The 109476-nt window shown below is 34.7% G+C and overlaps 1 protein-coding gene across 2 annotated transcripts; it reads right to left on the bottom strand.

Annotated features, from left to right (window-relative positions):
- Positions 1–8614: 8614 nt before the first annotated feature.
- On the bottom strand, positions 8615–87238 carry LOC118195313 (serine protease 30-like). 2 transcript variants are annotated; one of them, XM_035366607.2, is made up of 9 exons: positions 87099–87238; positions 81954–82123; positions 59327–59567; positions 43897–44007; positions 31299–31515; positions 18496–18628; positions 15056–15212; positions 12023–12165; positions 8615–9202 (listed from the first exon to the last, which is right to left on the bottom strand). In XM_035366607.2, the coding sequence occupies exons 1-9, from the start codon at positions 87145–87147 to the stop codon at positions 9038–9040; spliced, it is 1386 nt and encodes a 461-aa protein (XP_035222498.1). In that variant the 5' UTR covers positions 87148–87238; the 3' UTR covers positions 8615–9037. The 2 variants fall into 2 exon arrangements, with proteins under 2 accessions (XP_035222498.1, XP_035222516.1); XM_035366625.2 differs by lacking the exons at positions 8615–9202; positions 12023–12165 and adding an exon at positions 12177–12561.
- Between the last annotated feature and the right edge of the window lie 22238 nt (positions 87239–109476).

Below are 109476 nucleotides of genomic sequence, written 5' to 3'. Positions count from 1 at the left end.
AAAAACTAGTCACAGGTTGCATTTTCTTTTAAATGAAAGTTTTAAATAGATCCTTTTCAAAACCAACAACCTTATAACAACAAGAAAATAAATATTAATAAAATAAAATAGATTTATGTGAATTTAAGGATTTCAGTTTGCGCGTGTTTCATATTTATGAAACTCAAAGTAATTGCCTTGAATTATGCTGAATTACAGAAATATACCTATATAAATTTTGGGATACGTCTTTCCACATGTTCAGTTGTGTAAGTATTTTACTCACTTATATCGCTATACTACCCAGAAATTTGTAAGTTTATGCAAACAATTTTTAACAACAGAACAGTTTATCTTAATCAAATGCACAAATTATATACATAAAAGTTCACAGAACTTAAAAATGAATAATAATAATTACATAAAGAAAAGAATTACTTTATTTAACACCTTTACAGTTCATAAAGCTAGTAACAATTGATGTAATTGAAACTAAAACTTAAACAGCCAATAGTAATTCAAGAATCAAGGATCAAGGGAGGCTACAATGAACCGAGAGGTTTTCCTCCTTTTATTAGATTTTAAAATCACGCGCGAGAATTTTCTAGTACTTTCTCAAAATCAAAAAGAGATATTTATTAAATGTTTAATGCACGCGCTCTTGTATTTTCAATTTTCCGGCTTAGCTTTCTTTTAATATTCGTCACGCGCTGCACTGCGCGGGAAATAAAACCATTTAATTTATAATTGAACTAACATTAGCTTTTTAAATACCAAATTCGTAACACTGCCCCCCAAGGACTGCACGTCCCGGGCAGTACAATCCCTAGACAGGAAGGCAAACTTACACTGTGGCATAAATGCAATAATAAGCATTACATTACAATAATAAACAACATGAACGATAAATGCAATAAATAAAATAAATCAAATACAAAATACAAATCAAATACTAAATACACATTTAGAAACAAAAAGGACCATGGTCTTACACTATTTACAACTATTTACATTACGTACAATGGCCATAGTAATGAGCTAAACTGTCGTAATGAACGACTTTAGGTTTACAGTTCGAAGACTTACGGATCCGCATTACGACGTCATTCAGCCTGTTTAGGACCGTGTACGGACCATCCCACGGTGACTGTAATTTCTTACAGAGTCCTTTCCGTCAAGTCGGATTCCACAACTACACCTTGTCTCCTTCGTGGAATTGATGTTTAGTAGCTCTTGTGTCGTAGCGGGTCTTTATCTTCTCCGTCGCCAAGTTAATTCGCTCTCGTGCAAAGTTGTGCATCACTTCAAACCGGGCCTGGAGATCTTGAATATATTCCTCAGACGATGAAGAAGAATCCGAAGGGCGACCAAACAATACATCACAAGGCAGACGAAGGTCACGACCGAAGAGCATCTGTGATGGAGAATAGCCGGTAGTCTCGTTGACAGCACTGCGGTAAGCTAGTAATAACAGTGGTAATTTCTTGTCCCAGTCCTGTTGGTTTCTGGAAACCACTAATGAGAGGTGATTAAGGATGGTTCGATTGAACCTCTCTACCATGCCGTCCGACTGGGGATGCAATGGCGTCGTTTGGGTTTTGTCAATGCCGAGTAGTTTGCATAGTTCTTTGATTACTGCCGAGGTAAAATTACTTCCCTGATCGGAATGTAACTGAAGAGGCACTCTGAACCTGGAAATCCAGTGCTGTATCATCACCTCAGCTACTGTGACAGCCTCTTGATCAGGAATAGGATACGCTTCAGGCCACTTGGTGAAGTAATCAATGACAACGAGTATGTATTAGTTGTCATCAGCAGTTCGTGGCAGAGGTCCCAAGATGTCAAAGGCGATACGTTCGAAAGGCGCCCCTACGTTGTAACGTTGCAGCTTGTCTCGGCTGCGTCTCTTCGGTCCTTTCCGACCTGCACAGGCATCGCAAGATCGGCACCACTTTTGCACGTCATCCTTTGCATTATTCCAGTAACTTTCTGGAACTCTCTGCAAGGTCTTCATTATTCCAAAGTGACCTCCTGTAGGGCTGCTATGTAGTTCTTTAAGGATATCAGGAATGCGGGATCTTGGAAGTATCAGTTGCCATCGAAATGTCTTCCCATCATCCGATTTGAATTTCCGGTATAAGACACCGTTTCGAATGTGAAGTGAATCCCAGAGTGCCCAGTATTGTTTTGTTGTAAGACTACAGATAGAAATGTCCTGCCAGGTAGTTTTTCTGTTTGATGACTCCATTAAATCAATTATGGGTTTAATGTCGCTGTCTTCCAGCTGGTCTTTCCTGACTTCATCATCACTCCACGGGTCTCGAACAGCCGATGTTGATGTTGCAATTTGTCTTGCGACCGGAGTCAGCAGCTCGTATTTCGCTTCCACTCTGGAACAATATCGGCAGCTTTCTGAACAAGGTCTTCTAGACAAGGCGTTCCTGTGTGATGATCCCTTACGATGACGGATAGTAATGTCATATTCTTGGAGTCTCTATATCCACCTGGCTATTTGACCCTCAGGATTCTTGAAATTTAAAAGCCAGGCCAATGAGGCCGTATAGATAGTGATGGAAATGCTCTACGGCTTTAACTATGGAGAGCAACTCTTTCCTAGTGACACAGTAATTCCTCTCCGGTTTAGACAGGCACTTTCTCCAGTAAGCTACTACATGTTCTTGGCCGTCTATTTCTTGGGACAAAACAGCACCGATACTTTCATTGCTCGCGTCTGTGTCGAGAATAAATGGTCTGTCAAGCTGAGTGTACGTCAGGATCGGAGCATATGTTAAAGCCTCCTTTAAGTTGTTAAATGCATCCTCGCATTCTTTTGTCCACAAGAAATTTTGCTTGCTCTCTGTCAGCTTGTGAAGGGGTCTTGCGATGGAAGAAAAGTCCTTCCCGAATCTCCTATAGTAGGTGCAAAGCCCTAGGAAGCTCCTCAGCTGATGGACATTTTCGGGACGTTTCCAGGATTTAACCGCTGATACCTTTTCAGGTTCCGTGCACACATCTTCTGTAGAGATGACATGTCCCAAGTAAGTCACTTCCTTTCGGAACAATTTGCATTTAGCGGGACTCAGTTTCAGATTGGCTTCTTTCAGGTTTCTGAAGCACCTTTCGAAGATTTTCTAGATGTTCTTCAAAACTCTTTCCGACGATGATGATATCGTCCAGGTATGTCAGACAGGCTTCGTAGGAAAGACCTTTCAAAACAGTCTCCATGAGGCGTTCGAATGTTGCCGGCGCATTACACAGTCCAAACGGCATCACTTTGAATTGCCAAAGCCCTTGTCCCGTAGTAAATGCCGTCTTTTCTCGGTCATCAGGGTGTATTTATACCTGCCAATACCCACTCTTTAAATCAAGTGTTGAGAACCACTTGCTTCCAGAAAGAGTGTCTAGAATGTCGTCAATTCTAGGGAGAGGGTAACTGTCTTTCTTCGTAACCTTATTCAACCGGCGATAGTCAACGCAAAATCTTGTTGAGCCGTCTTTCTTTCTGACGAGAACGATGGGAGATGCCCATGGACTTGCTGAAGGCTCGATGACATCACCTTCTTCCATATCTTTTAACAGTGTTCGCACCTCTTTCTGTTTAGCAAACGGTAGACGTCTTGGATGTTCCTTGATCGGGGGATGATCGCCGGTATCTATTCTATGTTGTGTTAAACTAGTTCGACCCACGTCAGAAGACGAGCGGGAGAAAACGACTTGAAGATCTTTAATGACGCGATCGGCAGCATTCCTCTCTTTATCGTTTAATTGCGAATTCTGCAATAACTCCGATGTAATGCTCTCTGAGGACACTTTTGGGATGTTACTCTTTCTTTCAACGCTGGTTACTGGAGTACATGTTGCAACCACTTCACCTTTCTTAATAACTCTCGCCTTCTCAGTTACATTGGCTACTCTCACCGGAATAACCGTTCTGGAGGGTAACGCAGGGCGGCGTCCAGATAAGTTTGCTTCCCAGATGTTGAGCCAAATCTTTTCGGATGATGGTAACGTTGGCTCCTGTATCTATCGTCATAGTGCAGGGAACTCCATTAATATGTCCTATTATGAAAACTCCATTACTGCCGCCTCTCACTGCAGAAATCTGAAGCGCTTTAAACTGGGGCTTTTCATTATCTGGCAACCTCCGCCCCGCGAGATGGCCACAAATTAGTTTCCCTGCTGCTTGCTAGGAGCGGTCTTAACATCCGTGCCCTGGGGCGTTCTGCAGTTCCTTCGCATATGTCCTTCAGATCCACAGTTCCAACATTTTAAGGTCGATTTCTTGTCACTGATATTTCGTCTCAAAGCATTCAGTTTGTCTGGTTATATCGTCTAGATGATTAGTGACTTGATCCCTTGGCTCTTGAACTTGAGCAGCTCTGATTGGGTGGCGGTCTCTACGAGTTGCTTGCTGGGCTGCTTAGAATTTCATGGCGTACACTAGAGCGCTTTTTAAATCTTTAACATCCGCTATTCGTAGAGCCTTCTGTACTTCGGGATCCCGGATGCCATCGATAAAGTACTGCAGGGACAGGATTTCCCTCGTTTCTCTCGGGCACTCCGTAAAGGCGAGGTGGAACAGCCTTTCAACATCCGTGGCGAGTTCCTGGAGTGATTCAGTGGGCTTCGGTTGACGGGATTTTAACTGAAGCCTGCTGTAGTCTTTTAAACATTTCTCGCCAACGAGCAGCTCCAATGCGCCGGATAGAGCTTCGAAGTCTAGTCTCTGGTTTTCGGAAAGCGTCTGCAGGATATCCGCTGCGTCTGCTCTCAGAGAAGCGGCGAGATGACAGGCCTTAGCTTGGGAATCCCATCCATTCGCATCCGCAACTATAGAAAATTGGGTCTTATATACTTGCCAGGATGTCTTCCCATCATATGTGGATAGTTTCAGAGATGGACGAGCAGGCATCGGTAAGAATTTAAAATAATCACTCTTGCTTCCTGCTGTCGCTACGAATTTCTTTAAAGTATCCATTTCTTTGGCAACTGCAGAAACTCTCTCATCAATCTGTTGTTGGATGGCAGAAACTCTTCCTTCTATCCGTTGCTCCACAGCGGAAACTCTTTCTCCTATTTGATCTTTCACTAAAGAAACTCTATAATCGATTTGTTGTTCTACGACCGAAACTCTCTGTTCTATTTGTTGTTTGACAGAAGAAACGTTTTCTACAATGTGTCCAGCTTTGTTTTCAACCCCGTCCATTCTGCCTTCCATAGCCTCAAATTTATTTTCTATTATGCAGGCAATTTCCGTTTTCATCTCTTTCTGTCCTGCTTCAATCCTCTCCTGACCAGATTTCAACTTTTCGTGAACGGATTCCTGTCCCGATTTCATTTCTACTTTAATGGATCTAATCTCTTCTTTAACAGAGTCTTTCATCTCTTCTTTAAATGCAGCGAAAGCAGTATTATAATTAAGCAATTATCTGCCTCAATTGTTCCTCAATTGCTCTAGTAATTGGCATTCAAACCCCACTCCTGACACCAAAAGTTGTTGCGTGCGTACGTGTTCGTTACGAAATGAATGCACAAGTCCGATGAAAAATGAAGAAAATTTATTACTATCACAACAAATATGATTAAATGTCCTCAAATAATCGTGCAGTATCACAATATATCACAGTAGTTATCTTCTAACTACTCAAACGTTCAATAGAACTTAATTCAAAACAGCTAAAGAAAGCTAATCCGCGAATTCGCTACAGTCAACACGAGCAGTTTTCTAAACAACAACAAACTAAGTAACTACAACGAACCGAGAGGTTTTCCTCCTTTTATAAGATTTTAAAATCACGCGCGAGAATTTTCTAGTACTTTCTCGAAATCAAAAAGAGATATTTATTAAATGTTTAATGCACGCGCTCTTGTATTTTCAATTTTCCGGCTTAGCTTTCTTTTGATATTCGTCACGCGCTGCACTGCGCGGGAAAAAAACCATTTAATTTATAATTGAACTAACATTAGCTTTTTAAATACTAAATTCGTAACAGTACTTTTATAATAATTAAATTTTTTTTTTCTATCTTTCGTTGCAGTGACTTAAAATGCTCTATAAAATTCAACTTATCATCGATCACTACACCCAGGTATTTAAAGGTATTCACAAATTTTATTCTTTTTTGATCATATTTCAATATGGGGGGTCTAACATTTCTCCCTCCCCGAGGGAAAAACATACCATTTGTTTTTTCAATATTAAATTCTATATTTTCCTCAGTACTCCATTTCTTAAAAACATTTTCCAGCAGGTTAAAAGTAACCTCTATTTTTCCGAGGGAGTCTCCTGCAATAGTTATCACAATATCATCAGCATAACAGGTAATATTCGTATCAGGTACATTTTCTTGCAGTAATTTATTTGCTATGAGGGGAGCACTACATGAGCCCTGGGGACAGCCTTTTTCAATTTTATAATAAAGATTAATTGCATTAGATTTGCCCATAAAAATTAGTTCTCTATTTTAGTGCCACGATCCCTCTACTTTATCTCAATGTGTATTTGATTATGAAATGTTAAATTTTGTTAGATTTTTCTTTAGATAGGACAAAATCCTTAATTGTGATTTTCTTATGTATTTAATATGCTAAATGGTAATTATGTCTTTAGAATTATATAGTCAAGCTATGTTATTATTTAAGATATGTTTCTGCGCCTGTCAGTGTAGTTAAGGGACGGAATATTCCTTATATTGGTCGAACCTGGGTAGTTTCCTAATTACTGTTATATAAGTACTGTTCACCTCCTCCTTGCGTGTAGTGATGATTATGTTCTTTTTGTGTATAAATTTAATATTTAATGCGGTATTTAGGACCTTAGATTTTAAATGTAAATATTTATTCAGGAATTTAATCCCGAGATTAGGATAAGTTGTATTTGCATGCCTGTTTTGATCTTAGTATGTTACTGTGTAACTTAGAAAAATGAATAATTTAGTAGCCAACCCATTCTGCATCTTATCTATGCTTTCAACGTTTCTTCATTCAGCTACGATTCAACTGCATTATTTTTAACTATCTAGACAGTGGTGTCTTCAGAAATCTAAACTATTAATTATTATAAATAAAAATAAAATATCGTTTCAAAAATTACTTTAAAATGACTTACATTTAGGAATGCAAATTCTTATAGAGCATGATTACCGCCTAGTTCACACTAGGCCATAGTCTAGGGCCCTACAAGTTTTTAGAGAGTTTCCGAAGCATTTGGGAACTCTTCATAACTTCGTTTTTCGTCTCATGAAAGCAAGGAAAGTGAGCAATGGCTTTCTTTGAGAAACATTACACCTAGAGCCCTAGACTACTTAAATAGGCTTGAGAGCTGCTAGTTACTATTTGGACATGGCTATCAAATAGTTCTCCACTTAAAAACATTTCATTATGAATTTTACAAACAGGACATCAGAAGAAATTCCTCCCAGGCCAGGAATTCTGATCATTGTTCTCCGATCTTATGTTATGCCTTGCTCGCTTGGCTACAACTAATAAGAATAATATCAAGAAGCTCTAAATTACCTTGAGGGCAATTTTTCATAATATGACCAAGCCTTTTTGTTCGCATGGAATAAGAAAACTCACATCCATTTAAATAATCATCCATAGAAGAACATATTTTAAACTGTGGTGCAAATACTTTTTGGCACATAACCAAGTGCCAACTGCTGGACTTCGTTGATCATCTCAAATATGAGAGTTTTAAAGGATCACTCAGGCCTCCGACTCTATGTAAGTCACCTTCTCAGTGATCATAACTTCAGATTTTAACTGCACTTTCTTTCACCTGAATTTTACAAATTTTTCCTTTTTACTGCAGTTGCGTACCTTTATTTTGCATTTTCTGATTGTTTCATGGTATTTTCATGATATCGCCCGTGCCCTGAATGCTTTTTCTCTTTTCGTTTTCCTTAAATATTCAAGAAATGAAGCGCTCGAATTTTTCCCGAAATTCAGCATTCTCCTTTTCCATTATTTTCAAACCTAATATTTGATGTTCCAATTCAGAGTAACTGAATTGGAAGTGGAGGAGCAATTTCTTACTTTGGAGCAGTACGCATTTATTACCCATACCAGTATCCCAGTCTTTGTTGCTTGATCGAGGTAATGAATCATCTTGTCGTCAACTGGCTTGCTTACATTCTGTTTCGCTGCTTTTGTCAACCTTATTTTAAATGATGAACTTAAATATTTTACGATACAAATCATGTTTTATGCTCTGTATACTCTGCTCATGTTCTAGCTATGCTAAATGAACACGAAGTATTTTAGAGTATGTGTTGAAACAAAATTTATAGATCTTAGTCTACTGCACTTATTTATTGAAGTACAACAGCAACATCAAGAAAAACTGTAGATGAGAGTAAAATATAAAATTCATATTTAAAATCAGCACACATGAATGCACAGAAGACTTAAGGAACAGGAAACTACGATTGCGAAGGCAGGGATAATAAGCTAAAGGGAAGTTTTAAATTGAATGCAAATGAGTTTGAGATACCAGCCTACAAAGAAGCTTGACTAAAGTAAGGTAATTCTTAAGTAGTTCTCCAAGCTCAAAATGTACCGAAACAACTTCAAATCGCTTACAAAACGCTAAAGATAATTTATGTAGGACAAAAAGGCAGAAACAAACTAAAATTGTGGATGTTTTTTTTACTCATTTAAAAATTATATCGTATAAATTCTACAATATATTTATATATTGTAGCAATAGCTGCTTCACTATGTTTTTGAAAACTGAAAAGAAGTTTGAAGTTAAAGTAAGAAATAAATAATAAACTACACTTTCATTTTTTTAGGTATTTTACTGCAAATCGTTAAACACTTTTTATTTTGAATTTCTATGGAACTCGTTAACTTCACATAAATCGCTTGCCTGCGAGCGTTGACTCACTGAGGTTTCACTGCACAAAAAACTAAATTTTTTTCACTCACTGCAATTTTTTCACACATAGATCTCCTTGTTGGAATTTTAAATGGTTGTTCTCACCAGGTATCATCTTATTCATTTGTCTTCGGCTCAGGAATTAGGCTTTTGAAAAACTTGATGGAAATCAAATTCCTATTTATGCTTGTACATGATTTTTAATATCCAAGCCTTGAATGATGATACATTAGTGTAAATACCAGGTTGCTTTGCAGCGGCACAATTACCACCTGTAGAGACTAAACCAACCAAATACCAGTGGTTAAGCTTCTGTAAGACCAGTGGTCCTCCACTGTCACCCTATAAATAAAAAGGCTAACTTACGTAACTATTAGGCAATGCAAAAATAAAAGTGGAACTAATTAAAAATGCTAATATTCATAGGTGTGACCGATAGTTAAATAAAAACAATAACACAGCTTGCTTGAAACTTATAAGCTAACATTTGCTAGAACTATACGCATATATACTCATTACTCAAACAAAAAGTGTGATCAGTCGTCATTTTTAAAGAAATGCATTACAGTTCAGTCAATTGTTTGAGAACAAAAATGCAATAAATGTTTCTTTCTAGCCCTGTAACCCCATTTCACTTGTAAAGTTAGTAGACTAAAGTTATTTTATAAAGTTTCCAGTTTAAGAGAAAATATACCATTTCAAACCTTTCATAAATTCCAAATGTTTCACTATTCGAAAATAGAAGATTTAAGCAAACTGCTTCTAAGAGGATTTTATATAATATCAGTAGGACGAGTAGTTTCCCCTAATTTTTAAAATAGCTAAACATTTGACTTGGCATAAAATTTACAAAGTGATCTAGGAAATTCTGAGTCACTCTTTTCCGTTCCTTTGAAAGGGCAGTTTCTAGCTCGGGCAGTCAGATGAAAACTTGACCAATCAGTACTACGTCTACCTAGAGCCTCCCATGCATGCTATATTGTATTCAAATGGGAAGAGCATAGTAGCCACTTCATACACTTGATTTCCAGCTCCAAAGATATGCCTTCCACAGGATTAGCTCTGCGATATTAATCATTATGGTTTATTAAAAGAAACAGAAAGACCAAGTTTATCTCTACAACCTTTACGCATTCGACTGTCACGTCGGATATTATACAGGTTTGTATATCCGCGTATATTTACCCTGCCCGAACCAACTGTCCTCCGGCTCAAATTTTATGATCTTTCGAGCATAAAATTAGAATTATTTTGTGTGTTATGTTGCCTCCATATGAAAGTACGAAGATCAACTGCCTCCAGGCAAAATATTGACTCATGTATCTCGAAACCACTCGGTACTATCCAGTTCGGAGGTTCCTCCGCTTATATCCTCTGTATTTACAGTGCTTTAAGATTAAGGGAACACAAACTACAATTCTACGTTTATGCAACACTTATAGATGAAGACGGTTTCATAAAATGTGTTTAGACTCCGTGTTGTAGCCCAGAAAAACTTTCCTCCCATTTAAGTTATATTTCTGTTTCTGTTTCGATGGGTAGCTATGGACAATAAACTATCCTCTGCTATTATAGTTTGCACGTTGGCCACATTACCTTACTTTGTGCTGCCAAACTAAAAGTCGAAGGGAAGAATGTTGAAACGATAAGCAAGAGAGGATTGCTAATCGGGAAGAAAGATGACTTGATATTAGAGGATACAATAAGAAATACAAGGATAAGTCAGGAATCAAATATTCGCATAAACCTGAACCCTAAATTTATTATCCCGAACGTTAATGAAAACATAGGGAAAGACAAGTAAAGAGATTAATCGAACACAAAAGGAGGCGGATAAAAATGGTAATACAGAAGTTCTGTTCCCATTGAAGGCAATGAAGATGATGAATAATTTGAGCTGTCTGATGAGGATTGTTAATTTAGTCACACACAGTGAAAGTTGTTCAATAGGAAGTTCTGTTCCCATTGAAGGCAATGAAGATGATGAATAATTTGAGCTGTCTGATGACGCCATTGTAAATTTAGTCACACACAGTCAAAGTTCCGATGACGAAAACATGGGAATTGTTCAAACGACGGTCAGTCACACAGATGCCTTGAACGCTATCGAAGATGCAATGCTGTATGCTGAACAACAAAACCAGCCGACATTATGATGTTGCGATGTTTACGCAACACTATGGCAAGAAAACGAGGCAGCACAATGAAACAGAATGCTGTTACTGATTTTTTAAAAAAAGTGTGAAACGTGTGTGATATGTTATGTATACTGTACAGCACAGCATTTGTATTATAGTTACATGTTTTCAGGTTTATAGTGTGTATCCTTTTTTGTACTACATATATATCACAGGAGTTTTATATCGCTATGTACCTGCATGAATCCTGCATGTTAGTAATTTCTCTATAGTATGTACAAAAGACTATAGTATTAAAATTTTCGTATCAGTCCGTGTTATCCCAGTCAGCACTGGTCCCCGTTAGCTCGAATAATTGGGGTTCTACTGTACTTTAAATAAAGAAAATAATCTTTTTATGGCATTTTTAAACTTAAAAAAAATCAAATTTTGTAAACATTATGAAATCTTGCTTTTTATATTGGTCTACAATCTGTGTAATTATATTTAGACAAGGTCATCACGTATTCTGGAAAAAAATTTTCCCGTACGACAAAAACTGACCAAGATATTTAATAAAAGTAATATGTGTAAATGTGTCCCAGTTATTTGTACAAAATTATTGCTCTCTCCAGCAGGCATTGTAAATTTATAACGTTGTGTATACCGTTTTCTATTGGGAATTTTATTCATATAATTTAAACTCATATTATCAAAGAAATATTTTTACATAGCCCTTATGGAACGTTTTGCTTGATTTTTCCCCTCAGTATTCATGATTTGATCTAACTAGCGTTCGATTAAGGAATGGGATGTACTAACGCGAATCCGCTACGTTAAGTTTAGTGGAGTTCAAAATCTGTCAAACAGTTTGATTAAAAATGCTAGCTATCTCATAGTAATAGCATGTTAAAGAGCACCAGAAAAGACGTCTATCTTGAATAAGAAAATATCTTCGTCCGTTACTGATAATGTTACTATATTTAAAAGTAAAAATTAAAGAAAGGTCATCATAATATACTCTTAAGTAGAGTATTTAACCTACTTGACATGAATCATGTCCACCACTGGCGTATCCGGCACATATCATAGTCTTACTAATATTCAGGAATGTGTAGTATCTAGCGCAAGTTTCGTGAGATACAACTGGAACTTCAGCTTGCTTTAAAACATCTGAATTTCCGGTACCTACAAAAGGAAAAACACAATCAAAGTGATATCACTTTGAATATCATTTGCAATTATATCTTCGTATTTTAAGAAAAGCCTCTAGTCAAAGGTAAAAAATAACATTATCATTGACTCAATATTGAAGTAATCAATTACAAAATAGTGGATAAAATTTCTTTTTTCAAATACGATGTGTGACACACACACACACACACACACACAAAAAAAAAAAAAAAAAAAAAAAAAAAAAAAACGAGACTAAGTGTGTAGCTTGAAAAGAGAGTGGAGTTGGCGACAACTGTTTTTGGTGACGTCATGCCACACGCCTCCTCTATCCATGCGGCCAGTTTCGATTTAACCGACCATCTCTAATGGGGAGTACTGCTTCATTGAGTGAACACATGCAACTGCATTCTGCCGGAAAAAAATGTCTAATGTAAAAACCGAAAAGCGAATCAACAATAATGACATTAAAATTTCAGAAATTAAAAAATAAGCAGATAAAGGTTAAAACATAAAATTCATAACATTAAAAGAATAAAATCACGCAAAAGATGAATCATAGAAAATTACGCATTTAAAAATCACGCAATAAAGCAATACACAAATACGCGCTTCGGCGTAGGTTTTGAATAAAACTCTATCAGCTCCTAAAGGGCATTCTTCATTTTCTTCTATTCGTGCACACCAGCGGTTGAGCGGTAAAGTTACTGAATGCTGGTAGTTCCGTCCATGGTTCGAAGCTTAACGAACGGACTAGCTGCAAGGGCGTTTTCATGGTTTTCCCTATGTGTAAATAGGATACGAACCAGTTTGCTTTAGAAAGGTCGTCCACGAAAGCCTCTCTCCCCTTTGGAAGATAGCCCTCGAGTGCTTTGCCATAATTAAATAAACCAAACCAAACTCTTTTACAAGATAAAAAGAATCTTCACATATCTCTCTACTCATTCCTGGATATTTTACTTCGGCCATGCGAACGTCAGTGGATAATAGTCACTAAATAATATTTAATATAGCAAAGACTGAAATTAACGCGCAATTCATTTAGTTTATAGATCAGTAATAGTATGATATCCGATGACTGAACTGATCGACTAATCTGAAAATTTCTAATTACATTCTGGGTTCGGTTTCAGGGGAAAGAAATAAAAATATTTGAATGCATTGATGCTTGTTCTCTATATATGACGCCAGATTTCGTAAAATGTTTTTCACGGATTTCATTTTTTGAAAGCTGATAATCTTGAAAAACAGTTTGAATATCAGTTTTCCATTCGTTGAAGGGTTTCATAACAAGGTTTGAGAAGATTTGAAGAGAATTTCACAAGATTTGAAGCGAAATTAATTTCAGTTTGTTTACTGACAATGAAATATGCTCTAAAAAAGACTCTGTTGGCTTATCTTTTTTTACATTTTCCTTAAATCTAGACATGCAATATACATTCAATAGAAAATGTCTGAAAAAAATGGGATTCTGTGAAAAGAAATTTTGCATAGTGAGTGGGGGATGAGTTCTTTAAGTAATAAAACGCAACTTTCAGAGAGTCTTGTTGAACCAAATTTCCGGTTAATGACATAGTCATTATAATTTAATTGGTTAAATATAAAGTTCCTTATCTTTAGCTGCAAAATTCCCGAATTTATTATATTATTTACTCACTTAGACGATCATGGTATTCCTTGGCTTTGAAGGATTCCTTCACTTTTTAAGCACTTCCAACATACTAAAATATACATCTGAAACCGGTTATATCCCAAAATTGGAAAACCAACTTGATTGACACCCAAAAGGTTTCCTTAGCAGAGCGAAAACACCGCCCCCTGCAAAAACATCTTGATCAAACATGAAAATGATCAAAGTTTCAAGGCAAATGAACAGGAATTACGATCACAGCGTGCATTTCTAGAGCGCAATTCGCAAAGTATAAAACCAGTAACAGAGGCGGAAAATTTATCTTTTTTTGTTGCTGCCATTGTAATTCCATAAAGAAGTAACTAAAGATGCCATTACGACGATATCGAAGACCTCACAGACAACTAAACGACTTCGAACGTCTCAAAAAAGTTAAATCAAACAAGGTAATTAGCGCTAAAAGCTGTTAAGTACAAACAAAATTGTTTCAGAAGAATATAGTAAGTTAATATATTAAATTTAAATAATTCTTTTGCGCCATTGCTGCAAGGAATAAAATTTGAATTTAACAAATATTCTCTATTCGTAAGAATCTAATATAAATTTAAAATTTAATTATTAGAACTAAAGTTAAATTTTAACTTTATTATATTCTTGTGAAACAATTTTGTTTGTACTTAGCAGCTTTTAGCGGTAATTACCTTATTTGATTTCACTTTTCTCAAATGTAACTACATTTAGTTTTAATAATTAAATTTTAAATTTATATTAGCTTTTTACGAATAGAGAATATTTGTTAAATTCAAATTTCATTCTCTGCAGCAATGGCGCAAGAGAATTATTTAAATTTAATTTTACTATATTCTCGTGAAACAATGTGTATATTGATATGATATGAGGGACGCAGCCCGAAATGTGTATATATTGAGTCGACGTACATTTTAGAGACATTAGATTTATTGGAAAAGCCGGAGAGATGAAAAATTAACAACGCCTTCGCCGGGAATCGAATCGCGGACCTCTAGAATACCGACCCAGTGTGCAGACCACGAAGGCACGCCAATAAGGTGGGAGAAATACCTTATAACATGTTAGATTACTGTTTGACATATTAACCAGCACATTTTAGATTTCAAAACTCACATCCTTTTCACTGTGTCTTGTCCAAGTTTCTAAAACTTTCTGGTGTGGAAGCCGTTAGAATAAAATTTTAAACTTTCTGTATATTAAAAAAAATCAATTCATTGCATAAAAAATATAACTGACTTTATTTACCCATAGTTGATCCCCATCCTGTGACGTGGCAAAGAGTTCCTGGAAGGATCTGGGCTTTCCAGGGAGGTAAGCACACTGGACGAACATAGTCTGTCATGGCTACTGGCGCATTTATTCTGACAAGTGCTATATCACTACCTTTCTTCGTCAAAATTTCCTATGGAAAATTTGAAATGTACACTTTGGAGAAATGAGATTTTATCATGGTATTAAAATTTTCTCAAAACCTTTGAATACTAAAACAAGAAAACATTTAAACAGTATAACAGGAACTTTTAATGAGTTTGTAGGGTTTATATTTATTTTAACTAACATTTATTTTAAGTTTAAGCTATCTTTCCTGTCAAGCCTTTACTTTCCCCTAGAATTGCCAATGCCAGAGTATGTAAATCGTAGTAGAACGCGCAGAGTATTCAAATTTTAGCAGAAGTAAATTGAGTTTAAATTGAAGGGAAACGAGATTGTAAGTGTGCTTCTTGAATCGCGAGCGTGAAGGTTGCTAGGTAGAAATTTTAAGAACCGCGCGTTTCGGCCTGTGTGCCTGTTTCGGCAGTTCGTTGAATCTTTCAACTTCTTAATCAGTAAGTTTGATGAATCTCAGCTGTATCTTAGAACGCGGTTAAGTTAGTTACGATTATAGAGCCTCGTAGATAGTGATTTCGTTATTTATTCATCCTGTCATTGATTTTTAGTTTTACTTTTTTTTTTATTTTGTTAAACCGCCGGGTCGGCGTAGTTTGTGAGCGTCAAGTGAACGCAACTGTGATTTCTAAACTGGAATAAAAAGGGATTTAAACCCTTCTTACGAGTTTGTGTACTTTACAGTTCATGGCAGTCACTACTACTGTTGCTGACAAGTTGGGGCCACGCAACATCATAAGTTGATATACTCGTAATCGCACGCATACAGTTTAAAGAATGTCTCTAAAAGTTAATCGTGTATAAAATGGATTAAATGATAGCTATACTGTATGCACTAAAAATATGAATAGTGTATAGGCAATTGTAGAAGTACAATTTAATCAATGATATCTAAAATAAAGACTGTTAATCGGTATTTGAAAAATGGATTTATTAAAAATATTATTGTGTTTTTAAGTATTCGCGGCTTAAAACTTATATGCAAGAACGCGAAAGATTGTTTCATTTCGATAGCATCGTTTAATAGGTTTAAATTTTATTTCCTTTGCAATCAATGTTAATGGTACATGAGAAACTTTCAAATTAATTCATTCATTCAAATTTCAAATAATTTGTTTATAAAAGTGCAATTTTTAAGTGATTTAAAAAAAGAAAAACATTATTAAACTACAAAATTCGCATAATCAAAGTAAATTGTAATACAAAGGTTTTCTTTCGAAACTTTGTTTCGTAGCCTTACAAGGAAGATCTTTCGAGCTAAAATAATGAAAGAGAACACAAGTTAAGGGATCTGTCCTCCAGTGTTGACCAGGGGGAGCCAATTTCCCCATCCCTGGGCAACCTTGTAAATCTAACCATTTAGAGTTACTACAACCAAGGGGCAGACAAAACAGTACCATATGGTTCCTGCGAGCTTGAACCTACCACCGTATAAACGCTGGTGGCAGTCACTGTGAGGACTCCTAATTTTTCCCCAGAAGTCGAGTCTGTCTAAAAATTGACCTATCCAAAACGCCGGGATTACTCCCAGTCGACACCCGGGGGAGTGCAGTAAAACACAAGAAGGAAGTTGTCAGTTCGCCTAAGGAAGTTGTTAAGGACTTTCTAAGGGAAACCGATTCGTTTGATGTTACATATGGGCAGGGTAGACGTTAGGCATTTTCTCACCCGCACCAATCTCTGCGGGACCTAAATTCTTTACTCCACCGACAGAGCAGTTAGTTGAATGAGAATTATGCTTATCAGCCTGTTCAAGTTCCGCCAGCGATGGCTCACAAGCGAAGAGTAAAGTCGCTGCACTCTGCTAATTCAGCTCGGGGTTCGAATCCCGGTGAGCAGTTTGCCTGCATGAGCGCTTTCGTGGTTTTCCCGATGTGTAACTTGTATATAAGAAGTAGCCACGGGAATTTTTCCCTTCAGAGAGTTCTGCTAAACAACAAAGCTGCCCCTCGGTTCTTCGAAGATTAGAGTAACGTGTGTATTTTATTTCGTTCCACTTGTACTAGCCGTGATAGTAAATGCGATGCTTAAGAAGCTAATTAGGTGTCTACACCTAAGGGTACGTGGTTTCATGCTTCGCGCAGATAGGGAATGAAGCGCAGGGAAACTAACAGCATTTGAACTGGACAACAAATTTTTTTTCAGAACGATTTTTCGTGTGACTTCTTACCACTGCAGAAAGAAATTTATTTCGCTTAACTATACCATTTAAGGGATTAATGAGATATATGCATTCTCTAACTGCTAAGAGGTATTTCTTGTTGATTCATATTACCTGATTGGTGAACTGAGTTGATTTCTTAATCTTTAGAATAGCATATATAAATTCATGTCTTGCTAAATCATCATTACATTACCTCGTAAACTAGCTTTGTGCTTATGTATTAAGTGTTTGAAGCTCTTTTTATATTCCAAATCAGCCCGCGCAAACTACGGCCTGCGGACCAGATGATATTGATTTTTACATGAAAAATAAATCAAATTACACACTATTAATCGATATAATAACTAACTATCGATAGTTGAGTTGAGAAGATGTGAATAATGATAGAGAGTGGAGCTACTGTTGTACTTTCTTGTTTGTCGTTGTTTTTAAGCACTCCCAACTGGCGAACGTTTGTGCATTGTGAGCCCCGCGAGCATGTTTACAGTTCTACTATAGTGATACTCGTAGTATCGTTGGTCAAGGTACTCAGCGTCATAGTATCTTTTGTCACTGTACAGGAATTTTAAGCTGAAGCCGCTGGCAGAGAATAGAAAAGGAATCTTGTGCTGTTTATCTCACTCGTTACAGCTAGTACTTAGATTAACAAGGAATGTTTTAATTCATCAAAGTACCGTGAAGTTTTCACGTTTGTTAGAACTTGAAAGCTTAAAATTTATTTAACGCTTCAAAAATCCAAACTGCAGATTCAGCTTCATGATCTGTTTTTAAACAATATCTTGGATTCCTTAAAAAAAAAAAAAAAAAAAAATAGTCATGAATGCTTTTATAAGTCACATGTTCGTGACATATCAAAAAATTTATGAGTCATCATGTTCTTCAAATTTTATGTTACCCATTTTATGATTAGCAGCCAGATAGCATTTATGAAACATTTTCAAAACAGGTATGGACTTTAATAATTTTTTAGCATTGTTAAACTATTATTGTTTTTAAATGTTATGGTTTATTTTATTATTATACACATTTAATTAAAACAGAACACTATGAATAAAATTTAAGTTTTTTCATTGGATAACTTATTTATACCCATTACAAGTCGGTGCTGAAATAAAAAGTAGCATTTCAAGCTTACTGAATTTGTTCGCATTCCATTGTAATCCGGATGGATAAAAATCTCTTTCAAATATCTAATTTGTTCGGTGGTTTCCTTTTTCTCTTTGTAAAACTTCCCAAAATGAGCTGTCCATAGACTGGCATTTGGAAAGCTGTAAAGAATGAAAATATCAAATTTTATACTAATTCAGTTATAAACTACAGTTCTACATATCATTTCATTACTGTTTCGAGTCTCGAGTATAATTTTTACTTTTTGAGTCTAGTGTACAACTTCTTCTCTTTCATCAAATAAAGTCCAATATTAATAAAGAATATATCAAAATGATATATAAAGAATATATAAAGAGTCTGGAAATCAAAATCATGACGCACTCTAATACTGATAACATTTATCTGTCATCTTCAAAGCTTGTGTTACATATGTCTTAATATGATCTTCGAATGAATGTCCATTAGATATGTTTTCCATTACGTATTTTAGTGGGAAACAATTATGCGAAATGTCAGGCATGCTTGTTTGACAGACTTAATAAGATTTACAGAAACTTTAGCTTTAGGCCACCAGTATAAAAAAAATGGATAAGATCTTTGAAGCATGGCAATTATTCTCGGATTTGGTTCTTCTCGAGCTGACTTCATGGTGTTTTGAAGATTTCTCCATATGCAATATGAATACGAATCAGTTTCTCTTAGAAAATACATTTCAAAAAATTTCTTCCATCGAGGACTAACTGCCTACCTGAAGGCAGATAGATTAACATTATTTATCTTGATGAACGACAACGCTTTTGCGACTGATGAAAACTCGTAGCTTAAGTGCCACTTATTCTAGTAGTCGGTTCAAATATTGACAGTAGAAGTCAGCGTTTGTCGTTTGGATAGGTTGAGTGCCTGTCAAGGAATATTCTCTTGACATCCCGCCTTATAAAGCGCTTCGTGATGCAGTTTTATTTTGAGTTTGGCAGCCCAGATTCTCTACTCGGAGGACAATCCCTTGACACAAAGATACAGGGCCCATATTTCACTGCAGTTTCCACTAAAAATGGCTCACTTCTTTATACAGGAAAGAAAGAGATACATGAACGGACGTTGTTCTCAGTTGCTTCGCAGAAATCTGATGTTAAACTCACTAGTTGAACTTCTCTCAAACTTTTGAAACCATCTTTTTATGTTGCTCTGTGGATCGACAAGATTTCTGTTGATTCGCGGTTAGCTGAATGTGAATCATTTGCTACTGGTTGGCACAGAATCTCTTTAGAAATTAGTGATGGAGATCCGATCTTTTCTTGATCTATTCTCTTCATTTTCCCATTCCGGAATACTTGGAATTAACGTTAACAACTTTTATGGATATCGTGTTATGTGTACAGCAAATACCATGTGTACTGTAAATATATCATGTGTACAGCAAATATCAAGTAGATAACATGTCTTGTTATCTACTTGATATTTACTGTACACATGATAATGTTATAGCAGGCAGTAACGCATTTATGGAACGCATGCAGTAAAGTGTCTTATATGCTCCTTATCGATCTTTGTTGGATTATCCAATTAAATATATACATTTTCAAAACATATGTATGCTATCTGTTCATAGCATTAAACGAGCAATTAGAAGTTTCCGTCTACGCTGCTAGAGCACTAAAATACGTATTTGCGTGGAATGAAATCCATAACACGTAACTGAGAAACATTGATTACACACACAGAAAAAGGGCATTCCAGTTAGATTTTGAGCAGGAAATATGTAATTATTTTAGATAAATCAAACTTCTGCATGTGTGATCTCGATGGGAAACATACAAAAAATACACTCATGTCCATAAATTAAGGATAATGCAAAATCAGGGAAAGGAAGAGTTAGAAGCAAAACAAATTTGACTTAAAAAAAAACCTATTAACAAAAAACCAATATTACATGGTTGGTATGATTGTTAATACATTGTATGTCTCCCAGACGAATTCAATACAGTCCGTACAACGCCTAGGCATGCTGAGTATCAAATTATCGATCTGATCTTGGGGGATATTACACCACTCAAAAAGCAATGCTCTCCGAAGTTCCGGTAGACATGTAGGAGGAGGTTGACGGGCTGCAACTTGTCGGCCAAGCATGTCCCACACGTACTCTACTGGATTCAAGTACGGTGAGAATGCTGGCCAGTCCATACGGGTGATATCCTCCGATTGAAGGCATTCGCTTACGATATTTGCTCGGTGAGGACGGGCGTTGTCATCCATAAACACAAATTGTGCGCCCATGGCGCCCCGAAAGAAACGTACATGTTGTTCCAGAATGACGTCCCGATAGATTTGGCTTGTCATGGTTCCAATTTGAACATGCAGGTCCGTTCTGGAACTCAGAATAATTCCACCCCAAACGAGCACTCCTGCACCATCGTAACGGTGTCGTTCAATGATGTTGTCTTGGTGACAACGGGTACCAGGAGCTCTCCATATGAAAGTCCGGCGAGAATCAGACTGCAAGCTAAACCTTGACTCGTCGGAAAACATCACACAAGCCCACTGTTGCGGTGTCCACAATGCATGCTCTCTACTCCAGGCTAACCGCAGGCGACAGTGAGTTGCAGTAAGTGGAACGCATCTGACAGGCCTACGAGCATATAGACCAATCTGCCCTAAGCGTCTGTACACGGTCTGCCTTGAAATTGTCGTACCAGTGGCTGAAGAGAGCTGACGAGACAGGTCTGAGGCTGTGCTCCGCCTGTTTCTTTTGACAGTAACTGCCAAATACCGGTCCTCATTCGTAATAAACTTTGGTTTTACTTTCAACGGTGCAGAAGATTATATTTCGGCAAGGCACCAATGATTATATATTCAGGTCATTCTGCAGTAGGCCTCAAGGTGAATGAAAAATGTCCTCAAGATTAATTAGATAAGCCTTAAAACTGCAAGAATACAACTTAACAATTAAACATATGCTCGGAAAAGAATGTTATGACCGATGACTTAACATAGATAGACGAAGAGGACTAAAAAATAAAACGTTCTATGTTAATGATGAAAATCTTGGACTCTCGTGAAACTATCATTGCCGAATTACAAACTGATCAAGAATTCAATAATATGTCTACATATTTAAAAGATCAGGAAAATTTTGAATATCCGGATATAGTGGCCATTAAAAACAGAGCAGCAGGTTATGAGATAAATGATAATCTCTTATTTTATGCTAAAGCAACAAAAATGACAATAGTGAATTAAGGGTAGTTTCTCCAGTTTACGGCTCCATTTTTTGCAAGAATTCCATAATGCGCCTACTGCAGGTCGTCTTGGCATTAGAAAAACGATGCACAGAATATGTGAGGGAACCTTTTTTCCACAACTTCAAAAATTTATTACGGAATATGTCAGGTCCTGCCATACTTATCAATTAATTAACGATGTAGAATATAGCCAGCTGGGTATCTAAATAGTATAAGAGGTACTTTCCCAAAAGAATTTATAAGAATACATTTCTTAGGCCCCCATACTCACGTAGTGAAAGCAATAAAAATAGATATTTTTTGTTATTGTCGATCATTTAGCAAAGTGGGTAGAAATAGTTCCCCTTAAAAGAGCCGTACATAAAATTGTATCTGATTCTTTTCTAAATAAATGTATCTTAAAATATGGTGCAGAGCTTGGGATATCAAACAACAGTACACAGTTTATAAGCCAAATTTCCGAAGATCTATATGCAGGGATTGTCATACGCCATTTAAAGATGGTTCCTTATCGGCCACGATCCGATATTTTAACTAATTATATAGTCCGATATCCGATATATAACTAATTATATAGATATAACGCGTAAATAGGAATATAGTTAAAATTATTCGTAGCTATGCAAACACTTACCAGACGCTTGGATGCATCAACAAATTTGCCTTTGCCCTCAGAACAGCTAAACACGACTCTACCATAAAAACGCCAGCAGATCTATTTATGGAAAGGAAAATAACTACCCCCTTCGACGGATTGTTTTTGTGCAGAGACGGGAGGCTGTATTTAAATTAACATACATTCAGAAAATGAGGCAGTATTTAAATTAACAGACATTCATAAAATGAGGCAGTATTAAATTCTGGTATTGGAAGAGCAAAACAAAAACTTTACTGCGATCGGAAAAGAAAGCATTTCCGACTTTAAAACCGGGGACAAAATACTTAAAATAAAACATTTGTTGTCTTGGTCCCCACATGAAAAAATGTCTAAATTCTGTCCAAAATTTGAAGGGCCGTTCATTATACAAAGAATTGGTGGTAAGGAAATATCGGTGAGAGTATCACTGCGAATGTGTACCAAGGGAAAAATATTACGACTGCGCTTATATACAATTTTTCAAAAATACTTTGCAGGAATCAGCTTCTGGCAGAGGAAGCAGCAACACCAAAGACAAAAGATGAGCCTTCTGCGTCGAAGATCGTGATTCCAGAAAAGATAAGAAAGTAGATGGGAGAAGGGAACCAGGAGTAAAAAGACTTAGGCATGAGGAATATAAGGAAACAGCATAAATAGACCGGGGCTAGAATGAAAGAGGAGCAAGTCGAGGAGAAACGGAAGCAGAAGGGAACCATCTACAATACACAGGGAGTGAGAACGCGAGTCAAGGAATCAGAGATCCGAATTGCAAGAGCCGAGAATGGAAGGCATCGGCCGGATGGTAGTGCAAATTCTACGACGGAAGCGGCCATTGGGGGAACAACCTGCCTAGCACAAGAAATTATTTCGGAAGCAGCTGAATCCTCCGGTGAAGCGGCTTCCACATTGAACAAGAAACGTCAACGTCTAGACTCCCAGAAGCGGCCAGCAATTACAGGATCGTTCCAACGCCAGATGAAGGCTGCTTTGGGAAAAAGAGCGTTATACAAACGAAAACAGCCAATGCAAAAGCAGGGAAGAGGCGGACTTCACCAACTAGTAAGGGTCCCAGAAGATCATTAAATTTCTCTCCTTGGATCAGTTCATACCAAAAGTATGGCAGACTTCAACAAACAAAAGATAAGTGGAAATTATTCTATTAAGTTTTATTTTAATTCTAAGCACAACGTTGCTGGAAATCTTCTTTCGCTGTTGCTTTGATAGATTACAATTTTATTTTGTATTTGAGCAGCTTTAATTATTTCTAGCAGCATATTTTTGTATTAAAATAAGAACGAGATATTCACTTTTATTCTCAGAGACTGAGTTAAGGAGCTGTTTGCATGTTTTCAATTAAGTGAAGCAACTTCGTTAAACTTTAAACTACAACATATTGTTAAATATAAATTATTTGAAATTGTTTTTAGTAAAGTAAAGAAATTGTAAATATAAAAATTTTGTGAAGCATTGATAAAGTTAAAAGTATTTTTGCATGCTGGTAAACGGAAATAAATGTGTACGGATGAAAAAATTAAGTCAAGCGAATAGTAGAATTGATGTTAAAAGTAAAAATTAGCTTGAGAATGCATAAAAATTAAGCTTAGGCTCTCCAGCCAAAGTAATTTTTCACTAGAATTAGACTTCCAGGGATGAGAATTGAATGTAGTGTGTAGTTCTTAGTTCTGGTATGTTTAAGTTCTAACATGTGGGGCGCCGGTTAGACGGAAGTGTAGAACATGTTTTACATGAACGCATGCTCTCATATCCTTGCTATAGATAAGGGGGAGATTTAAAATTTGGAAAGAATGTGATTAGCAAATTTTCCTCATGTGATATTAAATGAAAATAAATCTAATTGTGTAAAACGTTTGAACGCTATGTGAATATATTAGATGTAGTCAACTTTTATCTAAACTATTTTTCTTCCAGAGTCTGAAAGAAGACCAGAGGAAACAATTGTAAGACGAAGTTTGTGTATGTAATAGAAGGCAAAAATTCGTGTGTAAAATAAATTAATCTTAAGACTCAAAAATTTGTAAAGTTTGACCGAGGGTTAGGTTTAGAATTTAATTACCTTTATCAAGGCCATTTAAGTCCTCTTAGTGATTACAGTTAAATTCGGGGGGGGGGGGATATGTAAGATTTTATTTATTTTTACTAATAGTTATTTTAATGTCTGAGCATTTTCTGATCTCTCTTATTCCCCCTCCCGTTTCCTCACCAATTTGTAAATGAGTTAGGGTGAAAAGAAATATTTAAACTGTTGAAATGAAAGGTTTAGTTAGAGCATGAATTCGCTATTGTCAGCGCACGTTGCTGTTTTCTTCCGGCTGTTATCCTTAACATTGGCTAAGTATTCTTGCCGCCGATTTATTCTGGTGGGGCAGGTTTCTGAGCCAACCTGTTAGCTTAAATTGAATTGTGTAGTCTCGCACTAATCTTTACCTTTAAATTTTGTGTTATTTATCTTTTAAGTTTTCACCGCAAGTAGTCGGTGTTTGTGCGTGCCGTCTGTTAATCATATCGGGTTCAATAAAAGGATCATTTACACCCTTCCCTGATTATGTTCATCTTCAGGTCTTCGGAAGAATTCGCAAGGGTCAACGCTTAGGTAGGTCTAGTCACATTTTATGAGAGACAAACGAATTAGATCTTACATGTTATGATATGAGAATGCATTTCACAGCAATGAATTAATCACCTGAAGGCTTTTAGCGAAAATGTATATTTGAGAAAATAAGGAGATGAGAGGGAAATTTATTTGAAAAACAATTTGTTAACAATGCTGAGACATGAAGCGTCTGAACTCAAGAGCTCAAACATCATTTCTCACAGTGCTAGTTTCTAAGTAATTATATTCGACCATGAATTAAAACATATTTGCAAGAATACACTGTGGAATTTTCTCATGGTCTGAAAACAGTTATGACTGTAACCCAATAGAAAGTTCACATATTGCAGTGCAAAATGGGGCACTTGTTTTAGGAATTTGTCGCGAATGATGAAATTTTCTCTAGAATGGGCTCAAAATATTAGTGCTTGAATGGCAGAATTATTTACAGAATTATAAAATCCTTAGTCGATTAATAAAATTTAACAGACTTTTTTGCTTTAGAGACATCATGATTTTGAGCCGATTACGGGCCAGATTGTTCTATAGAATATTATTTTTTAGTAATCGTCTTACATTTTTTAGCAGAAAATACCGTTATTCTACATGTATAAGCCAATGATAATTATTTGAAAATTTCAGTCGGTTCTGCTTTTTTACGTCACGTAAATGCCATTTCAGAATCCAAATATCTTTGAAAGTCATTTTGTAATTTAAAAGTCTTTTTTCATTCTATTCGTATGCTAACCATATAAAGCACATTGAAATTTAGCGTGAAGTAAAGTTTATTACGGTACACCTTTCGCCGGGTGTAATGATGCGTACTATTCAATGGGCTTTCCCGTCTTTCTCATGCTTTTATCTGAAATGCTGATAATACAACGAATACGAATGATATGAATCTTCTTATGCAAGGAAAGTTTCAGCTAAAAAAAAGAAAAAGTGGAGAATACAGAACGTAGGTGTCTTGAGAATCGTTCAGTAGTATTTTCTTCGATAAAAGCAAATGATACTTATTGGATTTTTAAATCATCCAAAGGCTTTGTAAAAAATGACAATTTTTTGACATAATATACAACCGCGCTCTATAAGCACGCTTAAAAAACAAAACTTTATAATTCGTACTTAAAACTCAGATTATCCCGGTCATATAAGACACAAAGCATTTTTGCCTTAAAAAAGCTTGCAAAAGGCGACGAAGATTCTAAAAATAACAAAGCAATAAAAGTGTTCCAAAAAGAAATATCCGAAGTATTTTAAACGGTAATACACAGACGACTAGACTACTTTTCCCCAAATTACTTTGTCAACTTTGTCTAATTTAATTTTAGTATAGGACACTCGACTACTGAGATTGCATGCTTTAGTAAGAAATAGGAAAAACTCTTAGTAAAAATGAAAAAAAAAAAAAAAAAAAAAAAAAAAAAAAAAAAAAAAAAACCCAGTTTGAAAGAGGTATCTGGTATCTGTTTTTAAATGGTCTCCATGAACAACATATATATAATGAAATGATTAGAAGGTTCTAGGGCATTTAATGGGTGTAGCAGTCTATCTCAAATGTTGCATTTAGTAATTTGTGAAGCCAACGCTGACTGTGAGATACACACGTTGCTATATGGCAAGGTAAAGAATTATGAAGTTCCTAACGTAATTGCCCAGTAGATTTGTAGAAAAATTAGGTTTATTATTTTGGAGAAAGGAAAAAGAAAAATCAGCAATACCCTCACCATGACTCAAACTATAAATCTCCCAGTTGCTAGCCGGACGAGCTTCCAGTTACATCACAAAGGTCTACATTAAGAAAGAAGGAAATTCCTTACATTCTCCTTCACTTAAAAGATGACTGTCGAGAAGGGAACCCAGTCAACAATGTCTGGTTGTGAAGAATTATCGTATACCACATTTTTGTTGCAGTAACATTTGTAGAACACACGAGACATGCTTCCAATTATATCACGAAGCTATGTGGTAAGAAAGAAGAAACTCCTTACAGATTTTGCTAGACGCTTCTATACTGCTCTTCCAGAATTTCGATATTTTGTGGCACCTGAATTTGACGGCTTAACATTTCCCATATACATTCAACTGGCGAAAGATCTGCGCACCTGGTTAGTCAGGGAAGAGTTGAAATAGCATGAAGACACTTCAAACATATATGAGCCACAGAGCATCGAGCATTATTTTCTTGCATCTTATTCGCCTCAGGGCGACATGCGATGAGGAGTAACACAATTGGTTGCAGAAGGTTAACATATCACTGCGCTATAAGTGTTGTAAGCATGACCAATAGGGGTGACTGATATCATAAGTGATAGCCCCCCACATCAGGATCATCACACGAAGAGTACTGTTCGTGTACTTCTGCAATATATGGTCTGCTAAACAATGCTAGATCGACCTCCTCATTACTCGTGCACTGTGGTCATCTATCTCAAGATAGAAAAAGGATTTATCATTGAAGATAATGCAATATCAGTCAGCTGCCAACAATGATGTTTGGCCAAGGCACCATTCCAGACGACGTTGGGGTGGTAAAGAGAGATGTCTTAAAAGGTGACATGAGCGTAAACCTGACTCAATCAAATGTCTTGAAATCGCGGAAGGTACTGCAGAAGTTAAGGCAGAAGCTATAGCATGTTCTTGTTGTAGACAATGATAATGTTGGAGCTGTTTAGGACTCTCGCACAAGAAACCTCGCATTTACCCCGCATTTCTGCATTTTGGTCTACCAGAACCTACATTTCATTGATGTGTTCCTCGAAGCAACCATTGATATCAACATTTCCGTACGGCCGCATCCGTATAATCGAGGCGTTGTCCTGCTGCTCGATATGACCAGCCAACGTCACGTAACCCGACAAGTTTGGTTTCTTTCGAAGTAGCTCAATTGTGTTCCAGTTCTTCCATTAATTCGTAACGGTATTCCTAGGAGTCTGTAAACGCGACGCTGAGCAAAACAATTACAACAGGCAAATTTAACTGTTTTATAAAGATGCTTTGCGGAAACGCGCACATTTAGAACGGACCAGCTCCGGAAATTATCAATTGGTTCCGAAAATAATGATTTGCATTATTTATTCTGAAATGCCTTTTTTCCAAAATGTTTGTTTTCCAAAATATGGGAACACATATGGGAATCCTTCTGTAATATTCTACAGCATGGTCTAATTTGTGAGCTTCTCAAATCCAACTAAATTCTTGAATTTGAGATCCCTGAATTAGTATAGAGTTATTTAAAGAACTGCAAGTTTCAAGGCCCCCATTAGCAACTTAATCTCTGTAATTTAAAATATCATGTGACGAGTTCCTCAAATTTCTCATCGGAGCTTCTTGCTTTTCAATACATGTACATGTACTCGTACATGACTAATACCTTTGATATTTCAAATATCCCTTTTCTGCAGAATGTAGAATATGCTGCATGTTATTGCAATTCGAGAAAATATGCTGCAGAAAAACTGCTGAGAGAAATCAATCAAATCCATAACATGGTTGTATAAGAGCAAAATTATTCTCAATCTGCAAAAATACACTTGCACGGCTCCGTCATCACATTAGGCATTCATGTGCAAAACGACTTCTTTAGAGGGTATAAATAAAATCGAATCTGAGCTTAATTCAGAAAAGCTAAGTTTCAAAACGTTTGCATCTCAACACTGCAGCAGAATTCAGAGATTCAGACCACATAGCAGATGTTAAAAGGCCTACAGTTGACATTAGACGGGTGAAGGTTAAGTGGTATTGTTTCAAGTCCCCAATTATCTAGTATTATCACATACACCATATAACACTGTGTTGCTATCGTTGTGGCTCAAGGCATAACTACATAATTTGCATAATTATTACCTTATTTCATATACTTAATTTTTTTTACAGCAGAACATACACTAGTACACATTGCAAATACACTTCACAAACTTTACAGAATATTGCAAATGTATATTACGGGACATACACATACCGTGGTAGTGCAGAGGGTTAGACTTCTGGAAGCAAACTAAGCGAATATTGAAGTCTTACTTTGGGTACTGTTCCTATCTCAGAATGTATATATATATATATATATATATATAACGAGGCACAGGTTGGCCTCGAGTTTTGTGAACTTGTCGGTAATCTGGGCAAGCCTTACCACAAGATGCTGTTGTCAAACGTTAACTTATAGTAGCTTTGTTTATTTTTGCTGGAGATTTTAAGACCGTGTTCTCTGGTAAGTGGGCGGATGGTAAGATACCACATAAAAACACTAACATACTTCGCTGGTGTAATTGTCTGGCCTCCATTAAATACTATTGGCGATGTGTCATGAGACTGGGGACTAAAGACATGTTGTTTCGCTAATTTTTCTCATGCTACGGAAGTTAATTCAGAACTATCAATTTATCGTTTCCTTATATTTAGCTTGGTAATTATGAAATCTAATTTTTTTATGTTTGGAGTGTTCTAAGTCCTATTCTTTCCGACGATATTGTTTTTTGTTAACAACTTCTTTTTTTAACCTTTTCAATAATAGTAGTAGCTTTTTCAGGTTTATTTCAGATTTTATTTTCTATTGTGAGAATTTTTCAACATTGTCCCAGTTTTAGCAAAATATATTATATTATGGTCAGCCTACTCGGAATTCTTGAAGGATCGATGAAGAATAAAATGCTTTAAAGTATATCTTATCTATTAGTAATCCTTATGGATGGATTGCTAATAGGTAAGATAATGAATGTAATCAAGAATGAGAAAAGAAAGGACCAACGTCTGGTTTTCAGAATGCCTATGAAAAGAGGAATTTTTTATGATATTAGTAAATATGAAAAGATATATCAAAAAAGAAAAAAAGCTACATCGGAAAATAAATGTAAAATAAGATTAAATTGCCTATGGCAAATTACTGAAAAGTCATTTGAATAGGGTTACGTATGCCTTCGCGGAGTGTATTAATTCAAATAAATTAAAGAACAACTTCTATAATAACAGTAAATATAAGGTGAAATATCAAACTAAAAAGAATTTGGAAATAAATGTGAAATAAGGTCAAGTTAATTGTTATGTTACAGAAAGCTACAACTTTAATTTAAAGCAATTCAAAATTATTAATGGAAGTAGAAAAAGAACAAATCTATTTCCACATATGCTTTTTTAAGTCCCGAGTAAATTTCCACACATCTGGGTTTATATGAATAGCAAATCAGTAATTATTAATGCAAACAGTATTAATATTTACCTTTGGGCCTATGACTGCTTTCGAAAAATTCATTTTTTGCATATGGAAATAAATTTCTATTGAATTTCTCGATGTGAATACAGCTGACACATTCGCCAACAGTTGACTATGTGTGTCTCAAGTCTGTATTCTTCGCCAAGCGACAAAGGTTGATAACAAAAATGTCTGTTACGCATGCGGGAAGCGTAAGCTCTGCTAAAGCGAGACACTACTGGCTATATGTACTAATGTACAAGCACGGGTATTTAGTTGAGCGATAATTATGAAAAGAGAACGACCTCCGATGTCAGGCTGTTTAATTCAAGAAAAAGTTCGTATTTGGTAAAGCAGCTAAGATTACTGAAATATTTTTATGCAATATACCCTATTATATCTTATTCATTCAATTAGAGACATGTTTACTTATTGCCTACAAAGTCAGTAACCACACGTTGCTTTGGATTTCTTCAATGAATGCGTGTGCATATGAAAGAGTACTGAATTATTTCGATTGTAAGAAGCCTCACAAGAATTATCTGACTAAGAGCAGAAATATCTTCATGGGAGACATCCTAAGGGAAACTGACTTAGATTCACATTACGCATGGGGAAAACCACAAAAGCTCACATGCAGACAGCCGTTCGACGAAACATGAACCCGGTTCAGAGACATATTCTTTCAACTCAAAATATGAGAATTTCCAAAATTATGTTTTACATATACATAAATACTAAATTTTAAAAATTTCATCACATATTTCCCGTAATCTACAGTTTAAGTTCGCTCTATACATGAAGTATATGATTTATACAACAAATTAATATCTCGTAAAGCTTCCATATTGTTAATTTCATCTTCCATGTCGATTTCAGTTTGGTTGTTTAAAAGCCCCAAATTTGTATTTACATTTATCATGCTCAATAGCGTAAATTCAATAACATGAAGAGATTTTATATAATCGGAGAATCCTCAAATAAAAACTAATTGTCTCTAGTCTCAAAACAAAAGCCTGATCCATTACCTGCTACTCACGTTATTATTGGGAAGCATGCAATTTAATATGAAATACATTTCTATAATTAGACATATTCATGATAAAGTGCAAAATTGAACACGTTTTACTGTATCATGTTGTTCAACACTTACTCTCTAAAGCAGTGTGCAACCGTTAATAGCCATTGGTTGTTTATCAGAACCGCTCCACATAAGTGACCATAAATGGTATTTCCCTTTCTACGCAAGGAGCATTGCCATGGCCAACTACCAGGAACAGCTGGCCGTCCGCCAACTATCCGATCTCCATTTCCTAGTTCTGGACTTATTGGTGTAATTCCACAATGTATATTGAGGTTAATGGGAAAACCTGCGCAACAAAATTCAACAACATTGTTAATGCAGATTAAATTATTAACAGTAAGCAGTATTTAGTGTTTGTTATGCAAAGCATTTTGCTCTATAAATCTTGGTACTTACGCACTATCCCTTGGACCTATCTGCAATCACTGCGATTTAGCACCAATTAAGATTCAGAGTAAGGTCGCTGTTAAAAATAAAATGATCATGCAATCAGACGACCGTGCGTTTGCAGTCGTTTGAATATTTTTTTCCCGGTAGGCCTTGCGATAAATGCTTATAAAAAACAAATCATGAGAATTCTAATGAACGGATTTTATTGCTTACTAGGTTAGTTTATTATTTTATTTTTATCGAATTACTACACTTGGATTTGTTTTTTAAGATGTGATGAGAATAAAATTAAGAAAAAATAGACGACATGTTCTTCATGCGCGAACGTTTATATCCTAGTGATATTATCAGGGTCTATGTTCCTTCTTACCTTCTTCGGGAACATGCAAGGACCTGACTCGGAACAGAGAGCTTACTAAAGCTATGTTCACTAATTGTGGGAAGTAGACAGGATACACAAGAAGGGTATATAAAACCCTTTATTTTCTCTATTTACAATAACTTCCGTACTTCGGAATACACAGACCCTCTGCTTGGGGTCTAACGTAAAAATATAAAAATAGAACTAAACTCTAATTTAACTTTAAAATAATAAACGTGGAAGATTGGCCTTATATTAACAGGAAGCGTATGTAGTACAGAGAACTGTGAACACTACAATACGTTTAAAAATTTATCAAGAAGGTTAAAACCTCTGGCCTGGAAGGCAACCAGCAACTGCGTAACTTCTAAGGTAAGCGGCCTGCTTCGACTCACTGCTTCCTCTCTCTCGCTTGGCAAAAAGCCACAACTTAAATACTTGGCGTTCGCCAGACAAACTTTGCATAAAAACCTTAACGCTTATAATTCTGGCCGGAAGTAGAAAATAAGAAGTGATAGTAAAGATTTAAAATAAAATAAACGTTAGTAAAACTTAAGATCCTTACATACTTCCCGCCAGAGTTAATTAGTTTGAAACTGATGTCTAAAACAACCTTGTTGAAAACTTTTAGCTCTAGAATCTAACGCGAGGCCAATCTTTTACAAATATTTTTCGCTAGAAACTAGAAATTTAAAAGAAAGAAATTTGTTTTTACAATAGCAGCTCCCAGGATACACAATTTTTTTTCATCTGTACTGCATCCAAACAGGAGCTCTTATTCAAATCTGGTTCCTTCCAGAGATCTGGAAGGAAAACTAGTTTAATGAAATGTTACACAATGAAATGGCAAGTAACATGTATAATTATACTTCTCTTAACATTCTTATTTCATTCATGACTATTTTAATTATCTCTCCCCGTGCTCTCTGACATGTGTTGTAAAAGAACACCAAACTCGAATGTGTTTCTGTCTACGTGTTCCACACTTCCTCCTACAATCAAAACACTAACGTGTTAAAATTCAACATAACAAGACCTCGTAACACACCCTAATTTCTACTCTAAACCCTGAGGTACTATTCTGAAAGTGTCTAACTCTGAAGTGTAGCGTGAGAGAGCCTAACTACATCATTCAACCTTTAACACCTATTCACCATGATTTAGTCTTTTTACAGTCACACGAATAAAAAAAATTTTTAACATTCACTTTTACCATATCACGGTATTTCTTAACATTTAAAATAACAGTTCACATTGTATATAAGAACATATCAACATGCCGTTAATTTTACACATTTGAAAACATACATTAGTAGTACATTGTTAACTTCTATTCTTTTCAAAGCAAGTGCCAATTCTTTCTACATTGAAATATTACATTTCAAAAAGTCTTTCAGACTAAACTTCTTTCTTGCTAGAATGTTTTAAATAAAATTTATACAATAACTTTTTACAATATTTAAGTCTTTACACAACGCTATTATACATCAACTTTAGTTTTACGCGCGAGTAATTGAAAAACATAATACCAAAATCGGTAACAACTCATTTCTCGCCCTTTTGGCGATAAAGGTAGACCTCGCATGAGGTAAAACTTCTTGAAATCTGCCACTTGCAGTAAGAATGAAAGATTAACTTAAGTTTGCAAAGTAACATAAAATTTTACTTATCTTTGTGATATACGGACATCCTTTTCTGGGCCCAGTCCTTAAAGGTATTGCAGATAGTTGTTTGATTTATCCTCCTTCTCGTGAGGGCTCGCCCTTCAGTTCCTTCCTCTGGAAGCTTCCTTTTTTCACCAGTTCGGTCACCCTTGAATACCTTCTTTTTCGCCTCTGCCTGTGGTCTTGGCCGTTTGATGGCAGCTGGTCTTGGCGGAACCGGGAAATTTCTTTCGTGTTCCTGCTTGGACCTCGTTGCTCGCCGTTCAAATTTTCCTTGTAACTTTTCCTCCGCCGCTGATGGCCCTTCCGCAGTTCGGCGACATTTGCTGCGGAGAGTCCTGTCGGATGAGTAGATCTTCCGTTTTAGAGCCGGGTTATAGTTGCCGTCATTTCTCCTGGTTCTCTTCACATCCGTCGTCCTTCTCCCTTCTTCATTCTGGGGGTGTTCGTGAACTCTCTTTTCTGGACGGTGGAACGGCTTCTTTTTCTTGCTACCTTCAATTTTTCCGCGGGGAAATTTTCTTTTCACTTGCTCCTGCCTCTTAATGGCTTGCCCTTGTACTTGTCGTTTTTCCACCTCTGGAGCTTGTGCCTGCGGTGTCTGCCGTGCCGGATCCTGCAAAAGATCTGAAAATATTTGCATTTTATTACGATCGAAGTAGGGTTTGATTTGATCAATGTTTGCGGAGCAGGTTTCACCATTTCTGGCTTTTAACACTACTACAGCGTGAGTTATTTTTTCTATAACATATGGTCCTTCAAATCGTGGAAAAAATTTGGCAGTCTTATCTTCTGGTGCTGAAGAAAGTGAATGCTTAATTTTTAAAACTTCATCCCCTACTTTATAAGTTACTCCCCGTCGTTTCAAATCGTAATATAATTTTTTGTTTTCTCTGTGCTACGTCAGTATTCTTCTTTGCTTCCTTAATTAGTTTTTCTATATCACCCATTTTAAATTCTGGGGCTCTTTGTTGCACATAAAATAATTTATCTAACGGCGTTATAATCTTTCTGCCTAGAAAAACTCAGCAGGAGTTTTGCCCGTTGTATCATGTTTTGCGGTCCTAAGGGCGAAAGCAAATTCATTGACATAGTTATCCCAGCTTTTATGAAAATTTTTAACATAACTACGGATAATTTTCACTATATTTCTATTGACCCGTTCCGCTATATTTGATTGCGGCCGATACGGGACCATTTTTAAATGACGTATGCCCAGTTTTTGGCACATGTCTTAAAATATATTACTTACAAATTGAGGACCATTATCCGATATAACTTTTAGGGGCGCCCCGTATTTTAAAATATATTTATTTAAAATAGAATCAGTAACTAATTTCGCGGAGGCTCGTTTTAAGGGAACAATTTCGGTCCATTTACTAAAATGATCAACCATAACAAGGAGATAGCGACTTTTATTTAACTGACTTTTTGGGAAAGGGCCCAATAAATCGATGCCAATTATATCATTTGGAAATTCGGATTTAGTACTATTTAGAAACCCGGCCGGGCGGAAATTAATATAATTAACTGCTTGACATGTTGGGCAGGACTGGACATACGCCCTTGTTAACTTTTGCAGTTCAGGAAAGTAGACTGCCTCGCGTACGCGTTGGATAGTTTTTCGAATACCAGCATGAGAAGCTAATGGGCTGTCGTGTAACTCCTGCAGGATATTTAATCTAAGACTAGCTGGGATAACAGGTCGAAATTCGTTGTTGGAATTCGTAGTTTTTGTATAGAATAATAGACCATCTATTAGTTCGTAATGGGCCGCCCTATTTCTTATCGCCACAATATCTTGGTGGCTAAAATTTTCAGCATCCTTTAAATACTCATAAATGCTTCCAAACTCAGGATCCTTACCCAGTTCGGTTATTACAGTTTCTCGGGAATTTATTGTACATGCTGTGAGCATTGCCACCTTTACGGTATTACCTTGTTCATCTATTTTAATTCTTGATAGGGCATCTGCTACGATATTTCCCTTTCCGGGGGTATGCTTGATTACCAGATTATATTCTTGCAGCTTGAGTGCCCATCTTATTAACCTTGGGGATAAATTTTTCCCTGAGTACAATCTAGTTACCGCCGCATGATCAGAGTACACTGTTATTGGCGCCTTTCCAAAATAGACTCGGAACTTTTGCACTGCTAACAGAACTGCAAGTGCCTCTCTCTCGGTCGCGGAATAGTTTCTTTGTGTTTGATTTAAAGTTCGGCTAAAAAATGGCACGGGCTGCCGATTTTGCGAAAGTACCGCTCCTACCGCATAATCCGAAGCATCCGCTGAAATTTCTAAATTCTCATCCTTTTCAGGAAATTTCAACACAGGGGCTTGCGTTAATGCTTGTTTTAATTTTTTGAAAGCACTATTGGCTTCGACCGTCCACGAGAATCTTGCCTTTTTCCTTTTTAATTTTAACAATGGCTCAGCGATAGATGCAAAATCTTTTATAAAGGACCTATAATATGAACAAAGTCCTAGAAAAGAAGAGAGCTTCTTTGCCGTGTTTAAAGTCGGTTACTTTTGTACAGCGATTATTTTTGATTCGCCTGTCTCTATTCCTTTCTGAGATATCTTGTAACCTAAATATTTTAATTCAGGGGCTGCAAATTTGCACTTTTCGACATTAACTTTTAGACCGGCCTCATTTAATAAAGAAAACACCTGTCTTAAATCCTGTACATGTTGGTCGAGATTATCGCTAGTAATAATGATATCGTCTAAATAGATAAATGTGGACTTTCCAAGAACAGGTCTTAACACAATGTCCATGCATCGCTGAAATGTTGCCGGGGCCCCTGAAAGGCCAAACGGCATACGCAAAAATGCATAAGTGCCAGACTTGGTTATAAAAGCAGTCTTAGGCACGTCCTCAGGCCTAACCCCTATTTAAAATAACCAGTCGTTAAGTCTAAAGTCGTCATAAATTTGGTTGATTTTATGTTCCTTAGAATTTCTTCAATGATCGGTAACGGATATACCGGATATTTAGTTATGGAGTTTAATTCACGGTAACCAATAGCGAATCTCCACCTTTTTGGATGCGTCAAAGGATAGTCATTATTTTTCTTACATAAAACCACCGGGCTAGCATAACTACTTGAGATGGGCGTTATGATCTTTTTACGTAGCATATCGGTGATATGCCATTCTATAATTTTTTCCTTATTCTTATCATACCGGTATGGTTTTTGACGAACTGGCATTGAATCTCCGGTGTCAATACTATGGTTAGTAACCTGAGTAAATCCTGGAATATCACTAAATAACGAAGCAAATTCACTTACCACTTGTCGGATTCTTCGTTGCTCGTCATTAGGCAGGTGGTCAAGATTTAACATTGGCGTTTCAGCCTTTTCTGCACGAACTGGTTTGTCAGCTTAAGGGACGCTTCATTAAAATCCAGTGTTGCTTGTGCGTCTGAAACAAAATCTAATCCTAAGATTATATATGCTTGCAGATTCTTTACTATAAAAAACATCAGCTTTACTTGTTCGTCCTTGATACGGATGTATAGTGGTAATTTACCTATGCATTTACATCTTTCTCCTTGCGCAGCTAACACTGTCGTATTATCCGAATTATATATGCGATATTTACGAAAATACTTCCTAAAAAAATCTTCTACCACACAGGAACACTGCGCGCCTGTATCCAGGAGTGCGGTGGCTGGGATATTATTCACCAACACTTCAATCTTCGGAAGAGTCAAATTTTTCACCATTACTGTATTTAACTTGTAGGAAGAGGAGTTTTCGTGGCCTTCGGATTTCCGCACCCTCCCGTCAGCAGAAATCCGTTTTAGTTTAAATCCTTTTTGGTTTCCATGCTTTCCTTTTTTTTCCACTGGCCTTGAGACTTTTTTCCTGGGTTGCTATTGAACTGTTGACGTTCGCCGGCTGTTTTTGAATGCTCGGGTTTCCTTGCCCACTGATTCGCTTTGCCTCCGTAGCCGTGTGCTTGAGTTTGCTGTAGTCTTGGCGTACCAAATTGGTTTCGCTGTTGATATTGGCGTCTTCTTTCGACGTCCGCCGTTCTTCTACTTTCAAACTGGATTGCTAGCTCAAATAACTTTTCCAGTGTAGTCGGATTTCTTAATTCAATAAAGTCTTGCACTTGGGGCAGTAACCTCGGCAAAATCACTTGAATTATTTCAGGATCCGGACGGTTTCCATACAAGAGTTTGAAGACGTGAATTTTTCTTAAAATAAAGCTTGAGAGATTTTCGATTCTTTGCTGATATATACAGAAAAGTTCCGTTTCTAATTTCGCACGATCGCTTACAACAGGGAAGGCTTTTAGTAGGACAGTCTTGAAATTCTCGTAAGTATAGGTGGGACTTCCTGCTTGACCCAAGAGACTTCTGCCTATACATTTGAACCAGTTAAGCGCTTGGCCCCTCAAAGCGCTGGTAGCTAAGGTAACTTTTTGAAACTCGTGCACGGGGTAGAGCATGAAGTGGTCATCCAATTTTTCCAAAAAACTGGTTACCGGTGAGTTTCCATTAAATGTTGCTTCTGGTTTCATCGAAGCGCGCATGGTCTGGACGATGTAACCAAATCCTTCCAGGGCGGCAGCTGGCATTTCTGGATTCTGAGCCGTTTCTGCAGGCAGCACAGGTTCTTCTTGAAACTCGGCCATGGTTATTCTTCTTCGTTGGGCGCCACTATCAGGGTCTATGTTCCTTCTTACCTTCTTCGGGAACATGCAAGGACCTGACTCGGAACAGAGAGCTTACTAAAGCTATGTTCACTAATTGTGGGAAGTAGACAGGATACACAAGAAGGGTATATAAAACCCTTTATTTTCTCTATTTACAATAACTTCCGTACTTCGGAATACACAGACCCTCTGCTTGGGGTCTAACGTAAAAATATAAAAATAGAACTAAACTCTAATTTAACTTTAAAATAATAAACGTGGAAGATTGGCCTTATATTAACAGGAAGCGTATGTAGTACAGAGAACTGTGAACACTACAATACGTTTAAAAATTTATCAAGAGGGTTAAAACCTCTGGCCTGGAAGGCAACCAGCAACTGCGTAACTTCTAAGGTAAGCGGCCTGCTTCGACTCACTGCTTCCTCTCTCTCGCTTGGCGAAAAGCCACAACTTAAATACTTGGCGTTCGCCAGACAAACTTTGCATAAAAACCTTAACGCTTATAATTCTGGCCGGAAGTAGAAAATAAGAAGTGATAGTAAAGATTTAAAATAAAATAAACGTTAGTAAAACTTAAGATCCTTACAATATAATATTATTTTTTCAGTCGCAGCATACCCATAACATCTGTACGTTCAAAAAATCTGATGTAAGCACCTGATGTTCCATGTTTTATTTTTGGAAACGAAAATATGACTTAACTCTTATCGCTGTACTTTTTCTTGCATTTTGAAAAAAGAGAATTAGAAAATTTGGAACCCGATTTTTACAGAACAACAAGCAGTTAATTACTTTCGAAGTTGAGAGATCCTATCAACAAAAAAGTGTGTATTAATACACAGGATATTGTACTATATTTGAAAATTGATTAACAATGGCAATGCTACATTAAAAATGATGACAAGAAAATATCCATTCGAAAAGGAACGCGGTTCGAAAACTCTAGAATCACATTTGTGACGGCACTCTTTTTAGTAACATCTTTTGCATGAAGCTTGCTGGTCTTACTTCCTACCTCCATGACCTGTTGCATGGGACAATAAACAGCAGGGCATGAACGACAAAAGAGTAATAGATTAGCATAGTTACCTGCGTGAAATTTTTACTTCAAATTTTGTAAGCACAGCTTCCGGTAAAATCGAAGGGCCTAACAAAGTAAAAGAAATCAACGAAAGCCTTTTTACAAAACGTAAAAGAGAAGTGGGTCATATGCTTCACCAGAGGTGATTATCTGATGTATTCGACGGAGACTGTCGAATGTTTCATTATAAGAATTGCAGGTGGAAGTGCGGTTACTTTAATGGCAGCATTTAAAAGAAAACAGACGATAGATCTATAATTATTACTAATTAAACTAAGTTCAGCCAATTATCATCTTTATTTCCACGCATATAAAATCATATCAGTAGGTATTTATCCAATGATAATGAAATATGATAAATTTTTATGGTACAATCATAATGAAATATGATACATTTCTATGTACATTGGTTTTTAACAAGAAATGACACAGGTATTTTTAAAGAAACGGAGCGGGGAGATATTAGCAATGTAGAAGCAAGCAGAATAATTATGTAATTAGCTCACCAGAGGTATTTATACCAAAGCAGGTGCGATTCTAGAGACAAGCTAATGATTGGTTAATGTTAGTTTCAGCTGCCCTTTTCACGTACCGTTACATAACATAGAAATATCTCGAATTTGGGAGAACAGATGAATTTAGGGGGAGAGCACCAAATCTAGAATCGTTAATTTTGAGGTCGCCAATTATTTTTAAAGCAGCTCTCGTATTTTGTTATATCTTACACACACACACACACACACACATATATATATATATACAGTTTGACTTGATTTGTTAGCATAAACTAATATCAAACTCCTAACAAATGTTATGCGAATTATTGCTATGCCTGGACAGAGTCATACGAAAGTAAATAAAAAAAAATAAAAAAAAAAAAAAAAACTTTTTATTAAATCAGAACTTTGAACATAAATGCACGACTAGTACTTACAACCGTCGCCAGCCACTTGTTTCGAGATAATTCAAATTAAATTAAAATTAAATAGCTAGTATTCTAAGATTACACATTCCAAATTAACACGAGGTTGGCTCAAAACTTCTCACTGGCGTAACGATTTAAATGCTGGCAGCTATAATGCAAAGCCGAATAATACAATGTTATCTGAATTAGCTAACCTAGTAACGTGACCTTGAGGGACAGAACATCTTCTGAATTAAGCTCCCCAACCCTTCCTTTAAATACAACCTCTTTCTACCTTATTTACATTCTGGTAGGGAAGCGGAAACGAGAAGTGACAGTAAAGACTCAAAATACAAAATAACTGGTCAGTGAAAAATAATAATAATAAACCCACACACCTGTGTGTAGGTCTTTTACTTTTTACGTCAGGTAGACAGACAGACGGAGAGGTATGTATTATGTTCTATCTATTATATTTTGCTACTAGTACATAAGAGTATTTTACTAAAAATTATAGAGCACTTATAATAAAGCGAGCCGAAAGCTACAGTGAATCTCAAAATGATAGAGCCATTATGAAACTGAATATTCTATGAAACTAAAAATTTATATGCAGCAATTACGGAACGAAAATATATTCTATTAAGATTTCACAGCATACAAAATGATACTTTAATGATTAAAGTATCATTATTATTATTATAATTACGATTAATGTTTAATCTAACCACTTGAGTAAAGCGAATGCCAAAAAAATGTATTTGCATGCGTACGGGTTCGAAATGGATTGAATGCGCACAAAACCGATGATAGCTTGATAAAATTTATTTTTCCAAAAGAAAAAATTCGCAGTTCTGGAACTTTCCAAAAAAAGTATCTAGAATTGCGGAATTCCGAAACACGAAATACAGTTCTTTCTTGTCCCAACAGTAACGCTCTTGGCTTCTGCTAACTCGAAAATTACTATCAAAGAAAATTAAAAGCTATGAAAAGTATTCATATTTTCTAATATACCAGATGTAAGGCATGGCTAAGATTAGAAAAGTTTGAAGAAGTGCTACGAAAGTGGGATGAAGAACTTTTGTCCGAAAGATTTTGTTAATCGGCAATTTCACTATTGATTGAAGCATATATTGAATATACAGATTTCAAAAAAAGGCATTATTTTACAGCGCCCCGCATACAAAATATCTGTCGTTCGGTTACTGAACTAAACAGTGATAAAAAAAATCTTAAGTACCTTCACAAAAGTCAGCCCATTTTACTTCCTTTACAGGGGTATAACAAAACTTTTACCCATCTTAATGCAATGCTATTATATTAAAACGGAAACATCTTGGTGTCTTGTTACAGAAGTCAAAGCTTGAAATTATTTTTGGCATAATAAACCAGTAAAGGTTATTGAAGAGGAAAAAACTGAAAATGAGAATTGATCTGTCGTCAAATGGTTCGTGAAAACAACATTTGAACATTTTTAGAACGCGATTTGCAGCTTTTTTACATGTGATAATGATGATCTTACAGGAGAAGATCTAAAGATAGCGTGACAAAAATTAAACTGAAAAATATTAATATCGAATATTCTTCGACTGGTGCTGAGGAAGTAGCTAAAATAATGGAACACCCCATGGGAAGTGAATTCGTTATCACTGCTGATACAAAAACAGGATACATGCCATTAGTGGTCACACAATCCCTATATTAATGAACATATTTCAGTTTTTGGATAAAAATATCAGTAAAAGCTTCTTGTAATCTGAATTATGATAGAAGAAGAGTATAGATTTTTTTTTGTGCTCAGACATTGAGTAAAAATTAAAGATAAATTTATCATTATTTTTTATTCTTAAATTTTGGAATCAGTTGATATCTGTTGTGCATAAAATAATTACTTATAAATATGCATTTTAGAGGTATAGGTATTTCATAGGAATGGTTTCTAACCTGAAGTTTATACTAAGTAATTTAGTGTGTAACTTCCTGATGGTAAAACTGAAAGTAATGAAAAACTATACTGACGGAAAAAATTCCAACGGAAAGAAAAAATTTATGTAGAGTAAAGAAATTTCAGAAATTCATTTGTCTAGGTAACTTATTTAATCGTTTAAACTTTCAAAATCACATCTTAATGCAAGCGCGAGAAGAACTTTTTCAAATATGAAATGCTGGTACATTAATAACCGGTGTTAGAGCCAGAAGTTTGAAAGCAAGCATGCAAATGTACATGCATAGTGTGGTACAGGTGTCAGATGTCAGTTTGCCGAATGACGTTTCATATCTGTTGCACTTGATCGGTCAGTACAGTGACGATTAATGCTGGTTGTGGATCAGCATCTTGGGTTACATCAGCGGTATGATGGCGAGCGTTATCCTGTTCGATAACACTTCCTTGAAATCTGTTATCTGTTCATGAATGGCAACAGAACAAGTTGAATCCCCAGACTGACGTACACATTTGCAGTCTGTGTGCGTGGGATAACCACGAAAATGCTCCTGATGTCATATGGAATTACTCACCAGACAATAACTCCAGCTGTAGGTCCAGTGTGTCTAGGCCGCAGACAGATTGGTTTCAGGCTCTCACCTGGCTTCCTTCTAACCAACACACGACCATCACTGACACCAAGGCAGAACCGGCTTTCACCAGAAACCACAGCAGATCTCCACTCCGATCCTCCAATGAACTCTAGTTTGACACCACTGACGTAGCAAATGGCAGTTGTTTGGAGTCGGTAGAATGCACGCTATAGGGCATCTGGCTCGGAGCTGTCTTTCAAGTAACCGATTTGTAACAGTTTGTTGTGTCACTGTGGTGCCAACTGCAACTCGAAATTCAGCTGCAGATGGAGTACGATGCCCCACAGACATACGCCGAACACGGCGTTCTTCCCTCTCAGTAGTGCCCCGTGGCAGGTCAGAGCCCAGTCTTCTTGAAACAGCACCTTCCCTTGACCACTGCTGCCAGTAACCATGCATAGTGGATACATTTCTGTCAAGTCTTTCTGTTATATAGAAGAACGAAAAATCTGTCTTCTTGTAGCTCTATTACATGACCTCGTTCAAACTCACCGAGCAGTTGACAATGGCTTCTTCGTCTTCTTAAAGGTATTCTTGACTAACATCAACTCACTAAGTCAAATCTCAATGATAAATAACGTTCAGAGCTTTGCAGCGTGTATTTAAAGCAAAACTGATTTGCATATTCACACTGGCGTTACTAGCGCCACACTTACGCGCCTAGCGCGAAATTTGAATAAACGTCATTTTTCAGATGTATAAACACGCCTAACAAATTATGTCTAGCACAACTCCTTCTCGGTGTTGGGATTTTTTTTTCATTGTTGTATTTAACAGCCATGAATTATAATAATCTTAATTTATATCTAGAATGTTTTTTGTAATTAATATCATTATTCACGTTACTTTACAGCTGAGAATTAACTTATCAGTTTTTATTATTCATCAGACAATTTTTATGGTTCCCCCCCCCCCAATTATGCGCTTATCTTAGGGGATCGGATTTAGAGAAACAAAATGTCAATACTTTTGAAGTTCGTTATAAGGTTTTTAACTGTATTCATAAACATTTAAAACTTACCACATGTTTCTTCATCTGTGCCATCCTGGCAGTCATCTTTCCCATCACAGACTAATTTTTTTAACACGCAGTTATTATTATGACAAGTAATTTCGTCATCTTTACAAATATCTGTAAAAAATGTAATAAATATCACAAGGGTTAGGGAAAGGCAAATAACTTTCTTTTATTAAAAATATTCTACAAGGAAAATTTCAAATTAAATATATTTAATTTTTGGTGCACCACAAGTAAAATCGTTAAATCATAAGCATATTGCTCATGGAAAATTCGTTTAACTTAAACAAATTTGCCTAGCGAACATAGTTTCATAAAATACGGGTAAAACCATCTAAATGTATTTTTGCGGTACCATTATCGATGTATTCAGTTTTCTGTTTAATATTAATAATTTGAAGGATAAACAGAAGTGGCACTTCGTTTCTAAAAATTTCCCAATTCTGCTTTCCTCTCAGCCATTTATATTTATATTTATATAGAAAATATCATTACCTTTAAAAGCAGCTAGCTCGGGTACTGGAAAAAAAAAAAAGCAGTTGCACCACGAATTAGTAGGTAAAAACCTTCTTTTATTCTAACGAATTATTTTTAGTTCAACTTTCCTTCCCGATTTCAGTTTCCTGCCGGAATGTAAATTTTAATGGCGTAGTATGCAAAATCAAAGTGTGTTCAGAAGCAGTATTTAAGCTGCGTTTCAAGAGTTCGTGAGGAGTAATGGCGGAGTTAGCTCCGTGTTTAAGCTGCGCGTTTGAAATTAGCGCTCTTGTTGGTGCTAGCTACACTTTCAGATTATATTGATATTCTAGGCTTGGCTTTGATGTGTGCAGCCAATTTAGCGGTATAGATAACTAAGGAGCCAGTCGTTAGCCATCCTAATTTATTGTGATTTTCCTTCTTTTAGTTTCTGTTCAATTTAGTTTAGCCACAAGTGGTGGTGAATTGTGAGCAGCGAGTGCGTGCATCTTGTTACTTTAGTTCAAATAAAAAAGTTATTTAGAACTTCTTCTTTGGTATGAGTTCTTCAAAGACATAGCAAAAATTCGTTATTTCCTTTTCTACGTAGGTCTACAATCTATGCTTCCAGAAAGACAGAGACTCTATAAGTAAATTAGCAGATGATATGACTAGTTTTTAATATGATTTGAAATCGCGTTGAGTGTAATCTGAACATGAAATGCACATCATCATTATTGCTGAATAGATCACATGTTCAGAAAAGAAAATCAACGGGCATAAGAAAGAGAAACCGTTTGTTAAGATATTAGCCACATGGTACAGACTGAGATATGCTCCCTCCTTTCTAGTAGATATAGTTCTTCAATACGATACCGAACTGTGACCTATCGGCTGCTGTGAGCTATCCTAATTGCAATCGCCTCTTCTAGAAGTAAGACTTCTAATCACCTAATCTTCTAATAATGTTGACTACCGAAAGCTTATTAATTCCACAATTGGTAGAACAAACTAAAAATAAAGCTGCACTATCTGTTACACTAAGTGTAACAACAGGATAACTGCCTTTTTACATTCTACAAATGTTTATACGAAAAGACAGCAGCAATAGCAGTATTAGTTTATTCCAAATCGTAAACGTTAAATATTACGTACCTTCTAGATGGAATTGTATGCTCACTGGAAAGAGCAGCTTCCAAACAACCTTGCTTACACACTGATAGTTTCAGCCACAAGTCAACAGACATGCGGACAGAAAAAAACAGAAGTCTTCTTTTACACCCTTTCCCCGCGCAAGACTAAATATATAAGAATATAGTAAAACTGTAATTTTAATTCGAGAGTTCAGAAAAAAATTTAACTCTGTTTAAGACTTAAATGAAATCTCAGGTAAAAAAGTGGTTTGAATAATTGCAAAAGAAGTGGTCCATTGTTAATGAAAAGATATCCTTATACAGATAAAGGAAATGAGAAGTACCAATTAAACCTAGCAGCAAGTGTCACTTTATGTACGATAGGTTTCACCATGTCATAGTCTATCTCACCTAACATATAAATAGGGTGACCTCTAATGTACTGTTATAAGTGTGCGGTGCACTACGAAAAATTAATCTAACGTTACTAGTCTTTAAGAAATTCTGAAGAGAAAGTTTAGATGCTTCTTTTCAGTATTTCGACATTTTTATTCATTTGTTCTTCATCAGAGACACAAACTTCGGATCAGGACTATGGGGTTGCAAAGTAACTGATGTGCTCAAACTGTTGAAGAGCTTTCAAATAAAAAAAAAAAAAAAAAAAAAAAAGACTGAAAGAAGACGGGGAAGAATCCAATAGAAATGAAGTTAAGACCTAATATTTTATTTAAAAAAACTGATTACACTATCGGTAACAAATTTAAATATGGGCGAAATTGTTAAATATGAAGAGGGTTTGTTGTGCACGAAAATGAACGAAATTAAACTAAAAAGCAAAGCAAAATTTTAGCGAATTAAGTAATGGTATCTTAATATTCAATGAAGCAAGAGAGCAGAAAGAAGAGATTTAATTGAGTAGGATTTTAATAAAGTCGATTACAACATGTCTAAGAGTTAGCCAAATTAGCACAAGGGAAGTGGGAAGAAATAAAAAGTAAAAATACACTTCCTTAAGATTAGAGAGAGAAATAAAAAAATAATTGTCAATAGCTCAGGAAACAGGAGAAGAACATAAAACAAATTAAATAAGTAAGTAAGTAAGTAAGTAATAGTGCATGCTTATTATCACGACGTTCGTTACTTAAATGGCTCCAAGATTATCGCCCAAATTTTATTTAAAAATAATTAAGAACTTACATGGCTGTTTACTTTTCGCTTCCTCTTACCAGCAAAAAATAAATCACAGATTTTTTACGAATGTTATTCAGAAACCATTAAACAAGTCATCAGAACATACTATTTTCGCTTGCAACTTATCACGTTGTACCTACAAATGATTTCGTTGATTTAGAGTTCCATTTCGAAGCAATTTTCACGTATTCGAATGCGAGGTGAAATGTCTCTTTTATGGGAGAATGATGCAACGTCTTTCTTACTCCTTGCTAAATAAAAAAATTGTTAACACGTTTAGGGTATAGAAATGCAAACAAGGTAGAAATGCAGTGATAATATGCAGCCTAATCAGAACTCTTCTCGTGAGGAGTGGAATATAAGAAACAATAATACGACTGCACCAGATTGTGTTTTCAGGTTCATAATTTTAATTAAAATTGTTTGCACTATAATGGGAATTTAGTTTTGGCAGTTAAATATTATTTTCAGTTCTTATTGTTAGCATTTCTACGGCGTCCTACTGCTATGCCTCCATCTAGTATCACAGGCTTTCCCTACATAAAAAAAAAAAAAAAAAAAAAAAAAAAAAAAATTGAAACGAAGCGATTCCTTTTTACGAAAGCTTTGCGGATACCAGTTTCTGAGAGCAGTATATTACCAACAGTTGCTCTTCTGTTCTAAATCCACTTTGATGAGGAGAGCTACAATTATTCCTAGACCAGGTGAGTGTTGACCATCTTTAGTTAAAGCGGTGGGGCGGAAATTTAAAATTAATAAGTGAGTTTTATTGTTAAACCTTGTAGGTATGCATTATTATTTGGTCATCCACTATGGTCATTCCTTATGTTTGAACCGTAATGGTCTTAGAAATTCGGAGATTTACTTCATTATTCATAAAACACAATTTTTTACTAACCACTAATTTAGATGATTAGTGAGAAGTTTTGCTTAAAAAAGGGTACCGCGAAATAATTGAATTTATTAAATTAAGGTGACCCTACATCCCGAATTTCCAGTTCCTGTCCCGATTTTTTACAAGTTGTTTTTCCGTCCCGAATTTACAGCATTTATCCCGAAAACAGTAATGTGAGAAGTTTAAATGCATATATTTATTGAAGTAGTGTAGATTTCAAACTGAAAACACAAGCATAAGTTAAGAGACGCATGCCATAACGGCTGCATAAACAGGTGGCTCCCCATCTAGCCTTCACCTTAGAAAAATTGTAGGTGACGGATTTCTATTTCCTGCTCCTGTATTTCTGTTCCCTTCCTCCAAAATACACGAAATTTTTGCTCATATTTGCAGTTCACTTACAGACAGAACTGCAATTTTTGATTGATATATTAATCCATTGTGATTCGAATTAATACATTGAAAATGCAAAGGAGTGACCAGAAAGTGATGAAATTCGGCAGACAGAGAGAGACAGCAACGAACAATAAGTGACCTCTGTTACGAAATGATATGCGTAATACAGAGCAAATGAGACGATGACGATTCAGTTGATATTATAGACCATGGAGCAATATTCGCCAATACAAAACATAAATAAATAAATAGAAATCTTCATATTTGTATAATAAAATTTCCTTACGAATTATTGCGAAGATGGACATACTTTGATCACGAAAGCTAGTGCCAAAGACTGCGCGAATTCCATGTTTATGAAGGTGAAGCATTTCTTGTTATTGTTCTTCCTGAAGGTTAGCTATCCTACCAAGAAATAAACGTCACTGATTGGGCTGGGGATGAAAGATAAGATGCCATCAAAATGTCAGTGTTTGAGCTTATCACTATTTTCCGCAAGCGTGGAAACGCGCAAATATCTTTCTGATTCCTAAACCTGGAAAAGCGCATGAAAACCCGGCAAATTATCGGCCAATCAGCCTGTTATCATCAATCAGCAAAATACTTGAAAGAGTGATTTATAACAGACTGAGCAGCAATTTACAGTGTTTAGTGGATCACCAATACGGATTTAGAAAGACTTCACTTCGACCCAGCTGGTTTGCCTCATTGAATTCGTCAGTTGAGCGATGCACAATAAAATGAGTGTTGCTATCCTGATACTGGATGTGGAAAAAGCTTTTGGCCACATTACACAGAAAGAGACGCTTGTAGATGAGGCATCCATATGTCATCTCATCCGGCTTAACTTGCCTGGAGAACTGATCCTGATGATTAACTCTTTTTTGGAAGAGCGCACATTCAGTGCAAAAGATGGAAATATGATCTCTAGTGTACAACATTTCCAGGCTGATATTCCACAGGCCAGTACCCTTGGCCCGATACTTTACATCTTATATGTAAATAATTTCTCAAACTTTGGAGATGATACAAATATCATTCTAGCCAGTTATGCCGACGACACGGCTGTAGTTTCAAAGTCGGATTTCAAATGGTGACCTTTCTTATAAATAAGAATATTCTGCGGACAACCTTATCCTTGTCCCCTCCGAAAGCAATTTTTTAATGTCTATTTTCACCAATATATTTATATTTTAGTAATGTAATTAATTCAAATTCATTTAATTTTTTATTAGGTATTATTATTTAAGTATTATTATTTTAAGTATTAAATATTATTATTATTATTATTTTAAGTATTATTATTATTTTAAGTATTAAGTATTATTATTATTTTAAGTATTAAGTATCATTATCATTATTAAGTACTATTCATTTTATTATTTTCGTATTAAGTAGTTAAAATAATAGAAGACAATTTATACTTATTTTCAATAATTCAAGGTTATGAAGAGTGTGGCAATTTTTGTAGGGTTTTTCTCCTTACTTACTGCGTATCTTCTTGGTGTAATTGGCTAGAATGTAAACGTCCTGAGTTTATTCTCTGCGTGTTTACGCAAGCGGAGAGTTTTCACTTTCATGATTGTACCCTATTTTTTTAGTTCTAAGGCGCATCTTTTTTCCCATATGAATGTCGCTAAAAGTGAACTGAATCTTAGAATTAATGCAACTACAACTTGCAGATTTTTCTGAGTTAGTAATTGTTCTGAAATAATACGTTCCCATAAATACTTATTTAAACAGAGATAACGTTACTGATTACAAATCCATGTCGATTACTAAAAATTATTTGCTAGATATATTTGAAAATATCTACTTTATTTATGTTATTTGCTTAGAAGCTTAGAATCGCTCATTTTCTGCTAGTGGTGAAATTAAGGGCTGTGTTTTAAATTCGAAGAAATCTGTTTTGGGGAAAGAAATTCTCTACCTTCTAACATTTTACTAAACTGAAAAACATCATAATGTAGAGCAAAACATTTTATTCCAATGATTGACTACTTTGCTTTTTTGGAGGGGAGGGGGATGGCTTGATTTCTTATTACCGGGAGGGCCTTTATTAAGGAGGATTTAAAATTTTCGTACGTGTAGGTGAGACTTCCTGTTTCCCCCAAGAGACTTTTTTCGATGCACTTGAACCAGTTAAGTGCTTGACCCATGAAGGCGCTGGTAGCCAAGGAGTCTTTTTGAAATTCATGCACTGGATATAGCATAAAATGGGCATCTATTTTCTCCAAGAAATTGGTCACCGCTGACTTTCCATTAAGCTTGCCGACGGCTTCATCTATGCTCTCATGGCCTGAACGATGTACCGGATTCTGGGCCGATGTTTCAGGTATATCAAATTTTTCTTGATATTCGGCCATCGTTCTTAGTCTTTTTCGGGCGCTACTGTCAGGACTACTGTTCCTTTTAATTGCCATTGAAACATCCAGAAATCCTGAGTAGGAACAGGGAACATACTCAAGCTATGTTCGTGCCTGCGTGGAATACACAAACAAGTCAAGAAGGGTTAACTTTACCCTTTATTTCTCACAGCGTACACGCGCTCCAACACTTCTGGATACAGAGACCAATACGTTTGGCTTAAAGCATAAAAAATAAGAAACTTAATAACTAACTTAACTAAATAAGAATTAAACTTAATTTCATTACAGAGACTATTAACGCGAAAAATGGCCTTTTGAACCTGCGTAAGTAGTGAGCTAGAGGCAAATACTACAACACGCCTATTATATATCAGCAGGAACTAAGTTCTGGCGTAAAGGCAGACACAAACTGAATGAAAAGCATGCACGTAGCACGGCAGCAGGAAGGCTCTTTCTCTTGGCTAGAAACTTCACCCTCTGGATGTATCTAAAAGAACGATGATACAGTAATCCTGTTGGTGAAATGTATGAACATTTTCAGAGCTCAATTTTAGGACTTGAATTATTTAGTGTTTGAAATTTTCGTGAGCTATTAGTTTTTAATTTATTATATTATTTTTAAGTAATGATGTAAATTTAATTTTAGTGTTTAATTTCTGGCTTCCACCATAAATTAATGGTGAGAGTATGTTAGGTATTCATTTTAAAGTGTTTCTTTGCCTCACTAGATGGCGCCAGGGGTTCCACCAGTGAGAGAATTTATACCCTTTTTTTTTTTGTTTTTGTTATAACAGACAGTTCAAGTTCGTTTCAGTATGGACGAACAATTGATTCTTGCAGCCATGCATGAAAAAGAGGGGCTGCATAAGAAATATCAGTTAAATATTTGTCTTTCCTTTTCAATGTTTCATGTGAATCAAAATCTGTTGTCAAGAAATAAATTATGATTTCCGTGAAGAAGATTCTTCTTTTCAACTGAGACATATCGTTTACGGTTTGGAAGCACCAGAAAAGGTATAGGAAGTTTTTTCTTATAATTAAACCATATTAATAAGTATAATCTGCATACGTCAGTGAATGCTGACAATTTCAGTCAACAGTAGGTGATTATTACGTAAAACATTTATTTCTTATAAAACATGCACTAAGGTGAGTTGGTCTCCTACAATCGATGAAATTACTAAATTTGAAATTTTTTGTTAAAAATATACTTAATACCTCTACACAATGAAAGAAATTTTGAAACGATCTGATGATAACAACTGGTGTACGAAAAGTTTCAAAAATTTTGACAGCTGATTAAATGCCACACCCACCTCTGTGCTTATTTCCTTTTACTTCTTAATTGCCTAAGTTATTTGTTAAAACTCAGTGTAGAAAAACAGAAGCTTAATTAGCTACGACTGCAGCTATCAGCACATTCAATTCACTTGTACAGTCTCACTGATTTTTAAACACTGAGTGATATTTGAAAAATAATTTTTTTTCAGATTTTGAATTTGCAAGCTCCCCCCCCCCAGTCAGCTCAGCAAATATTTCTGTGCGTATTATCAATCAATTGTGTTATGTCTTCTCAGATGTAGAATTTTTTTTTAATAGACGTAAGCAGAATGAGGTCACAAAATAAAAAGTGATTAAGTTCCACATCGAACAGCATTATTGAAAATGGTGCTCTGAAAAATATTAAAAGCTCTAGCTAGTCAAAATGCTCCTAAATTAATTAAAAATACAAGAGACAATCTGTGTACGCTAACAAATGGGTGAAAGAAAAGAAGATATCATATATGCTGCTAAGGTATTTTAAATAAAAAGTTTCTATGTTTGTTCAAATATTAAATTATATTATTTCAAAAAATTAATTAAACAAATTATTAATATTGATTGTAAATATTTCAGAAAAAATATTTTATTTAATTTATACATTAAACTATATATTAAAACCGTTTTATTTTACAAAACGCAAAAAGAAAATTTCTACTTAAATTCCTTGATTATTTTTGCAATATTTCCGGTCAGATAAGGTTTCAAATAAGAGCTTGTAATTTATGTATGTACTCATCAATTGAATAATAACAGGTTTAATTATATATATATTAAACTTAAGGCAATCAAAATTTAAATTAAAATTAAATTGGAATCAAAACAAGGCTATTCCCTAGCAATATTGATAACTGCTACCGTTGAAAAAGGTCTAACATTGTAGCTAAACATAGTCAAATTAATAAAAGAATTCAAGATTGAGATTTTTTCAAGGGTTTTTCCCTTTAATATTGATCAAATTTTAGGTTTCTAGTTTTCTTTCCAAAAGACTAACTATAAAGTAGGTTTGTTTCCTATTTACTTTTATACCTGAGCTCAGTTAAAGTCAATTGAAATAGTCGAATGAAAAAATTCGCTTTGAAAAACATGTAAGATTAATACCATGTAAGATTCTGTACTGTGTAATTTTCAGTTACAGTTAAATTTGAAGAATCTTAAGAACTGGAAAGCGAATCATCGCTTGAGTTCGTGATATAGAAACCAACAAGCAACAAGGGTGAAATAACCCTTTATTACTCCAATAAGGTGTAACAGAACTCCGTCTTGGAGTTCTACAATAAAGCCGACACTCGGGCTTGAACTTAGACTAAAAACTAAACTAATTTGAACTAAAACGATATAGCCGAAGCTATCAAACTTCTAACAGAGTCGGCCCCTTAACGGTAATTAACTGCGAAGCTATCAAGGGCCTAAAGTACGGCCGAGCGTAATAATAGCTTAAGAGAGAGTAGCCTAGAAAGGTGGACGCGTGCTAGCCAGAATCGCTGGTTCTCTCTAACTAAGACAGTAGAACTTCGTGGTTAAAATTTGCATTCAAACGTGATTAAAAAAATACTTTCTGGCCGGAAATTGTAAGTTGAAATTAAGAAGCGATAGGAAAGGAACCTTAACTCAAAATTTAACTGTTAGAAAAATTAACATAATCCTTACAACCACTTCTCCTCCGCTCAGTAAAAGACAACAATAGACGTTATGGAAAAAATTTAATTGTATTTACAAAATCACCTGTAATAAATGTAACTTGTTTTACATTGGACAGACCAAGAACAAACTTAACATTAGGATTAATGGGTTATTAATTAACCGAGCTCATATTAAAACATATAAACGTCAGCCTCATAAGCAACAGAAAGATGCCAGTAATAATACTGCTATTCTAGAACATTTTCAATTGCACGATTTCCAACAAATTAGTATTACTATTTTGAATATTAGTCCCAACACCAAAATAAGACTTTTTAAAGAATCCATTTGCATATTACAAAATAAATCATTTTACTCGTACGGGTAACTTCATAATAAACAAGACTGATAACTTGATAATAAACAAGAATAACATAATAAACAAGATTTAGACAAGAAAATTAAACTTTTAAAGGATCTTTTAACCATTACGAACACAGACAAAGCCAGTAATAACTTTAGTATTATTTGAAATGCTTTCTATTATAACCTGATCCAAAAAAATTCCACAGCACAGTTACCTATCAAAATATTAAAACTACGGCAATTTTACTACAAAAACGTCATACGACTATTCATCGAATACTTAAAATTACTACGAATAAATTTTACAACAGATTTTCCGACCTTTATCCATTACATAAATTTCACAAAACGCCAGTCAACTTTCGATTTATAGCCAACGAGACCAGAAATTAGATGAAAGAAATAGACTACTGTTTTTCTCAAATACTTAAAAAAGTTCTCTACTTTATTAAAGCTGCACAGATGCAAGACCACAATTTTAATTGGATCATAAATAACAACGAACCGATACTAGAAGCACTTAACACTTTAAACATTGAAAATATTTTCTGTTACGTCTTTGAGAATTTATACACGGCTCTACCTTTACAACAGATCTTTGAAAGTTTATTAACTTTACCAGATTTATTTCCCCAAATTATTACTGTTATTACCAAAGAAGAATGGCAACTATATTTAAAAAGTATTCTTTTTAATAACTACATTGAATTTAATAATTCGTTTTTTAAACAAATTAACGGCATCCCCATGGGATCCAACACGAGTTCTGCGATCTGTAATGTGTACCCTTTCACTAAGGAATTTAATTTCCAACAACAATTATCTCCATTACAACGTTCCTTTTACTCTAACATTTTCAGATAGATGGATGATATTATTGCAATCAGCAACTTCAATCAGATTGAAGAAGATCACATTTATCCCTCATATCTGATACTAAATAAAACTACCTTTCAACAACGGGATATCAATTACCTAGATTTGCAAATTATCAATTTTCAAGGTATTAAAATTTATGACAAAAGAAGTTAGATTTCGATTTCCCTACTATAAAACTCATTCATTGGCACTCAATCATCTCCAAAATAGTTCTTCTAAATACAATACATATTCCTTAGAATCAAAATATTTGCAATAATGTCGAATAATTTCAATAACTTGGTCAAATTCTCTTAGAGAATAAAACACCTTTATTCAAAATTTCATCATTAAAGAAAGCTAGTATTAACTATGTTTTTTTAAATTTATTATCTAAAGTGAAATGAAAATTACTACTTAAACCTTAATCGGAGGTAATAGTTGAATGACTAAGATAAGAGATTTAATGTTGTAAGGATCTTAAGTTTTACTAACGTTTATTTTTATTTTAAATCTTTACTATTACTTCTTATTTTCTACTTCCGGCCAGAATTAAAAGCTTTAACTTATTTATGCAAATTTGTCTGGCGAACGCCAAGTACTTAAGTTGTGGCTTTTTGCCAAGCGAGAGAGAGGAAGGAGTTAGTCGAAGCAGGCCGCTTACCTTAACAGCTTTACTCGGTTGCTGGTTGCCTCCCAGGCCAGAGGTTTAATCATCGTGATAATTTTAAACTTATTGTAGTGTTAACAGTTCTCTGTACTACATACGGCTTCCTGTTAATATACGGCCAATCTTACACGTAGGCCCTTGTTTATTATTCCAAATTTAAGTTAAAGTTTAGTTAATATTCTTATATTCTTAAGTTCAGACCACAAGTAGTTGGTCTCTGTATTCCGAAGTACGGAAATTATTGTCAAGAGTGAAAAATAAAGGGTTTCGTATACCCTTCCTGTGTATCTTGTCTACTTCCCACATTTATTGAACATAGCTTTAGTAAGCTCCCTGTTCCGAGTCAGGTTCCTAAATGTTCCCCAAGCAAGTAAGGAGAAACACTGAACCTGATAATGTAAATATGTAAAAAGAACTGTAATTTTCCTTTGTAGCTATTTTAAATTCATATTTTCTAATCGTTCTACTACTTTGTCAATTTAAATAAACTGGCAAAGTTTACTCTTACTAAAAATGGGACTCCAAGAATGAAGTACTGTACCCCGATTACTTGAAGACTTTTATGTTTTATAACTTGACCTTTTTCTTTTTCACTCAATTTTAAGCCAGTGTAGATTTCACGTTTTAAGATTTTACAGTAGACATAATCTTGCAAAAGGTTTCTTTTGCCACCATATTGGCGTCGACACTCTTCTTCCTGGCAGTTTTACCGACAACACCCATGATTCACAATCCCACACGCAAAGTGTAATAGGATATGACATTTTGAACACACATAAAAATACCGTTTTCTGCCATTTGACACATACGGAGGGTGTTCACACATTTTTGTAACGATTTTGCAAAGATTTATATATAAACAAACCTTATAATTTTATTTTCTAATATGATAAATCTGATAGCCTTTTTGTTTAACTATCATATTACATCCTGACTTCTAAGATAAAAGCCCTTTTCTTAAAACATCAAGGCTGATTTTATTCCATTCATCCTTCACAGTCTTCCAGAGTCCATCCAAGATTTTGGGACCCGCTTATAAAGAGCTTGTTTTAAACGTCCAAAGCACAGTGATCCGAAGGAGACACATCAGAAGACTTGATTCAAAGGGAATAGCTTCAATTCCAGTTTCATTTCTCATTTTCCCCCAAAATAGAGCAATAGATTTACAGGTCTTGGAGCCTTATTCTGATCGAATTTAACAAAATGAAGATTGTTTGGATAAAGAGATGGAATTTCTTCATTAAAAATAGGTGTTAAAATATATTCCTGATTGTAATCCGAATTAGTTTTGACTTTTTTCTACTTTCCTTATTTTAGGTTTTCCGTTATAAGAGAATCCAGTAATAACCATAAAACTTTTAGAAAAACTTTCCTTGTTTTCTCTGAACCAACATATTAAGTCCTTTTCTCCACTTTTTCTATTGCAATCAAATAAGTATATTCAAGCCTCATCAGTTGTAACTATATTTTTCAATTTTTCATCTGCCAAATAATTTTCATACAGCAATCTGCACTAGCCTTACGCTGAGAAACAGGTTTCGGTGTTAGGCGATGAACATCAAGTATATACATTTTTTTTATTAGCTTTAAATCAGATTTTATATTTTGTTTGTAGTTCCTACAGAGATATTTAAAGATTTTGCAATAGCTCATTGGAAGGCTGGATTTTTCTTTAAAACATGAGACGAAACTTTAGATTTAATCAGAGCTTTAAGTATCTTTGTTGGGCATGCATTTTTTGCCTTTTAACAGTCAGATGTAAACTTTGACGTTTGTTTCTATTCATATTAATATTTCACTTATTTTACGTGTAGAAATATTAAAATCATGCTTTTCACATCTTTTTTTAATAATTCAATAAGAGTATGTCTCTTCAGACAGCGCAAAAATATAGCCTTCGAGCCACTATTTATTTTTAGCGACATTTTAAAGAAAAGAATATTTTTAAGACGATAATTAAACATTATTCCAATTTGGATGGCAGTAACGTTTGTATTTAAAAATTAATATTTAAATTCATGGAGAAAATCAAAATCATTACAAAAATGTGTGAACACTCTCTGTAGTCACTTATCTCATATTATTTCAAAGAAGTACAATTTTTCTATATCTTCAGCTTTCTTTTGCACGAGTCCACAATTTGGAAAACGATGGCCTTTTTAAGAAATGCAGTAAGTTTATGTTTGTTTAATAATTCTGTTCTACTTGGTTTACAGTTTTTTTAGCCAATTAAGGCTTGAGTTTGAATTTTTGTTATTTAAGGAAATCTTTTTCAGAAAGTTTTTCATTTTCTTAGTATTAAAAGTTTAAGCTTCGCATAATCGAGATCACCCACTTTTTAAGTTTTGTTTAAATGACAATTTTATTCAAAGCGAATTCTTTTATTCATTAATTTGTTATTACTTTTGAAAGTCGAATTTGCATGTAATGTACCTTAGGCATATTTTGTTTTTTAGATTAGTCATTTTTATATAATGTAGTATTTTATTCAATTTTTTTCAAGTTTTTTATTCATTTTCTCTTTTTTCTGAGTGATACAAGTAGAATACGTGTAGGGAAAATTCTGGGAATATTTGAGATTCGATCTTTCCTTTTTAAAGCTTTTATTGAAAATGTAATTCAATCTTTTATCGGTTTCTGATCTCAAATGATTCTGAAGAACGAAACACGTATTCGAGACACATTAATCGACTTTTCTGAAACTTTAATTCATTTTCCCCTGATGTGTTCTGAATTAGGGTTTCAGAAAAAGGAGATTAATTTTAAAATTTTTATTTTTATTACTTTACCATTGTTATTACTTTACCATTGTTCATATTTTATTACTTTACCATTGCATTTTATTCTTCGGGTTTATTGTAATGTTGAATTCTTTCATTAATTTGATTATGTTACTAATTAATGATTATACATTTTATTCTTCAGGTTTATTGTAATGTTGAATTCTTTTATTAATTTGATTATGTTAGACCTTTTCAACGGTAGCAGTTATTAATATTGTTAATAAAGGTAGCAGTTATTAACAATAATATTATATATTAATATTAATAACAACGGTAGCAGTTATTAATATTGTTGTCTCGCTTGTTTTGATTTCAATTTAATTTTAATTTTAATTTTGATTGCTTTAAGTTTAATTTACTTCAATTCAGCAGCTATAGCGCAGGGCAGGTTTAATTTTTGTTTTCGTTTTTGTTTTTGACATATTACTAGTTTTTCTCTATATTATATATATATCTACATATATATATATATATATATATATATATATATATAAACTTAAAGCATCTAAATAAATTAGTAAATTCGAATAAAAGCAAGGCAGTTCCTCTATAATAGAATAATTGCAATTGCGTATCAGTGCTTTAACACAGTATCGAGACTAATCCAATTAAAGAGAGAATTCACAGTAGAACAATCTCGAAAAAAAAAAATTGCGAAATGGAAAATATACAAACTTATATAAATAAAAATTAATCTCCAATCCTGCAGCTATAGCACAGGACGGAGTTTAAAAAATTTTTATTCGAATTTTTTGCCTATTTATATATTTCGTCATATATATATTTCATCATATATATATGAAGAAATTCAGGAAGAAAATATTTTTAAAACTGGAAATGTTTTAATAATTTGCATTATTTAAATTGCATTTTCTCAATTTGCATTTTTTCGATAGGTCCTAAAACTTAAACCATAAAGGACTACATTATTTAATATTTTAATCGCATGTTTATTATTACATACTTTATAGAAACAAGAATTGGGTATTCCCAAACAGTGAAACGATAAATTATTGGAAGTAAAACTATAACTGAAGTCATATTTTTTCAAATTTTTAACATATAAATATAACTTTTTTCTCAGAAATAATCAATACTTAGTTACGAATAATATTTTAATAAACAATATAATAAGAAATTGGGATATCAACATTTAAAATTGTAGAAGAAAAAAGATATTTTATTTTTTAAAAGTTTCTTCAAAATATTTCAATTTAAAGAAATTATGGCAAAAAACATTTTTTAAGCTGAAATCATTTTGCCTAACAAAAACGTGTAATTCTTTCAAATACATTCATAAAAAATTATACGATCTGCAATAATACCGTGTATGGAATCAGCAATCAACAAACTGGTCAAAAGCTTTTACTTACTTTCTTGATCCACTTCAGTTATGTTCAGCATAAACCCTCTAAACCGATGTTGTGGAAATTCGCTGCTATAAAATACAACGTGAATAAATCGTCCTGTAGTTTTAACGCCAACAGAAGGTGTACCTGTACAGTATAATCCCAGAATTGGAGCGCTATTTGAGTCGCCGTCGAACAATACAAGACCATCAAGGATACAGTTGAATGTAGGCCAGATTGAAAGGTCAACAAAATCTACATACAGCTGCATAAAATAAATGTTAAATTCCGATGCGTAAATAAAAAAAAAATATTTTCCATTTATATACGAATATCTTTAAGCTTTAATGTAATAATTTAAAAACAAGTGTAACATATAAAAGGAGGGTCTTTATTATAAGACAACTCGCCCCAAACAATTTTCTCTCAAAATACTCGTATATATGAGCAAACTTGTTACTTTCAGTGAGAAAACGTACTTTCGTCATCAGCTCATTTTGCTCTAGTAAATTACTTTTTGTGAATTACTTGTGGTAAACATATGAAATATATTTCATCAGCTCATTTTGCTGTGGTAAATTACTTTTTGTGATTTACTTGTGGCAAACATATAAAATGTATTAGTCTTAGGCTGCTATTTCAATAAACGAAGAACGAATTAGAACACAAACTTTAAAATCTTCTCATTGAAAATACTTATTTTGAAAACAAAAACTTTTATAAGAGCAAGTAATAACATATATATAATTTAACTGTGGCCGATAGGCCAAGTTGGCGCATATACCTTGCTGTAGAAAACTGTTTGGCACGTGATCACCTGTAACGGAAAATATATGAAAAGGAAACTGTTTTGAAAGAAGAAACTGTAAAAGCTTCATAAAATTTAAAGTAATATACAAGAGGGGGAAGAAAAATATAATATGCATACACGCACACACAAACACATACTACAAGAAACATGCATATATACACAAAACTACGTATGTTTTTGTTGTTGTCTTGTCCATGTATCTCACGGAAGAATGCTTGCCAGAGCCTCCAGAAAGTTGGACTTCTACTTCCAGTTTTGAGAGCACTCTAGGGGTCATGGAGGTAGGAAAGTTACTTCCTACCTCCATGCTAGGGGTGGAGGGGGGTCCGAGGGTCTCCCACCCCTCTTTACCACCAAACTACCTCCCACAACCAAACCGCACGAGAAACCACCTCCTGCTACCAACCCACACGAGAGGACTTTCAGCTCGCCAGATATTTAAAATGCCTCGATGCTGCAAAAGCATTACACATTTACAAACATCCATGCCTTCTCTACGGCAATAGGCTCCTATTACCACTATACTGTTTGGGTGGCATATATATATATATGAAATGTAGAATCTCATACATTATTTGTGTTGTGCAGCCGGGGCAACAGAAATGAGACAAATTTTGGAATATAAAGTGATACGTTTATTTTAACATCCATCTCACAAGCGTTCCTCCTGTACCTCGAGGAGAAGTCATATTTATAGATATGTGTGCGTCATGGTGCTCACCCAATCAGCGATATTAATTGAAATCACGAGGTGACGCTATCTTCTCATCAAGAGTGTTCTTAAGGACTTTATGCAATATGACAGATTTATGAGTTTGGCGATTTGGCGGGTGCCAACAGGTTAATATAATTTATAATAAAGAAAAGATTTCGCCAAAATTTAGGAACAGGGATGCAATTTAGGTAGAGAATCACCAACACATTATTAAGCAATATAATTAGAATTTAAGTTAATCAATTGATTTAAAAATAATATTACATATATATATACGTATTATGAGATAAGAAGTAGTCAACGATTCGAGAAGATGGTGTGGTGGTGTATTTAATTATGGCAAAGCACACTAGGGCTATCTGCCTAAGAGGAGGGATGCCTTTCGTGGAGGACTTTCTAAGGGAAACTGGCTCGTATACACGTTACACATGGGGAAAACCACGAAAACACCCATGCAGCCAGCCCGTTCGCGGGATTCGAACCTCGGACCGAACTACCAGTGTTCAGCGACTTTACCGCTCGGCCGCTGGTGGGCCGATTCGAGAAGAATTACAATTGTACTAAAAAGTTAGAAATTAGTGCGAAGTGCTGCTAAATTTAGTATGTGTAAGATAAAAAAATATGTAAAATATAAATTATAATTAAAATTAGTAGTAACCTCTTAATGCTTAATTTCCCCTATCTATTCTAAAAGTAGTAATCTGTTTCTTCACTGCGTCATTTCGAAGCTATTCCATGCCATATGACTCGTACACAGCACTGATGTTGTAAATGGAACTAAAACTCAAGAAACCAATAATAAATTTACAGCAGTATTAATTATCTCATCAAAATGCATTGAGAACCAAAACTAAATCAGTCTGAACTAAGATTTCATTCTGAACACAACGTACTTACTTTCCACGTATTGGCCTAGCTGGACTGCTTTCTGCTGCTCTCTTACTGCAAAGCTAATAAAGTATTTTAAAACAGGCACAAGTAGTGTGTGGCCGCAACATGTTTACTGAAATAAAAGTGAAGATATAATCTGCCTCGGCTGCTAGTTTCCTATTCATTATGGATCAGGCCCACCAGCGGCCGAGCGGTAAAGTCGCTGAACACTGGTAGTTCGGTCCGAGGTTCGAATCCCGCGAACGGGCTGGCTGCATGGGCGTTTTCGTGGTTTTCCCCATGTGTAACGTGTATACGAGCCAGTTTCCCTTAGAAAGTCCTCCACGAAAGGCATCCCTCCCTTTAGGCAGATGGCCCTCGAGGCTTTGCCATAATCACACACACACACACACATTATGGATCAACATTTCAACATTCTAAGCAATCAAAGTTCTTACTGTTCATTACGGATTCAACATTCTACGTTCTACCCGTTTTACCTTTCTACCCCATCAATACTGCTGTCTTTTTCATTACAATGAAAAATTTTTTTATTACACACACACACACACATATATATATACAATTGAGAAAAGGTATAATATATTAGTTCTACCAAAAGTGGCAAACTAATGCTGGGAAATACACTTAAACCTGATAACTAGGTATTTACTGGATGCGTAACAATTGTACACATATAAATATTCCTCTTATGTCTATTATTAACAAAGGGCCACTTATATTCTAGTCCTATTACATGCCCAATACGTGAAGACTTTGGTATTTATGTATTATACAGTCGACTATAAAAGTTGGCTGAAATCCCTCCAATTATTCCTACAGAATGAACTAACAACTCTTTATTTAATAAATAATCAGTATTCGAAATGCTTCGCTTTTACGCTTCTTGAATCTATTACTGTTGTATTGGCTATCTTCAGCTCACCATACCGTGTCCATTAATGCACACGTTTTTTGATGGTAGGATCACAAAATTTTGAAAATAATCTACTTTTTGTTGTTCTGTAGAAGACAGGCCCAATGTTTTAATCTCTTTAAAAAATGCAAGAAAAATGTAGCAGTAACATTTAATTCATATTCCCATTCATAAAATTAAAAACTGGCTTACCGAGGATCAGTCGGGTTACATCAGAGGAAATTCAGATGTTATGAAAGTGTTGTTACGTCGCGCTTATTTATAAACGGCGCTAAATCGCTTTGCTTGGCGACAGTTTCCCGGTCGACGGCATAATACGTAAATCACCAAAAATTCTGTTATTAAACTTGCTATTATCTTTTTCTTGACTTTTCTTCTTACTTCCCATTTCACAACTGTTGAAAAACATTATAAAATAAAATTTTTTGCATTTCTTTCTTTAAATCTGCTCCGATTTAATTTTTTTTCTTGTAAGAAATTAAGATATAATTTTGTTATTATTTAAACACTTTTTTCACATCGGAAGGAAACTGCAGTTACTCAACTTCTCATTTTGTAAAATTCAATCCCATGTTCGTGCTGGATTTTATTAAAGGTAATATTTTACGTTTTGGGAGTTTTAATGCTAAACTCTCTTTCAATTTAAGCGTCCCTCTCTGTTTTATTAGTCAACGTGAGTTGTTTAATTTTATGTATTTCAATTTCTGTTCTTTAAATGTGTATTTTCGTTAAAATTTTTCTAGAATTTCATGTCTTTGGATAGAGACAATTAACATTAGTTAACATTTAGCTAATTAGGATTTTTAGATAAAATAAAGTACAGTGAACATGCTAGATTTTGCGCTTTCTTCATTAGGTAGTCATATTTTTCTCGTCGTTCGTAAAGATTTTATTTCATCTTGATAGCGGAATTAAGGGAATTGCGGGGTATTTTTTTCTCAGTCAAGTGTTGGGTGTTTTCAACGTTATTTATTAATTTTCAAAACAGCGTATTTTTAAATGGCGAAAATGGAATGCCTATTTGACTTCCATGTTGTTGACATGCATCTTGACGAAAAGGTATGGTTTAGGTTTTTTCTATGATTTAGGGTTTTTCTATGATTTGCAGCGAAAAGTAAAAATTATGCCTTTCTGGCTGATTGATTCTTATTTTCCAGAGTTTATGCAACGTAAGATGCACGAAAGTAATCCTGAAGAACAGTTTTTGTCATTATAGAGGCCATAAACGGGATCTGCCATCCAACGGATAACTTTATTTCTCAAATAGGTTTTATTTTTTATGTATCATATAATCTTTATTTAATAATTTATAAATGATCATAGTAGGTGAGCAACAACAAGTTTGTGTAATTCTACGATTTTTTAAGCGAAAACAGATCACGTGTGCACGGGAAAAAATTAGTACTGCATCGTACATATGTATATATAAGCTTATATAATACGTACTCACCTATAGTTTACGTTGACGTTAGCGGCAGTTACAAATAACTCCGTTCCTTATTTATAGGGCAACAGGACTTTTTGAACTGCACTATAACATTCCATTAAAAAAAATTAATCGCACTCTATTATATTAAAAATAACAATTATACACGAAAAAATATAAAAGTGGGGAGCCTTCAAAGTTTATCTAAACATATAATCATCCATAAATTTTAAAATAACATAATTCCATACTACTTATGATAATTATTCAGTTTCTCGGCATCTGTTTATTATCTTCTGTACAAATTTTTCAAATTATTTCATTCACTTAAAAATTCTTATCAGCAATTCAAAGTTTTAAACGTAAATTTAAATTATAATTATCTACTTAATAACCTTCTCTAAAGATAGCATAAATATCTTAAAATTCGTTACATAAGTTTATCACACATAATTATGAAAACTTAAATCTTTTGAACAATAATTTCACATTTTTTTGCAAAACAGCATAACCAAATCGCAGAAAATTCAAGTCAAAATTTAAATGCAAAATATAGAGTCCGCAGCATATTTAATAATTTTTGTCTTATTTGAAAATATACTTGGGTTAAGTTCACACGAAGATAACAGTTTTGAAGTTTCGAATGACGAAATGCTATTAGGAAAAACGACAGTACAAAAGGTAATTTTCTGTCGCACATATTTGAAGCATAATAAACACAAGTCTACGAATTTAAATCCATCTGTAACGCTAAATCTAAGCATTAAATCACTTTGATGATTTAAAACACTTTTTAAATAAATATTGTTGAGGTAGCTGAAATAAATTCTATGCTTCGTTTTCACTAAACTTTCGAATTTTTGGATTTTGAGCTTACAGATGAACAAACACACATTCATAAATATCGTAGATATTATACCGAAATCCAATTGGAGAATAAATATTCCATTGAGGAATACTTGATCCAATTCTACCGGCTAATTGTAATAAAAACAAATTTAGAAATACTAATGTACGAACACTGAGACGTAGAAAGACAGGCATTCTTATGGTGTAGAACGTACATTGCATATTGAAGAGGGAGAATTCCGACTGCGTAGAATGCTAATATGTTTAATCCGTAATGACTAATACACTTGGCCGTCGAGTAAGATTAAATATTCATTTTAATTTCAGTTGACATTTGTGACCACAATTCACTTGGCACTCTAATCATGCGTATTACCAGAATATTTAGATTTTGGATACTGTTGCAACAAGAAGACAGCAGAGCGAAATAGCGTCTTTATAAGAAGCACGGTAGAAGCTAAAGTGCGCAATTATCCAAAAGAGGCTCACCAAGAGAAGGTTTTGCCTTCGTGGAGGACTTTCTAAGGGAAACTGGCTCGTATACACGTTACACATGGGGAAAACCACGAAAACGTCCATGCAGCCAGCCCGTTCGCGGGATTCGAACCTCCGACCGAACTACCAGTGTTCAGCGACTTTACCGCTCGGCCGCTGGTGGGCCCCGTGACATTTAAGAAAAAGCCCCGATATTCTTTTTGCGAGTCCTTTTATAGCCTCTGGAAAGGCGGAGCTTCCAAGAAATGACGTCAGCCTCGTCAGCCAATTCAGTTCGCTTTAAATATTTCGAGAACATTCTATAACTGTACGTGTAGAAAAGGCGGGAAAAACAACTTGACTACCGGGCTGTGGATTTAATTCCACTTACTTTCAAATAAGAGAACGTCGCCATTAAAAATGAAAAGAACATACAGTTAGAATTTTAAGTGTATTCTTGACTATGGAATTTTATTATTACAAATATTCCCCCCATCTGAAAAGGCTTGAAGCCGGGCGCCTCGACCACAAGACATTCCAGATAGAAAACATATTTTAAATAATTTTTTAATTTGTTTGAAGAACTCGCATCCAGAATTCGAGTTACAATAATATTAATCTTAAATAGACACTTTCACTATAACATAGTCAATAATAATATCAATATATAAATTGTAAATAATATATCTTAATATATTGACATTTATAGAAAATAAAGAAAAATAACATTATGCATGCAGTATTGGGAAAACATTTCTCGAGAACAGTTTCAGTTTTCTATCCAGGTCTTTAGAGATTGCTGCAAAACATTAGAGCAGTTCTTATTTTACAAATCTTTCATTTCCAGTTCGCCGTGTATTTAATACTAAAAATTTCTATTTGAGGTGAGGTATTCCTCTATTTTTTTCTTCATATCATTGACAATTGCAATACTTGACTAACTTCTTAACATTTCCTTTTGACTTTTAGTTTGTTTACAGTATTTCATTTTGACTACTTATTCATATAAAATACTTATTTTGATAATAATCATTTTACACAATAATTTTACTCGTATTTTACCTTTTACTATCGACAATGACAATTATGTCATATACTGCATTGTCGTTCAACACAATTTTCAACTTCAATAGTATTTACCATTAATGTCGTTGCCCAAAAAAAATTGACACATAAATACAAAATAAATACAAAGTTACAAAACAACACACAGAAAATTAGACATTAAATAATTAGAGGTGCTCTAATTAACTTTAGTAGCAACCCCAGTTGAGCGTTTACCAAAAGGTGTGTCTACCTATTGGTGATGTAGTTTAAAATTTTCTGGGTTTTGGTAGTGTCGTAGTCTGGAAACATGGACAATATCAGTGGGTTTCTTTGTGTGGTAATTCTTTTTATCAATTTCATAATTAACCTCAGACAATTTTTTGACATTTTGGTATGGTCCAGAATAGGGAGACGTCAATTTACGTGTATTCGGAAATTCAAATTCATCAAACAAAACTAGATCACCAGGTTGAAAATCTACATTTGCAAATTTTGTGTCATAACGACTTTTATTCCTTTTATGATATTCAATAGTTCTCTCTTTAGCTAATTTTCTCGCTATGTCAACCGGAGGGTAAGTATTTTGATCTAGGGAAGAATCGAAAGGAAGTTTTCCGAGTAAAAGATATGCAGGGGTGAATTTAGTTACCGAATGAGGAGAATTATTATATTCACTAATAACTTGATCCAAAATTTTCGTCCAAGGAATTTTCGATAATGTAGAATTTACTTTACACCTTAAACGAGTTACTAGGGTTTGGTTCACACGCTCAACTTTTCCATTTGTCTGGGGGTGATGGGCAGTAGTTAGAAGTTGTTTTAAATTATAATTTCTAAGAAATTTTTTGAATCTATTGCAGGTGAATGCGGCATTGCGGTCACTAAGGATTTTTTCGGGAACTTGAATTTGGAAAATTTGTTTCAAAATATTAGCATAAGTTTCTGTAGTTGCACTTTTAGATGGAAAAGCCCAGACATATCTTGTGGCATGATCGATCACAAGATGTAAATATTTTTTTGTAGAATTATAATAATTAAAACCGCCAACTGTATCAATAGAAAGACATTCAAAAGGTTTATCAGTTGGGGTACTTCTTGCATAAGTCCAAATTTTTTTTTTCCTTTTTATTAATTTGACAAACATGGCAATGTTTCACGAAATTTCCAATATCTTTACTAATGTAGAGCCAATAATATTGTGGGGTGATTAAATTTAACATAGCATGAATACCTGAGTGTCCGAATTTTTTTATGAGTTTCAGTTAATAGTTTTAATCTTAACGATTTTGGTACCACAATTTTATAACCTTTTTTCTTCTTAATTACCATCAAATCATTTAGTTCTACATATTTTTTATCACACACATTGTCACTTTTTTGCTGTTGTATAATTTCATCACGATTAAGTAAATGCACAGAATGTTGGAGTTGGTGAGAAACAGGTTGTCTAGAAAGCATATCAGCTTCAACGTTTGTAGAGCCTTTTTGATATTTAACTTCGTAATCAAACATACTGAGCTGGAGTGACCAACGGAATAATCTGCCTTTTAACCCATTAGCCGCTGGTGTTGCGTTGACGCAACGGTCAAAATAAATGCGTATATAAATATAACTACGTAAGATATTTTATACCAGCAGATAATTTTGTGTAGGGAATATTATGAAGATTATTTCTGTAAAAAATATTTGCCTTCAACAATAATTTTGTTTATAATAATTAATCTCATACTTTAAGCAAAATTTAAACAAAATTTTTGACCGGATATTTTTGCTGAAAATATGTAACGAAAGAATCGCCGTCTTTATGGGTGATATATTTTTAGTCAAGGTCACCGTTTATGAGAACATTACATCAGTCAGATGTTTATATTTGTGTTGGGAAGGAAGGGAAAACAGGTGTTGCGCTGACGCAACGTCAGCAGGAAACGGGTAGTCAATCTCCTTTTTCACTCATTCCTTTCGATGTTCTGGTTCATGTTCTAGTTGTTTAAAAATGTCTAGAACGAGGTATCGTACATTAGAAGAAGCCCTTCAAAGATTTTTTGATGAAGAAACAGATGATGATAATGTTAATAATGACCAGAATGAAACTGATATTGTTGTTGTTCCCTCAGAAATTGCAGAGGCTAGTGACGAAGAAAAAGGGAATGGCAATGTTTTAAATAATGATAATGATATTTTACCAAATGATACTGATGAGGAAGTTGAAATTCACGTAAGAAGTAAGTTTCAGCCTTCTAAAAGCAGTTATAGTCATACTAAAATGTTTAAAAAGCAGAAAACTGAAATCTTGAAGTTGATAAGAAAGGAACTGTTAGTTATGTCTCAGGAAGAACATGATAGAAGAAAGAGATAGAAGAGGAAATTATAAAAGACAAAACACAAAGTAAATCTAGTGCACAGATTTTCGATTTTCGCTTTTGTTTAGACATTTACTCTCTTCTCGTTGAACAGACAAATATATACGCTCAGAAAAAAAAAATAAATAAAAGGCCCAGTATTTATTGCATCTGAAGCCTATATGAGAAGATTTATTGGAACATTATTGCTTACAGGATATCATTCTTTACCTCAAGAAAAAATGTATTGGTCTTTTGATAAAGACATTTCTGTTCCTGTTGTACGAGAATCGATATCACGTTTGCAGTACAGGAATATGAAGCAGAATTTGCATTTGACAATAGTCAAATTGACAATATTGATAAATTATATGAGGTGAGACCGTATCTAAACTTACTAAATATCACCACTTTTTACTACTGGAAATATAAAGTATCTTTTAGATTTCAGACGCGAGAATGCATTATTTCTTTTGCAAACTCCTATTGAGAGTGTAGAATTAGCCAGAAATAGATCAGCAACAGGAAGACCTAGTAAATTCAGCATTCAAAAACCATTGCATGGAGATGGTAGACATTTTATCGTAAAGTGCGTTGATAACAAAAGACTTTGTTGTAAAGAGTATCATAGCCAGACTGTTAATAGATGCAAAGTATGTAATGTAGCTTTACATCATGACTGTAATCAAGTTTTTCATGCTTGAATCTTTCAAATGAAATAATCTGTATTTGTAAAAGAAATACAATGTATATTTTAATATTAAATTAATTACAAGTAAAGTGATTTGTAGATTTATAAAACGTTATACAGCTAAAACGTAATCCTGCGCTCCACTCAAAAGAAACATTACACGAGTACAATCCTACTCTTTAAACATCCGTAGTCTTATTCCGCTGACGTTGCGCGAACGCAACACTCGCTTTTTCCTCAGGTAAGAGCACTTTTTTTTATTTTCAATGTAAATTTATGCTATAAATGCTTAGTTTAATATTTGCTATTATTTTCATGAGAAAAGAAATATTCCTTGTAGTTTTGGCGGTTAATGGGTTAAATTCTTAACATTTTAAAGCTAAACAAGGACTGCATGATCGGTATGGATTGTAAATTTTTGACCGTGAAAATAGTAATAAAATTTATCTAATGCATCAACAATAGCTAAACATTCAAGTTCTGTAATTGCATAATTTGTTTCGTAATCTTTTAAAGCTCAAGAATGGTAGGAAACTGGGTGTAATACATTATTTTCATCTGGCTGCTTCAAAACAGCTCCCACAGCAATCTGTGATGCATCAACAAAAACATGACAAGGTTTATTTGGATCATACAATTGTAAGACTGGTTTTGAAATAAGAATATTTTTCAGTTCGTCAAAAGCAGTTTGACATTGATCATCCCAATGCCATGGTACATCTTTTTTCAATAATTTATTTAGAGGAGATCTTAATTTAGCATAATTAGGTATGAATCTATGATAAACATTTACACTGCCTAACACTTTTTGTAGTTCTTTTACATTACTTGGATATTTCAAATTTTTAATACTTTCAATATTTTGGTTACCTGGGGTAACTTTACCCTTTCTAATTTCATACCTAGAAAATTGATTTTATCTTTGGCAAAGACACATTTACTCTGGTTCAATTTAATACCTTCTTGAATAAATATTTCAAATAATTCACTCAAATGCTTTAGATGTTGTTCTTTGGAAGAAGAGTAAACAATTATGTCATCAAAATAACTACAAGCAAATTGGATTTTATTTTTAGTGAGGATGCGTTTAATAACTCTGTTAAAGATAGCCGGTGCATTTTTGAAGCCAAAAGGGAGTCTTAGCCATTCATACAGTCCAAAATTTGTAACAAAAGCCAATTTTTCGGTATCATCAGGGTGAATAGGAATGTGCCAAAACCCTGATCTTAGATCTATTGTAGAAAAAACATTTGCATTATTTAATTTGTCTAATAAAAAGTCTATCCGGGGCAGGGGATAAGCATCAGTCTTTGCTAAAGCATTCAACTTACGATAATCAATACACATTCTGTTTTTTTTTCCCTCATCGCGTTTTAATACTAAAGTTACTGGGGATGCATAATTTATTTCCATTTCCATTTTTTAATAATTGATCAATTTGTTGTCTAATTTCTTCTTCTTCCTTAGGGAAAGTTCGATAAGGTCTTAAAGTGACAGGCAAATCAGAAGTCAAGTTAATTCGTTGTGGTTCAATGTTAATTTTACCTACATCATATTTATTTTTTGAAAACACATTCTTATATTTATTTAACAATTTAATTAATTCAGGGTTTTCTTCCTCCATACTCCCTGAATCTGTTGTTATTTCACTACTTTGTTTTTTCACATCACTTTTTTGACTTTTTAGTTTTACATTACTTTCATTATTTACATTAACTTTTGTTACCTTACTCATCTTATCATCATTAAACTTCATAATATTAGACTTATTACTTTCATTCACTATTATACCTTTAGACACATTATTTTCATTAGATATATTATTTTCATCAACACTTATTACCTCAGAGATATTACTCCTAGGTTTTGTCTTAACTGATGGCATTACATTACTGTTTTTTTCAAGTACTTGATCAAGTTGTACATGCAAAGAAACTCTGTTATTGACATTCACAGAATTTGAAATGTTTTCATTTCTTTGAGTTACCACTAAATTACTACAATCAATTTTTAATTCAAATAATTTACATTCATTTAAACCCAAAAGAACATAATCTAAATTAGTATCTAACACTAACAAGTTAATAAGTTTAATAATATTTCCAATTTTCATTTGTAATCTACATATTTTATCAATAGAAAAATTTCCTTTAGTTTGCCTAATTTTAATACCTTTTACCTTTTGAACTTTTAGCTGTAAATTGTTTGCAGATTTTTCTGAGATGATAGGCAATGTCGCGCCAGTGTCCACGACACAGTCGACTGATCTGCCATGGGATAAAAATCCCTTAATTCTTCGTTGTCAAATTCCCGAAGAATCAGACCCCGAATTTTTGTTTTCCACATTAGAATTAGTTTCAGTTTCGTTGTTCTCCTTTCGGAATGGGCACATTTGAGCCCAGTGATAACAATTTGGAATCCCTTTTTTCGTACATATTCTACAAGGTGATGGGGCTATACCGTCAAAATTACTATTAGTATGGTGACTTACAACTTTCTTTCCATTGTTGATATTGTTGTTAGATTTATTTCCAATTTGTTGAAAACTATGAGGTTTGTAATTAGATGAATTGGGTCTATTATCAACAAACTGACGATTATTATTTCGGAAATTAGATTGTCTGAATTGTTGACTATTCCTATCTCTGTTATAATTTTGCGAATTTTCATCTTTAAAGTCATGAACTTGTCGAAGTTTGTGGGCTTGTTCTAGCCAAGTTATCGGATCAGCGGGATTTTGAACAATCATCAAAGACTTTAAGTTCGTTGGTAAACCATCTGTCAAACCTTCTAAAATAATTGATTTATCCAAATTAAGCCGCTTACCCACTTCAATTTTCTTTCGAAAGTAATTTGTGATGTCTTCTCTGGCGTTATATTTTAAATTAGCGAAGTCGCCGAAAGTAGTTAAGGTGGGATCGATAAAGTTTTCTTTTAATATTTGTTCAAATTCTGAGTAAGTTTTTAGCTCATGGCAATTTTTAATATAGAGCCAAAGGGCTTTTCCCTTAACGTAACGAGAAATATTTTGAAGTTTCCAATTTTCGTCCTTATTTTGGCAGACTTTGTTAAAATAACCTAACCAAGAAATTATGTCACTGTCCTTAGAATCTTCAAATGGAATAATATTTAAATCTATTGTATCTTGATTCACGTTCAGTGAATCGTCAAGATTAACGGGTTCCTGATTTGTCGACATTGTAACTGAAACTTTAAAAAATTTATCTTGAGAACAAAAAATGTGCACTTTTCTCAAAATATTTTTACAATAGTTAAAACATTTTTTTTTAAAACCAAAAACTCTTCAGAGTATTATCAACACTTCACAGAATAATAGACTTAAATAAACATTTTGTATTCTCAAATTTTATGATTATCACTACACATTTCAGGATAATATCAAATCTTAGAATACTATTAATTAGAATAAGACTAGAAATTTAAATAAACTCGTAATTACTTTAACATAATATATTTAAAACAAACTATTGTCATAGCAACTTAGTTCACATACTGAGAAAAAATAATTTCTCAAAATATGTTCTTACTTGGCTGTTGAGTACACTATTTAATCCTGCTCGTTTGTGTGCTGTTAAAAAAAAAACACACCATAAATGATTGAAATTCTTCAACTTCTTTCCAGCAGACGATATCCAAATCATGCGGTTCTAACTATGAGACGCGCTCAAATTGCGACAACAAAGCTGTATCACAATTCACAATTCTTCAATTGAAAAAAAAAAAAAAAAAAAAAAAAAAAAAAAAAAAAAAACAGCATAAATGATTGAAATTCTTCACTTCTTTCCAGCAGACGATATCCAAATCATGCGGTTCTAACTATGAGACGCGCTCAAAATTCGAAGACAAAGCTGTATCACAATTCACAATTCTTCAATTGTAAAAAACAGACACAATTTGCACTTAAAAAGTTCTTTCTCTTCCATTGGAATTATTTTTCTTTTGGGTACACCCATCCTGCCGACTCCTTGTGATGTATCAGCTTTAGTCGTAGCTTGAATAATCAGACGATAAGTTTAAAAAACAGGAACCATTTATTATTATTCAGGAGAAAATAGCAGTTACAAAAATCAGATATCCGGAGTAAATAAAAAGAATTACTAATAACTTTTTGTACGAAGTTTGCTGCATCGTGACATTTAAGAAAAAAAGCCCCGATATTCTTTTTGCGAGTCCTTTTATAGCCTCTGAAAAGGCGGAGCTTCCAAGAAATGACGTCAGCCAGTCCAGTTCGCTTTAAATATTTCGAGAACATTCTATAACTGTACGTGTAGAAAAGGCGGGAAAAACAACTTGACTACGGGGCTGTGGATTTAATTCCACGTACTTTCAACTAAGAGAACGTCGCCATTAAAAATGAAAAGAACATACAGTTAGAATTTTAAGTGTATTCTTGACTATGGAATTTTATTATTACATATATATGGAATTTTATTATTACACACACATATATATATACATATATATATATATATATATATATATCTGTGTGTGTGTGTGTGTGTGTGTAAGAAAAATAAAATATATGTAAAAGATTAAATTAGTAGCTTAAAATTCCTTTCTATATTCTAAAAATAGTGGCTTCTATTTGCACTGCGTCGTTTCGAGACTAATCTGTGTCATATGATTCTTATGTAATTCTGATGATGGAAATGGAGGTAAAACTCAAACAGCCAATAGTAATTTGACAGCAATATTAACTATCTAATCAAAATGCATTGAAAAATAAAATTAACTCTTTACAGCAATATTAACTATCTAATCAAAATGCATTGAGAACTAAAATTAACTTAATCTGAATTAAGAATTCACCCTGAACATAACGCACTTGCTTTCTACTCTTTGGCCTAGGTGGACTACAGTCTGTCTGCTCCTTCTTTTTGACTGCAAATTTATCAAAAATGTAACCTTTTTAGAATAGGCACAATTAATCTGCCATTTTTTTTTTTTTTTTTTGTGGCCGCAACATGTTTACTGAAAGAAAAGTTGAATTAAATACACCTTGACTGCCAAATTTCTTACTCATTGTGGATCGGCGTGTCGGCATGCTAAGACATCAAAGTTCCTGCTGGTCATTACTTCTGAGTTTGTTTTTATTACATATAAGGAAATCTAAGTAAAATTTCAATAACTGGAAATTATAGAGCATAGCACAAAGTTTACATAAATGCATGAGTTTTTTTAATCATGAAGCCTTTTGTTATTTAGTTCTTCAACGTTTATCTTGAAAACATTAAAGAAATAAGTGAAATTAATACAGATAAATAATATGAAATTATGGTAAATGCATGTTAAATTTATGGCTGACGGTATGATAAGTATACAGTATGTTGAGAGAAAACTGGTTTCGAAACAGAGGCCTGTTATTACCTCTGTACAGTTGTTCCTTTTACCCTCTTCATATAAGATAATGTTGAAGGCTCTCATTTTATGACTGAGTGTAATTTTTTATATTATTTTCTTTATTATGGAATGTATTAATACAGTTCACAAAGGCCAGTTACCTTATGCAAGGAACAGAGGCCTTTCCAAGTAACTTCCACTAGTGTAGAAGAACACACTGGTTAGTTCAATACTTTGTAGTTATTTAATTAATTATGTTGATCAAAATTTTATGATTTACTAGTGCTTTAACGCTTTTTCTTTAAAAAGGCTCCTCTGTCGCTGAGCCTTTTTGTCCTTGAAGGGGATATTAAGAAAAGTAAAGAGTATGTAAAACTTTAAATTAGCAGCTTAAAATTCCATTCGGTATTCTAAAATTAGTAACCTCTATTTGCATTGCGTCATCAGCCAGTAGTAATTTTACAGCAATATTAACTGTCCAATCAAAGTGCATTGAGAACCAAAACTACCTCAGTATGAATTAAGATTTCACCCTGACCATAACGCACTTGCTATCTACTCTTTGGCCTAACTGCACCGCAGTCTGTCTGCTCCTTCTTTCTTACTGCAAATTTGTCTAAAATGTAATTTTTTTGGAATAGGCACATTTAATGTACTATTGTGGCCCCAACATATTTACAGAAATAATAGTTGAATTAAATGTACCTTGACTGATGAATATCTTATTCATTGTGAATCGGCGTTTCAGCATTCTACGACATCAAAATCCTCGCTGTTCATTACGGATTCAACCGCCTGCGTTATATATATATATATATATATGAGTATTAGGGAGAGCAACATCTCAACACGACTGTCTGTCTTGGAGGCGGAAAGGCGGAAGGATGATGGGAAATAAGAGTAGTGTGCGCGCTTCGAGTAAGACGTAATGATGAGGCAGCAAAGATATAAGCTCTCAATCATCACTCTTTTTTCCTTTGTAAATAGTCACTAATGTGACTCCACCAATAGCTAAATTACATAATTTAGTCACCTAGATGTGTATCGTCAGTTTAGAAATCCTCTAGATACCGATCTTACATGGAGGATCGACCGGTACTCAGTAAAGCTCTCAGTGAAGGTGAGCCGTTGTTTCATCTTGATTATTCATTAAGAATTAATTAAAGAATCGTTTTAATTGAATTTCAATGAAATCAAATTATTTTCTGCCACCAGAACTCTTACTACCAGTTAAAACCAGAGCTTCGTTATGAAAGCGGAACTGCTTTTTAAATTTACTGTATTAGTCTGTCCTTCACTTGTGTTTTTGGAATTCGTTCTTGGCCTATTTTATGTTCTTAGAAATATTTAAATCGTGAGAATGTCAACTCTAAGTGATGTACCACATGCAGCAAAATCTTTAAAATCATCTTCGGCAAAAGCAATTAAGTTGCTACATACAAATTTGTGTCTGGTCAAGAAACTGACAAAGCAAATGACTTCGTGAGTTCACCGGAATCGATGACTCTTTTCAAACTCCGGAAGTTACGGAACGCCTATTAAATATTTTTTACACTTTCAGATCTAATTTCAATTCTTAATGTTCTGAATTTAGAATATACTATTACCGCTGATCACTGTTATAATACCATCGTAAATGATTTGACACATTTCGATCTGTTATTAGAAATTACAGTATTACATTCTGATTCTGACGGTGAATTAGAAAACCTCGCAGAAAAAGAAGTTCCCGAAAATAAAATGGAGTCTCAAACCACGAAACGCATTTAACAACTTGTTCGAATTTGGCAGCTAGCCAAATAGCCAAAACTCGCAAAGCTGTAGTTCAGATGCTTGTTTCTATACACATCCAGTTACTAACACGCATAGAAAGCCATCGGTGGTAAACGAACTGCAATTCTGTATAACTTTACATGATTTATATGACTGTGTTAAACCTTTTGATGGTTCTTCTGATAACCTGATAAGTTCTTTTTTAAATGCCCTAGAAGAATTATTTCAACTGAATAGAATTACGAATAATATTTACAAAGAAAAGTGTTTATCGCGCTCTATTGAAACTTCTGTAAATTCTTTACAGAGTGCCAAAGCTTTTATTGCGTTAAAAGAATATTTGTTGGAAGAATTTTCTTCTAAACTTAATGGTACAGATTTGAATAAACTGGTGTTTAAAAGACGTTCAAAGCCAAACGGATCCTTATTTGAATATTTTATTGCTATGAAAGAAATTTGTTCCCGAAGTAAAATCGATGTGTCTTCTATCTTTGACTATCTGATGAATGATACTCCAGACAATCCTAACAAAATTTTATTGCATTGTTGTAAAACTGTATGTGAATTCAGGATAAGTTAAAGATCTATGAAAAACTTGTATCTGCTTCCAAACATATTACATTTTCTAGTGATAAGAAATTTAAACATAATAATTCTCATTACTTAGTAAAATTTCTCAAAAGCCTACCCAACCTATAGTTTGCTACAACCGTGGATCTAAAGGCCATAAAAATTCTAATTGGTCTCATAAACAACCTAAATATTTTTCTGTAATTCATTTGGCCATAAATCATCAGCTTGTACTAAAAACCCAAGTAGTGCATCACCTCAATCACACAAAAATCAAAGACAGTTCTCAATCAATCAACTTGTGGTACAGTTGTACCCACTTCATTCTATGACGATCCAAATGAATATTTCTGTTGCTATCATTCCATTATTAGTTGACACTGGTAATCAAGCTACTATAATTAATATATGTACGCATAAAGATTGGTTCTCCAGAGCTTCAAAGTCTTCTATCAAGATTATGTGATCACATTGTGCGCCCAGTATGATATTTTACAGATTGCTTCACAATTCGAAATACAAATTTTAAAAATGACATTAATGTTATTAATAACAACTTACTATCTGTTGTTGTACCTATTAGAAGTGGTTGTAACCAACAAGATGAATTTTCTATTAGATTAATAGAAATGCAAACTTCTGAACAATTAATACGTAGTTAAATCACATATGGAAACTACTGCACCACATATGTTAGAAAATAGCAGAATGGTGTTAGAAGAATCATTGCAAAAGCACCTTGATGACGAAGGCGAAGAAAAGCAGGCGGTAGGAAAACAAGTGTCTCTTCGCAATGTTCCAACTGCTGAATACAAGAAAAAGGCTGAAGGCTGATTGATGTAAATGTTTCATTTGAGAAACAGAATTTTTCTGAAGGTTTTGATGTCTTGCAGCATAGATTAGATGAACTTGAGGTTATCCATGATAAATTGAATAAATCAAAATGGAAATTGCAGTCGAAGGCTGAAAATTTAACCATAGAGTTTGACACCAAAAAGCTAAAATATCTGATTTTGAGAAGCGACAACGCAAATTTGATCTTTTCCTTGTAGAAGAAAAAGCTTTATATGAAAAAAATTAGATACGAAAGGGACAATGCAGAATGTGAAGCTAGAGAAAACGAAACTAAAATCTTATCTCTCAGTAGAGATCTTAAAGAAAGCGAAGAATGTACAGAAAAACTAGAAGACGAATTACAACTGACAGAAGATTCCAAGCTGAGATAAGAGGTCAATATGCACGCAAGTTAAGCACAGCATGAACTATAATTACAAGCTGTAGATGAATAAAATGGAGCAAAGAGAAAAATCTCTCACTAAGCAGACTTGTAATCTGAAAATAGAACTTCAATATGAAAGCAAGCAATGCATGCAGCAATTACTGCAAGGGAAAAGTTGGAGAGTCATTACAAAGATAACGAACAACAGTTAGAAATTGCCAATAAATCCGAAAAACATTATCTAAGGCAATCAAAAATGTTACAGGTTCAAATGACAGATTATCGACGAGATGTTGAGCAATCCCGATTAGCAAAGGAAAAATTCGCTTTACAATCCAAAGAAAGTTAGAACAAAGAAAAAATATTGGAAGACGAACTAATTAAACTTCAGATACAATTAGGCCAGCTCTGAAAAAGCAAGAGAGGCTGCAGAAGCTGAAAGACAGAAATTGCAAGCAAAGGTAAATAGCAGTGCATCAAAAAGATATCTCCTAGCAGATAAAAAAACGGAGACAAGAAATGAAAAATGAACATAGAAAAAGCTAGGAAATCTCAGAAACAAATTGAACGCACGCACGCTATTTTGATTCCTGTCTTAACCAAGTTAGCTTACAAGATCCTGAAAAATGGTTTAAAAATGTTGCTTCTGTGCAAAGAATCATCAATAGCATTATATCTCAAACCACCAACTTCATACCCTTTGAGATACATTTGGCATCAAAATGAGCAATAAAGAAGATATCAAAATTAAGCAAATACTTGAAGAGGAACACTTCCATTCCATCTTACAAAAAGAAGCAACATTACGTGACGAAGCGGAAAACAGCATTCTCAGAATGCAAGAAGAAAACAGACGTCACTATCATAAGCACTGTAAACGACCAACCTTATACAAAATTGGTGATCAAGTATCACTTCAATGCACTGAATTCGGAACTGGAATAAAACTCCGTCCCAAATTTTTAGGACCCTAACAAAGTCACAGGTGTTAAATCACATGACCGTAATGAAGTCGAGAAGGTTTGAGTATACGAAGTAATACTTCCACGGCTGCTGATATGATGAAACCATGGCCTTTTTCGCGGTAAATTCTGTATTTAGAACTGATGTACCATGCAAATGGGTATCTAGTATTTGCTACGACTATTCTTCAACTCTAGATTTCTTTTTCTTTTGTATGATTTTTCATTTTTTTTATAACTTACATCTTAATGTTCTGTTCATTAATTTCTGTTCATTAATTTCTTTTAATTAGTTCAAAAGATTTTTTTACTCCCTTACACATAATTTTATGTATACAAGATTTATTAAGATGTTTTTTCTCTTCCTCGCCAAGATTTTCCAGACATGCTCTTTAAGACGTTTGAACATTCAAAAGGATCAGAAGAAAAGACGTTTTCTTTTTTTTTTCTTCTCAAGACAATCCAGCGACGCACAAAGAAACGTTTTTCTTCATTCTTATTTCAATTTACTTATTTCATATTTTGCTATATCTTCATCATCGCCAGGAGGACCTGTTTCATCAGGATGCCCGAGTGTTTCAGAAGTGCGACAACTCAATACGACTGACTGTCTCGCAGGCAGGCAGAAGGATGATGTGAAATCCGCTACGACTGAGGCGTACGGATGAGGCAACGAAGATGTAACCTCTCAATCATCACTCTTTCTTCGTTTGTAAATAGTCACTAATATAACTCCACCAATAGCTAAATTAAATAATTTAGTCACCTAGATATGTATCGTCTGTCTAGAAACTCCCTGGATGCCGAGCTTTATATGTATCTCTTTCTCTCTATTTTTTACCTCTCTCTCTATATGTATGTGTATACTATTTTAAAATAGTTTGTAAAAATATCTGATAGGCGTTGAAAAAATATTTTAGCTAATGTTTAAGGAGCAGTCAAGTGAAAATGGCTCGGGATCAAGAGAAATTGTGCTTTGGTATAAATGTTACTATTACAGTCATAAAGCGCTCTGTCTTTACTATGTCAATATGCAGCAAGATCTGTATCAGAAGACTGAAGAAGACTTGTTTCTTATGCGCATTGTTACAAAGGATAAATCTATTTGCAACTATGACATTTTTTATGTTCAAAGACAAAAAATGCAGTGGAGACGTACAAGATCCCCTTCGTCAAAAGAGTTTCAAGCCTAGTGATAAGGTAAGAATAATGTTCACCTTGTTTAACTACCGTGGGCTTTATGACAATCCTTTATTTCTTAAAATGTCCTAGAAACAAAAATGTTAAATTTACTGTTTTAGATAATAAGAACCGATTGCAGAAATGAAAAATTGGATAAAATTAATTCCGTATTGTGGAGGAAATTTAATACTAATGACTCGTTTGTTTTTTATAAGATCGGATGCTTAATTTATTGAAATAAGTAATAAAAAATTAAATTCCTTTAAGATCCTGCTGCTTAGTGTAAATTATAGTTTCTACAAATTAGCCTCACAATTTCTAAGAAGCATTAAGTGACCGTATAGAGTCATTAGGATTTTTGAAGTAGGAAACATGAAAAATGAGAAATGCCCGCACCGGGACTCCATCTTGGACCTCTCGAATATGCGCAGATTGTGCTACCGTTACACCAAGAATATATACAGAAAGGAGAGAGAAAATACTGTATATGCGACTGGGGATTAGAGGACCCAGCAGCCAAATCCTGGTGGGGAAGAATCACCTTTTAGTTCGGGCTCCACTTTAGCATCATTAGGTATTTTTGAAACAAGAAACACGAAAAATGAACAATGCCCTCACCAGGACTCGAATCTGGACCTCTCGAATACGCGCCGAGTGGGCTACCGTTACACCACGAAGGCATACAGAAAGAAAGGAGAAAATAACCTTATAACCGTACTAACAAATCTTAAGGCGTGATAGAACTTCACCTGCGATGCTAATGTTACGAGGATTCAGAAAGCGGGATTTAAAAAATGATGTGCATGCTTTCTCAGTTCTGGTGAATTTGGGAGTGTTGTCATAGCCTTCCTCCTCTGGAATGATTCGCTTGATTTATTGGCCCCGATTTGTGTTCATTTCATCATGGCCTTTACGTTTGTAACTGAAAACAAGTTCTAATTTAAGATGAAATGATGGAAATAAAAACATCCTTCTCAGACAGAAAATTTAAATTATATTTGAATGAGCTAAAAAAGAATAGGAAATTAAGGCCTTGGAAGGAATACATAAGTATTGTTACAAAATTTGGAATTTCAGAGCAAGATTCTAGGTCTGAAAGCTTGTTTTTCAAGGAAAGTCAGTTCTCAGTTAAACGTACTTTTCCTTTTCTCTCTTTTTAATTAACTCTTTTCGAAAAAAAGGATTTCTCAGGTTTAAATAAAGGAAAAATTTTATGTAACTTCAGAATATATTCTACATTTGGTTTATTAGAATTTATCTTTGAATTCCAAATTACCACATGGAAATTTTCTTTAAATTTCATTTAGAATGCAGAAATGTATCTTGGATATCGCAGTTCCCATCGTGTGGTCTCCTAAGTTAGAAGATTCTGTCCTTTTTTATCACATCACTTATAAAATTCGGACATGCAACAAGAATACTTACTCTTTTAGTATCATTGTTGGCCCTTATAGTCCAAGAGCATAAACAATTTTTTGGATAATAATTGTCTTCAAATTCTGGGCTGGATATGTTAACGGACTGCCCTTCTTGAACAGTAAGGTAATGTTTCCCATAACATGACTTTTCAAATGCATGTTCTCCAATCACCTGTTCTGTTTTGCAAAATAAAACAAACATATCAATAACGTTTTAAAATGTTTATTGGTTTACAATAAAATAATATAGAAATGTTACTTAAAATAAAATAGCGAATTTAGCTCTACATGTGAATTCAAATTTTTAATATAAAAGCGTTACTTAAAATAATGAATTTATGTTAACATAAGAATTTAAAAGTTTTAAGCTTTGGCAATATGTTCGGTAAATGCTATAAGCATTTTGCAGGGTGATCCGAAAGTCAATAAATATTTGAAATTCGAATTTCAATAACTGTTTCATATGTACTAGTGTAATTAATATAAAATAAGAGAATGCATTAAATACTGGATTTTATACAGAAATTTTATTATTCAATTTTCTAATTGCAGTTATGCCCACCAGTCATTTTTGGTTTTGAATATGCAATGCGACTCTATTTTTGAGTTGTCAAAAATGACGCATTAAACGTTATTCTTAACATGAAAGAAAGGCCAGCACTGGATTTTGGGACATTCCATACCACATCAACAGCACTCGACCTGCTTTCCTGACACTGCCGGTATTTGATGAAAAGGGAATATTAATTCATCTTTTTCATTAAGAATGGTCATTCGAGTCACCATAATTTGAAATCCTGTATGTTTTTATCATGGAGCTAACTGAAATCATGAATCAATCCACTTCAGTAGAAAAGTGAAAAGATGTTATGCAACAACATGCAATAATGATTCTAAAAACAATGCTGCTTCTGCTGCCCATTTGTCTCAGCGTGCCTTCAAGCAGTATTCAAAGATTATTGTCACATTAAGCGAAGTGCCGTTTGACAAACTGAATTGCAATAAAAATTTTTATAATAAAATTTCTGTAGAAATCCGTGAATTTTTTGCTTTTGTGTGCTGATTTCTCTAATATATGAACTGAAAGCTCACAAAATATTTTTTTTAATTTATACTTTTAGCTGAGCGTGCATGTGTAAAGGAAATTAGAAAACTGTTTATTCCTGTTATTTCTATTTTATACGGTTTCATTTATTTTTACTAAGAAGTACTTTAATTTGTAAGCATTTCTCGCTTCTCTTATTTTTACTTTTCCACGCCACGATGTAAATTAACTAGGGTGAATGATTATATTTAAATGGATGTAGCGAAAAGTCTAGTCAGAGCGTGATTTCGTGAAAGCATGTTGCTATTTCTTTAAACTGTTAACCTTGAATATAGGCTACGCATTCTTGCCATCGAATTAATACTCTGCTGGGGGAGGTTCTGAGTCAACTTGTTAAATTCAATTCATTTGTGTAGTCTTGTACTACCCCTTACCTTTAAATTTAGTATTACACATCTTTTCAGTTCTCACCGCAAGTGGTCGGTATTTGTGAGCACGTAAATCCATGTCGTCCGTAAATTATATTGTGTTGAATAAATGGGTCTTTTACACGCTTCCCATGGTTGTGTTCATCTTCAAGCCTGTGCAAGAATTCGCAAGGATCTCCTTATCTTAATAATAACAGAAACAGTCCTCTAGAGCAGCTTTTCTCAACCTGTGGGTACGCTTACCCCAAAGGGTACCTGACATGGTCAGAGGGGATATGCGGAAAAAACATCTACTGGTGAACGTTGATAGATAAATTGAGCCACAAAGGAAAGATAAAAAGCTTTTGTCACTTAAGTTACAATTTGAAAATAAACCCTTCATCTCATTCTGGATTTACTTTAAAGAATATTATGAGCTATTTAACAAGGCAATTATTATTCTTCCACCGTTCACAAGCATTTATTAGTGAAGAAGGCTTTCTCGTTCCCCACTTACATAGAAAATATGTACAGGAACAGATTTTCCAGCCTAATCAATTCAGGAGTTAAAATTACCGAGTGCTTTTAAAAATCCTCAAGGTTCCCACTAAGCGTGCTCCTATTTTTTTAATTTAATTAAATGTGTGTAATTACCAGAGTACACCGTTTTTGTATAACGGATAAAAATATTTCTGCATTATAATGTTACTACTGTTCCTCCATATGCAGAAGTTAGGAGTTATACATAATAGGGGGAGTTGGGGTATGTGAAGCAGAGATGATAGGTGAAGAGGTTGTAGATACATTAGGTTATTTTGAAGCAGGAGACATGAAAAATGAGCAATGCCCGCGCCGGGACTTGAACCTCGGATCTCTCGAATACGCGCCGAGTGTGCTGACCATTACAACCACAAAGGCATGCTAAGAAGGCGGGAGAAATACCTGACATATTCCCCCTTTTGAAGAGCGAATGGGGATTAGGGGACCCAATTGCCAAATCCTGGTGGTGGGGAATCTTTATCCACCACCATTTTTAATTCGGAAGCCACTGTAGAGACATTAGGATTTTTCGAAGCAGGAGACATGAAAAATGAGCAATGCCGGCGCCGGGACTCGAACCTCGGATCTTTCGAATACGCGCCGAGAGTGCTGACCATTACACCACGAAGGCATGCTAAGAAGGCAGGAGAAATACCTTATAAAGTGCGCGAGGGAAAAAAGTTTAAGAAACTCTGCTGTAGAAGAATTGTAAATGAGTGAGGGTTCCTTCTGGAATACCAACTGATAAAAAAAGGTGCAACTTCTGTATCCTATCTTTTAAGGTTTCCACATTAAAAAAACTTCCCTTTGGGATAGACACGTTATATTCACACAGAGTTATGAAAATTGTTTATGAAATGCTTTTAAGCATTACCTTACATAAAGGCTTTTTGATTAGAAAATAAAGTCTCAACTGCGGGCTTGAGAAAAAAGCAAGGAAACAATAATCATGCACTTAATCATAAAGCGACTTCTCTGTTGGCAAGAAATGCAAATTTGTAAATTTGAATAAATCACTTGAAGAAGCATTTTTAAAATTTGTTGTGTGCTTAATTTGTAACGTGTCGAAATGCCAAACGAAAAGACTTATTCTTGAAAGAAAAGGATAAATGGTTAAACGATTTTGTTGTTCTTGGTAATTGCAGCTGTAGAAAAAATTAAATCAGAAATTCCCCAGACAGCTTTGTGCAATATACTCAAACAACAATTTGTAATTAATGAAGAACTAATAAAAAATGCAAATGTCTCAAGGAAAAGCAGAAAAGGCATAAAATCTCGAGACATGGAATTTGCTTTTCTAGAACGATTTGAAGCTAAAAATATTTTTATTTCTCGAACTTTCTTCACTAATTCGCTAAATATTACGGAAGAATTTTATAGAAACTGAAATACCTCTCAAAAGTTGGAGGAGCAGAAATCTAATATTATTCATCAGAAATTGCAAGGTGAGAAGATAGAAGCGAATCATCATGCAGCTGATAACTGGATAAAAGAAGTTTCACTTGGGCTGTGAAGTGAATAGAAGTCACGTGAAATTGACAACTGAGATGAAATTGGACTGCGTTACAGAACATTACCAGAACACACATTAATATTTAAAAGTGGAACAGCAGTATGATTAAGAAACTGAAGACATACGTTACTGTGCTATTAGCATGAAATATAAACCCAACCATTAAGAAGACAACACTAGACATTCACAAAAGCAGAAAATCTGGCAAGAGTTCTGGCAGAAAGCAGCCAAGAATTTACTTCTAGCTTACAATAGCAATAAAAACTCATAAATGACACATAATAATTTTACTGTTTTTTCTTTTGAAATGGGGCATGTAATTGAAAAATCAAAATATAGCTTCACTAATTAGATAACTATGCATGCAGTGCTCTCACCTCTAGTCTCATTCTAGAAGACAATAGTGCCTCTTCCTGCAGATACAGCTTCTAACATTCAGCTTTTAGATTTAAGGTATTATAAAAGATTCAGAATGTCATTATAGAAAAGATATTCACGAAATGATGAAGAGAATTCAATTTTGTGAAAATGCAAACATTTCAAAGGAGATAAGTAAGTCGATATCTCTGCTAGAGGCCATACATTTTATAGTCAATGCAGGGGGTTAGTCCCTTAAAATTAATTAAAAACTGTTTTCGAAAATGAGGTTTTATGTAGAAGAAGCCTCAGAGGAACTGGAAATTATACCTAATGTTTCAGACATCAGAGAGGGAAGTTATGAAGACTCGAGAATTCTAAGAAAAATTCTTCAGCCCAAACGTGCTGATCAAAAATGTTATCAGAAGTTTTATGAAACTCACTGATAGAGTAGTTGTTTCGAAGAAATAAAATTTTATCAAGGACGTAATTATAAAAATATTTTAATAAAATGTTTTCAATGAAATTCAAAACTGCATAAATAGTTTAATTTTAGTATTATTTTTAGTTATTATTTTAGGATTAATTAATGAATTAGTTGTTTATTATTTTATTTGAAAAGTTTAAGACTCATATCACAGTTTGCAACAGACAAATCGCTGTCTTTTAATCTCAAGCGCTTAATTAACTCAAATACACCTGAACGGAAGTCGTTTTAATAAGTGGTGAGTACTGTCTGTATATATATAGAGAGAGAGAGAGAGGGGGAGACAGAGATAATAAAGGATTGATGAATACAAGAAACATTTTAAGCAGTTCATAATTTTTTCATCACTTTTACATACCTAAAAATAAATTAGTTCAAAAGTAGTACTAAATTAATTTTAACTCAAGGAGTTTACTTAAGACATATTATAAAACTTCAAACTTAAAGCGTGACGCCAAAACATTTTCAGCTTTGTCATTACATAGAAATTCTAAAATTAATTTTCTTCTTTGAATATCAGGGAATTCAGGATAACAAGGAATAAGATAAAACGATACTGTCTAGAGTTTTAGTTCCAGATTCTATGTTTAAAAAATGAAAGAAATGAGAGTTATTTAAGCAACATCATACACTGTCATGGCACTGTTAGAGATAGTACGAATAAACTTGAAATGAATGTTTTGTTTGAAATGCTATGCTATTTAGTAGGAAAGCTTTAAAGTTTATCCACATACAAAATTATTCAAGTTACCTGTTAAGGCTTTTGTGAAAACTGAAATTTACTGCATTAAGGACATACTTACTAGCAGATATAATAAAAAATATTATGATAATCACTGCTTTGCTTTTCATTATTTATTGCAGATTGATTCGATAAACAGGCCAAAACACGAGCTTTTCCAAATAATTATGAATATCATAAAAGAACAAATAAATACCGTTGAGAAACAAATATTCCAGCGGCGACAGGATATTGTCTCGTTTATTCCAAATTCTTGGATAAACATGAGATAATATTCGCTGATAATATGCTTCAACATCTACGCTTGTTGCAGACCCTAATCCTGCTTTCTGTTGAATAAGCTATTGCGTTTCTAAATTTAAATTTTCTCATTTGTCTTGGCCTTTTTATGTTTGCCGTAGTTCCTCAGCGCTTTATCTGAGTGTTTAGGCAAGAGTAGGCTACATATTATTTATTGAACGTGTATTAGCTTAATTATTTTAACATATGGCCGTATTCGAACACTTAGAGCTCAGAAATTTGTAATAAAAGGATTACATTGGATTATATTTATTATTCTGATTATCGAATAGAAAACTATACTAAAATTCTAGGTTTGATCTTTCGGTTTCATTAAAAAGATTGTAACTGTCACTTTTAAAAACCTAAACATTGAATAATGAAAGAAAAATTAAAAACTAACTATTCAACATATTTGAAAAAATATATGCTAACATCGTATTTGATAATATGTTGATCTAAAATCATGTAAGCCAGTTTAGCATTAATTTTGAGAGTAAGTGAAATTTTTATTAATGTTATTTTAAAGAATCAAATCTGCAGTTTAAGAATCAGAAAATAAAGTTTAGAACATACCAAACATCTAACTTTGTTATAGTCAAATGTTGGCGGGTTAGAACTACATTATTTAAATTATGGCAAAACATCGAAGATACTAGTTTCACACCAGTTTTAAACAATACCATCCCAGTGTCACTCTAAGTTCCCTATCCATCAACTCTTTAAGCAGAATTTTAAATCTCGAAATATCGAAAATACACTGTCAGAAATACCTAGGCTTTATTCGAGATACCAGTCCGAGAGCATCAACTGGGCAGTCAGCTTTCCGCTATACCAAACACATTGCGGGTCAAAGGATGATAAGCAAGTGTATTGCAAAAACTAAAGCAACGTAGAAATTTAAATCATATCTTAAATTTAAGTTTTATAGGTAAGATATAATAATCACATGACATCCATCTAGCTAACTGTAAAAAAATTTGGCATAACTTATAACAAATGGATTTATAAGTTACCACAAAGACCTTGCGTCTTTGGGTTTAAAACGTTTTAACTGTATCAAAAGTGATAAAGCCTGAGAAAGTCTTTTCTATTGGCAGTACAATGTATAGGCGAGCAAAAAAGAAATTAGTACTGTATTTACTAATTAAAATATCGGTTGCACAAAAGATCGTCCCATAAAAAGATTATAACTGTCACTTTTAAAAAACTAATTACTGAATAATGAAAGAAAAATTAAAAACTAACTAATCAACATATTTGAAAAAAATATATTTTTGCGTATTTGTTAATTATGTTGGTCTAAAATCATAAAGCCTAAATTCTAGCTTCTTGGAAACAATAAGCTGTTTTTCTTTCTTAAACATTTTCCTACATTGAATTGCAAGAAATAATTTCAAAAAAATACTGACACATTCTTCGAAAGAATAGCATTATAATATTATCTCATATTGTCGTTGTTATCAGTCTCACTTGTTTGACAATGGTTAGCACATGCCCACAATATTAATCGTGGGAAGAAGTGAAATGCGCCTGTCGTTAGCAAGGGCTTTGAGCACTATATAGGTAACAATCCGACTTTAGCTCAGTTATTCTCACATTAGCAATGTTTATGCATAAATAATAATCTGTAAGGATTATGTTAATTTCTTTAACAATATTGAGTTAAAGTTCCTTTCCAGTGTTCCTGAATTTCAACTTAACGACTTCCGGCCAGAACGTAGTTTTAGAACCGCGTTTTAATGCAAATGAGGAAAAGTATTTAACCGTGAAGTTCTACTGACTTCATTAGAGAGAACCAGTGATTCTGGCTAGCACGCGTCCGCCTTTTTAGGCTACTCTGTCTTAAGCTATTATTACGCTCGGCCGTACTTTAGCAGGGCTAAAGGGCTAGTTCATCAGCTTCTCGCGGCTGAAACCGAAAGAAGAGACTGATGACGTAGTTGGGTTCACTTGCTCAGTTTCTTAAGCATTTGCTTGAGAATCAAAACGCTTTGAAGAATAGTTTAATAACCATATGAGCCGAGATTTTAGCTCATGAAATTGCAATCTACATGCAGCTATATGAACTAAAATGTAGTTACGCCATACTAAATAAATTAAACTCTAATATGCGTAAAACATAAGTAAAACATGCGTAAACATAACTAATTTTTTAATTAACACATATGCGTAAACATAACTAATTTTTTAGGTCGAGTGTATCCTAAATGTAGTTACTACCCTAAATGTAACTAATTTTTTAGATCGAGTGGTCCTTTTTCATAATCATCTTTTTAAATATATGTAAATAGTAACCCATCGAAAACAGAGGTAAATTTCTACATTTGCGAAGAAATTTTTTTTTTTTTTTTTTTTTTTTTTTTTTTTTTTTTTTTTTTTGCGTTGAAATATCAGTTAGTCGCAAAGTAATTTGCATTATAGAAATATTAAATAAAAATATGCAAATACATTTTGAGAATACATGCTAAAGACCTTACACATCTATCTGATTAAAAATTAGTTAATCCTAATAATAGATTTCATAACACATTAAAACGAAACAAATTTCACAAATTTTTGCTTTCCAATTAGCGTTGATAATGAGTTGTAGAATTTTGTAAGCTTTTGCAATGACTATTATGAAAGCATTATTATGGAACATCAGCATTATTATTTAACGTCAATTACTCAAAAAATAATGAAAATATTTTAAAACAGTATTTATATATTTTGGAATGTATTCTTACATTTTAAAAGTATATGCTCTGATGCTAATTTATGTTTATGCAGAATTTCATGGTTTATTTTATAAAGTAAAATTTAGCAGTCTAAATTTGTATATAATAATATTTTATATTATTAGTATACACTGACTACCAATAAGTATTTGGACACCTATGCAAATGACGATATCTGCAGTCCTAAGGTACGTCATGGACTCCACCGGTATATATCGTGTAGGAAACAGCATCGGCTTTAGTCGCATGCAAGATGCCTCGCAATTCGGAGCTCTCTGATTTCGAGAAAGGTATAATTATCGGGTATCACAAATGTGGCCGATCCTTAAGGGACATATCTAGCGATCTGAAGTACCCAAAATCGACAGTGGACTATGTGATTAAGAAGTGGAAGGTGAGCGGTGATTGTCGGAATGTGCCCCGAGTCGGCAGACCCACGAAACTGGGAGATAGAGACCAACGAGTGCTGTCCAGAGAAATTCGGAAGAACCGCACCCAATCGATGGCCCTCATCCGCGAGAAGTTTCAACAGGCATCCGGGAGTATTGTTTCAATGAATACCATCCGTAAGGAAGCACATCTGCTTGGTTTTCATGGTCGTGCTGCTGCCCATAAGCCTTTGATCACAAAGTCCAACCGCGCTGCTCGGTTAATGTGGTGCAAAGCACATCGAAATTGGACCGTAGATCAGTGGAAACGGGTTCTTTGGAGTGACGAATCAAAGTTCACCCTTTACCGTTCGGATGGCAGGGTCTGGGTCTGGCATCTACCTGGAGAACGTCTCCTGCCAGAATGCATTGTGCCAACAGTCAAGTTCGGCGGAGGTGGAATATGGTCTAGGGATGTTTCTCCTGGTATGGGCTGGGTCCCTTGGTCCCCATTTATGGTAAGCTCAACTCCGATGCCTACTGCACTATTTTGGATGACAATGTGCTTCCTACGTTTTGGCAGTTTTATGGGTTGGACCCCTGTTACTTTCAGGCCGACAATGCCAGTTGTCATGTTTCGACGTTAACCAAGGCTTGGTATGGTGCCAATGGAGTTCATCGAATGGACTGGCCTGCCCAGAGTCCAGACCTGAACCCTATCGAGAACCTCTGGGACGAGTTGCATCGCCGAATTCAGGGGTGCACTACCCGTGCAAAATCGGTGAAGGAACTTCTATGTCTTCTCCAAGCCGAGTGGAAGAAAATACCACTAGCTGTCATACAAAGACTTGTGGAAAGTATGCGCCGGAGTGTCCACGCTGTAATTACCTCTCGTGGAGGCTCTACCAACTACTGATTTTGAATAAAGTTAGTTTCTCTTTTCTATCACAGGTGTCCAAATACTTATTGCTAGTCAGTGTATAATAATATACAATATTTTATATTATTAATATATAATAATATATAATATTTTATATTATTAGTATATAATAATATTTAATATTTTATATTATTAGTATATAATAATATATAATATTTTATATTATTAGTATATAATAATATATAATATTTTATATAGTAATCCAAATAATTAGCTGAAACGTGCATAAATTAGGTCACAAATTAAGTGACTAATAAACCAAGTAATGATTCAAATTATTATTTTTGGTAGGAATAATATGAATCAACTTACATGATTTTTTTTCCTACGTAGTTTGGTTTGATAATCCTCTGTTACTTTTTATCCATTTATTTGCTTTCTGGTCAGCTTTTCTTGCCGATACAAGGATCGCATTCCTATTCAAGTGGTATTCCCTTATAAATGTTCGTAAACGGCAAAATAAACGAATTGCATTCTTATTCACGGAGGGAAAACGTTTCTCAAGTTCAGAAATAAGATTCTGAATTACACCTCTACCTTTTCAAAAAGAACTGCCGGAAACGGAAAACATTTCCCATTTTCATCATCGTTTCCATCCAAACTGGTGATGGTACAGTTAATCCTCCTATAGATAATAAAAATATCCAATTTCAGTCGTTAGGAATATCTCCAATTTTTTTTTTTTTTTTTTTTTTTTTTTTTTTTTTTGATATTTCACCCAAAGTAGGATCTTTATCTTTCACACGATTTGCAATATAACCTGCCACATAAGCGAGCGATTCTTGTTCATATGCAGATATATCTTTCGTTGAATCATAAATGTCGGTTTCCCAAGGAAGTGACGTACATTCATCATGGATGTCTTAGTAATTAATTAAATCATTTTCGTATAAGGAAGACTCAAACATTTGTGCTTTTTCATTTGAAGAAAAAGCTGTTTCTAACAGTTCTTTTGTCAAATATGCTTCAACTTTCTTCAGAGTCATTAGCATTTGTCTTTAACGACAATTTAAGCAATTTGTTTGCCAGTAGCAAAGTTTTCAGGCGAATTATTACGTCTGATGGAGACGGAAGGTGACCCCGAATCTAGCCTTAGACCCCGAATCTGGCTGAACAAGCTTTCTAATACATCTCGAGTCAGTCTTGATGTTAAAACATATTTCACATTTATAGATTTTACGTCGTCAAATAAACCGAAAAGCGAATTTATCGATATAATAATAACTTTCTGGAAAGGTAGCATTGTCTTCTTCCCGCATACTCTGAGATCAAAAATCATTTGCTTGATCGCATTTAATTTATTTATTTATTTATTTATTTATTTATTTTGTACTTCATAATAGCTTTCTAGACAGAAAGCAGCTTTTAAAGGCTTATTGCTAGGAGGTAATGGTGCACTACTATTCATAATGTCAAAAAAAAATCATCAACCATTGAAAAAAAATTACTTGTTGCAATATTACCAGTCAAATGCATAATTGTTTTAGCCGTTGTGGAAAAAAATAATACTTTTGCTTGTACTTCTTTCTGTCTCTCGTTTCCTTTTACAGATCAAAATTGAGATTTCAGTTTATAGCACAGTTTAATTTCTCCTATATCTTTATTAAGTACTTCATATATAACGTCTTTGTTTATAATTGTACCATTTTCGAGAATAAAACCTTTATCAAGAAAATGGTTTCTCGAAAGCTTTATGCAATGCGGCATATCAGCGAAAACCCATATTTTGATGCTGAACTTGGGACTGTAAAAGAAAGATTTAACTGTTGAAATTTGTAATTCTTTCCAAAGGGTCTGACTACCTTCCAGGTCAGATATAATTGCTTTGACTCGAAGCCCAGACGATTCAAGAGCAAACAAAATGGAAGACAGAAGATTTTCCTTCATTGACGATCAAAACCAAAATAAATAGGCTGTTTCCATTGCGAAATGAGTCCTTGAACCAATACAAATTGAGTCTTTTTAAAAGGATCTAATTTTGAATCATAACAGAGTCTTGAATCTATATGAATTTCATCGAAAATTAATACGCATAATCTTTTTTCGTCAGTTGCATTTTGGCAAATTTTTTTATCACTAACAGTACATCATTTAAAATGCCAGGGATGCAACTGTATCTTGAGCACCATCGTTTCAGTGAACTTGCACTTGGAAGCGGAATACCCATATTTTCTTTCCAGAAGTCGTATGACTTTACGGATAATGACCTGATTACTATGCTTTTTGAAATGTCTTCTGGAGACCATTTAATTCGCTTTTTTTTCATTAATGCAGTTATTTGAGTTTCGGTAAATATGGTTTGAACATACGTTTTCATTTTTCTTAGTTTTTTATTTTCTTGATTCACTTTTTAAATTTCTTTATTCAGTTTCTGAACTTTTTCTAATATTAGTTTTCTATTCCTTTTAAATCATTTTCTTTGCTGGGAGATAGATTTTAAATGCTGCTTTCTCTCAGTCTGTAAAACAGAAACCTTATTCTCAAGAGCTGATAGTTTTGTGATTAAATCATTCAAATTTTTCTGGAGGTTGGAACAGTTACAACATTGCTAAGTAATATTAGTTTCAGTAAGCTCCTCATAGCTATTATTGTTATCGTTTTGAAATTCCAGACATGCCTTTTAGGACTTAAATTTTGAATTCTTTCAAATGAACTTTGTAATTTTTTTTTTTTTTTTTTTTTTTTTTGTTGCCTTGGCGTATTCTGATAAATAACCAAGTCAGGAATACAAACAGTTGGAATAGCAGTTGACTTCAGTACCTTTTTTGTCGGTAATCCTAGCAACCTATTTTTCATATCCTCCTCATAATCAGATTCAGTGAAGTGGTTGCTGCATATTCGAGCAGTCTTTGTGTTGACAATATCCGCTCTTCGATACCTATGCAATCATTCTTTCGTTAACTGAATATTTTTGTACGGAAATCTATGAAATACCACGCTAGTTTCTTTCGTATTATGATACATATTACTACAAGTAGCAACGGCACACGATACCATTTTTTCAATATTTCTCAGTACAAGAACTTTTTAAATACAAAATCCCTTTAAAAGTATCATCAGTTATAACTTTCAAGTAAAAAAAAAAATTCTTTCTCTGAAACTAACAGGGCTAAAGAAAGAAAGAGAATCTAAGAACTAAAGATTCATTCTTTCGCACTTTTGAAGCTCTGGTCAGTCGACGACGGGATGAACCCAGTGACGTCACATAACATCCGGTATACTCGCCAAGAGGGTTCGTGTCGGTATCGTTCTTCTCAAAGGGATGACTCAGCCCTTCTCTTTCTTTAGTCCTGGTACTTTAGGCCCTTGATAGCTTCGTCGTTATTCAGCTTTAAGAGGCCCCCTCGGTTAGAATCTTGATAGTTTCGGCTATATCTTTTTAGTTAAGAATAGCTAAGTTTTAGTTCTTACTTTCCTAAATTCAAGACTGAGTGGCGGTTTTATTGTAAAATTACAAGACGGAGTTCTGTTAAACTTTATTGGAATCATAAAGGGTAATTTCACACTTTATTATTCCAAATCAATCCGTGCCTGAAGATTTTGGAAGCACTCCCCGGGAAATGAAGGCGCATCCGGAGGGCGACCAGCAAGAGACCACAAGGTGGTTGAGGATCACGAACGAAGAGCATCTGTGTTGGGGAATAGCCGGTAGTTTCGTGGACAACCCAGCGATAAGCCAGTAAAAACAAATGTAACATCTTATCCCAGTCCTGTTGGTTTCTGGAAACCACCAATGAGGGGTTAGTAAGGATGGTTCGATTAAACCTCTCTACCATGCCATCTAACTGGGGATATAAAGGTGTCGTTTTGGTTCTATCATTGCTGAGTATCTTGCAGAGTTCTTTAATTACAGCCGATGCAAAATTTCTTCCTTGATAGGAATGTAACTGAAGAGGCACTCCGAAACTGATAATCCAATGCTGTGTCATTACTTATGCTACTGTGACAGCCTCTTGATCAGCAACAGGATACGCTTCCGACCACGTGGTTGAAGTAATCAATGACAACGAGGATGAATTTGTTGCCATCAGCAGTTCGCGGCAGAGGTCCGAAGGTTTCAAACGCGATACGTTCAAAAGGCGCTCCTACATTGTAACTTTGCATCTTGCCTCGGCTGCGTTTCATCGGTTCTTTCAGACCCGTCAGGACCATTTCATCGGTTCTTTCAGGCATCGCAAGGTTGGAGCCACTTTTGCACGTCATACTTTGCTTTAATCCAGTAAAAACGCTCTCGAGCTCTCTGCAAGGTCTTCGTTATTCCGAAGTGCCCTCCTGTGGGGCTACTATATAGTACTTTAACGACGTCCTGATCCGGAATCTTGTAAGTATCAACTGCCATCGGAAAGCCGCTTCATCCATCATCCGCTTCGAATTTCCGGTACAAGACGCCGTTTCGAATATGGTGAGTCCCGGTGATCCCAATGCCGTTTTGTCGTGGGACTATAGATTGAAATGTTCTGCCATGTAGGTTTTCTGTTTGAAGACTCCATTAAGTTAATCATGTTTTTAATGTCGCCGTCTTCCAGCTGGTATTTCCTGACTTCTTTGTTACTCCATGGATCTCGATCATCCGATGCTGACGTTGTTATTTGTCGTGCGACCGTATTAAGCAGCGCGTATTTCGCTCCTATCCTGGAAAAATATCGGTAGCTTTCTTGGACAAGGTCTTCTATACAGGGCGTCGGCGTTTCCATGTAATGATCCCTTCCGATGAGGGATAGTGATATCCTCAGAGGCTATGCTGTTTGTTGTTTTTAAAGTCCAAGAATAAAATGTATTTCCTTAGAAAGTCCAATCCGAGTATGCAAGGATCTGTAATATCTGCCACATATGCCGTGTGATGGTAGGCGACACTTCCAAACGTGATGTTTAACTTTCCATCAGTTTCGATTTTATCACCAGACACAGTCTGAAGTGTAACGCAGAATGGCGTCCAGGTGAGTTTATCTTAATTGTTGAGCTAAATCTTTTCGAATGATGGTAACATTGGCTCCTCTGTCGATGCTCCTCTGTCATATTACAAGGAATTCCATTGATATGTTCATTGATGAACAGTTCATTACTGCTGCCACTGACTTACACTGCGATAGGGGACTGCTGACCCTAATTCCAAAAAAAGATTTCAGCCTCACGGCATTTAAATATCCTCTCTGCAGACGTTATCTACATCCACTACGCTACAATCTCTGAGGGCCTAGAAGAGCAGACTGCCCTGTGACAGATTTGAATTTAATAGTCATCATGCTCAGCCTTGAAAACAAATTTCTTTTAAAACAAATATGTCCAATAAAAACCGTGTCTACTAAAACTGCGGTCTAATAGAACTGCTGTCTAATAAAAACTACTACTAAATTAAGTGCTACAGCTGATTTAGGTCAGTAAAAAGTAACCTTCTGGAAGCCTGTTTTTGCTTCTGTATATAAATCTAGTTCAGACAGTCTGTTTACAAATCTGTTATTTGTATACAAACCTTTACATACGCATGTTTACGAAGCTGGTAGAACACTACATTATATGCAAAACTAGATACATTCATACATATAGTCAAATAATAATTAAGAAATGCACAATTCAAGAGTATAGAAAAATATGGTTCCTTGAAAATAATATTCTTCATATTAATATTTTCCATCCTTACAGTAAACCCGTAAACAATGCATTAATTACTATAATAGTATAAATTTCAATAGTCATTTTGAAATATCGCTCCATAGTGTCATCACATTCATACTAATTGCCAACTAATGATTGAGAGACTGACAATTCTATAGCTGAGGAATACACGGTCTCTAGAAAATAAAAATTTTTACATAAATATCTTTCATCCTTACGGTGAACCCGTAGTCAATGCCCAGTATTAAATACAATATTAGTTTAGATTACAATAATCATTACATAGTGTAAAATGCGTATTTCAGTGCATAACATAAATTGCTAACGTTCTGACAAATGCAATTACCTATGTGCAAACTTAATTGCTAAAGTCTTAGGACACTACGAGCCTAGTAGAGTTAAGGCAGAGTACAGATAGGTCCATACTTCTTGGTGGTTAGAATACAGTTCTACGTCTGCTAATGGCTGAGTTCTTTTCCACACAGAGTTTTATCAGGTTTTTCAACTTTGCTTTTGCATTTCAATTTGTATGCATGTTATCCGCCCACTGTGATCTGTATTGATCACTTGGTTGCTTCTGGTGTAGTGGCTTTGTGAGTTTAGACTTGAACAGGTAATGATCGGTATCATCCACCTCTCCATAGCTGCAGACGTTCGTATCACTTAGACGGAATCGCAGAAGATAAGGTAAAAAGGGTCCATGTTCTGTGAAGAAGTGCGTCAGTTCTCCGTTGGTTGTTAACAGTCTTTCCCCTACCTTCGAAAAAAACAGTCCTTCTGCCCGTTGAAGCTGGTGACCACCTTTCCTGCCACTGGTCGAGCATCTTAAAACCTGTTACTTTTTTCAGATAAGAAATGGGAAGCTTGGCCGGTGACTGCAAAAAGAACCCATTGCTTGCTGCCGATTTGGCCAGCCTATCCGCCTCCTCTTTTCCCTGTATCCCAACGTTAGCTGGGACCCACTGAAGGTTAGAACGAATTGGCTCTGGCAGTTTGAGCAGTAAATGGCTAAGTTCCTGGACCCACGGATTCCTGATTTTTAGGCCACTTAAATCTTCCAAGCTGGAGGCTGAGTCACAAAAAATTTTCACTTTGAACCCTACTTTGTGCCCTTCATAGATAATGGCTGCTTCGAGAGCTGCTATATCGGCCTGAAACGCTTAATTGTTCTCATTCATACGTCTTATCCATGTGTGCTTCACTTCTCCTTTCTGAATGGCACAGAAAGCGCTTCCCGTACCTGCTTCCGTCTTGGAACCATCCCTGTACAAGCAGAGCGTGTCGAATTTAGAAGCTGAGTGCTCAAGTTTAATTGATCGTGTTATGTTTATTTCCGCTGGATGACCGGAGCTGTCTGGTCTGTGCTTTTCAGAAGAGAAGGAGAGAAGAAGGTTCGGTTCCATAGTGTACTGTCTTCATCCAGTTGCAGAACTCTTGCTACAGACTTTTTCGGTCTAGAGGTCCAGAAGTGGATGTCCTGCAAGCACTAGTAAGGCCAGTCGGCGTGGTCTTGTATCCTTTGCATATTAGGAGCAGTTACCTTTTCTGAATTGTAATTAGTTAAGGTTAATTGTTGCCCCCCACTGCCACACCATACAGTATGATTCGTTCAGTAATTGTTTTACACCAAACCTTAAGGATTCTGGGGTGAATACCCAAATGAACTCTTGTGCTTCTCAGTATTGTATTGGTGATGTGCTCAGTTCTTCGTTTTAGGTCTTTTAAGTGTGGTGTCCAAGACATGTTGTTATTTAGTATGAACTCCAGGTGCTTGAAGTGTGGGACACATTTTATGGATATCCCATTAATTTTAACTGAGGGGTTCTTTCGTTGGACTTTTTTCTTCCTACGTATAAGGTCTTTGTTTTTCTTGCTGAGACTTCCAGTTTATGGAGCTTGACCCAGGACTGAAATTGGTCAATTGCTATTTGTGCCTTAGGTTCAACATCTTTCCTTCCAGTTACTACAAATAGAAAGTCATCTGCGAAGGCTTGCAGTCTTTTATGACTCTGATTTTCGTATAGTGAGAATGCTGAATTGGCCACTAAGTTCCAAAGTGTTGGCCCCAAGCATGAGCCGTGGGGGCACCCTCTTTCCAGTCTCAGTCTGGTGGGACCTTCATCAGTCAGTATCTGAACACAGCGATCCTCTATATAACTTCTAATTAGAGCTAGTATTTCCTGAGGACTGTCAATAGCGTAGAGGCATTCGCTCACGTCAGGCCACCATAACTTGTCGAATACCCACTTGATGTCCACTGAAATGATAAGTGTGTAGGGTTTATATTTATTTTAACTAACATTTATTTTAAGTTTAAACTATCTTTCCTGTCAAGCCTTACTTTCCCCTGGAACTGCCAATGCCAGAATATGTAAATTTTAGTAGAACGCGCAAGGATTCAAATTATCAGCGGAAGTATTATGATTTAAATAGAGAGGAAACGAGTTCGGTGTGTGAGATTCTTACTTCACGAGCGCGGAGGTAGTTAGCGAGAAATTGAAGAACCCCGCGTTTCGGCCTATGTGCTTGGCGGGAAGTAGTGTTAATCGTTCAAGCGAGCTTCAAGTCTGCTGAATTAGCAGCGGTGTTGTAAAACGCGGTGAGTTAGTTATTTTAGAGAGCCTCGTAGTTAGAGTCTTGTCTTTGGTTTCTTTTCAGGTTATTATTTTTATTTAACCGCCGAGTTGGCGCCGTCTGTAAGCGTCAAGAGCACGCAATTGTAATTTATTACGTTGAATAAAAAGGGACTTAAACCCTTTACAAGACTCTGTGTTTTATCCTATTTCCACAGTCACCTCTTGGTTGCGTGCAAGTTGGAGGCACGCAACGTTACATTGGCGCCCGAACACTTATCGAACTGAAATGGCCGAAAACTGGATGGAAGCCGCTGGACAACACCAAGAAATGACAAGCCAGTTAGAAGGATTTCGATAACTGGTCCAGACTTTGAGAGCATCAATCAAGCCAAACGTCCATTTCGACGGAAAAAATTCGGTGGCGGTATTTCTAGAAGGTCTAGAAAACCACTTTCAGCTCTACCCTGTGCCTGAAAGACAAAAAGTTGCCATCGCCACATCAGCACTAAGAGGACAGGCCGCGCTATGGTGGAAAAACATAGGCAAATTTTTATTAGGGGAATTTGGAAGCCAGACATATATATTTGAAAATTTCAAAAAATCGTTAGTAAAGGCCTTCCCCATAGTGAAAGATCGCGCACGGCTGGAAGCCGAGCTATATAGTTTCTATCAACGGGATACAGCAGAATTGACGGACTTTATTCTACGAAAAATCAAGCTAACGGATATGCTGTATGGAAAGAAACCCGATGCGGAGATTATTGAAATAATATTACCAAGATTGTTACCCGCTGTTCAAGACTACTTTGAAATTAGAAACCCAAGCACATTGCAGGAACTCTTCGAATTGGGGGTGAAGTTTCAAAATCGCAGAATAGCGGAAAAAGCGAGAGGGGAAACATATTTTCAAAGTACCCGAAGGAAATCTTCAAAGGAGGAAACCAGAAATGGAAATCGCTCTTATGGGGGAAAGAACTATCAAGCTAACGCATCGAAACTCGAAGGTCAAGGCCCAAAAAGAAAATTTGAAAATAAACATCCGCGTACCCAGAAGACACAGATTGAAAGGAAAGCTTTAAACGACTAGAGGGGCCTGTAAAAGGGAGGGTCCAGACCCCGGAAGTTTTAAAAAAACCCTCAAATAGACATTTAAATACGGTCATCGTAAAAAACTCACAGCTACCAATTATACAAGTCCTGGTTGGCGATGTACCAGTAGAAGCCCTCATCGATACAGGAGCAGAAGGAAATTTTATGAGTGAAAATTTCTTCAAAAAGAATTTTTATAGGGTACGATTATTTAAAACCAAAAATACGGAAATTATAGCGGCGCAAGGAAAAACATGTCACTGCATCGGGAAATTATCATTAAACTTTCAGGTAAAAGAGGAAAGTCTCAAAATATTAATTTTTGTGGTGAAAGATCTGCAACATTCTCTTATTTTAGGTATGGAGTTTTTAAGGGTCGCGAGGGCCAAATTAAATTTTCAAGATAGTTCCGTGGTGTTGGAGATGGACCAGAGGGTGGTGGAACCTGTGGAGACACCGCAATTGGACCTTAGCCATCTGAATGACCATGAAAGAAAAGCAATACAGCAAGTGGTGAGTAACTTTTCTCATTTGTTTTCAGAAAAACCAGGAAACTTCCAAATCGTGAGGCACAAGATTCAATTAAATGCCGAAAAACCTTGTAGGACTAAGCGATACCGTTATGACAAAGAAAAAGACTTAATTATCGAAGAACATATTCAGGAGATGTTAAAGAATAAAATAATAACGCCCATAAATAGTGAGTACGCGAGTCCAGTCGTACTATGTAGGAAAAAGAACGAGTTTCCTCCTTCGGATAAAAGGGCTTGGAGGTTTGCTATCGATTACAGAAAACTAAATAGTATTACTAAATTTCCAGTTTACCCTTTGCCGGTTATAGACGAGATCATTAGACAGATCAAATCGACAAGATATATGTCTACTTTGGACTTAACGTCTGGCTACTATCAAATAGCTATGAGACCCGAAGATATACATAAAACTGCGTTTATAACAAAATCGGGCACTTATGCATTTTTACGCATGCCTTTTGGGTTGTGTGGGGCCCCATCAACATTCCAGAGAGCTATGGACATTGTTCTAAAGCCTGTCCTAGGAAAGTCAACTTTAATTTATCTAGATGATATAATTATAACGAGTAGTACGTTGGAACAACATATTAGTGATCTAGAACAAGTTTTTAAATTATTAAAAGAGGCCGGTCTTACAATTAACGCCTCAAAATGCAAGTTGGCAACTAAAGAACTTAAATATCTCGGTTATAAAATTTCGCAAAAGGGTATAGAAACGCAAGATTCAAAAATAAAAGCTATTAAGAATTTCCCACCGCCCAACACCGCCAAGAAACTTTCTTCCTTCTTTGGGTTATGTTCTTACTACCGATCTTTCATAAAAGATTTCGCTAATATTGTTGAACCACTCTTAGTAATCAAACGAAAAAGGGGTAAATTTACGTGGAAAGCGGAAGCTAACACAGCTTTTGAAAGATTAAAAGAAGCGCTTATTAATGCCCCTGTTTTAAAATTCCCGGAGGGGGACGAAAACCTGGAAATTGCGGCAGATGCATCAGACTATTCGGTGGGTGCGGTTCTTATGCAAAATAACCATCCGCTGGCATTTTTTAGTAAAACACTGAATCAAACACAAAGGAATTATACAGCTACAGAAAGAGAAACATTAGCCGTATTAATGGCTGTACACAAATTTCGAGTTTATTTCGGCAAAGCGCCAGTAACAGTCTTTTCGGATCATGCGGCTGTTGGTAGACTTTACTCGGGGAAAAATCTAACGCCCAGGTTAATAAGATGGGCTTTAAAACTCCAAGAATATAATATCACAATAAAATATAAACCGGGTAAGGAAAACAATGTAGCTGACGCACTTTCTCGTATAAAACTGGACGATGAAGGAAATGAACTTAAATGCGCTGTGTTGACTTCAAAAATTTTAGATTTTAGAGATACGGTTATTACTGAAAGCTGATCCTGAATTTGGAAATATCTATGCTTATTTGAAAGACCCCGAAAGCTTTGAGCATACAGATATCGATGCGATAAGAAATAGAGCAAAAAACTATGAAATAATAGATAATTTATTATTTTATACGAAAACAACAAACGAAAATCTTGAGTATAAGCCAGTCATCCCAGCCTCGCTTCGATTAAGCATTTTGAAGGAGTTGCACGAAGCAAAAACAGCGGGCCACCTAGGGGTCAGAAAGACTTTAAAAAGGGTACGCGAGGCGGTATATTTCCCGCAATTATACAAAATAGTAACGGCGTATGTCAGGTCCTGCAATCAATGTCAGTTAATAAATGATATTAATTACAGCCCGGCCGGGTACTTAAATAGCATTCGCGCTACATTTCCGAATGAAATTTTAGGCATAGATCTCCTTGGTCCCTTCCCCCAGAGCGAGTTAAATAAAAATCGTTTTCTTTTAGTAATAGTAGATCATTTTTCAAAATGGACAGAAATTGTTCCACTTAAACGCGCGTCAGCCAAAACAGTCGCAGATGCATTCTTACACAGATACATTTTAAAATACGGTGCACCGATAAAAGTCATTAGCGATAACGGAAAACAATTCATTAGTCAAATATTTGAAAACATATGCAATGGACTTGGCATACGCCATATCAAAATGGTTCCGTATAGACCACAGGCTAACATAGCAGAAAGAGTTAATAAAAATATAGTAAAAATGATTCGCAGTTACGTCAGCACACATCACAAGCGCTGGGATGGCTACATAAATGAATTAGCTTATGCTTTAAGAACGGCACATCATGATACTACGGGAAAAACTCCAGCAGAATTATTCTTAGGCCGAAAATTAATTACGCCTTTAGATAAATTATTCTTTGTGCAACAAAGAGAGCAGGAGTTTAAACAAAAAGAGGTGCAAAAGCTAATTGATCAGGCGCTTAAAACCTCGGATACGGCAAGAAATAGACAGAAAATATATTATGATAGAAAACGCCGTGAAGCAGATTTTAAAGTTGGGGATAAAGTATTGAAGCGGAAATTTTCTTTATCAAGTGCCCCAGACAATTTTATGGCAAAGCTAGCTCCAAAGTTTGAAGGCCCATATGTAATTCAGGAAATCAAAGGAGTAGTCTTATATCTTAAGAACGAGAGAGGGGAAATCTGTAAAGCAAGTCCCGACCAGGTGAAAAAATACTATAATCCAAATAATTTTGAAATCCTTAAAAGTTTCTTGCAGGACTCAACTCTAAACGAAATAGAAGGTCCAGAGACAACAACTATTCCACCACCCAAGAAACAGAGAACTGAAGAGAGACCTAGCCCTTCTACAACCCGGACGTCGGTATCAAAAAGAAAAAATAATTTTCAAACTCCAGCGTTTAAGAAAAACAAGAATACAGAAGAACCGGGTAAAGAAACCGTGGTAAAGAGCATAACACCACCTACAAAGGATTGCAGGAAAAATTATACATCAAGGAGAACGCGCACACGGCCACAGAGTCAGGTGCCAGCAAGGCCGCCGTTCCGGAAACTGAAACGGCAACAGGAGGCACAAAAGTACGAGGAACACAAGAAATTCAAGAAGGACTCCAGACCGGAGGACGTCAAGACCAGCCGTCCCAGGGAAAAACGGAAATGCCAACAACCAGACGATTACTCCGCCAAGAGGCCAGCATGTAGAGGACGCAAAAGAAAAAGTGTGGACGATACTCGGAGGGCAATAAGGAGAAGATTGACATCCATGAAACCTCTAACAAGAATACAGAAGTTAGAATACATTCTAACTAAGTTAAGTTCCCAAGCTAGAATACATTCTAACTTGGGAACAATTTTGCCGAAAACGAATGACGGAGTTTCAAGCATCGAAAACTCAAAGATAAGTTAAAACCTTCTATAAATTTTTTTCTCTTTTGTTCCGAAATGTTATGCATAAGTACGAAGTTCTATGTTTTGACGAAAGTCAATATGTCTCGGTTGAGACTTAGTTTTGTTTTACTTTATTTAGCTAAGGAAAAAGTATTATTTTCTTTAAGTGTAAAGCTAAAAACAAGCATTTTCTGTTGGTCGAAAGACTAATTCTGTTATGTTAAAGCCAAAATTTGGCCGAAGATAAAAATAACTTCGTATTCTTGTATTAATAAGAATTTTAGTTTCAGTGCCGCCAGCTTGGCGAAGATTGAGTAAAGTAAAAATTTATTTTCTCTTATTCATTTTATGGTAAATTGTAAAAATCATATGTATTAAAATTTTGTAAATGTACGTAAATACTTGAATGTTATGTAAAAGTAGAATTTAGTCTAGAAGCATAAAATTGTAGATGCTAAATGTGAATGCTTAAAAGCAATGAAGTCAAAATTTAAGTATTAAATTGCAGATAAAGTCATGCTTTAGAGCGAAAGCCTGCATGTTTAAAGATGAATGAGGGGGAAGTTAGAATGAATGTGTTTTGTAGGGTTCTCCACCTACATTTGAATTTTTAAGAGTATTAAAGTAGCTCATTGAGTTGTAGAATGTCGAGTAAGGTGTGTCTATTTGGTCGTTGAATTCTAACAAATCATGGTGGTTAGGGGAAGTGTTGTAAGACTAAAACACGAATATTCCCGTTTGACACCACATACGGTGGAGAGCCAGGGTAAAGTTAAATTAATGCTTGAAAAATTGAATGAATGTGAAGTAAGCAATAACTAAGAAAAACGAATCGGTTAAAAACAAAAATTTATTGTGTCAAGAAAGTGTAAATTATAATGTATGTAGAAAGATACTGATACTTATTCCTTACAGATGCTGGAAGGAAAGACCAAGATTGATTGATGAAGTCCAGGAAAAGTTGCTGTAAGAAGAGAGCTTTATAACGATCAACAGAATTTTAGTCTACAAATTGTTACATAAGATTTTTTTGTGTAAACGAGGTTCTCGCCAGTTAGTTCAGAATTAGAGAAACTTACAACAGGTCGTTTGTAGGACCTGCTTCCAAGTTTTCCAAATTCTGGCAGCGGCAAATGTAGGGTTTATATTTATTTTAACTAACATTTATTTTAAGTTTAAACTATCTTTCCTGTCAAGCCTTACTTTCCCCTGGAACTGCCAATGCCAGAATATGTAAATTTTAGTAGAACGCGCAAGGATTCAAATTATCAGCGGAAGTATTATGATTTAAATAGAGAGGAAACGAGTTCGGTGTGTGAGATTCTTACTTCACGAGCGCGGAGGTAGTTAGCGAGAAATTGAAGAACCCCGCGTTTCGGCCTATGTGCTTGGCGGGAAGTAGTGTTAATCGTTCAAGCGAGCTTCAAGTCTGCTGAATTAGCAGCGGTGTTGTAAAACGCGGTGAGTTAGTTAGTTTAGAGAGCCTCGTAGTTAGAGTCTTGTCTTTGGTTTCTTTTCAGGTTATTATTTTTATTTGACCGCCGAGTTGGCGCCGTCTGTAGGTGTCAAGAGCACGCAATTGTAATTTATTACGTTGAATAAAAAGGGACTTAAACCCTTTACAAGACTCTGTGTTTTATCCTGTTTTCACAGTCACCTCTTGGTTGCGTGCAAGTTGGAGGCACGCAACGTTACAAGTGTGTGTTTGACATCTTCCCTGTTTGAGTTAATATGCTTTAAAATTTGACACAACTGCACCCCCATAGCGCAGAACATCCGCAGAACATTTCAACCGCTGTTTTTTCTAACGTTTTAAAAAATTTACTCAGGCATGGGAAAGATACTTTCAATGGATTAGCAGTTTCTAGAATATTTAGAAAATTCTAAATAACGTGTATTTTTTATGAAAAATTGTTTAAATTATTTATATAATTACTTACAGATTTCAAACGTTGCTATAAATATAGGCAAAATTTGAAAAATAGACTACTTTTGTTTTAATTACAGGACGGAAAATGCTTTTCAATCGCGTACACAATTATTGCTATTGGATCACAGTCCTGCGATAATTTCGCAATAAAAAGAATTCTGTCTGATGACTATCCACGATTCCAGAAGTTTTGTTCTTCTATAGAGATGATCGTCTTAGAGAAATAATGCTTAATATCAATATTTATTTATATTCTTAGAAATATTGGTCACTTTCAGAAGTGGTCGTTTGAGAGGTGATGTTCTATTCATTTATTTACTAATACTCTCAGATTCCAAAATTTGTTTATATTCTCAGAATACTGCACAGAAGGTGGTCGTCGCATACCTCCAAAGTTTTACTTTTCAATGAAAATGAATTCATTATTATTTAACTTTCGCCCCATTAATTAATTATGTTATGTTATGTTATGTTACGTAGAAGTGAGGGAGCCACCTAATATTTACCCTAAGTAAGCAGGTATTAGCCCCACACACTAACTAGAAAACTAACAACATTCTGGCATCATTCCTCGAGTCGTGACGGAAAATGTGACTCCAGTGAGCACTATAAGTACTGCCACCGGCGGCGGCATCAACGGTACTCCTACCTTTCAGCGTTAAAATTAGAACAAGTAAAAGAGATTGAATTACATGATATATATTGCAAAATACATAGTTGTGCAGGTGCATATTTTGAAGATGTTATCTATTATAGTGGGTACAGGCAACATGTTTCCAGGACGTTATATACTGCATTAGAAACAGGCGGGATGTTCCCACGTTACAAATCATTTTTCCAAACATGATCTGTTCACTATCAGAATTAATTAAGAACTATAAAATTGTTTGCAAAGCTTACATTTAAGTACTGTTGTAAAGTTGTGCTGAAACTTTAACAGCTCAATTTTGTCTATTCATTATGTGCTGTTACGTATGTTTTTGTGTTAATTGATTTTCAGAAATTACATTATTGTCTAGCAGTACATTGTTATTTGCATGTAAAAATTCATCATGACATTATAAATTGAGGTGGCTAGAAACAACTTATTTCTAGTATATAGATCATGCCTACAATCATGACTTGTTTACATAATTTTTTTTTACAAACAGCTGCCAAAAATAGAAAATAAAAAATAATTGAAAAGACATAAATAAATAAGTCTGAAAACAAAAGAAAAAAAATAGCTTCATCTGCATACTTATGCGTACGACGTACTTTTAGATATATCTGCATACATTTGCTAATACATTGCCAACTTATTTTTGTCACTTCATTGTATGCAATTACGTGTGTTTTTACAATAATTAGTTTACATGAATTACATGCTATACATTACATTGTTGATACTTTACCAATTGAATGCTGGTTATTTATTATATGTGTTCACTTATCAGGTAATGTGACCTTATGTTACATAGAAATGTAGGGGTCATATATTGTTTACCTAAAGTAAACAGATAGGAGCCCCTTATCCTACTTGTAAGTGACCTGAGCAAACTTCTGGTTATTCGTATTCTTTCTCTTCAAATCGCTGAATGTGTGGTTTGAAACGAAAGATAAAATGGTACGATGTGCGTATTAGTTGTTTTGTGGATATTTTGTCGTATGTAAGGTAAGTTTAGCTGTAATACTTATATGTTTACGTTTTTGCTTTTCGAATTTATGTCATTATTTACGTTTCGAATTCATGTTATTGATGTCATTTTGACAATTAAACATGTTAGCGATCTTCTGCTTTTGACACGCGGGTACTGCTTCGCGAACTTTGTTCGCCTGAGTCGTCGTCGTCTAATGAGTTGTTACCGTAAACATCGTATAATTCTTTGAAAACTGTGTACTGAAACTTTACTTTTTTCATCTTGCTTTATATTGTAAGCATTCTGAATGGGAAGTGAATCATCTGTATATTTCAATTATGTGTTTTCAAATATCTGATATGCCCTGCTATCCAACTGTTCACTAACAAGTGAAATATAATGCCATAAGTATACCATACTGATTTTTTTAAAATTTAAACTGCTTTACCAATTTTATTTATGCTGCTTATTTTGTACTTTCTTCAGCACTAGTTTTTTAAGGTTTATGTGCGAAAAACATCTAAATTAGAACTGACTCATATTTTATTCACATGGATTATTATTTATTTTCTCCAAAACTGGGTGTTGCAAAAATGTATTTTTGCTTGTAATTCAGAAAATTTTTAAATATAATTTATCTAGAAAATGTTGGAAAAAAACTTGCATTAACTTTTAACCAATCGTGTGAACTATTGTTGCACAGAGGGTAATGTGTAGTCTGTGAGACTTTTCTTTGAAAGAGAAGTATTGCTAGGGTTTTTTTCACAGCTGACTACAAATTGAACTTAAGCAAGTTTTATTTTCACTGATACAGTAAAGAGATGCAAATTTTCAAGCACTTCAACAAAAAACAACGTAAATACACTAAACATAAAATTGCATGAACATCGCTAAATAGAAAACTGTACGATACTTTTTGAAACAATTGTTATTATTTAAACTTCTTTTAGAAGTAGATAGATCAATAAATTATTTCTAAAGTAAAAGCATAAAAATGCTTGAAAATTTTAACTGCAGCACTTTCTAAATCTTTGTTTCATATACAGTTGCAGCATTTAAGTTTAGAACACTTGTTGTGAGCTCCATGATTTATTTTTTAACGATATTCAACAGCCGTTGTTTTCCTTTTATTTTGGACGGAGTTTTGTTTCGGAAGTTTGGCAGCAGTAAGAAAGATTAGAATAATGTTTTGATTTCCTTAAGTGTGTAAGCAAAAAAAAAAAAAAAAAAAAAAAAATAATAATAATAATAATAATAATAAATAAATAAATAAATAATAACAAATAATTGTTTATCAAAAATATTTCTTTTCAAGGTAGAAATTCGATTAAATTTTGCTAGTTTAAAAAGGATACATGCTCAACTTTCTAGTTTCTATTCTGAAATAAGTGATTTATTAGTTGCAGATTCTGATGCAGAAAAATATGAGCGCGAGTATTTGATTATTGAAGAACAGAATTAGAAGATGGATAGTATTACAGTAAAAGTA

Source organism: Stegodyphus dumicola, chromosome X1 (genome assembly GCF_044657685.1).
Source record: "Stegodyphus dumicola isolate Sdum_Otavi_A_Nest chromosome X1, ASM4465768v1".
In the NCBI taxonomy this organism is placed as follows: domain Eukaryota; kingdom Metazoa; phylum Arthropoda; class Arachnida; order Araneae; family Eresidae; genus Stegodyphus; species Stegodyphus dumicola.
This window is presented reverse-complemented; position numbering and strand designations above follow the sequence as displayed.

Coding starts and splice junctions, on each gene's coding strand:
- LOC118195313 (XM_035366607.2), bottom strand. CDS start 87,147: ATGAAAAGCAAAGCAGTGATTATCATAATATTTTTTATTATATCTGCT. Junction 31,516..43,896: donor CACAGATGAAGAAACATGTG/GTAAGTTTTAAA, acceptor TTTGTTGCGCAG/GTTTTCCCATTAACCTCAAT. Junction 12,166..15,055: donor AGGATGGGGATCAACTATGG/GTAAATAAAGTC, acceptor TTCCTTTTGTAG/GTACCGGAAATTCAGATGTT.